This window comes from Trifolium pratense, linkage group LG4 (genome assembly GCF_020283565.1).
Source record: "Trifolium pratense cultivar HEN17-A07 linkage group LG4, ARS_RC_1.1, whole genome shotgun sequence".
Classification (NCBI taxonomy): domain Eukaryota; kingdom Viridiplantae; phylum Streptophyta; class Magnoliopsida; order Fabales; family Fabaceae; genus Trifolium; species Trifolium pratense.
Window position 1 is genome coordinate 36378415 of NC_060062.1, and position 144179 is coordinate 36522593.

The window sequence follows — 144179 nt, forward strand, 5'->3', positions numbered from 1 at the left end:
TATAAGAAATTTTGACCAATTTTAAAAAGTTTTAAATGTTGAATTTCACTTATGCCTTTATTTATTATGAGAGAGAATATTAAAAATAAATAAATTAGTTGAATTAAGAGTAATTAAAGAAGGATATACATGAAATAAGTTTAAATTTATAAGAGTTTTAAATGAAAATAACTATTTATAATAAGTTTTTTTTGTGTGTGTTATTTTTTCAAAGTGTTCATTATAAAAAAGGACCGGAGGGTTAATCGGTAAAAAAAATCAAAAATTTCCAAAAAGTAAAGTGAGATCGTTTAAACCCAAATAAAAAGATTTTAAATTTAGTATAGATGTTTTGTTTTCGTAACATGATTTAGCATAGATATAATAACTATATTAATTAGTTCAATTAAAAGTAAAAAGTAATTTTTTTTAATAGAAAAAAATAGTAAATTTTTTTTGTCATTTGAACATGTGCACTAAGTGCACATAGTGCACATGTTAATATTTTCCAATCTTGTCTTGAAACACAAGTAAAGATATTTAGGAAAAGATTTATTGGCAACGGTAAAAATATCTTTATTACAATCAGCATTTATTAGCACATGTAAATATATCTTTTAACACTTATAAATACATAATCTAACACTGGCACTGCATTACTACATACGGGTACCTTCTTTTTTGCTTCTAGCATTATTAATACACACCATCATAAAAGGTAATAATTTTTTATACATGTTTTTTCTTTCTTTCTTTTTTTATGAATCTTTTGTATTTTATGAAATGCTTTTTTATTTGTTATTAATGGGCGTTGAATGACTGTTTAGTGTGAATCTTTATGTTAAATTAAGTTTTTGTTTTTTTTTACTACATTTTCATGTTAAAGTTGAACAACCTTCTTCAACTGTTAATAATGTGACATTGATATTATGGTTTATAAATTCATCTCTCTTTCTCTTAATTAGTATGCTATATTTTTTTATATATTTTATTAAGATCGTAGTTTTATTTACTGTTTTTGAAAAATATATATTGTTGTTGTTGCTTATGAATAATGTGTTAAAGATAATTACATGATATCAGACGAAGTTCTTTTTTATTGTTTATGTTATGTATGTAAACTATGTATTGAATGTTATAGGTTTATTTTTATTTTTCCATAAAGAAAATTTTGTTATTGATAATTTTTATTTTTAAATTTGTAGAAATGGGTCGTGGGAGTGGAAAAGTAACCTTGAAACACATTCAAAATGAGAAAGTTCGTACATCAGCTTTCAATCAGAGAAGTAAAGGATTAACAAAAAAAGTATCAGAGTTTTCTAACAACTTTGAAGTTGAAGCTTTCTTAATTGTGTACGGTGGTGATCGTGACGGTAAACCCATGACTTGGCCACAAGACCCCAGAACACTACGATCCATGCTTACAAAATATGAGCAACAAAAGAATGAGACAACTCCAACGAAATTTGAAGCGAAGGACTATTTTGCAAATAAGAAGAACGCGGTTGAAGCTGAGATATTGAGAGTGCGCAAAAAGATCACAAAGAACAAATATCCAACCTGGGGTAGATGTTTTAACAATTTGGAAGGGGAGCAACTCAAAGGTTTCATCAACTTTGTAGATCTCAAGATTCAGTGTTGTGACGAAAGAATTAACATGTTGAAAAATATGGAACAGAGTGATCAAACTAGTTTCAGGGAAAACACTGCTCATATGCCAGATAATGTTACCTCTCCACAAGCAAGCCAACCTGATGATACTCTGAAACAACTTGTTAGTATTAATGACATGATGGATTTCACGGATGTTAAGAGTGGGATGATCCAATGCCTCAAAATAATGTTTTCTCCTCACATTCAAGTGAACTTGATGACATGCATAGCATTCCTCAAATGCAAACTATCTCTGCTCCTTTGAAGTCACTTGATAATATTAATGACATTGTGGATTTCAGTGATGTTATAGAGTGGGATGATCTAATGCCTCAAAATAATGGTTTCTCCTCACATTCAAGTGAACTTAATGTCATGGATAGCATTCCTCAAATGCAACCTATCTCTGCTCCTTTGAAGTCACTTGATAATATAAGTTTGCCTTTAACTTCATCAACAAGTCAACTTGGTGAGTTTGTGAAGTTAGATGATCTAATGGATAAATCTGATCAGGACTGGGCTAGTCAACTTGTGGATTTGGATGACTGGGCTGCTAATAAGCTAGATGATGATGATGTTGGTGATGGTATTGTGAATTGGCTAAGGCAATCTCATGTGTTTTCCCAATCTATTTCCTTTTCATCTGAAATTGAACAACAATGTGCAGCTTTGGATATCTTTTCCCAATCAATATATGGATTTTAAATACATTTGTAGCTTGACCATATTTTTCCTTTTTCAATTGTTGTCTTTAAAGTTATTGACAGTGACATGATATTTTCCTTTTTGTACACTTTATGATATAAAGTCTACATCTGTTAGCAACTGTACATCATTCATATAATGTTAATTTGCATCCAAATTCACAGGAAAACCGCCCTTTGTAGGGAATACGAGTGAATCGCTGAATTGTAACTCACTTGACTTAACTGCCTGAATATTAATGTAGTTGGAAGGGTCATTCTCTTGTATGACTACGACCTAACACAAAGATTGTATGAACACAAATTTTGTATGAACACAGTTAGCATATGACAGTAAAACATACACATAGGTAACAATTTTAACAAATAAAAGTGATTGAATGTAAACTATATGTGTTAGTGTCATATCAAATACTGGACAGAGGCTTCAATCTAATACCGAACAGACAATGTTTTCCGATCAAAATATAAGCAAAATTCACCTTTTTCCGATCATCAACTACTAAACTAATTTTAATAAGATAACAAAAAAGGAAGAAAACAAGACAACAAGGCCATTTTCATTGAGCAGCAGAATGATAAAAGAATATGCTAAAAAACATTACTGAACCAAACCTCGGAAGAATGGAAAGAGAAGTGAGGGTGACAGCATGCTGATAAATGCATAACCGACATTGCATTGCATTTATTCTACAATTGAGTGGAAAAAGATATCAGCCTCACAAATTATAAGAACTCAGGGGATCAAACAACAACTCCACAAGAAAAATAAATAGCTCATTATTTCAACAAGCACAACAAATACCTTAAAGTCAATTGGTATATAGAGAAAATCATAGGTGCCCTTGTGATATTCATCGATAGCAGCTAACAACATTTTTGAGGTATAAACAAAGTTATCATCTGGGCATCTAGTGAAAAAAGCAAAGTTAATAGTAATAAACAAGCATTGATATGAGTTAATCGTTCATACTTATTTGCGATATTCTTTATCATCAATGTAGTCGTCATATCTTCACCACTTTGATCTTATCCAAGTCGAGCTGAAATAGCTTCTTGCTGTCATCCTGGCTGCCATTGTTATCGATCCTTCTACTCCTAACACGGTCAGATAAACTCTCCATAGTAGTAGGTAGAAGTCCTGGATAAGGACCATTACTTAGAAACACAGGGCTAAGTATAGAGAAGATCTCATGATGAAGTTTGATGAACAATTATCAGGCATATTTATTGGAATAGAAACACCGACATTACCAGAAACGCCAGCATTAAGCATGTAATTTCCATCATTGTACTCGAGACTCATTCCACTATAGCCAAAATTATTCATCAGTGAAGTTTCAGATGACTTGGGGAAAAAACCGAAGTGGCTCTCAAAAGGCAAACCTGATAGAGACGAACCAATGTGATGATGGTGATGCCGCTGGGACGAACTGACAATGGAATTCCTTTGAGTTGAGTATGGGAAAGCATGGCTCGTTTTAAGGTGATGTCCCATGGATGGTCTTTGCCAAACCGGTGCTTTGGTTTGCGCTGAAGATAAGTTTGGACTTCCCCATAGAAACTGTGGAGCATTGATTCAAGGTTTCCACTGAAGAACCATTTGATTTCGTGCACCAAACGAGGACAAAGTTCCACGATATTGACTTAATTTTGGCTCTGGAAGGGAATGTGTGTTGAAAGTAGATCCAGTAGATGAACTCAGTATTGGTAAATATGTGGTCTCTGTGACTACTCCTTCCTATATCCTTGCCAACTGCCAAGAGTTGTGGCCTTCCCTGTGTTAGATACCTGTGGTTGCAAAATTGAAGCTAATCCGGGTAAATTAGAGCGGGTTGTTGGGCTCATGATACTGGCAATGAACTCTACTCGACCGGGCTGCTGAACTGTAACCAACTAGTCAGAGTACCCTTGCGTACGCACGAGGAAAAATCTATTTTAAAGACTAAAATGACTATTTCCTCATTCATTATTTATTCCCGAAAAATAATATCAATAGACCAACAGAGACGTTCAGTGAAATGCACAGGGAGAAGATGAATTATAAATATTCATGAAAGCACACTTTCGATAAGCCGCCAATATTCATGAAAGTTGCATCCTGCATTATAAGAAATAAATTCATTTTTTCCAGCACATTGACTTTCAAACTGAAGAAAATAACTTAAATGTGTGAAACCGACAACCTTACACTGAACATCTCCATGGCCACATCAGATTTCCGATTACAGTCCCATATTTAAAAGAAGATCATACTTAACTGCAGAAGGATAAAAAGAAAAATTATGTGAATCAATAATGTTACTAAGACGATTCAAACAAAGAGAATGAAACAGATAACCTTACATTGGATTAAATATAAGATATTGAGCCAATTAAAGAAGATGGAATATTAAGTGGCAGATTTAGGCATAAGTGGTAAATTATCTTCACAAACATGAACAAGGTAGAAAGGGATCAAATTATCTTCTATCTTTGTGAGACAATTTTGAATCAACTCTAGTTCTGAAACAAATGCGAATGAAGAAAATTTGAGATTTCAAAAAAGAAAGAAACTCAATAATAAAAGTACAAAATTTGAGCCTACATGTCTCTATATTGATGACCTAAAATGTCAAAGGCAAGCCTTAATAACAAAGTTAATTTGGTTCCTTGATTAAACACATAAGCACTTGAATATCTAAGCATCATATTTCTTCTCTAGCCCATCTCATGTATTCCTATGCTCTTAATATCAATGTTCTAACATGATTTTCAGAAAACTACACATACTCCTAGGTTTCTTAACTTATTGATTTTTGGCTACACATTAAAATATTTGCCTAGATACTAACAAAAATTTATATCTTTCTTAACTCTTGAGCTGTTACAATACATAATAAATTCTTACCTTTTTCTGTTACAACATCAACATACTTTTGGCAATTTAAGCTATCTTTCAATTAGTACATAATAAAAAAAAATTGAACAGGCAAAGAAAGCATATATTAAAAAACCAAAATCCCCAATTACAAGATGTACTAAAGGGCAAATACAACAAGTTCTAACAACATTACATAAGGTTAGCAAAGCACCACACACCAAGACTGGTAGCTTAGCACAACCAATGCCAACACTACAAAATGCCAATCCCTGGTATCTAAAATTTAATAACACCACAAATAACAACAATTCCAAATAGCAACACTTATAATAGCCATTCCATTGTACTAAAACACGCCTCAATTGATAGTGCTTAAAATTTCAGCTCCACACGGATGGAATGAACTCTTGTCTAAAGCTGTTACAAACAGCACCACTACTAGCTGAGCCTTAGTAGATGAAACACTAAAACAGATGGTACTTAATACACTCTGCAGTTCACATGTAACCAAATTCTGATGACCATTGCTATTTCCTAAGACTGAGAATGAGTTAATTAGCGCGACTGACTCAGGATCCCGGCCTTGACACCAGAGCTCACAGAAAATACGCAACGAATAAAACTTCAACTGCAGCTCCGCAGCAACGGATCAAGAGTTTGGGATACAACCGGGGGATCGCACAAAGGAAAAGAATAATAATAAAACTCATTTCAATCCTAGACTATGCAAAAAACAGAAGACAGTAGTAATGTCATGATAGGTGAACCCCCATGGACTTATCCGAAAGACAGACGGTCCTTCGAAGCCTGAAAGCGATCTATTCCCTCTGATGAACCTTGAGCAGAACCAACCAGCTAGGAAAAGCAAAATAAGATTGATAGAACCTGCAACCCAAGCTATAAAACAATCGGTTTGGCATATTGAGACATTTCCTCAAACACTTTGTGAGCACTCACTTTCACAATAAAAAAATTAAATTCAAAATATAAATGACATACAAACCAATCCTTTTTTACTACAAACACAAAGTTATAATCGATAAAAACACATATCAAAAACAAAGAAATTGTTTAAATACATAAAAGAAATTAAATCAAAGGATTGAAAATAGAGCAATTTTCATGAAAGTATAAACATTCAAACCTGTGAGATGACAACACAGTCTTCATCCACAATTTAGCAACAGTGTTGTATGGGGATTCTGTGTATAAGGAGCTGACTCGATTTTTTTTACCGAACTGGATTTATGCTTATTGGGTATTTGGTTTGGGTTTAATTGTGTTTTGTGGTGGGAAAATTCAAATATTTGAATTTTTGCTTTGTCATAATAAATTTTTTTTTTCAATTTTTAGTCGTTATTTAACTATTCGCGTTTTAATTTTTCAAGTAGCAATATTTGTTAGACACCTTTTTAAAGATAAAATAATTTGATGTGACTTATTAAACATATAAGTGTAACTTATAATTTTTAATAATTTGTATTAGATAATTATGAAATTTGAATTATTAAAATATTAAAATGTTAATTTTTATAATAACTTTTTAACTAGTGTTTGGTACGGGTCCGGATAGTAGTTTCGCATGGCCTGTATGTTTGAAGTCTTCTTTTCCTTTTTGTTTCTGGCCTTCATACATTTATATATAAATATAATACGGACCTGGTAATGGCCAAAATCAAACCAAACTTGCAACACTTCAGGAAACAGTGTTGCTCCTCTTGAAATTTCCCAAACGGAAGTACACATTTCAAACAGAAAATATACTGCAACAATCGCATTCGCAGCCACAATCAATCTGAGCAATTTCATCAATCAATAAATAGAAATAGGTAATTAAAAAAACGGTCATGCTAAACAGTGCTCCGAGACACTAGTTAAGCATACTAAAAAAAAGAAACAAATAAAAAAATTAATGATGAGAGAGAATAACTTTTTACATATTAAAGCATTGAATACACAATTTACGAGATGAAATTTCCATATTTATATCCTTAACTAGTGCCTCGGGAGCACTGTTTAGCATTTTCCTTAAAAAAAAAAAAAAAGGTGCCGTAGTGGTACTAGTGTGAGGAGAATCAGATGTGTGAGAGGTGGTGAGCGCATGAAGACGGAGGAAGCGAGGGAGAATGAAAAAGTGGTGAGACAAAAAACGAGTATGAGTGAATTAAAATGGCGGAGTTTGTGTTCGGCCACAGTGGAGTGGAAACGAGGTGCTGGGGGTGAACGTTTATTGTCACCGGCGTTACGAAGTGGCTGAGGGGATCACATGGTGGTATCTTTTACAATTTGCAACATTCAGGATGTGCATCTTCTTGAGTCTCTAAATCTCCTATCGTTCTAATCTTTTTCTTTTTTTTTAGTTATCATGATATTGATATGAAGTTTTCACCGCCGTTAGTGATCATTAATCTTCACCGGGGAACATGTGGGACACACAAGGTGGATTCTCCTCTCCCAATCGAATTTTCTCCTTGCGCATAAGCCCGTAATCAAACCCCTAACCACATGCTTAAAGAGAAGAAGACTCTTGTCATTTGAATTAATTCAATATTGGTCGATCGCTCTAACATTTAGACAGCATCTAATAAGCTCATACATTTTCTCAAACATATTATGATCATCAGTCCACATTTAGACCATCAAACCAAATTCAAAAGCAATAGATGATGGAATTTTAAAGATAAGATATTTTAAAGATAAGCACATTTAGACTTCTTTTAAAAAAAATTATAATTTAAAAATGTTTGTGACTAAACGATGAAATGCTTCAAAGAGATAAGCTATTTAAATCAATTTTTCATTTGTGGCTTTGAGTGTAGTCTGGCAAGTGGACCAGTCTGTCGTTGAGTAATTAATAATTCACACTCTAGGTGTCTAGAATGAGTTCGTATTCACAAGGATCGTGCCAAAACTATTAGTTCGGTTTAGGAATTGATGCTATAAAAGTAAATTAAAATAAAAGACATTGCATTCACTTTGTTTGTTTGAAAGAGTTTTGAACCGTTGAAAATAAATAGCAATTAAAGTAAAGAGTAATTGGAAGTAAAGATTTGAGTTTGAGGTGAGAACAATGGTTAAGTACTTTTCAAATTCCTCCCCTTTATATGCTTGGTAATTGGTGCTATATCTGCTCACTATTTAGTTAATACCTGGTGATTAATTTCTATTAAGATAAGTTCAGTGCTACCATTCCTTATCTCTATTGCTCTTTGATTAAGGTTTAGTCAACCGCTGGTAAGTTTCCCCCTTGTTTTTATAGTATCTCTACCCTTAAGTTCAACGTTTAACAAGTTATGTTTTTATAGTATCTCTACCCTTGAATACAATGTTTAACAAGTTGTCACGTGTTCACTTACCTTGATTGATTAATCCTAATCATGCAGAATTTAACTATGTATAATTCTTAATCACAAACCTAACTTCAGATACTGAATTTAATGGTCTCATATTAGTTGGTTATATTATCTCTTTGATTCGGAGTCTTACATGTGTCACGGGATCCACTTCGACTCTAATTACTATCAAAATATGTGTACGTTCATATATGAAAGTGTATAAATAAACAGAGATAATAACTGAATAACAATTGTAAATAGTCTTGTTCGAACCAAATTACATGATCTCAAGCATTCCTAGGGGAGTTCATCTACTTGACCTAACCTAGAGGGATTTAGCTACTAAATACCATAATAATAAAAGAAAGAAAGAATAAGCATAAAGAAAAACCTTATGCCTTGAGAGCTACATAGCCCTCCTTTGCTCTTTAGAGGCTTATAGCTCTCTAAACTTTTGAATGAATAATTGTGAAGGAGGAGAGCTCTATTTATAGTTTTTAAGCTGAATTTGAACTTTTTCCTGCGACCCATCGTATCCATCGTAGCCATGATGGCGTTCAAATTCGCCTCATCATGGCCACAATGGGTCTTATCGTGGTACGATGAAAGTTTCGATTCAGATATTATTTGTTGTTAAACCTCCTTTCATCGTGCTGCGATCAATCGCATCGTGGGTACGATGAAATCAAGTTTGTTGCGCAGTTTGTTCTTCTCATCGTGGCCACGATGTAATCCATCGTCGCCATGATAGCGTCCATAATTAAATTTTTGCTTCAACAAGAAATTTGTAGCTCTTTGTCTTAGCTTTCTAACGCATGGTCACGGGCCTTGATCCGACAATCATAGCTCAAGTTATGGCGTTTTTGGTACGGTGTGGTATTTCTTCATCGTTCTACGATGACCATCCATCGTAAGTACGATGGCTTCTTCAATTTCTTCCTTTTCTGCCCCTTTTTGTGCATTTTCAACTTTTCTTCATTTTTAGTCAAGTAACTTCGTAACTTTAGGTATTTGCTTGCATTTGGTCTTCAATTGCTACTAAAACTACTAAAAATTATACTAAATAGTACCTAAAAACATCATATAATTTACTGTCATCAGACTTTTAAAAAAATATATATATTTTTTTAAAAAAATATAAAGGCTAAAACAAATGCACATGGTAAAAAAATTCTTTAAAATGTTATAATATAAATATCAAAGGGAGTTTAATCATGTTTATCAATTTAGTAGTCTATATAAATATAGATATGATTACCTATTTAAATACATTTATATGAAATAAATTTTTAGACATGACAAACTTTTAAAAGGTTAAACTAAAAAAATAAAAATTTGACTAAAGGTTAAACTCAAATGTAAAAAATTAAACCTATGTTAAACTATAGACTAGACTTAAACCTTAAATTTTTAAACGTGGAATTTATACCTTATAAAATCTAACCCCGTCGGCTAATTCCCGCAAAACAATTTTTCCAGACCCAGTCATTTTTAGTAGAAATTATTAAGAAAAGTTTGACTAATTTAATCGAATCTCTAAAACACATTTATTATGGATTTTGTTGGCATTGCTCGTTCTAAAAAAATTTCTACTAAATTGAAGGTGATCTAGTCTTAATGATATATTAAACGGTAAAAAAATTCAAAAAATTTCTGTGATGATTTTTCCAATATTTTTTACATAGATAAAAATATTTTAACTACGTTAAGTTCGATCTTTTGAACCCAAATAACAAGATTTTAGATTTTGTATAGATGTTTTATTTTGGTAACAAGATTTAGTATAGATATAATAATAACTGTATTAGAATCAAAGTAAAAAATAAATCTTTTTTTTGTAATAAAAAATAACTGTATAGATATTAAATCTTTTAGTCATTCCAAATTCCAATCTTTTTTTAAGATTTGTTGCCAATCAGCATTTATTACTAACGGTAAGAAAATAGCGCGCACACCCTTGTAACTCTAACATATCTTATATCTTATAAATACATACAGAATGTGTTGTTAACTCTAACATTGTCTAACATTGCATTACTAGAATACCTTCTTTTTTTGCTTCAATCTCTCGAGTTTTTTTATTACAGGCCATCATACTTGTCAAAAAGAGATCAATCACCCCAAAATTAAAGGTAATAACTTTTTGATACATGTTGTTTTCTTTCTTTGTTTTTTTATGAATTTTTTGTATTATATGAAATACTTTTCTATTGGTTATTAATGGACGTGGTTGACTGTTTAGTGTGCATCTTTATGTTAAATTAAGTTTGTTTTGTTTTTTATTTTTGACAATTTTCATGTTAATAATGTGACATTGATATTAGGGTTTATAAATTCATCTCTCTTTCTCTTAATTAGTATGCTATATTTTCTATATATTTTATTAAGATCATGGTTTTATTTATCTGTTTTTGAAAAAGATATATTATTGTTGTTGTTTATAATTATTGTGTTAAAGATATAATTACATAATATCATACCAAGTTCTTTATTTTATTGTTTACGTTATGTATGTAAAATATGTATTGGATGTTTTAGGTTTATTTTTATTTTTCCATCAAAAAAGTTTTGTTATTCATAATTTTGATATTCGAATTTGTAGAAATGGGTCGTGGGAGTGGAAAAGTAACCTTGAAACACATTCAAAATGAGAAAGTTCGTACATCAGCTTTCAATCAGAGAAGTAAAGGATTAACAAAAAAAGTATCAGAGTTTTCTAACAACTTTGAAGTTGAAGCTTTCTTAATTGTGTACGGTGGTGATCGTGACGGTAAACCCATGACTTGGCCACAAGACCCCAGAACACTACGATCCATGCTTACAAAATATGAGCAACAAAAGAATGAGACAACTCCAACGAAATTTGAAGCGAAAGACTATTTTGCAAATAAGAAGAATGCGGTTGAAGCTGAGATATTGAGAGTGCGCAAAAAGATCACAAAGAACAAATATCCAACCTGGGGTAGATGTTTTAACAATTTGGAAGGGGAGCAACTCAAAGGTTTCATCAACTTTGTAGATCTCAAGATTCAGTGTTGTGACGAAAGAATTAACATGTTGAAAAATATGGAACAGAGTGATCAAACTAGTTTCAGGGAAAACACTGCTCATATGCCAGATAATGTTACCTCTCCACAAGCAAGCCAACCTGATGATACTCTGAAACAACTTGTTAGTATTAATGACATGATGGATTTCACGGATGTTATAGAGTGGGATGATCCAATGCCTCAAAATAATGTTTTCTCCTCACATTCAAGTGAACTTGATGACATGCATAGCATTCCTCAAATGCAAACTATCTCTGCTCCTTTGAAGTCACTTGATAATATTAATGACATGGTGGATTTCAGCGATGTTATAGAGTGGGATGATCTAATGCCTCAAAATAATGGTTTCTCCTCACATTCAAGTGAACTTAATGTCATGGATAGCATTCCTCAAATGCAACCTATCTCTGCTCCTTTGAAGTCACTTGATAATATAAGTTTGCCTTTAACTTCATCAACAAGTCAACTTGGTGAGTTTGTGAAGTTGGATGATCTAATGGATAAATCTGATCAGGACTGGGCTAGTCAACTTGTGGATTTGGATGACTGGGCTTCTAATAAGCTAGATGATGATGATGGTATTGTGAATTGGCTAAGGCAACCTGATGTGTTTGAATGGCAAGATATTTCCTTTTCATCTGAAATTGAACAACAATGTGCAGCTTTGGATGTCTTTTCCCAATCAATATATGGATTTTAAATACACTTGTAGCTTGACCATATTTTTCCTTTTTCAATTGTTGTCTTTAAAGTTATTGACAGTGACATGATATTTTCCTTTTTGTACACTTTATGATATAATATCTACATCTGTTAGCAACTGTACATCATTCATATAATGTTAATTTGCATCCAAATTCACAGGAAAACCGCCCTTTGTAGGGAATACGAGTGAATCGCTGAATTGTAACCCACTTGACTTAACTGCCTGAATATTAATGTAGTTGGAAGGGTCATTCTCTTGTATGACTACGACCTAACACAAAGTTTGTATGAAAACAGTTAGCATATGACAGTAAAACATACTCATAGGTAATAATTTTAACAAATAAAAGTGATCGAATGTAAACTATATGTGTTGGTGTCATATCAGATACTGGACAGAGGTTCAATCTAATACCGAACAGACAATGTTTTCCGATCAAAATATAAGCAACATACGCCTTTAACTTGAATTTTGGAAATGGTTCACAACGGCATAAGTCAATTGCTTGAATTCAAGCATAAGTCAAACTTTTTCACTATTAAACTTCTCCCACTTTTTCCCATTGAATGTCTGCAAAACCGGACGTATCAGTGAGTTTGACACTTGGGAAAAACTAGCCTTTTACAAGTCACCATTTCCATAATAAATGCCAGAATATCATCAACTGCTAAACTAATTTTAATAAGATAACAAAAAGGGCAGAAAACAAGACAACAAGACCATTTTCAATGAGCAGCAGAATGATAAAAGAATATGCTAAAAAACAATACTGAACCAAACCTCGGAAGAATGGAAAGAGAAGTGAGGGTGACAGCATGCTGATAAATGCATAACCGACATTGCATTGCATTTATTCTACAATTGAGGGGAAAAAGAAATCAGCCTCACAAATTATAAGAACTCAGGGGATCAAACAACAACTCCACAAGAAAAATAAATAGCTCATTATTTCAACAAGCACAACAAATACCTTAAAGTCAATTGGTATATAGAGAAAATCATAGGTGCCCTTGTGATATTCATCAATAGCAGCTAACAACATTTTTGAGGTATAAACAAAGTTATCATCTGGGCATCTAGTGAAAAAAGCAAAGTTATTAATAAACAAGCATTGATATGAGTTAATTGTTCATACTTATTTGCGATCTGTAGTCCTCGTATCTTCACCACTTTTGATTTTATCCAAGTCTAGCTGAAATAGCTTCTTGCTGTCAACTTGGCTGCCATTGTTATCAATCCTTCTACTCCTAACACGGTCAGATAAACTATCCATAGCAGTAGGTAGAAGTCCTGGATAAGGACTATTACTTAAAAACACAGGGCTAAGTATAGGAGAAGATCTCATGCTGAAGTTTGATGAACAATTATCAGGCATATTTCTTCGAATAGAAACACCGACATTACCAGAAATGCAGCATTAAGCATGTAATTTCCTTCATTGTTCCCTAGACTCACCCCACTATATCCAACATTATTCATCAATGAAGTTTCAGATGACTTCAGGAAAAAACCGAAGTGCCTCTCAAAAGGCAAACCTGATGGAGAAGAACCAACGTGATGATGGTGATGTTGCTGGGACGAACTGACAAAGGAATTGCTCTGACTTGAGTTTGGGAAAACATGACTCGTTCCATTCGATGTACTAAGATGATGTCCCATGGATGGTCTTTGCCTAGCCGAAGATTTGGTTTGCGCTGAAGATAAGTTTGGACTTCCCCATAGAAACTGTGGAGCAGTCAAAGTTTCCACTGAAGACATCTTTTTGATGGTGATGCACCAAACGAGGACAAAGTTCCATGATATTGACTAAATTTTGGCTCTGGAGGTGAATGTGAGTTCAAAGTATAGATCCAGAAGATGAACTCGTATTGGTAAATATGTGGTCTCCATGACTACTCCTTCCTTTACAAGAGTTGTGGCCTTCACTGTGTTAGATACCTGTGGTTGCAAAATTGAAGCTAATCCAGGTAAATTAGAGCGGGTTTTTGGGCTCATGATACTGGCAATGAACTCTGCTCGACAGGGCTGCTGAACTGTAACCAACTAGTCGGAGTACCTTTGCATATTCACGGGGAAAAATCTATTTCAAAAACTAAAATAACTATTTTCTCATTCATTACTTATTCCCGAAAAAAAAAATCAATAGACCAACAGAAACATTGAGTGAAATGCACGGGGAGAAGATGAATTATAAATATTCATGAAAGCACGCTTTCGATAAGATAAGCCCCCCATATTCATGAAAGCACGTGAAACTTGCATCCTGCATCATAAGAAATAAATTCATTTTTTTCAGCACATTGACTTTCAAACTGAAGAAAATAACTTAAATGTGTGAAATGGACAACCTTACATTGAACATCTCAATGATCACATCAGATTTCCAATTACAGTCCCATATTTTAAAGAAGATCATACTTAACTGCAGAAGGGTAAAAAGAAAGATTATGTGAATCAATAATGTTAGGAGTAGATCTCATTCTGAAATTTGATGAACCATTATCAGGCGTATTTCTTGGAATAGAAACACCGGCATTACCAGAAACGCCGGCATTAAGCATGTAATTTCCATCATTGTGTCCTAGACTCATCCCGCTATTAGCCATATGATTATTCTGATGTCTTTATTTCAAATAAGCACTTGTTTTCAAAAGTATTTATACAATAGAGGAACATAGAAGGATGTCTTCGCCAAAACGCTCCAAGCTTCTGAAGCTAGCTAGCAAAATACTTTATGATACAAAATCTACATCTGTAAGCAACTCTACATCTTTCATATAATGTTAATTTGCATCCAAATTAACAGACAAATGTTGTAACTCATTTGAAAGGGTCATTCATTCTCTTGTATGACTATGAACTAACACAAAGTTTGTATGACCACAGTTAGCGTATGACAGTAAAACATACACATAGGTAATAATTTTAACAAATAAAAGTGATCGAATGTAAACTATACTACGTGTTAGTGTCATATCAGATACCGGACAGAGGTTCAATCTAAAGCGTTGGTACTATATAGAAAAAGAAAGAAAGAAAACAATTGAGCTGGCAACAAAACCATCAGAAAAAAAAAAGTGCTACAAAAATACTGTATCAGATATCAATTACCAATGAACAGACAAATGTTATCTGATCAAAATATAAGAAAAATTCACCTTTTTAACTTGAATTTTGGAAATGGTTCACAAGGGTATTCTTCCCTTGGATTCAAGCATAAGTCAAACTTTTTCACTAAGTATTAAACTTCTCCCACTTTTTCCCATTGAATGTCTGCAAAACCGGACATATCAGTGAGTTTGACACTTGGGAAAAACTAGCCTTTTACAAGTCACCATTTCCTTAATAAATGCTAAAATATCATCAACCGCTAAACTAATTTTAATAAGTTAACAAAAAGGGCAGAAAACAAGATCCCCAAACAAGGCCATTTTCATTCAGCAGCAGAACGATAAAAGATTATGCTAAAAAACTTACTGAGCCAAAACCTCAAAGAATGGAATAATAAGTGAGGGTGACAGCATGTTGATAAGTTCATAACCGACATTGCATTTATTCTGCAATTGAGGGGGAAAATATATCAGCCTCACAAATTATAAGAAATCAGGGATCAAACAACAACTCATCTAGAAAAATAAAATAGCTCATTAAATTCAACTAGCACAACAAATATCTTAATTGGTAGATAGAGAAATTATAGGTGCCCTTGTGATATTCATCAATGGCAGCTAACAACGTTTTTGAGGTGTATCTGGAAGTAAATGATAATAAACAAAGTTATCATCTGGGCATCTAGTGAAAAAAGCAAAGTTATTAATAATAAACAAGCATTCCTATGAGTTAATCATTCATACTTATTTGTGATATTCTTTATCATCAATGTAGTCCTCGCCACTTTTGATCTTATCCAAGTTGAGCTGAAATAGCTTCTTGTTGTTAACATGGCTACCATAGTTACCAATCCATCTACTCCTAACACGGGCAGATAAACTCTCCATAGCAGTAGGTAGAAGTCCTGGATAAGGACCATTACCTAAAAACACAGGGCTAATCATAGGAGAAGATCTCATTCTGAAATTTGATAAACCATTATCAGGTATATTTCTCGGAATAGAAACACCGGCATTACCAGAAACGCCGGCATTAACCATGTAATTCCCATCATTGTGGCCTAGATTCATCCCACTATAGCCAATATTATTCATCAATGAAGTTTCAGATGACTTGGGGAAAAAACCAAAGTGCCTTACAAAAGGAAAACCTAATAGAGACGAACCAACGTGATGATGGTGATGCCGCTGGGACGAACTGACAAAGGAATTCCTCTGAGTTGAGTATGGGAAAGCATGGCTCGTTCCATTCGATGTACTAAGGTGATGTCCCATGGATGGTCTATGCCAAGCCGGTGGTTTGGTTTGCGCTGAAGATAAGGTTGGACTTCCCCATAGAAACTGTGGAGCATTGATTCAAGGTTTCCACTGAAGACTCATTTGATTTCGTTGCACTAAACGAGGACAAAGTTCCACGATATTGACTAAATTTTGGCTCTGGAAGTGAATGTGTGTTGAAAGTAGATCCAGTAGATGAACTCAGTATTAGTAAATATGTGGCCTCCATGACTATTCCTTCCTATATCCTTGCCAACTGCCAAGAGTTGTGGCCTTCCCTGTGTTAGATACCATGTGGTTGCAAAATTGAAGCTAATCCGGGTAAATTAGAGAGGGTTGTTGGGCTCATGATACTGGCAATGAACTCTACTCGACCGGGCTGCTGAACTGTAACCAACTAGTCAGAGTACCCTTGCGTGTGCACGAAGAAAAATCTATTTCAAAGACTAAAATGACTATTTCCTCATTCATTATCCCGAAAAATAAAATCAATAGACCAACAGAGACGTTGAGTGAAATGCACAGGGAGAAGATGAATTATAAATATTCATGAAAGCACACTTCCGATAAGCCGCCCATATTCATGAAAGTTGCATCCTGCATTATAAGAAATAAATGCATTTTTTCCAGCACATTGACTTTCAAACTGAAGAAAATAACTTAAATGTGTGAAATGGACAACCTTACACTGAACATCTCCATGACCACATCAGATTTCCTATTACAGTCCCATATTTAACTGCAGCAGGATAAAAAGAAAGATTATGTGAATCAATAATGTTACTAAGATGATTCAAACAAAGCGAATGAAACAGATAACCTTGCATTAGATTAAATATAAGATGACAATTAAAGATGAAATATTTAGTGGCAGATTTGGGCATAAGAGGTAAATTATCCTCACTAACATGAACAAGGGAAAAAGGTATCAAATTATCTTCTGTCTTTGTGAGACAATTTCGAATCAACTCTCGTTCTGAAACAAATGCGAATGAAAATTAGAGATTTCAAAAAAGAAAGAAACTCAATAATAAAAGTACAAAATTTGAGCCTACATGTCTCTATATTGATAACAAACTTGTTCAACTCATTTTGTGCAAAATTATGCAGCAGCCTAGTATCCACCTAAAATGTCAAAGGCAAGCCTTAATAACAAAGTTAATTTGGTTCCTTGATTAAACACATAACCACATATACTCCTAGCCCATCATTATATTTCTTCTCTAGCCCATCTCGTGTATTCCTATGCTCTTAATATCAATGTTCTAACATGATTTGCAGAAAACTACATAAACTCCTAGGTTTCTTAACTTATTGATTTTTGGCTATACATTAAAATATTTCCCTAAAGGCATATACTAACAAAAATTTATATCTTCTTAACTCTTGAGCAATTTACCACTGTCTTTTGCTGTTACAATATCAACATGCACTTGGCAATTTAAGTTATCTTTCAATTGATACATAATAAATAATATACATCGATACAACATTAGACTCATGAAACTTACAATAGACTCGATATGTGATTCAATCGTGTTCCGTGGATAGCAAGAAAAGTCCTACTTAATACATCTCATGAAATTTGCATATATGATTTCATATAAGAGCACAAATATTAAAGATAAGATAAAAGGGCAAAAAATAAAACCACAAAGCCATCGGTTTTGCTTATTGAGAAATTTCCTCAAACACTTTGTGAGCGTTCACTTTCACAATAAATAAATTAAATCCAAAATATAAATGACATTCAAACCATTCCTTTTTTACTTCAAACAAAGAAATCGTTTAAATACATAAAAGAAATTTCTTCAAGAATTATAAAATCAAAGGATTGAGAATAAAGCAATTTTCATGAAAGTATAAACATTCAAACCTGTGAGATGACAACACAGTCTTCATTCAAACCTGACTTTGTGAGGCAGGGGTATATGGGGATTCTTTGTATGAGGAGCTGACTCCATTTTTTTTTTTTGTGAGCGAACTTGATTTATGTTTATTGGGATGGGTTTAATTGTGTTTTGTCTTCATGCATAAACAAATGTGGTGGGAAAATTCAAATATTTGAATTTTTTTTTTTTCACCACTAGTTGAATCTGGTTCGGGGGTCAGTTCTGACATCAAGTGGTTTCAGCTCCCTTCCGATCGCAGTTGCGGGGGATCGAATCGCGATCCTCCCTACCAAGTTCAGCGCCAATCACCACCGGACCAACTAATGATTGATTAAATTTTTGCTTTGTCATAATAATTTTTTACTTGAGGTAAATGTGAGTTGTTCTTGTTTGATAGTGCTTGTTAGATTAATTTGGTAAAAGAATTTAAAATTGAAGTGATGATTTGGCACTAAGGTGGCTAGGTGATGACAGTGACACGTAGGAAAAATTCCTTAAACTAATTCTTACTCCCTCCGTCCCAAAAAGAATGACTCATTTTGAATATATGCACTATTCATATATATTGTTTTGACCATATTTTTCTACTAATAAATAAAAATAAATATTAACATATAAGATGTTGTTAGATTCGTCTCGATGAGTATTTTCAAAATATCAATTTTTTATAATTTTTACTATTATACAATTAAAGATATTAGTCGCCAAAGTTATGCATTGGCATGCGTGTTTCGGTCAACTGAGTCATTCTTTTTGGGACGGAGGGAGTAGTTTGTATATTATTAAAATTAAAATTAATATTAAGATGTCTCCGTAAGCTTACTTCAGTTAGTATGGACATTGTACTTATATGTGCAGAGCTGGGGTTCGAACCTCAAACACTTCACTTATTCACTTTTAAAGTAAATTTTCTTGCCACAAAATTACTTAAACAAAATAATAATAATAATAATAATAATAATAATAATAATAATAACAACAACAACAACGTGATGTATGAATGACCTAGGTACCTAAAGTTGAGACTTACATGGCCATAACCCTAAATAATATATATTTGAGCACGAGAAAAAAATACATAATAAATAATTTAGTCACATTTTGTAAAAAAAAATATAATTTAGTCACATCATTTAATATTAATTAATCATTTTATCTTTTACTTTTTTTGAATTTATGTGTGTGTGTCTAACATGTATTATTTATAATGATTGTGCCTAACCAAATATTTCTCCTTAAAGTCTGAGAAATTCTAACTTGGGCACAATCTGAAATCATTTATATTTAGGCACAAAAAAATTAAAGATAAATAATTTAGTCATATCATATAATATTAATCAATTTTTTTATCTTTTATTTTTACGTATGTGTGTATGTGTGTCTAAGAATAAATAATTTAGGCTTATGCCTAGCTAACAATAGCTCTGTGTGTATGTGTGTCTAAGAATAAATAATTTAGGCTTATGCCTAGCTAACAATAGCTCCCTAAAGTCCATGATACTCAATGATGCCAATGGCACAAGGAACATTCATCTCAAAGGGACATTTAGGCATCGTTTTGTTTCCAAAGAAAGTGGGGGATGGAAAGGAGAGAGGAAAGAAAGTTTATAGGAATTTGGGCTTGCACCCCGCCGTTTGGTTGCATTGTCATAGAGGAAAGAAAGCTTGATTTTGGTGGACCCCATGCCCAAAACCTTTCCGCCCAAGATTGAGAAGAAAGTTGAAAAGAGGCATCCAACTGATTAAAATGACAAAATAGTCCTTAATTTTTTATACATGTTTATTGCATAGTCAAGTTCTCTACTGTAATTTTTTTATTTTTTAATTAATTTGCTCAGCCATTCAATTGTTTACGTACCTTCACTATTCTATTTTTATTTTATTAATTATTATTATATATAGTTGCTTTTATTTTGCACTCTTTGCTAATTTTTTATTACATAATTTCATTTTAATGTGAGGACATTTATGTCATTTACTAAATACACATATTTCTTTCCTTTCACTTTCTTATACTTTCATTCACACCAAAGAACTAAATAATCATCTTACTTTCCATTCATTTTCAACTTACTTTCTTTCCTTTAACAATTTTTTTTCTCACTTTCTTTCCTTTAACTTTCTTCTATAATCCAAACATACCATTAGTAAAACTCAATACATGAATACAATGGCTTTGTTGCGGGTAAGAGGTTCTGGTTAGGGATGACAAAAAAAACCAAACCCGAGAGACCCACCCGAACTCAAACCCAAGTCAACGTGCGAAATCCGATTTGACTGGGTTTGGGTTTGGGTTCGGGTGACACCCGATTATATGGGTGTGGGTTTGGTATCAGTCAAACCCACACCTGAAACTCATACACCCACCCGAAATATTTTATAATTACCTAATTACCCCCATAGTCTCCCTCAATTTCCTTGGAAAACCTTAAATTGTAGTTGTAATTTAATTTCTTGAAAGTCTATGTTTGAATTTCCTTTGAAGACTTTAATTTTAGTTGTAATTTAATTCAAAGTCTATGTTGGAATTTAATTTCTTAAATTTGCAAATTATTTTCAAATGTGCTACGGGTTTGGGTTTGGGTGAAAAAAACCCGAACCCAATGGGTGTGGGCGTGAGTGTTGTTTTGTCACCCGAACATCTTTTGGGTTTGAGTTTGGGTTTGGGTGATGATTTCGGGTGTGGGTTTGGTAAGTGTCAAACCCGCACCCATGGGCGCCCGTTGTCATCCCTAGTTCTGGTCTAGGGGTGGTACTCCCCTCCTTTTCTTTTTTTTTTTTGAAAAGAAAAGGTGTTTACTCATATATTTGAATTTAATTTGAAGATAAGTTTAAACATATTTCCTCACTTTCACAATAATTGACTTATTAAAAAATCGTGGTATATTCATTTTATTTTTTTAACTATATTCTCTAATTAATATTGTGTATTTCACTTACACTAGACGCTTACCCGTGCGATGCACGGGTCTTATGCTCTATTTTATATTATAATGTCAAAAAATTATTTGTATAAGTAGTAATTTCAAATTGAAATAATTGGTTATCAAAATAATAGTAACAATAAAAGTTATCTAAATGTGATATAGATGTTAAATATGTGTTTATACATTTAAAAAACTTATTTATTTATACATCACATTTGAAGTTACTTTGGTATTTTCTTCGTTAACATTGGTTAGCAATATCTTTAACTCATTCTTTAAAATAACTTTGGAAATGACAACATATAATTGACCATGAAAAACAATTGACGTTGAATAAGGCATGATTATGAGTTGGATAAACTACTTTATTATTGAATTTGTCATTTATATTAATTTGAAACTCATTGGAGCAACGATAAACCAACTTAACTCATACTCAAAATCGAATATGATAAAAATCATGCGGTGCATACCAACCATTAGTAATTTTTTTTTTTACTAACATTAGGAAGTAGTCCTAACAATCGACCAACTCCTTATATACACAAAGAATAGACAAATTTTGAACATTAACTATTTTGAACAAAAAACAATAAAATACACAAAATAATAAAATTAAAAAAAATTAAAATGGATAAAAACCCAAAACAATAATAATAATAATAATAATTATAATTATAATTATAATTATAATTATAATTAGTACCACACATTAAATGGATGTAAGTGATGTGGCTAAATGAAAGGTTTTGATTGGTTTGTGGATTAGGGTTTAGATAGACAATTGGACAACTATCTAGGATTTATGTATATAGATTTCAATATTTTTCGCTTTATATATATGAAAATAACAAATACAACGTAAAATATCATTTTATCTCTTTCTTTAATTAATATAATATTTCTAGTATGTGTAAATGTTGTTGTATGACTCATATAGTATGAGTGCACACTCGAGGTTGATCGTTCGAGCTGGTGATGTGAATTTTACGCTTAGTGTTTGGATTTCCAATTCTATAGTCATACGATCCTTCTTCAAATTAAGAAGAGGTACCTGTAAAAACACTCTTGTGTTACTATAGTCTTAGATGTTGGACAAGATGAAGCGTTTTTCTTATAGGTGATTGAAGACGATGAGTGTTACTTTCAGTAGCGGACCTAGGGGTGGGCTGAGGTAGGCCACGGTCCACCCCCAACCCCAATTTTTTTTTTATATATATAGAGTATTAATTTAAATGTATTATTAATGATTTTAAATCACTCGGTATACATATTTGTACAAATATTAATGTAAATATTAATTTAGAGTTTATTATTGATGACTATAAGTAACTCGGTACACATATTAGTTTAAGTATTCGTGTAAATATTAGTTCATAATTAATTGCATTTATAGTATTAGATAAAATTAGCAATTGAACTAGCATATATAAATATGAAATGACATATATTTAATTTTTTAAGTCCCGTATTTTCACATTTGTTGCAATTTTAGTCATATTTCAATTTTTTTCTTTTTTTTTCCCGTAAAAAATGTGAATTTTGGTCTGAAATTCGATATTTCATCTTTAGATTTAATGTGGGAGACAATAAATCACCTTTATGACAAAAATCATAATTTTTAGAGTAAAAGTATAGATTGTTGGTACAAAAACTATAAGATATGAAAATAGAGGACAAAAAATTCAATTTGAAAATAGATTGACTATTTTTCGGCCCACCCACAATATTTTTTCTGGTTCCGCCACTGGTTACTTTAGTCTCAAACTACCATAGAAGGTGGTATAGTCATTTGTTATGTTTGAGCATTGTATAATTGATTATTTTTTCTTTCTTTGACTATTTGTAAACTTTGATAGGCTACCTTGACACACCTTGTGTTGAGGAGGTTGTTTGTTAATATATTTCATTTTAGTTTTTTTTTTATTTAAAAAAAAACACTCTTGTGTCAAAGTAAGACATGGTGTGAATAGATAACAAGTGATTTGAATCGTTAGTGTGCATACTTTCGGAGTGAACCGCCTATTTATAGAGTATTTGAACCGAAGAACACTCCAACTTGTTGCTATGTTTTATCTGATGATCATTGAGAATGTATTGGGAGAATATTACTAAGCTTAAAAAAAAAAAGTTTAATTAGTCTATTGGTCCCTTAAAGATATTTTAGGTTTCATAATGGTCCCTTAAAAAAAAAAAACTCAGAATGGTCCCTTAAAGAAAAAAAGACCCGGATTGGTCCCTTAAAGACATATATATTTGCCATATTGGTCCTTTCCGTTAAATTTTAACTCCAAATATAACAAAAAATTCCAATGGTTAAAATTTTAAAAATTAATAAGGTTTTTGGTAGACCACTTACACTTAATGACATCCACAATCAAGTCAATTAAAACTAACGTTTTTTGTAAAAAATTGACAGAAATGACCAATTGAGAAACAAATGTGTCTTTAAGGGACCAATCCGGACCTTTTTTTCTTTAAGGGACCATTGTGAAACCTAAAATATCTTTAAGGGACCAAAAGACTAATTAAGCAACAAAAAAAATATTTTGGTGAATATGAGACTTTCATCTTGACCAAATATGCTAGCTAAATATTTACAGTATATTTTAGGTCTAAAACACTTTGATAGACCCTGATCATTACACATCAGCATCATTGAAGTCTCAATAGGTGGTGGCACATAACATGTATGAATGTGTTTCTTGACGGAATTGGTAGAGCACAACCGTGCTTTCAAAATCCTAATCTACTAGTGCTTTATTCACAAGAAATGATGTCGAGAGTAGCTTCGCGTTGCGTCATCTTTAGACTAATTGGCCGTGAATTTGTGATAGGGCTTGCTTGCTCCTTGTAGTATATATTTTCTTGATGTGACCCAAACCTTAGATGTTTTCTCTCCCCACTGTTAGAGTGGAAGAGGGTGATAGAGATGATAGAAAGAGATTATCAAAAGCATTGATTTTATTATTGACTTTGGTACAATTTATAGAGTTTACAAATTGTACAATTACTTAACAAACAAGCTAACTAACTCTAACTGACATAGTTAGTTAGCAACTAACCAACAATCTACAAAGTAGTTATAACTAACTGTTACAACTAACTAACATCAAATACTAACTTGCAAAGCAAGTAACAAACACAATACAAACAGTGAAGACAAATGTGGTGACAGATGCTCCAACATCTGTTGCAGCATTTGGAGGGATTGAATTGCTTTCTCAACACTCCCCTTCAATTCAATTTCTCTGTCTTCACAACGCCTAACATGCTCCTTAGCTCCTTGAACCTATCAGCCCTCAGTGGCTTGGTAAGGATATCTGCAATTTGAATTTCTGTCCTGCAATGCATCACATTCAGTTTGCCTTTGCTGACTTGGTCTCTTAGAAAGTGATACTTGGTTTCAATGTGCTTTGACCTTCCATGTGCAATGGGGTTCTTTGCCAAGCTGATTGCAGATTTATTGTCAACATTCAATCTCATAGGTTTCACATAGTTGATCTTCAATTCTTCTAGTAAGGATTCAAGCCAAACTGCTTGACAAGCTGCTTGTGCTGTTGCTACATACTCAGCCTCACAACTAGATAATGCCACTATGTTCTGCTTCTTTGAAGACCATGAGATAGGTGAATTTCTGAACCTGAACCAGTAACCTGATGTGCTCCTTCTATCATCTTTGTCTCCACACCAGTCAGAGTCTGAGAAACCTTCAAGTTCAATTTGAGTTTCACTGTTGCTTGTTGGAAAAGCTAGACCATAATCCTGTGTACCCTTCAAGTATCTTAGGATCCTTTTTGCTGCAATCAAGTGAGAAGTTTTAGGCTTACTCATGAACCTACTTACTGAGCCCACTGCATAGTTAATGTCTGGTCTTGTATTGCAGATGAACCTCAAGCTGCCAACTATCTGCTTGAACAAAGTAGCATCTACTGCTTGTTCATCTTCATTTTTTGACAATTTTAAATTTGCATCCATTGGAGTTTCAGCTGCTTTGCAATTCTCCATTTGAAATCTCTTTAATACATCTTCAATGTATTTTCTCTGATGCAATACAATACCATCTGAAGCATAGTGAAATTCTAATCCAAGGAAGTAATTGAGTTTGCCCAAGTCACTCATTTCAAACTCACTTTTCAATCTCCCCTTGAATTTCTCAATGCTAGTTGTGCTGTGACCTGTAATCAGCAAATCATCTACATACAGGCAAATGACAATAGCATCTGAGATATCACTTCCCTTCATGTATACACCAAATTCAACAGTGCACTTCACAAAACCTTCCTTTTGCAGAAATTCATCAATCCTTTTATTCCAAGCTCTTGGAGCTTGTTTAAGGCCATATAAAGCTTTGTTAAGCTTATACACTTTGTTCTTTTCTGATGCAATTTCAAACCCAGGTGGTTGCAGTACATAAACCTCTTCTTCCAATGGACCATTGAGAAAAGCAGATTTTACATCCATATGGTATAGTGACCAATTGTATGAACTGGCTATTGCAATCACTAACCTGATAGTTTCCATTCTTGCTACTGGTGCATACACCTCAGTGTAATCAATTCCTTCTTGCTGAAGAAATCCTCTTGCAACCAACCTTGCCTTGTGTTTCACTATCTTGCCATCTGGATCCTTTTTCAATTTGAACACCCATTTCACACTAATAGCTTTTTTTTGTGGAGGTAGCTCAACCAATTTCCATGTGTGATTCTTTTCAATTGAATGGAGTTCTTCTTTCATTGCTGCATTCCACTTTGAACTTACTACAGCTTCTTTCCAGTTAATTGGCTCAGCATCTGCCATGAATGCTAAATGTACCAAGTCACCATCTTCATTCACTGCACTATCTGAGGTGATTTCATGATCATTAAGCCTGACAGAGGGAAATTTGTTTCTAGTTGATCTCCTTGGAGCTTGAGCAGGCACTGATGATAGTTGAATTCTATCATCATCATCACTTGATGTATGCATATCTTCTTCATGATGTGTGCCTTGATTTTGATTATCTACTGGTTGATGTGTGATTGCAGCATCATTCACTCCATCTTCCAGTTGCATTGTGACTTGTTTGTTTTCTTCTGAGCTCCATTTCCATTGTGATTTTTCATCAACAATCACATCTCTGCTAATCACAACTTTCTTATTGTTGGGATTATACATTCTGTAGGCACCTGTAGCCTCATATCCAATGAGAATCAGCTTTTCACTTTTATCATCTAGCTTTCTTCTTTTCTCATCTGGAATATGTCTGTAACACAGTGAACCAAAGATTCTTAAGTGTTTCACACTTGGTTTGTGACCTGTCCATAATTCCTCTGGTGTGTTATCCTTCAATCTCTTTGTAGGACACCTGTTCAACACATATGCTGCAGTGTTGACAGCTTCACCCCAATAGCACTTTGGTAAACCTTTACTCTTCAACATACATCTAGCCATATTGAGCAGAGTTCTATTCCTTCTTTCTGCTAAACCATTATGTTGAGGTGTGTAGGGAGCTGTTACCTCATGAGTGATACCTTTCTGAGTACAGTAAGTTTGAAATTCCTTAGAATTGTACTCTCCACCTCCATCAGTTCTGAGTACTTTTAGCTTATTTTCACTTTGTCTTTCAGCTAGTACACAAAAATTCTTGAACATTGAAAATACTTCACTCTTTTCTTTCAGCAGATAAATCCAGACTTTTCTAGTGAATTCATCAACACAAGTCATAAAGTATCTGCTACCTCCTAGAGTTGGAACTTCAATTGGTCCACACACATCAGAATGGACTACATCAAGTGGTTGTTTTGACCTAGAGTATACTGAACTCTTAAATGAATTCCTGGGTTGCTTGCTTACAAAGCAACCTTCACACAACTTCTCTGGTGTGTGAATCAGTGGTAACCCTACAACCATCTTCTTATTACACAAGTGATTCAAACTTTTAAAGTTCAAATGTCCATACCTGTAATGCCACAGCCATTTCTCATCTTCAGTGATCAAACTTGAAAAACACTGAAATGCAGAAGCTTGAAGATTTACTCTGAATGTTCTATTCTTTGACAATGGAGCTTTCAGAATCAACTTGTTCTTAGGGTCAAATACTTCAATGCTGTGATCTTTTGTGGAATAATTGAACCCTTTCTCAAGTAACTGTCCAAGGCTCAACAGGTTGTGCTTCATAGATGGTACATACAGCACATCAGTGACAAAAGTGTGATTACCATTCTTCCTCTGAACCATCACTTTGCCTTTGCCCTCTACTGATACAGTGCTGTCATCTGCAAACTTCACTTTGCTTTTGAAATTTTCATCAAATTCCAATAACCAATCTCGATGACCTGTCATATGGTTTGAGCATCCAGTGTCAAGGTACCATAGCTTTGAGGTATCATTCTCTGAGTTTGAAGTCACCATCATCAAAACACCATCTGAATCTGAATCATTGTGTCTTGCATGATTTGCCTCATTCTCTTGCTTCTTCTTTCCCTTGCTTCTGCACTCAGAAGCATAGTGACCCCACTTATCACAACTATAACATTGAATCTTGCTCTTATCACCTTTCTTTCCACCATTCTTGGTTTTATGCTTTGAAGATTCAGATTGATCCTCCTCACCATTATGATGATTCTGATCATGACTGCCATCACTCTTTCCCTTATTCTTATTCCATTTATTCTTTCCCTTACCATTCTTGTTCCAAGAACCTCCATTCTTTGCATACAAAGCCTGATCTTGATTTGCCTTGTTATCTTTCCTTTCTTTTCTTTCTTGAAGCCTCTATTCATGTGCCTCAAGTGAACTGTGCAGTTCATTCACAGTCATTGTGGAAAGATCTTTGGATTCTTCAATTGCTACCACTATGTGATCGAATTGAGGGTTTAATGTTCTGAGAACCTTCTCAATTACTTGCTGATCAGATACAGTTTCACCATAGTTTTTCATTGAATTAACCAAAGTCTGCAATCTAGTAAAATACTCACCAATGGATTCCTTATCCATCATGCCTAGCAATTCATATTGCCTTCGAAGGTGTTGAAGCTTCACTTTCTTGACTTTATCTCCACCACCATGAGCATTACTGAGTATATCCCAAGCTGCCTTAGCTGTTCTAGCACCAGAAATCTTCTCAAAATTCGATGAATCTACACATTGATGAATCAAGAACAGAGCCTTACTATCTTTTTTCTTCACTTCTCTGAATGCAGTTTGTTGAGCTTCAGTCGCATTTGCTGCAAGAGGCTCAAACCCAGTACTGATGATTTCTTCAACTTCTTGATAGGTAAAGATGACATTCATCTTCACACACCATTGATCCCAATTCTTTCCATCAAGAATTGGAAGATTTGCAGGGAAACTATTGTTATTGTTCATCGTGATGAATCAATGAACAATGGAACAAGAAAGAACGAATTTTCTGTGTAAAGGGAATGGAATTGATCGAAAACCTAAAGGCTAACTGATACCACTTGTTAGAGTGGAAGAGGGTGATAGAGATGATAGAAAGAGATTATCAAAAGCATTGATTTTATTATTGACTTTGGTACAATTTATAGAGTTTACAAATTGTACAATTACTTAACAAACAAGCTAACTAACTCTAACTGACATAGTTAGTTAGCAACTAACCAACAATCTACAAAGTAGTTATAACTAACTGTTACAACTAACTAACATCAAATACTAACTTGCAAAGCAAGTAACAAACACAATACAAACAGTGAAGACAAATGTGGTGACAGATGCTCCAACATCTGTTGCAGCATTTGGAGGGATTGAATTGCTTTCTCAACACCAACCCCCGTGAATCTTTTATCCCCCTGAGTTTCCAATTTTGCCCTTGAAAAAACTTCGGTTCGTAGAAACCGAAGTTTTTTTTTGCCTTGAAAACAAATTTCGGTTTTAAAAAACCGAAATTTACTCTGAATTTGCACTAGAAAAAATTCGGTTTCTGCGAACCGAATTTTTCTACAAGGGCAAAATTGGAATATTGAGGGTATAAAAGATTCATGAGAGGGGGGAAGAGAAAACATCCAAACCTTATATAGATTTAGCCTCTTTGGCCGATACCATACCGTATTTAATGTGACCTAAACCTTATATAGATTTGGCCTCTTTTGCTGATACTAGGGTTGTGAAGGCCTGAGTCTGGACTACGATTTTTCTTCAGATTTGAGATTGGTCTACGGCCTATCAAATGTTATTTATTTTGGCGCCTGAGCCTTTTTAAAGTTTGGCCTTGTAGCCTACTTAAAAGTCTTTGTTACGTAAATGTCTCTATATATTCTTTTTAAATAGGCTAAACAGGCCTTAAAAGCCTATTTCACATTTAAATTTTTATAATTTCTTCAACATTAAGAAAAAACTAATAAAATGATTAGCACAATAATTAAAAGTTAATAAAATAACAAATATGATTAAATAATAATATATTTTTTCTTTGGCAAAAAAATAATAATAATATTATATAAATAATAATAATTAAATATAAACAGACCGGTCTGTCAAGCTTTATAAGCTTTTTTAGAAGCATAGTCTGACCTATTTATGTAAATAGACTTTTTTCAAAGTCTAAGCCTGACATTTTTAATAAACAGATCAGGTCAGACTTACACAGGCCAGACCAGACTTACACAGATCAAACCGAAGGTGCCTGTAGACCGCCCAGCCTATTCCCAACCCTAATGTGAAATAAAAGGCTTATTGTGGATAAGATGTACTATAGTTATAGTAGTATTTATTTATTATTTGCACTTGAAATAAAAGCAAAACTTTATATCCTTCACGGACAAGTATTCTAGACTTCTAGTAGCAAAAAAGAAATATACTTTGATTGAAGTGAAAGTAATTTACAAACAAGTTGCAAGCAGAGGTAGTTTACAAACAATTTGAAAAGCCACTTATTTATAAGTTAACTACTCCGTATACTCCTTAATCCTTATTATAGCACCCTTCAATAAAATTAACCATTATTAAGAAAAGTGGTTGTGATAGTGATTTTTTAAAAATATTTTGTTATTTTAAATGTTTATTTATATTTATATAATTATCGAGAAGATTGTCCCAATCAAATTAGAGATTCAATTCAAATATTTAATATAGACTCTTAGTAAAAAAACATTAAAAAGTTCAAAAAAAAAATATCTTTTATTTAAATTGTAAATAACAATAACTTATAAATAATGTCTTTATATATGTACGGTAACTTTGTGATTAAATTTTTTCTATATGTTACATGTATTGTCTCTACCAACTAAACTATATTTATAGAAACAACTTATAAATGATATTAATAGCAATTAAAAAGAGTCGACTTTAAATAATATTAGGAAAAAAAGTTTTCTTAAAAAAAACACAAAAAATAGTAAAGTGAAATTGGAAACCATTTACAAGGTTGCAACGTATGAATTTTTTATTTTGACAAAACGTATGAATTGTTATATATACATTAATTTATAAATTTGACATAAGAATTGAAAGGTTGGCTTTTTTTAATGAGGTGTACATGTAATGGGTTTGATTCTTAAGTTTTGCAAACTAAAATTATGAAGAAAAACAATAACATTAGGAAGTAGGAATCAAGGGAGGGGTGTGATGAGTAGTTCAACTGGTTGAATGAGTTGAACTAAAAGGTTAAGAAGCTAGAGGTCTAAATACAACTAGGAATCAAGGGAATGAATTGTCAGCATATGAACCTTGCACACAAACATCATACTATTCTATTACCGAACCATCAATACTCGTATGATTTTTTTTCCACCATTTTTTTTTGAAAAAGGTAAAATGAGATATATATATATATATATATATATATATATATATATATATATATATATATATATATATATATATATATATATATATATAAACTAAAAACAGCCAAAGAAAATATAAAGATCAAAATCATACAAGACCAAAACATAACAAAGGACTAGACCACCAACTATGGTAGTTTAAAGCCAAAGTAACATTTTTCGTCTTCAACCACCTATATGAAAATAGCTTGATCTTATCCACTAACTGGTGAGAAGTATTGGTTGAGCCTCTAAACAATCTGTGATTTCTTTCCGTCCAAGTAATCCAAACGCTAATAAGCCAAATAAGCTGCATAAAAGATCGGCGTGCTCGAGATCCACCAGCTGATGATGTGAAATGAACGAAATGATCCCGGATAGTAGTGGAGTCCGTCAATGAAATGTCAATCCACGTGCACACTAAAGCCCAAAGAGAACCAAAGAAGCTGCAAGAGATGAATAAGTGATGAGCCGATTTTGCCTCCCCACATCCAGCTACGCATAACTGTGCTGAAGAAGATAAGATGCCTCGTGACCAAGCTTGACTTCGTAGGTAACCTGTCACAAAGTAAACGTCACGCAAAGATGGATACCTTCAAAGGAACCTGAGGATGCCAGATAAGATGTTCTGCATCATCCATAGTAACCGAATCACGAGTAGTCAAGAGCTGATAAACTCCTCGAACAGTGTAACATGTGTTAGGATTTGGCTGCCACTGTCACCTATCTGAGTACTGTGCCTGTAAAGAAATGTTAGAAAGTAAAATCTGACACTCCCTCAACATTTCCTCCTTCCACGCCCCCAACTGCCTCCGCCATACCCAAGGCGCCCCATCCATCCCCCACCCTAAAGAGAAGATCTCAGCCACCGTACGCAATTTGGTCTCTGATAATCGCACACATAAAGGAGTCTCATCCACCCAGGTGTCAGTCCAAAACAGAGTATCTAAACCATCCCCCACCCTCCTAACAACATGTTCCCCGAACCATTCACCTCTGGCTCACCAACACCCTCCCTAATGCTCGCTATCTCTCGCCACCACAAAGACCCTCGCCGCCCTCCATCTCGCAATCTCCCTCCCTCCACCCCATAACGAGCTGCCAACACACGAAACCAAATCCCCTCTCTATCCACTAACATTCCCCAACACCATTTACCTAAAAGTGCCAAGTTAAACTCCCGCAACTGTCGTACCCCCAATCCTCCATACTCTTTCCGTAAACAAATAGTTTTTCAATTAACCCAAGTTGTTTTCCTGAAGTCCTCACACCCTCCACAAAAAAAATTAATTAAAAGAGATTCAATAGAGGAAATGATACCTGAAGGAGCTTTGAAGAAGGATAGAGCATAGACAGGTAGAGATGTCAAGACAGGTAGACTTAAGCAAAACCAGACGGCCACCAAAAGAAAGAAAGCGACTCTTCCACCCAGATAATCTATTCTTTAAACGATCCAACACCGGTTCTCAGAAGCCCAAACGCCTTGAATCACCCCTAATAGGAAGGCCCAGATAAAGGAAAGGAATTTTCCCACTTTACAACATAAAGTAGACGCAGCTTCGCCTAACCAGGATTCAGGAATATTCACCCCAACTAGCATATGTTTGTTAAAATTGACCTTCAAGCCTGACATAGTCTCAAACAACACTAGTAAAGCTTGCAGAGCCCGTACATTAGCCCAACTCTTCACCCCCAATAACAGAGTGTCATCAGCAAACTGCAAATGCGTCACTGAAATAAGATCTGACTCCCCTAATCTATACCCTACAAATAAATTACACGCTATCATAGTCTCCATCAGCGGCCAAGAGGAAATGAAAAGGAGATAACAGATCTCCTTGTCTAAGGTCTCTCTCAACATAAATTTCCACCATTAGTATCCCACCCTGCACATTTTTTGGACTAGCTAGGCCTGATTAATAGAGACAAATGAGTATAGATTCTCTCTATTTCCCAAAAGAAATTGAGATGTCCCTTATTAATAATATAAATACACGTCTTTTAAATATTGTTTGTATTATTTAAATATTTATACATAAAAAATTTAATAATTGTAGTATTCATTTAGAAATAATCCCTATTTGAGAAAAACATAATTTAGGTTTTTCAACTATCCTCTAAATTAGAGTATTTTGTAAACAAGGAAATGTTTTTTTTTTTTTTTGACAAAACAAAGAAATGTTTTTTTTTTTGACACAACAAAGAAATGTTTTAAAAAGCTAAAAATGTTCTTATATAGAAGAACAGAAAAATTAAAGTTACTTTATAAATTATATAGGTAGATGGATAAGTGTGGAATTTCAATTCAAATTTAAATCACCGTGTGTTTTTACGGTTATCAACTTAGTTATACTAGTATTTACTGTATTTTTTTTGTCAAGTATCCAAGTGGCTAAAAATTTCAACTTTTTTTTTTAATAACAAAAGATTTATTAATCAACAATCAAGACACAATAAGTGCCAAGAGAGGGGAAACAAAATAAATACAAACAAAGAAAGGGAGGGCGGATTTTCGCTCTAAAACAGAGGCAAAAACGCTTCCCCCCACCAAACAAACAGCCCTCAAAGAAAAGGCACAACACCAAAACACTATGCCTAAAAAACTATCAACAATTCATACAAATGTCGGGCTCCCGATTCCATTCATAAAAAAGACACGGAGAAATCTTTAATCTCTCCAAACTTCATTTTCACGAAGTCACTTTCACCTCCTCTATAATAACTAAAGGCTCCATCACAATATTATTAAAAACCTTATTGTTCCTCGCTTTCCATCGCCCAAAGCACCGATTGCCACGCCAATCTAAAACATTTTCTTGACTTTTTAGATAAGGCCGCTTCTCCAAAACAATCAAAAAGATAGAAAAGATTTGGCGGCATCACAATCAACACCCCTAACCACTTGAAAATTGCATACCAAACAACATGATTTACAATGCATGAATAAATAATGTCTCGAAGTTTCCGGCGAATCATCACACACAATTACCACCCATATCATGATTAATGATACCTCTCAACAAAAGATTTTCCTTCATCGGGACTCGATCATAAAGAAGTTGCCAAGAAAGGGAGAACAAACGACGAAATTTAACACAAAGAGGAGTTTCTCCAATCCAAATATCTACCCAAAACCGAGTTGACAAGCCATTGCCAAGCCTTCTAACAATAGTGTCCGCTAACCAATTTTTCGACTCAACACAAACTTCAAGGTCGCGAATATCTTTCCACCAAAGAGAAGCAAAGGACGACAAAGTATCATTAGGCCAACTCACATCTTGCAAAATGTGAGGCCCATATTTCGCCACAAGAACCTCCTTCCAAAGAGCCGTGTCATTTCTTTGGAGAAGTCTCCATCTCCATTTTATGAGTAGACAAAGATTAGTCACTTTTAAATCTTAATTCCAAGACCACCGTTCTTCTTAGCTTGACACACCACCTTCCACTTAACTCAACTAAGTTTCTTACCACCATTAACTCCACCCCAAAGAAAATCTCTTTGGATGCGAGTCACTTTCTTGACCACTTGAACCGGCATTTTCATAAAAGACAAATAAAAAACTGGAATAGAATTCAACACCGAATTAATTAAAACTAACCTCCCTCCAAGACTTATATGTTTGTTCCCCCATGAGTTCAATCTTCTCCGAATCTTCTCCACCAAAGGATCCCAAGTAGACACCCTCCTCGGATTCGCCCTCACCGGAAGACCAAGATACTTAAAAGGAATCCTGCCTCTAATACAATTAAGGAAATTGCAAGCCACCTCCATAAAATTGTCGCTCAAATTCACGCCAATAATACAACTCTTCCAAAAATTCACTTTAAGCCCGGAAGCTAGTTCAAAGCCTCTAAGAATCGCCTTCAAAGTCTATAAATTATCCACCGAAGCTTCTCCAATACAAAGAGTATCATCCGCATATTGAAGATGAGAGATAATCGGACCCCCTCTACCAATAGTATACCCTTTGAATAAATTAAGATCGGTCGCTCTCCTCATAGCTCCACCAAAACCTTCCGCCACCAGCAAAAATAAGAGCGGGGCTAGCGGGTCGCCTTGTTTAAGACCCCTTTGAATGTTAACTTCCCCCGTCGGACTATCATTTACAAGCACCGAAAGATTTCCCCCAAAAATACACGCCCTCATCCACGTCACAAAAACCAAACCTCCTAAGCATATATTCCAAAAACCTCAATCAACAGAATCATAAGCCTTTTCGAAATCTACTTTAAAAATTAGACATTCTTTCTCGGTTCTCTTTGCTAAATCCACCACCTTGTTAACCATCAACACTCCATCAACAAGATTCCTCCCTTTAATGAACGCCGATTGATTCGACGCTATCAAAGGATGCGTAACCTTTGCCAACCTCTTCGCCAAAACTTTCGCAATAAAATTATACCAACAACCAAGCAAATAAATAGGCCTATAATCCACCAACCCAAAAGACGAGTTGATCTTTGGAATTAAAGTCACAAAATAGGAGAGAATACTCTTCAAAAGTTTTCCAATGCCATAAACTTGATTCTAACTTTCCATTTAAGAATGTCTCTATCAACTAAACTTATTTATTGTATTTATTTATGGGATAAAGGTAAAAAACAAGATTAAAAATTAAATAAAAGCAAGATTAAAAATTAAATACTGTAAATTACACGTGTTTTTTGTTAATGATCACGTGAAGTTGTGAAGCATGCGACTGTCGGGAATTATGTGGAAGCAATCCGTTCCTCTCTTGGTGAGCCGTCGATTCTGCTGTCCACGACTTCAACATTGTGTGGACCCCACCTCGTAAAATCTATTGCCACGACCACAAAAACCAACCGCCGCCTATGCTGACAAGGTAAATGTCATTTTCTGTTTTTTGGAAAAAAATATAATATTTAATAATGAATTTTAAGTCATTTTCTGTTTAGTGACAAGGTTTTTTGTTAAGGCTAAGCTTAGTTAAAAAGTCTAATCATTTAAAGCTAAGTGTCATCTTTTAATTTGAGTGGAGTCTTATTATCCAATTCAATCTATGTACATGCTTCAACGTTACTGTGCTTTAAATATTTTAGTCGGTAACTGTTTTGATTAAGATACTTTTGTTCATGATTATATTGTTCATGTACACTGCTCCTTCCATTAATAAATAGTACTCCTCCCTTTCACAATGAATAACTTATTTAAGGGTATGCTAAACAGTGTCCCGGACACTTATTAAGCATACCTAAAATGAAAATAAAAATAAAATTTATATTTAAAAGATAACTTTTTGTACTTTTGAGATATTGAATGCAGTATTTCGATACAGAATTTCTATTTTAACATGCTTAACCGGTGCCCGGGACATTATTTAGCATTTTCCTTTTTTTTTTTTTTGACAGGAACATTTTCCCTTATTTAATTATTTCAAACAGGTTAACAAAGTGTACTAATGTAAGAATGAGAAAAAAGTACTTTTGTTGTCAAATATTAATAGTCAATTATGTTAAATTAAATTAAGAATGATATAAATAATATTAATTAAATAGATTGTAGAATTTGAAAAATAATTAATATTATATTTATTTTGAGACTAAATAAAAAATATATGTTGTGCATCTTTAAAAATTTCTTCATAATTTTTGTGGGTCATTGCACTCATACTTATGATAATTATTTTAAAGATGACATAACTTTTCCTATGGATACTTTATTTTTCAAAATTATATCTTAATTAAGGTTTTAACTAATTATCGTTAGTTGATTCAGTAGTGATTGATGTTAAATTTGGTAGGGATGACCACTGTTCGATCCCGCAAGAGGGAGCTGAAACCACTTGATGACAAAACTGAGCCCCAAACCAGATTAAATTGGTGGTGAAAGTAAAAAAAATGACAATTAAGGTTTTAATATTTCAATAGGTCTAATTAATAGATTGAATTCATATAGCTAATGAATTTTAGTTAAAGAGAAATAGTTTATCTAAATCTAAATTATTTGACGATTCAGAGTCTCGAACCAACTATTTGTAAGTTGAAGAGTGATTTTTCAACTAAGTAGTAGTTTCTTCTAAATTTAAATTCCATTATTGCATGTCACAATTTTTAATTTGACCTATCATCCAAAAAAAAAATTATGGTAAATAGTGTTATACCCCCTGCAAAATATTTTTTTGAGATTCCCCCCTGCAATGTCAAGATTCCTTGCGTTACCCCCCTGGCTCAACAAGTGGACATATGACATGGACGGATTTTGACGTGGCAACACACGTGGAAATTAATTAATTTTTTATTTATTTTTAAATGCCAACTCAGTAATTATTTATTTTTTACTTAAAAAAATGAACAAAACGAAGATTTGCCCTAACCCCCAAATTGAAATTGAAAACGAACAACAATCGCTGAATATGAACGGGTCGAAAACGAAGATGAAACCGACGAACACCAAGAAGAAGGAAACGGCGAACTCGAAGAAAGAAACGACGAAGAAGAAGAACGAAACTATGAAAACGAAAAAGAACAAAACTGAGTTAGCAATTTTTTATTACAACTTTCTTTTACCTAGGTTCGTAAAAAAAAAGTTTCTTTAAAAAAAAAAGTTTTTTTTTTTTCATTTTTTTAAGTAAAAAATAAATAATTACTGAGTTGGCATTTAAAAATAAAAAAAAATTAATTAATTTCCACGTGTACTGCCACATTAAGATTCGTCTATGTCATATGTCCACTTGTTGAGCTAGGGGGTAACGCAAGGAATCTTGACATTGCAGGGAGGTAATCTCAAAAAAAAAAATTGCAGGGGATAACGCAAAACTCACATATTTTGCAGGGGGTATAACACTATTTACCCAAAAAATTATTTAACTTCATTTACTTTTTTTTTTTTGGCAAAGACTTCATTTACTTCATAATTGAAATAAGTATTAACAACGTATCGTTCTCTTAGAAATTAGATGATTAAGAAATACTCCAATGGGTTTATACTTCCACAATATCCATTTGTCGTGCTTCTTTTGACCACATTATGAGAAATCTTCGTTTAAAATAATAGATTGTTGGAAGCTTGTGTTTTAGTTTATAGACCCACTAGGCCACATCTTACTTAGGAGTTCAGGTTCCCTCCATTTATTATCTCTCTATTTATTCTCCATTTAGAGAGAGAAAGACACAAGAAAAAATTAGTGGGGTCCACAAATTAGTGGGACCCACTTTTAATGGATCCCACTAATTCTTAATGTGTCTATCTCTCTTCAAATGGAGAATAAATAGAAGGATAATAAATGGAGAGAACCCAAACTCCTTAGCTATATAGGAGCAATACTTACTTTGGAAGAGAAAAATATTTATGTGAGGAACATTTGATTAGGCACAATACCAAGTAATAAGTGTTGGGCACACATATATACTTTAAAAAAATTAAAAGATAAAATAAATAATTAATAATCGATGATATGACTAATTTATTAAATATTTATTTTTTCTATTTTATGTGTGTCTAAGAAATACTTATTTGGGTTGTGCCCATATAAGTATTTCTCCTTTTATGTTAGTCTTTTAAATTTTGCTATGTATTTTTATTAAAACCCTTATATTTCCATATATTATGCTTTTCATGTTGGAATTTAAACATATAAGCCATACATCAAATATACAAAATTATAGCATATCCAAAGAAAGAAATTGTGTACTTTTATATTTCAATGAAATTAGAGAGTTGACAGAGGATGAGAGAATATGACTATCCTAAGTCCGTTAAGGGTTTTGGGGAGTCAAATTTTACCTTATGTCAAAATGTCTGATGAGATAATGATAGAGACTTCTCATTAGACTTAACTAAACGATTCAACTCATCACTATCCATTCAGAGTGTTAAAAAAGTCTCGCGTTGATTGTAAGATGATCTGAATATGTCTTTATATGTAAGAGGCAATTAGGGATGGCAACGGGCGCCCATGAGTGCGGGTTTGACACTTACCAAACTCATACCCGAAATCATCACCCAAACCCAAAGGTTGTTCGGGTGGCAAAACAACACCCACGCCCACACCCATTGGGTTCGGGTTTTTTCCACTCAAACCCAAACCCGCAGCACATTTGAAAATAATTTGCAAAATTTAAGAAATTAAATTCCAACATAGACTTTGAATTAAATTACAACTAAAATTAAGGTCTTCCAAGGAAATTCAAACATAGACTTTCAAGAAATTACAACATAGACTTTCAAGAAATTAAATTACAACTAAAATTTAAGGTCTTAATTCCAAGGAAATTGAGGGAGACTATGAGGGTAATTAGGTAATTATAAAATATTTCGGGTGGGTGTATGAGTTTCGGGTGTGGGTTTGACTGATACCAAACCCACACCCATATTATCGGGTGTCACCCAAACCCAAACCCAAACCCAGTCAAATCGGGTTTCACCCGTTGACTTGGGTTTGGATTCGGGTGGGTCTCTCGGGTTTGGGTTTTTTTGTCATCCCTAGAGGCAATCTTCATTTTACAAGCTGGTTTGTAATTTATATTTATAATAAATTAATATAAATGCTAAGACAAAGACAAAAGTTCAATCAAATAATTCATCAATAAATGATTAATCACAATATATTATAATTTATATTAGTAATAATTTATTATTATCAATTCATAATTAATTAGTCCAACACTTCATGTTAATGAAACCTGATCCCTTTCACCTATTTTGTAATCTTCATTGTTAATAATAATGAGGAATAATTAAATTTGTTAAAGTGTAGTTGTCTTATGGTGGACTTGCACCAATTTTATTTTTTATGAGTATTATATGACCTCTTAAATAGTAGTAATTGAAATAATGAAAAAGTGTGATTCGATCCTGCAACTAAGATCGGAAGGGGCTGAAATCACTTGATATCAGAACTGACTCAGAACTATATTAGACGATTCAGTGAGCCAGATATAATGTGGTAAAAAAAAAAGTATTGCATGTCTTTATTTTTTTTGGTAAACCAAAGTTGCATGTCTTTATTTTTTTTGGTAAACCAAAGTTGCATGTCTTTATTTTTATCACCAATTTTTCCTTCAAATCCTAGAATATGATTAAGGTCACATTAGTTGCAATTAAACTCTAACTCCCTAATAAAATATCATAAATAAATTTGAGAGGGTGAGATTATTCCGTCCAAGGTAAGATGAGAATCTTATTAGTACACTATTACATAACTAATTTGTTTGTAACAAAAAGAAAAACATAACTAATTTGTTTGTATATCACATTTCAAGCTTATCTTTAATACTTAATAGCAAACAAACACATATACATCATTGATTGACAAATCATGTAATAACAATAATATACACATTAGTCTCACTCAGATTAGTATATACATGATTTAATTGTGGCTTTTGACGCATTGTCCTTGCACCCCACATCTTGCTACAATCCAAAAACCATTGACGTTTACCCCTTCAACACGGAAGACTTGTTTCTTACTTATCTTCGTCACTCTCACTCGTGTGTAGAGTGTGGACCTTTCCTATTACAAAACATCATCACACTTTGTATGCTTCACTTTCATCTATACAGTAAATATAGGGTGGAAATTATAAAGTTAACAAAGACTTCTGCCTACTCATGATAGTTACATCCACACTCATAATCACATTCTTCAAGGATCGAGATTAATTTCACATAGTCGGGGATATTTGAATTCACACGATCAGTGCATTGGTAATCGTTGAATTAAGATCGGATTGTCTGATAGATGAGTTGTCTGATTTGAATTCAATGATTATCAATGTGCGAATGCAACGTATCTTAACTACATCATTCATTTTCCTCGTTCTCATGCTTTATTTAGCCGATTTGCTACAATCAGCAACCTCACCGAAGCCGACTCTATGATTAGCAAGATCAAATTCTACCCATAGATTTTGTTGATGGAAGTTTCCAATAATGTTACCGCCCCCTCCCATTCTTTCCGACCGTCCAATTGCTAAACAGTGGACCCCACCTTCCACCTCAGCAAGAACCCTCTCTTTTGGAATCACTATCTCCACACCATTCTCAAATTCAAACACCATGTCCCCTATCAACCGTCCGATCTCAATCGCATCTCCATCAAAACAAATGTCAGCCACTCCACCACCATATTCATAGCCCTTCTTAATCCTGGGTCCCACCTTTTTTACTAACTCCTCATGTATCACATTATAAGCCGCGTCTATGAAGTAAGTCAATTCTGATCCGGAATCAATCAAAGTTTGACCCGACCCACCAGCATCCGGTTTGAAAACTGTAGGTGGAATGTTCAATTTCTTCCCACCGATGCTAATCCCTTGCAACGGTAGCGTGTAGGCAAAGGGATCCAAATTCGGCTTGCGTTGACTTTGACTAAGAGTCAACATGTTAACATAACGAAAACTCGATGAACTTGGGTTATTTCCAAGGTAAAACGAACCAGACGCGGATTGGGCTTGTTTTGTAGGGACACAATAGGAAAATTTAGTTATTTTAGCTTGAGAAGGGAAGGAAAGACGTCCAAGATTCATTCCCAAAATACCCCTAGCATCCTCTGATTGACTGGCGCAACCGAGGATGATTGGAGGGGTACTTTGGGAAGAAGAGAAACTAATTTTTTCTCTGACAAGATTACCCTCGGCTAAAGTTCCATCTGCATAGAAATAAGAATAGTGACATAAACGTTTGTCGTCACAATCCGTTGGAATGGAAAAATCGGGAATTCGAGGTTTGCAAACCGGGTGGTTACAAGGAAGAGCAGCAAAAGAAGATGAAAGAGAAGGATCAAAAGACTCCTTATGAGGTAGTTCTTTTTGTGGTGTTTTTTTGTTGTTGCATTGAATCCATGAAAGTTGGCTTCCTGTGTCTAAAACCATTTGTTGTAATTGTGGTGGTGTTCCAATGGGAAGAGTCACAACAAGACCTGTAGAATATTTGAAAGAAGATTTCACATTTAAGGAAGAAGGTGATGATGAAGATGAAAGGGTTGATAATTGTGGGTTGGTTTTTGTTTTTGTGTTTTTTGAGATTGGAAGCGATTCTAGAGATAAAGAAAGAGAGAAAGATTCATTTACTTGTTGATTATTAGGTTTTGATGAGAAACATGGGAAGAAAAAGAAGGATAAGAGAAGAAGCATGCATAGTGAAACAGAGGAAAACAGAGCCATTGAAAAACAGAGGAAAACAGAACACTTGTTTTTTTTTTCTTTGTTTTTTTGTTTTTGTTTTTTTATAATTTTTGGAAGAGAGAGATTGTGAAATTGTGAATGAGGAAAGTGGCAAGGTATGGTTTGAGGTTAAGGGGCTATATTTATATAGACAAAATTAATGTTTTTTCTTTTTATTTTAACAAAAAATTAAAATTGTTTTTCAAAATAATTAAAATTAAATTGAAGATTAAAGTGAAAAGGACAATGGCAAAAAAGGTTTAGAGCCTCAAAACAAGGACGCGTTTTATTTGGTTGGGTTGGTGTATCTTATAGTAGCTTCTTTTGCCAAAAAATAGTGTTTTCTTACTTTTATATATCTTGCCTTATTTATAGTATGTGATGATGATATATTAATGGATTTGGTAATAGCCAATTAAAGTTTGTCTTAGCCATTCAATTTATCTTTATCTGCCACCCATCTTTGAATTTTGAATATGGAAGGTGTGGTTGAGTTAATTGACAAAGCATATTAGGGGATTCTGTTCTATTATTGGGTATTATTAGTCTTATATCTATGGCTATATCTCTTTTTGATACTATAATCTATGCCTATATCTATGGTATATAGTTCTTTATTGTGTTTGATTAGTGAAGTACTTACTCCGTTTAAGGTTAGTTTAGTAAATATGTTATATTTTTTACAACGTACTTTTAATTTGTGTGTAAAAATTTAAATACCATTCATTTTAAAACGAAAATAGTAATTATAGTACAGCTTATTTTTTTATAAGGCAAAGAACATCTAGATATTATGGAACAAATTAGGTTTCGCCCCTATTATTTGTTCATATCTTTTTATTATATTAAAAAGAAAAGAAACAGAAATAAATTTAGGGGACATAAACCTATCTCAGTGAGTCCACACTTAATTAATCCGAAGACAAAATAGAAGTCCATAAAACTTGAGGCGAATGAACAAACCGTTAACATGCAACGATCCACGTACCCCTTACTCTTTGTATTAAGTAGCAAACGATGATGGTTTTTCAAGTTAAATGTTCATTAACTTTATGACCTTAAACTATGTTATAATATAGTTCATTAACTTAGTACAGATAGTATTCGGCCTCTAATCTTTGATTCTTTTAACTTTTTAATTTTGTTTTAAAATTTAGGTTTTTTAACGAAAATAAAATACAATTAATGATGTTTTATCATTTGTACCATTTTAAAAATAAAAAAATTCATTAAATGAATTTTACTCTTTCATAATAAATTAAGGCAAAAAAAGACTTAACTTATTCAAATTTATTATTTCTTAATACATGTGCCAAAAGTTTAAAAGAATCAAAACTTGGGTCGGAGAGAGTATATAAAGTTGTACATTTAAGCTTCTTATAGTAAGACCCAAGCCAACATTGACTATTTGGATGTCCGATTCCGAATGTTAAAAATGGACTATTAATAAAAAAATACAATTTTTTGTTTTTGTTTTTCACCACCAGTTGAATTTGGTTCGGGGGTCAGTTCTGGTATCAAATGGTTACAGCCCCCTCTCGATCTCAGTTGCGGGGGATCGAACCGCAGTCCTCCCTACCAAGTTCAGCGTCAATCACCACTGAGCCAACTAACGATTGGTAAAAAAAAATTAAATAATAATAAAAATAACACTAGACTACATATCAGTTTTGTGTTGAAAGGAGCGAAATATTTGTATTCACTTTACCTTTTTTTTCATTAATAGACCTTCAATTTTTATTTTTTTTAGTTTTTACCACTAGTATTCGGCTCACTGGACCGCCTAATCTGGTCCAGGAGTTAGTTTTGGTATCAAGTGGTTTCAACCCCCTCTCAATCACAGTTGCGGGGAATCGAATCGTGATCCTCCCTACCAAGTCCAGCGCATCACTGAGCCAACTAACAATTGATATATTCCTTCAACTTTGAATCGAGCCTTTTACTTATTTATTTTAACAAAGACATGTTATAAAATGATTCTTTTCATTTATTTTATTAAAGACTTACTATCATATGTTTTGTGACCCTAAAAAATGGATGTTGAACTCTATAGAACTGGATGCACATATTAAAGACCGATCGTGGTAAAACCTTATTATCTAATATTAGATTTAATTTTATCTTGAGTCAAAATATAAAGAACTTAACTATATCTTAAAATCTTAATAGTGTTGAAACTTAAAAAGAAACAAACTCAAGTGTACTATGTCGACAAACATGGATCTGAATTTCCTGCGATGCAATTTGCACGTAGTTTCACGCTGTTTTGAATTTCAACCATTAGATTAAAATCAAACGGCTCAGGTTATATATTAATAAAATCAGCTATTTATAATCTGAACCATTCATTTATGATCGGATGGCTGAGATCGAAACTGCGTGAAATATTTACTGCACCAAATCCTGTTCCGACAAACATAAAGACAAATATGCTTCTAAGTAAGATTTTTATATAAGTTGAAGGGCCATATGTAATGGAGTAGAGATGTTGTAATAATCAATCCAGCTGTATGAAAGCTCTCAATTGTATATAGAAGGAGAGAAAAAGCAGCCAGCCAGCCACCAACCCAACAAAACGTATAGCTTCTTACGTAAAATTCAAACACAAGTTGAAAAGATTTGGTAGCACACGAACGCAGATTTTTTAATAATTGAAACTATATTGACTTCTCAACTAAATCTAACAAACTTTTTGCTTCTTTCCTACATATATATATTTTGATGTAGTCATATAATATTACTAAAATACTTACTTGTTTTGTGTGTTACATATTAGATATGTTGTGAATGAGTTTTTATATCATAGTGAGAGAGGAATTCTCAATCTAGGTGGAAATCTAATATATAATGAGAAGAACAATTAAGCTTCTAAATTTGAAGGAAATGTGATTTTTAGGGTGGTTTAATTATAAGGAAAATGCTAACCGGTGTCACTGGGGCACTGGTTAAGGTAACTAAAGATAGTATTATTATCTTAAAACTTGTGAAGTCAACATCTTAAAAGTTTAAATTTTTGTTTTTTCGATGCAATTTTTTTCTTTTCTTTCCCTTTTTAGTTCCTTAACAAGTGTCCCGGGGGCACTAGTTAGCATGACCCTAATTATAATTTTGAGAAGATTTTACTTTTTTAATTAGTTTAGTCAACATGGTTCTTTCATAAAAAAAAAAGAGTCAAATTTAAAATAGTTTTGAAATCCAAAATGGTTTGTGTGATTATCTTATATATAAATGGTTTCAAATTGCATGCAGTTTTGATAGATTGGAATTTTCAATTAAAATTAGATATTTTAAATATAAATTGATTTTTTTTTTAGTCAAGTAATCTAATGGTTGAAATTTCATCTTTTTAAGATGAATAAGTGAGAGTACCGAGGTTCGGATCCCGATCTCTGTATATAATATACAATGTTCCTGCAAACTGAATTATGTTCACGGGGACAATCAATCTATTTTTTACTATTTAAATTATTTTAAATTTGATCAGTTTAACTTTAATTAAACAGTTAAATATTTGTTGACTGCATGGATTCGAAATTCATGATATGGAAAAGTATAAGAGCATCCACAATGGAGATACTCATTTTTGAGTACTTAACTGGACCCCACGTGTACACATCATTTATTTATAATTTTTTAATAATAGTACCTAATAAGTACTCAATCCCTCCAACCCAAATCTCTTAAAAAGTTCTAAATAAGTCCCACCAATAACACATTCCACCAATAATTATACATCATTATAAATAGGACCCACAAAAACAAAATAGGTACCACTTCTTATTTTAGAACCAGTACCTATTAGGTACTCTTTGTGTTTTGCTCCAATGGGAGTACCTATTAGGTACTAGTACTTAAAAAAATAAGTACCCACCATTGGAGATGGTCTAAGAATTTAAAACAAAGAAAATGTTGATGCAATAATTGATGAAGAAAAATGTGGATTTAATATTGTAAATTATAGCCATCATGGTTGACATGTACAGGATACCACACAATGAGAGTCAAAGGGTAAAGCTCAGCTCGACCATTCTCCTTCCTGGCCCTATCAATTAATGGGTAGGAAAAAAAACACGCAATAAAGAAGATTGAGAATATTTCATGACATACTGCTCCATGAATGTTTTATAGTCGGTTTGGTTTTATGCATCTATATTTTATACTATATATAAACTATACATACATTATATAGTCACTATTAAAACTTCATATAAATAAAAGAGTAGAGGATGAGCAACGTATAAGTAAAATGAATCACTGATCTAATGTTTTAAAACTTTGGGTAGATATATGATGTTAAAATCAATTATATGATCTTGTATAAGTGAAATGAATTATTAGTCTAATGTTTTAAAACTTTGGGTGGATATATGATGTTAAAATCAGTTATATGATCGCTTTTAGTAATTAATTTAACCTAGTAAAACTTCACTTCTATATCAAAGTTGGTTTGAGGGAAAACGATGAGAGTCTTATTTATATTGAGATATATCAAGTGAGTTATATACATGTATACCGACTAATAAAATAAATAAATCCTGTGAAAAAGATAAAAGTAAATTTATATGATAATAGTTCAATTGATTTCAAATGGTTCTGGGTTACTTTGGATGTTCAACAAGATTTGTCTCTTCAGAGGTTGATATTTTAATATTTGTATCATTCGTTGATTTCGTACTGTATTGCTTGAAAAACCATCGTCACTTGCTGCTTGTTGTAGGGAGTAGCGGGTACATGAACCGTTTTCGTGTTGATGGTCGGTTCATCCGCCTAGATTTTCTAGGACTTCTATTTTTTCTTTTAGGATTAATTAGAAGTTGGCATATTTTATTGTCGTATGCGCTTTTGTGTGGACGCGCTGAGTTAGGTCTATATCCCCTCAATTTTTGTATATATTTTTTCCCCTTTTTTTAGTAATAATATGAGTTATAGGTGGAGGACGGTGAATGATAGGATGCCAACAAAGTCGGGATGTCTATTCCTACCTTAATGTCTAGATGCTCTTAATTTATCAAAAAATAGCTCAATTGATATGGACATAGCATATAATATATACAGGTCGAAGTTCGAATCCAGATATTCCAACTTATTTACCTTAAAATGTGAAATTATAACCATTAAACTACTTAATAAAAATGGACAAAAGTAGTTGTAAATTGTAATCCATGTGTACACCTTTCTTACATACTTTGCATCTTCTAATGCCGGTGGATCACGGATCACTTTTAAAATATTCTACTGAAAAGTTTATATATTACCTTTGAGAAACATTTGATTTTAGTTGTTACTAAATGACATCCCTTGTCAATTGTACAAATAACTTAAGGAGGTTAAATCCCTCTAATCGATTTTAAAGTTGATTTCGTATTTGAAGAAATTGTAGTATCTATATGATTATGAGAAAGGTACTAACACATTCTGAATTAATTTTTCATTGAGGAATGGGAGAAATAGTTCCTCAGTCAATAAAACATGATGAAGTTGCATGACTACTATACTTTGTATGTATTTGGTTTCAATTCTAGAGCATCTAGAATTGATTTTAGACATGTAGAATTGATAATTTGATTTTAGTTGTTACTAAATGACATCCCTTATCATGAAATCAATTCAGGCTTTCAAAATCAATTCTAAGAGAAACTCCAAATTCTACCTTATGAGTTTGGCCAGAATAAATTCTACAACAAATTAACTGGATTTGTCTGATTTGTCCCTTTCAACAACCTAGCAATTTTCAGTTCTGAGTTTTTATTTGTCTGCTTCGTGTTTTGATTTAGCTGTTTCATTGCTGAGGTTAGAGATAAAGAGGATTGTTTGGACTTCAAAGGCCTATTTTATTAACCAATCTGACCCGTTAACTTCCCTAGTGAAAAACAAAGTTTTTTCATTTTTTTTCCTTAAGTATTAACTTTATAAAAAGTGGAGTATTTGTTTTCTAAAAAAATTATATATAAAAGTGTAACATTTAATGGACCATTGCAATGTGATACGAAAACAATTTCTTCTTTTTATGTTTTAACAAGTATTATAATAATGTGTTGTTTTACTACCAAAAAAAAAAATTAATAATATGTTGTTTTTATCTATGCCCATTTTGGTAATTATATACTCAAAAGCAATTTTGTTCAAAATTATCCAAACAACATGGATTGACAACAATCAATTTTGCAATATTGTATCCAAACATAAGTCAATTATGTCAAACTCAAATCTGTCAAAATCAATTCTGTCAAACTCAATTATGTCCACCGTAGAACCAAACACATACGTATTTTCTTTGTTTAGAATTTTGTGACAAAGTTTTAGACTTTTAGTGACAGATTTATCCGTCGGTACAAATCATGAAATCAATTCAGGCTTTCGAAATCAATTCTAAGAGAAACTCCAAATTCTACCTTTTGAGTTTGGCCAGAATAAACTCTACAACAAATTAACTGGATTTGTCTGATTTGTCCCTTTCAACAACCTAGCAAGTTTCAGTTCTGAGTTTTTATTTGTGTGCTTCGTGTTTTGGTTTAGCTGATCGTTGCTGAGGTTAGAGATGAAGATGATGGTTTGGACTTCAAAGACCTATTTTATTAACCAATCTGGCCTGTTAACTTTTCTAGTGAAAAACAAAGTTTTTTTTCTTCTTAAGTATTAACTTTATAAAAAGTGGAGTATTTGTTTCCTAAAAAAATTATATATAAAAGTCTAACATTTAATGGACCATTGCAATGTGATACGAAAACAATTTCTTCTTTTTATGTTTTAACAAGTATTATAATAATGTGTTGTTTTTATCTATGCCCATTTTGGTAATTATATACTCAAAAGCAATTTTGTTCAAAATTATCCAAACAACATGGATTGACAACAATCAATTTTGCATTATTGTATCCAAACATAAGTCAATTATGTCAAACTTAAATCTGTCAAAATCAATTCTGTCAAACTCAATTATGTCCATCGTAGAACCAAACACATACGTATTTTCTTTGTTTAGAATTTTGAGACAAAGTTTTAGACTTATAGTGACCGTCGGAGCAAATCAAATTTCGTGTAGCGCAACTTATGAAAATAGATTTTGCTTACTAAGGAAATTAAATTATATTAGTTTATTTGGTTTTGAGTATTTTGTATAAATTTATTTAATTTAAAGTTGCTTGAAAAATTGAGAACCTGAAATAGTTTGAAAAATAGAAAAATTGATAGCTAGAAATATACTCAAAAATCAATACAAAAATACACATAAAATTAATGTATTTTTTTTTTAAAGAAAAAGAATCGTTATAAACCAATCTGTTGGGGAGTTCGGGAGAGCACAAGAGAAACATTGAAGTCAATGCTCCGGAACCACAAGAGAGGGAGACATCACATCTCCACCCAAAAACTTAATGCATTACGTTAATGGGTCGCTTCTCTTATAAATCCAACGTTTTTCTCATACATAGTTGATGTGGGACTTACCACTCATACTTGAAACCCAACATTCTCCCCCCAAGTGTGAGTTCACACATCCTATTGTTGATCGAATACCATGACCCGCTCCCGCTCCCCCACCAAGCCGAACCACGGCTTTGATACCACTTGTTGGTGAGTTCGGGGGACCAAGGGAGAAACAATGAGGTAAATTTTCCAGGACCATAGGGAGACACCACATCTCCACCTAAAATCGTAAGACATTAAGTTAATGTGTACCTCCCTTATAAATCCAACATTCTTCTCATACATAGTCGATATTTGACTTATCACTCATACTTGAAACCTAACACGATCAATCAAACCAAACCGGTCAGTTTAGTTCAGTTTCATTTTTAAAAAACACTAAAAAGTGAATCAACCGAACTAGTGAAAATTTCATTGATTCGAATATTTTTTACTAAAAATCGGTTGAAACTGAACTGATTACACTCTTAATGCACCCTCACATAAAATATTTCTTATCCAGTAACGTGGAAGAAAAAGAAAAATATACTATTTCTTAGGGATATTCTATGGTACATCTATCAAATTTCAATGTACCGGTACAATAAGATCACTAAATTACTTGGTAAATGAATATTTTTTTGAAAGAAATCATTTTTCTATTATTTAAAATATTATAATAACTAAATACTATTTATCAAAATTGTATAAAAATAAAATTTTAAATTTTTTTTGAATTTTTTATCACTCATAATAGTTATTATTGAATTTTTTTATGAAAAAATGTAAAAAAAAATTAGCATAATGCTTATAAAACATTGAACTCGTGTTTTTTCTTATGAAATTATCATTTATGAAATACAATAATCGACAAATAGTGTTTTGATTCATAAAATAATCATTAATTTATTAATTATTTAATCTTTTTTTGAAGAAGCTAAATTAGCGCACCCAAATTGACACCAGAGATAATCGAACATCAGACCTCAAGAGGAGCACACTCTCAGGTCCCAAGCAAATATCAATGCACCAATTCAAGTGAGTTTATTAATTATTTAATCTAATATACCGGTAACTTGAAATTTGATAGATATATCGTAGAAATTACCTATTTCTTATTAAATTTATGAGGTGCATGGTTGGTAAGTGAAACTTTTTTAGTCCTAAAAAATTTATGAAAAACATAGACCTTAGAAATTAGTCTAATACTCCAATCATTGTATATGGGCCCGGGTCATCCGGGATTCCAGAACAGTGTTTTCCTGACTAATATTTTACTTTTTTATTTCCTTGCTGAAATAATAATTAAAAGGCTTAATTAATAAAATGGTCCCTTAAAGATATTTTTGGTTTCAGATTGGTCTCTTAAAGAAAAAAAGGTCTAAATAGGTCCCTTAAAGAAAAAAAAGTCTGAATAGGTCCCTTAAAGACATCTCCATTAATCAGTTTGGTCCCTAAAAAGAGGTCTAAATAGGACCAAACTGATTAACAGATATGTCTTTAAGGGACCTATTCGGACCTTTTTTTCTTTAAGGGACCTATTTAGACCTTTTTTTCTTTAAGGGACCAATACGAAACCAAAAATGTTTTTAAGGGACCATTTTATTAATTATTCTTATAGTAGTTCCTTTGCTAAAGCAAAAAATGAAAAGCTGGTTTTTAATTTTATAATCACTAAGTAAAGCTAATATGGTTTTGGATAATAGTTTTGTAGTAATCCAACAACACCTACCTACTTGGCTACTTAATTTTTGTATTGTAAGATAATAAAGTTATTTTGTTTTTTAAGTAAAAGTATGTCACTACTAGTCACATCTATCTATACTTTTTAAATGAAGCTCTTCAATTTTATTTAAGCACTTGAACCAACTTAATGATAACATAGATGCTTCTAGTTTTCTAAGTGCTAAGTTTTTTTTTTTTTTTTTTTACGCAAAAGTGCCAAGTTATTAAAAGAATTATCTACTAATATAATGATTTTTTTTGAACAACTCTACTAATATAATGATATAAAGTTGAATACCAAAAGAGGGTGCATTTTTGTACACCCAAATAGAACCTCAAAGATGATGTGTGTGTCTAGTCATCATCACAAAACAATATCTTCTTGGAGGTGTGGCAAAAATTGAATAATATAGGAGTATATGGTTTAGGTGAGGGGAAGGAAAATACAAATAATTTGTCTCTTACATAATTCGGTGGATTTTTAATATGAGCTAATGAAGTTGAAAAACTTGACCACTAAAAACAAGACTCATAACAAACAATTGAAGACTTGTGAAGAGATGATTCATGTATCACAAAATCAATTGTGTCGGTTTGTAGAGAATTTGTCGCTAAATAGGACCTCACTATTGTGGATTTGTGGTTGTAAAACTAACATTTTTTCACTCTTAAAAGATCAAGATGGATAAGTGAAATGATCGTAGTTCAAACTCTGATCATTTATATATAATGTAATATCCTATCAACTAACTTATGTGGGGGTAAAATGTTAAGTGACATATTTAGAAATTTAATTCTTGAGATGAATAAATAAGAAATTAAAACCAAATAAATGGGAAATTAAGATGTTCTTGTTACTAAATTATGCTTATGAAAATATGTTAAATTATTAATGACGTTCACACACCCTATTTTCTACACTTTTTATTATTGTATAAAATTAAGTCCGGCCACTTTGGTAGATTTATTTTTATTATCATGTTACAAGAATGAAGGTGAACAAATGGGAGTATCGGAGTTCAAATTCGGGTCCGGTCTCTGCATAATACAAGCAATATCTTTACTAATTGAGTTATACTCATGAAATAATAACATGTTTTTTTTAAGCAGAAAAAAAGTGTCGTCACAAAATTTTGAGTGAAAAATTAAAATATCTACGAAAACTTAAACAAATATAATTTTTTATAATTGGAGAAGCCACAACCTCATTTTCTTAAAAAAAAATTAAAAAATTCATTGTCTTTGTATAGAGAGGATTAAGGGTCCATGGCTTGGCACCCAACATGTTCTATATTTTAAACACTTATTTTTTTAAAGAATTAAAATTACATCATCCAAGAAATTTTATAATACAAAAATGTTAATTCCTGCCTAACGAATACTCCTATAGTCTACAATAGTTATATGATTGCGATCGAGAGATTAATGAACTCCACCAAAGAACGAATAATTTGGAAAAACCTGAATCCAATTTCTGAATGGAATAACTCTTGACCAACAAGTGGTGATCGCTTATCCTTTTTCAAACTCAATGAAATAGTATGCTAGATTACCATACATAACAAAACAAACAAAAACATAATTTTACATGAGTAATTTGTCATATCATATGCAAATGCAATGCAAATTTGCATTACAACAAGTAACAAAGATGTCATTAAAAGATTTAGAAAGATTTTAAGATCACAAAATTCAATTTTTTTTAACAGAACAGTTATTAAGAACAAATTGCCTCTTGCATTACAATCAAAAATAGAAAAATAAAATTAGCCTATTAGACATACAACACTACACCAAGGTGAATAGTTATACTCATCTAATCTTAATGTCATTATGCAAAGTCATTTTCAGCTCGTTTTAACACAGCAAGCACTCTACTGTAAAACTCTGGTTCCTTTTCCTTTATATCCTCCAATGTCTGTGACTCATGCTCATCCACCTGAATAGGGTAGACAAAAAATTATATATATCTTATAAAGTAAAGATATTATCTACATTTAGATGGTAGTGGACTGCAAAATAGGCAAAATATCATCTATAAAGAAGGGTTAAACAAATTTTTCATGCCTATATAATTAGTAAAAAAATTAAGACAGACAAAATGAGCTTTTTAATAATATGATGGAGTTACTAAGTTACCTCGTTGAATTTCAAAAGAATCAAATTTGAAATAGATGCCGGTTTCGTACTGTCCCACCTTAACAAAAAATAAGAAAATAAATTAGAGACTGACACATGTAAATGCAGGTAATATATCATAATCATTCGAGTCGAGATAATATAGAAAATGGAAGTATGTATAAATCAAACTACATTACTCAAACATGTAAATTTCAACTGCAAAAAATTGAGATTCTAAAACTTCTATGATAGAAACCAACTGATATATAAGAAAGAAATAGGGAAAATCCCTTAGATTACAAGAATGGTATGGCAGAACTTTGAGGGTCTCCACCTCCCAATGACAAAATGGCCCCTTTCCACTTATATGATAGTTATTTTCTATAAAAACTGTATTCTTATCTAACTGCAGTTCCATATTACAGCTATTTACTATGAAAACTGCCAACTAATAATAAAAAACTACTTATAATAATAACTAACATTCTAATTCTGATTTAAGCACGTCTTATGGCCGACAAGAGTCTCAACTATTACAAGAACAGTAATTTTGGAACTTCTACAACTTTACAGAAAAGCAAGGAAATAGAAGTGCAAGCTTTGAGAGCACTTCTATACAAGGCATAAAATGAGAAAAATCATAAAGAACTCAAGGAGGACTTCATATATTTAAACCAAATTGACGGATAAAGATGCTTTGGAAGGAATACATATACATGATACCTCCATAAAAGAATGTAACCAGATGATGTAGCTTGAAAACAGAAAAATAGCTAAATATCAATGGAGTCAAGCACAAATATTGCTAATGTTTTTTATGGACTAAATGTATTTTGTTGAGATATACTTTTTTGACGCAATTGAAAAGGTTTGTTTTCTTCAATGTATTTGGAAGAAAAAAAATTGTCTAAAAAAATGGAGTTAAAAGTCACCCCATACCTCACAAGCATTAATTCATTAATTGATCGCCACATTCCTCGTCCAACATCTTTCGCATGCTGCTCTCTAGCACTTCTTCCATGCCATAATTCTTTAGCAATATACATCACTTCTTCAACATCTACCTATAAAATAGAAACAAAAAAGATCAAATTATAAGATCTCATATTATTGTCGAAACATTTCCATTGTAAATGTCACAAGATTGTTGAAAAGAATGTGCTTAATTGTATAAAGCAAGGGGTAAGGTGCAGTTAGATGAATAGATGAATGTGCAGTCGAGATATCACATTTAAGAACAAGGAAGTTGTAATTAAACAAAAAGTTAAAAGGATAGGCTTCGTACCTGCACTTGCATGGCAGTTCCGTACAACAACTCCTCATGTTCAATAAGGCGTTGATGAAGAATATGGTAATGATCCATGTCAAAATTGACTACAGGTTCTGTTTGAACCTGCAATCCTGCTAAATCCGTCAAAACATAGGAGGCCATGACTTGTCCAAATATGGCAGGGATGGTGCCTAGAACAGGTATGATACGGACCCTAAAACCGGGAACTATCTGTCAAAAGGACTTAGAAGTTAGAATATGTAACCAGTGCGACTAAATGTTATGATAACAAATGAGCAATGACTAAACAGAACTGAAAAAAAAGAAAATTACAATTCGGCTTATTTGATTGGGTTTTGGTTTTTAAAAACTGTTCTATAAAATTGTTTTGATATATATATTTTATATAAAAAGTATTATATGTTTATTAACAATATTATTGAACGATTACAGGCGCAATCAATAAATGAGTAATAAAAACTAACGAAATCACCTGATAGTCTGAAGGGTTTTCCTCTTCTCCAGTTGGAGCCTTAAATGGAAGCAGCTTAACTTTGGGTTTTTCTAAAGAAAACACAACAGGGATGCCACCTTCAATGCCGTGTTCTTTCCTCAACCGATGTCTTACCTACATATGTATGATTGCACATTGCAGTAAGAGTTACATGCATAATACTACTAATAGGAAATAAGAACAAAAACATCATGGTTGACAGATGAAGTTATTCAGTTCTGAACTAATTGTTACTAGCTGGACTTTGTATAACTAGAGAGTCTACGTAAACTCGTGAAATCCTCATAGACTCAAGGAATATGGGTGGAGATTGTAAGCAACTTGAGAGTCTACTTAAACTTATGGAATCTCTGTAGACTTGTCTTATACACTCGTATGAGTTTACTTGTCCCGAAATTTATGTTTATGCATCTACCATATACCTAAGCATAATTTAATACTATGTCCGTAATTAATATTTGACAGTCTAACTTACTATAAGAGCAAAGACCAGACTAAACCAGGACATTTATTATAGTATATAACTATTATAATAATATGTGCATAATTAAGTGAAGAGGTCTTAAACACTGCCAAAGAATTAACATATGGTTTAAGATCTACAAAATACAATAAAAAGGAGTCGTATAAGGAAACATTACCGATCGAGATAATGGATCATTAGTAGACTCTCTTAGATCAGCAATGCGTATTCTCGTTGGATCGGCTCTAGCACCAGCCCCAGTGGCAGATAGAACCTTCAAGCCCCTACGTACACATGCAGCAAGAAGTGCCACCTATTACATATAACAAATCAAGCAATTGAAAATTCAAACATAAGAGTTATAAACAACCATACATTTGTGTATGAATTATTGTTGATGATATGGAGCAAAGAGAAAAACATAGGACCTGTTTACTTTCTGTGTTTCTGTAACATCCTGGAATTTCCACTAATTATATTGCTATTTTATGCTTATTATTAGGGACCTATATTGATTAGTTTTTGATATAATATTCATATTGGTAGAGTAAAGTAGACTTTTCTACCAATAGCCTTCCCTAAAAAGGGGTATTGGAGGAAGTAGAAACAAGGAAAATGCTACTTGGGAAAAGCTAGGGTTAATCACAAAGCAAGGAGATGAAGAATTTCAAGCATAAAGGCTTCAAGAAATTCAAGGATTTGTGGTTACCCATTCATAGGAATCTTGTGACCAAGTTTAAATTGAGTTCATCATCTACTAGCTAGAGGATTTCAAGGTAACATAGGAGTTCTCCTTAAAAACCTTTCTTAGGGTGTTGGAATCGTCTTTAACTAGAGGTTGTTGACTTTATATAGGTATTGAGATACGTTATGAACACGTTTAATTGTGTTAATGGAAGGAGTAAGTGCTTACTCAATTGTTAATCTCTAGTATATGATACATAATTATTATAGTTATATGAATATAATACATGTGAAAGTAATGTAGTGAGGTATGTTGTTAATTCACTGTAGCTAAGTGAATTTTCATGATAATGGGTATTGTATGGTATGGTGGGTGGGACACTACTTGCAGGGAAATATGTCCAATATTACCCTATAGGTATGATATGGTAAGTAGGGGTACTACCTATAGGACTTAATTATGTTCAATATTACCCAAATATGTTCACCGACATGGTATGGTGACGGAGAAATCCGCCATGGTCCTTAAGACGCTGTTGTCAGCATGGTCTAGATCCTTAAATTACTCACGTTTGTGGGTTTAGGCATAACAAAGTTAAGAAGGTATTATACGTATATGTACATATTACTATGATTTTTTAAGTGTAATGAGAATAGCGAAGGTGGTAGGTAATGAATATGGTAACAGATAGGATTTTTCCATGTTTAGCAAACCGGCATGACTGAAAACATCAAATTATCTTATATAAATTATTTGTTACTGAGTTTCATACTCACTATGTTTTTGGGGTGATGTGTTCAGGTATCAATGTACATTGGAGGACTGAGAAGTACAAAAGTAACTCATCAGCCGTTCAATGATTTGAGTTGGAACCGGATCATGTCAGAGTCTATAATTTTAGGTTATTGTAGTTTTATGTATGTCAATTAAAAAATTATTTATTATTTTGTTGAAGGCATTTTCTAAAGTTTATTTCAAGATTTCAAAACAAGTTTATAGAAGGCATTTTGAAAGTTTTCCAAATTGCATTCTAAAAATAGATTGTATAATTTAAAAAAATCTGAAAAATGTCAAAACATTGTTGTCGCTGTTTCTAAATAAATGCATTCTCTCTAGTTAGCTTCCATCTTCTCTTTATCAGAATTAATTGAAAATGTTATTAGAAAGTAAAATAGGCGAGTATGGTATGGCAAACATGAAAAATGAAAAATTGAAAGGCAGCGTGAACTTGCAACAATATGGTCAAATAAGGAGTTAAATTTAGAGGTTACCTTCGTATCAATGTTATCAATACAGTCCAGAACAAAGTCAGGGTGGCCTGAGAGAATTTCTTCTTCAGTAGATGAATCATATAACATCACTTTTGCATCTATTTGGCACTCTGGAAAGATTGATAAGAAATGCTCCTTAAGGCACTGAGCTTTTGAGATGCCAACATCTGCTCTTGTCGCAACAGCGTGTCGATTTAGTGATGAAAGAGAAACCTTCTCATTTAATAAATAAATAAGTACTAACATTGTATGGAATGCCTATACAAATTCTAACAAAACACCAAGAGTTAAAACTACCTTCTCTATTTATTTCTTTGCATTTCCAAATCCTACGTAATATAACCGACAAAGAAAATACATAAAAGCCAGAGAAGAATAAAGGAAAGTTAATCAGTAAGAGTAAAAACCTGGTCGAAGTCCACAAGAAGAAGCTTGCCAATCCCTGACCTCAGGAGCATAGTAGCAGCATGACTGCCAACCCCTCCAAGACCGATGACCACAACATATGATGCACTGACCTTCTGTTGTGATTCAAAGCCAAAAAACTGAATGTTCCTAGTTACATCAGAAACAATGTACCCAAAAAACATGTTTGTTAAGCATAAACCCAAGAAAAGATAGGTATATCCAATATATAAATGCCCTTAAATACAAAACTTATGCCGCTTCCATAGACTACAACAATCAGCTCTAAACATAAAGGCTGTGTATGTATGAGAGCTAAAATTGTCATATACAAATAAAAGAGCTCATGAAGAAATAGAAATGAGATTGCAGGTCCTTAGGCCACGTTTTACCAATTGATTCAACAGCACAAAAAAAAATATATTCAGAAATAATTTCTGCAGAGAAAGCGTCAAAATAATTGGCAACAACATGCAATACCTAGTCAGCTGTTCAGAAACAATCTCATCTTTCAGAAGATCATCACTAACCACCTTATCGCTCTTTCCAGCAATAGTGCATCCCTCAAAACCTGTCGGAGACACAAAATTCAGCAAATGAAGGATACAAAAACACCAATCTCAGTAACTCAATGAGGTGAAAGTATAACAAGTTGCTTATAGTTGACAGCACTTTAACCGTCTTCTTTACGTATGTGCATGATTTGAGAAAATATTTTATGTTTTTATTTAGGCAGAATAAAAACATTCAATTATCATTCAGTTAATTGCGCCCTGTTTTTTTAGAAGATGTAACATGAGGGAGCAATAAGCTCACTTGTTTTGAACATTATTGTGACATGACAACTTGCATATATTCTATAACTTTGTCATATCTTCTTGCATATATAAACCAACATACTTCTTATTGATAGTGCAACTAGGTTTGTTTCTCAAAATGTAATCAAACGAAAAACCAATCAAGACAGTGCAACTAGGTTTGTTTCTCCCGTTGATATTGCTCTTCCATGTTACATCTACTATCTCAGAAGACAAAAAAGCCCTTCTCCAAATCAAGTAAGAACTCAACAACGCATATCTTCTCTCTTCATGGAAACCACACACTAATTGCTGTGACTATAGTTGGTAAGGTGTTATTTGCGCACCCTCTAAAAAACGTGTTGTGTTTACTCTCTACTTTTCGAAATCAATGATCACATTGTTCTCCATTTCTACCCTCTATCCGTAACCTACCTTACTTGTAGAGCATACTTTTACCCGTAGGACCTAAATAAAAAGGGTTATTTAATTGTACCCTTTCTCACACACTTAATTACAAATGTAACTGACATGGCATGAATGAGGTTGGTCACTTATATTACGTGTACCCCTTTCTCATCTCCTACGTGTACTCCTAGAAAAAATAAGGGGTACTTTATTACTTAGTGTTCATTTTAGAATTAGATTAAACAATTTGGGAATCGAATAAACCCTTAACATTTACAATACACAAAATGTCAGCTTTAGGGTATGTTCCATAACATATAACTTTTTTTCATTAAAGTTAGAAAACGGACACTTCATTTTCTCTTTGTTTCCTATTTCAATTATTTGTAGGCGAAAACGACAAGGAAAATTTAAACAACAAAAGTTTTTCTGAATCTCAATAATCCCTTAGAATTTAAGCATTGACACATGGTATGGTAACTGCTTCCAAGTTCCATACGACATTAATGTGCATGTAATTGTTCAATTATTTTTTGGTGTTAAACCTTCGTTCCTAGGGCAAAGGGGTCCTGGTAATCCGGCGCAAAGTAAGTAAAGTCTTACCAAAAATTGTTCCTATCAGAAATTGAACTCCGGTTCTCCCGAATCATTCATCCTAAGGGGGAACTCATTAACTAAGACATGTTACTAATTGTTCGATTTTTATATACAAATATCTTAATTCTAGGCAGAAATGAAAGGCATAAGTCCAAAACAGAAAAACACAGAATCAATCAAAGGAAACTGAGATATGTTGTACATACCATTAGTTTCAGCAGTACCATTCTCAGTACACTGCCTCCGTACACTTTTTCTGCAAAAACAAAATTCAAAGCAGACAATCAGTACCATAAAAATGGAAAAGGGTTATATATATTATGATCGAAAAAAGGATGAAAAGAAGAGGAAAAAGTTACTGACTTTTGAGTTTGAAGAAGTCTGAGAAGAAAGAAAGTGGAGAGAGAACCTAAAAGAGCACCACCACCGAGCAAAGCTAAAGATTTGTATCTCTCCATAATGTTTTTAAGGTTTTTGGTTTTCTATTAACATCGGAGGAGGCTGTCTGGTTCGGTGGTTTGTGTTGTGTTGTTAAACGGGTCTCGGGTCAACCGGATATGGATGAAAGTTTGTGAGTAAATCTCATTAATTTTATTTTTTTTGACAGAAGTAAATCTCATTAATTAATCATCTTTTGAATATATATGCACGGATTTTACACTGTCAACTAATATAACCATATTTTCGTCACATCACCTCGTTAAACCCCACTTTCTTAATATGATGTGGAAGAATGTTTCATTTTTTATTGGTTGTGAGCGTAAAATTAATTTACACGGACGGTGCGTAGTCTTTAAACTCTAAGTTTCACCATTAAGGTGGATAAATGTAGGGGTGGATAAGTGGGATGACAGATATGAACACCGGCCCCCTACATATACAATGTAATGTTCTGCCAACTGAGTTAACCTCACTGGACCGAGAGTTAATTAATTTCATTATCTTCTTTTCATATATACAGAGTATATATATTATCTCTGTCTCTAAGAAGCGTATTGGAATCAGATTTTGAAAAACTATTTTGTCAAAAAGTCTTGAAAATGTTAAAAGATTTTGTAAAAGTTTATTGATTATGGTCTACAAATTCTAGCTCAACTGACATAAATGTCGAAATTGTTAGTGTTGGACATCGGGACCGGGGTTCGAACCCCGGTCACTCCACTTTATGTGTGTAGGTTTTCAATGACTTTGTCATTTTGTCTATCAAAAAAAAAAAAAGTTTACTGATTATGTGGGATTTTAAAAGTTTTTAAAAAAAATTAATCAAATTCAAACGGACCACAAATATGAAACCAAAGCGAAAATATTTTTTATCCCATAATTCCTCACCGGTCATACTCTATATAAAATGGAGGTTTTTTTTTACAATAGAACTGAAGATTGAATCCAAACCTCTAACATATTACCAAAATCCTTACCACTATACTAAATCTAATGGCTTTAAAATGAAGGTATTCTTACTCGAGCACAACCTATAAAACATATTAGCACGCACAAAAAAATAAATAAAGGGTCATGCTAACCGGTTCGCCCAGGCACCGGTTAAGGAAACCAAAAAATAAAATTTTTAAATTGAAAATAACACTTTTTAAACTAACTTCAATATCATATTACTATATTTGTTTCATTAAATCGTGTTGGACACTGTTTAACATAAATAAATAAAAAATACTAAAAAAAATAGAAATATTAAATGATGTCAATGTGAGCACAAATATTGTGTTTTTAGGTGGCTATGTAAGAATTTGCCTATAAAATGTTCATCGTTCATCATCATCGTTAAATCACCATCGTGTGTATCCACCATCATTACCCAACTTCATCATTCAAATCCAAACCCTAAACCCCCAAATCGTTCGTGTCTCGTGTCTCTCTGCATTATCAATTGTTTGCAATTCGCGAAACCCTCTTTGGTTTTTCCATTCAATCGCTTTCCAATTTCTTTCAAACATGGATGCCCAAGCCAAGAAAAAAGCATTGTTCCGTGCCAAATTGAATGCCCAGAAGAAGGAAAAACGCATAGAATCTCCACTTGTTAGGTTCTCTTTTTCCTTCGATTCAGTTATACATGCTTTTATTTGTTATTCTATGTTTAAGATTGAAACTTTAGTCCTTAAACACCTTTTTCTTATGATTTGAGTTGTGCCCTTTTATTCATTTAGTTGGATTTTTGTTAATGTAGTTCATTTTGCATCTCATTGTAGCTAACTCATGTTCTATGAAGCACAGACACAGACATGACACTAACACTGACACGTCGACACCGATAAAATTTATGAAAATGACATAATTCAATGTAATTATAAGTGTTGTGTTGGTGTAGGACATCGGGACACACCTGATCCGAGGAGTGTCCGTGCTTCATAGCTCATGTTCTTGCTTGTGCTTGTTATTATGTAGCATAAATACTTCTCAAAGTGTGTCCGGTGTCTGAAATGGCACCGACAAATGTGGTTACATTCAATTGTTTCTTAAATTATTATCAATATCTATGTGTCAGTGTGGTGTTTGTTGATGTCGGTGTCTGTGTCACTACTTCGTCTTGTTGTGTTTGATATCAGCATTTTCTTATTCTTATGACTATTGTATTATTTTGGTTGTTGTTGTTGTTTCATTGTGCATATGAATACAGGTATAATGAATTTGATCAGCCTGTTTGCCGGGTTTGTGAAGTTGTTCTGAAGTCGGAGTCCCTATGGGATGCACACCAAGTTTCTCGTAAGCATCGTGAGGTGATGATATTTACAATCTCATTCATGTTCTCTATATGGTTTGTTCATGTTTATATTGTCGTACTATAAATAAGTCTTTTTGGAGGGTATGATTTGTTTCCCTTTGCATCTGTTTTACAGTCACCCCAAACGAGCTTAGATTAACAGAATTATTATTTTGGTCAGGCAATAAGTAATCTTAAAGCTAATGCGGCTGGGTTAACTAAGCAAAACAACGCAAAGCCTGATATTCCCAAGGCTAAACCTGAACAGTCTTCAAGCTCACAGTTCAAAATTCCCCAAAGTCCACAAGAAGTACCTAAACCTCAGTCATCATCAGTTCTTCCGCCAGATTTTTTTGACAACAATGATGCACAAAAGACAAGATATGGTAAGGATTTAGTTTAGGAAAATGAAGTTGTTCGTTTTCATAGTTATACTCTTGTACTTTTAAAATTATGGAGTTGCACTTTCACAATGTGTTTGTTTCTACACATATACTTTTAGGTTAACACTAGAAAAGGGTCATGGGTTGCTACAAGCTGGTCATGCAGCTCGTGCTCCATTGCAGGTTTACAGCATGGTGATCCTACACCAAACATAACAAATTGCAATCCTAGGTGTGGGTGGTGTTAGAATATATGAAAAATATCTCGGTCCAATTTCAAATGCCTCAGATTATCACTTAGGATTAAGTTCCATATTGACACTGATTAAGTGAATTGATACTCATAGTATGATAGGGTGATCGATTAGGATAATTGTACTAACTGCATTATGTTATAGATTTATTTTGTGTGTACTGGGCTGTTTCTGCTAGCTTCGTTTGCTGTAGTTTATGTAGCTGTGTTAAGCTTGGTAGTTAGAATTTAGATCATTCCTAGTCAGTTAGTAGCTGTTAGAACTCATCAGATGCTTTTTACAATTACTAATTGTCAAGAGCCATGTTAAGTAAGCTCGGGTAGAACTATAAAACATGTAACCTCTCTCTCTCTCTCTCTCTCTCTCTCTCTCTCTCGCATTTTTGTTTCATATTAAAAAATTTCATCACTTTTTTAAATCTCTGCTCTTATTTAATTAGGATTAGGAGTCTAAAAATTTTCATCGTTACATTTCTTATTTAACTAGGATTAGGATTCTACTATTGGTATAAATATAAATATTAATGCTTAGTCTTATGTATAAAATAACAAAAAATGTTAGTCGGTCATTAGTTAATCCTTGTTAGTCGAGGGTGGGGGTGAGGAGGAGACTGAACCCCTAACTTCCACTACAACAATTCTTACGCATCCCAATCTCACCACGGAGCTTCCCACCCTTGGATATCTCAGTTATAGTTTGACCCCCAGCCATCTCATATTCAGTCAGTCTGGCCTTGGCTAACCTCAGATTCACTTTGGCCTCAACTATTCTAGATTAGTGATGCTATGATTAATACCAACCTCCCGTTATAAATTATACTAATGGTGATTTCTCCTACCCCACTGGCGAGTCATTCTCTGATGAATTATTCATGGTTGTGATGCAAACAAACCCCTGTTTCAATTTATTTTTTTAAATATCCTAAACTTCTTTTTTAAGGCGCCCAAATGTGCTTGTTTCATTTGGAGAAGTTTTAGTTCCTTTGCTTCTAGGAAATTTCCACCATTTATGCAACTTTCTAACTAGCCCACTTTACATTGATGATCAATTTGGCCATCTTGCTAAGTTGTCGTACTCTTTTCTAGTAATGCTTATCTCTCCGACTGTCCGATGTCTCTGACTTGACCCTTGTAACAAACCAACCCCACTAAGCCACTAACTTTCCTAACTACTTTGACATCCTATTTTGTCCCAACAATACCCCCCCCGGAATTCAACCTCTACCTCATGCTCAATAGCACTTACAAGTTACAAGGTCCAACTCTGATGGGTGTTGTTCAGTGAAGATCTATATTACTGTCCCATTGTACTGTTTGTATTCTATTGGTGAGCATGCATGACCCAATCAAAACCAAAATGTAAGGTTGGCTGCCGGAATTCCCGATAAACCTCTATTCAAGTGTCCAATGACTAAGACTAATTTAGGTGCAGTCCTTCATGTTTAGAGTTAGACGCCCCCCTCTCTTGCTCGTTTCTTTTGGGTTAGTGACTATCCCTAGTAGTTTCGCTTTCGACCCTGGCTCTTGGCCTCTTCTAAACTTCATTGTTGTTTTGGAATAACACCCGTTCTCACCTGAAACATGTCCTATTTATACACGTGTGTAATTATGATTTTATAGCTTCTGTGATAGGTGATTTGGGGTGGTGGGGGCATTTTTTGGTAAATAATGAATCACAATGAACGTAATTTTTTATTATCTTCACTTGATATATTACATGGTGCTTTATCATACCTTGAACTTTTTGTTGCTGCATGTTTGATTATAATGTATATTGATATTTAAATAATATAGGAATGTTCTTCATGTATAGGAATCATATTCTATTGTAATTAACGCTGCTGATTGTTTATTGACTTGTTTCTTAGTCTATAATCTCCGTGGTGTAGTTGAAATACACACTTTCACCATATGTCTCTGACTCTCTCATTCAACAATTATAACATTGGCTGCATCACTATTAACTCACCTTTTGTTTAATTGACATTTTTGCTTCCAGAAAAGGACTCGGACTCAGATTTAGGTGGAAACGTGGGGCCTTCTGCTCAAAGTTTGGTGTCAAACTCGAAGGAGAAAGACCATTTCAATGGAAATAATACTACACAGTCTAAGGTTAATCAAGCAACAGTGGAGGCTAAGAAGACATCAGTCAAGACTATAGATGCAGAGACCAAACAAGGAAAAGGAGCTCTGCCTGAAGGGTTTTTTGATAATAAAGAGGCTGATTTGCGGGCACGTGGCATTAAGCTAGTTAAGCCAGATGTCAAGTAAGTCCCCAATTTATGTTGTTTGTGCATTACTACCACATTTAATAATCAAGAATCTAGTTTGCATGGAATGGAAGTAAAGACAACAGAAATTTACATACTGTTATGGCAGAAAGTATTTCCCTTGAATAATGAAAAGCAGAATAAGAATACTACAATTCTGGATATTTTTTCTCAACAAACAGTCTGAGTTTTGAAGTATGCCAAAGAGAATTAGAACAAAAATAATTAATACCATTAGGTGATTCTGTATATCAACATTTTGTTTAGCCCTTTTAATTATATATTTATATAAATAAAGGTATACTTGGTGTTTCCGTGTTATTGCATCATATTTACATTTTTAGTGCATTCTGGAGAATCCCTTTGCATATTTTTTGTTTCTGTAAAAAATAGTTTAACTTTTTTGAAAATTTCTGTATATTAAATAGATTGAAACATAGAGAATAATATTGATTCCTTTTGAATGCTCCCTTAGAGATGAGTACAAGGAATTTGAGAAGCTGATTCAAGAGGACTTGCGAGAGGTGGATGATCGGTTGGAAGAAGAAGAGGTAATGATCATTATTGTCCTTCTGCTACTTTTTATTCATAAGCTTTTAACCCTTAAGATATATATCCACTATAAACATTAAATTTGATCAAATGTTTTGTCACTATGATCAGATTGATGCTGCAGAAATGATTGAAGAAGCTGAATCTGCTGAGCAAAAGTATGCTTATCTTTCTTATGCTTCATTCTTTTCCAATTTAATTTGTTCAATTCTCCTAAACTACTTTCGTCCATCTCGATATCTTTGTCTTTGTACAGAAACTTAAAGGAGAAAGTGGAAATGTTGAAGAGGAAGAGATTGGAGCTAAAGGCTTCTAAATCTGCAAAGCTAAGTAAATCTTCTGATGTTGTAACCAAAGAGTCTAGACATGAAGATTCATCCAGTGATGATGAAAGTGGTGAGAATTTTGCTGTGGACTGGAGAGCACAACACTTGTGAATGACTGAATGCTTGCAAAAATTTTGTTGGTTGTTGAATTCCCATCATGGAATATAATTTGTACATTCTATAAAAGATGTTGACTACAATTGAAAGTGTATTATTATGAATTCTCATCATGGAGTATTTTAATTATGATATGCACTTTCTACAAAAAAATTCATGCAATATACGTAGTTTTGAAATTAAAAGAAAAGTATAAATATAATTTTCATTGCCCTATTTTGACTTGTTTACATTATGATCTCTTTATTTTAAAATCTACAATTTAAAGTTCTCTCAATCTTTTGAATTGTCTAATTTACTTTCTAAATAATGGAATGTGAATTTTGTTTCATTCTATAGTAAGATTACCAAGCAATAGGACTAAAACTTTGTTTGTCCTGTTGGAGCCTTGGAGGGCTTGAAATTTAAAATTTAAGCCCCCATTTCTATATGATGTTTTCTCTTCGGGTCCCATGTATCTTTTATACCCCCAAATATTTCAATTTTGCCCTTGATAAAAGCTTCGGTTCGCAGAAACCGAAGTTTTTTCTAGTTCAAATTCAGGAAAATTTCGGTTAACAGAAACCAAATTTTTTTTTCAAGGCAAAAAAAATTCGGTTCGTAGAAACCGAAGTTTTTATTGAAGGACAAAAAAGTAAAATCCAGAGGATGAAAAAAAACCATGGGGGGCCTAAGGAGAAAATATCTTTCTATATACTTATGGTAAGTCTAACTACTAAATTACAGAATAAAAAAATAAAAAGAATGTAAACTTTATTTGGTTGCGCTCCACCGTATTCGTCAATCTTTTTACATATAAATGAAGTCATTAAGTAAATTCTATATATTTTAATTTATTATTATTTACATATATATAATAATAATTACTAGGCAAAATTATAATTTACATATTCTAGTCTTTTTTCATAACATTTTAGTTTTTTTTTTTTAATATGAATTTGAAGCTTCAAATTTTGTTTGCTTTCGATCATAAATATACTTTATGCCTTAAAATACCAAAAATCATAAACAAACATAGAGATAGGCTAAAAGGACAAAAATTACATAAAAATGAAGATACTCTCAAATCGATCTCTAATTTTATTAATATATTTAAAAAAAATAGTCTCTAACTCTACTAAAATGTCAAATTGGTTCATATATTTAACCACTTACTATTAATTTTTCTTTATAACAAATATTTTTCAATTTGATCCCTCTATTGACATCCATGAATAATGACATTACACAATTTAAGTGCTATGTAGGGTCTGTTTGGTAAAAATAAGCTATAAGCTAGCTGATAGCTGATAGGTGAAAAGCTAGCTTATAGCTGATAGCTGAAAAGCTAGTTTATTGAAATTAAAGTGTTTGGTAAAATTAGCTTTTAAAGTGGTTATTAAATATAAAATTACATAATTGATAGTGGGCAGTTTATTTTTTAGAGTGGATAGTTATTAAATTAAAGGGTAAAAATAGAATAAAGTGTAAAAAGCTATAAGCTATAAGCTCAAATGCTACTTGAAATATCATCTGAAAAAAAGCTATAAGCTAGTACAAAAAGCTTGTTACCAAACACCTCTAATTTTTTGAAACAAGCTTATAAGCTCATATAATAAGCTATAAGCTAGCTTATTTGTGTTACCAAACAGAGCCGTAGTCAATTGTTAGTGACTATTTGATAAAAAGTTTTTCTTGACGCATTTGATAAAAAATTAAGAAAACAATATTGATGAAGCTTATGACTCTATTTCGGAAGACACATGAGTTAGTTTATAACTTATATTTTATACCTTATAAGCTCATTTAGTTAAAAACACAATTTTTTTAAAAGAGTTTATATCTTATTTTACTAGCTTATATTTTATTTTTTAAACACTATTTCAAAAAACTTATAAACTTATTGCTTATTACAGTATTTATTATTTCAATTTCCACTATCTTCTTAATTGAAAAAAATTAAATATTAATTAAATACATCTTTTTGATGTCATTTATCTATACATATCTATACATATAATAAATAGGATACATGACTTTGGTATGAATTTTTCATTATCCCAATTTCACCCTTTAATAATTGTTATTTTTTTTTTAAAAAAAAAGGAAAAGAAGGGAAAGTAACTATAATTCTATACATCTATTCTTCTATACATATAATAAATAGGATACATGACTTTGGTATGGATTTTTTATTATCCCAATTTTACCCTTTAATAATTGTTATTTTTTTAAAAAAAAAAAAGGAAAAGAAGGGAAAGTAACTATAATTCTATACATACATTGATACATATAATAAATAGGATACATGATTTTGGTATGAATTTTTCATTATCCCAATTTTACCCTTTAATAATTGTTATTTTTTTATTAAAAAAAAGGAAAAGAATGGAAAATAACTATAATAAGCAGATTTTAAAATACATATAATAAATAGGATACATGACTTTGGTATGGATTTTTCATTATCCCAATTTTACCCTTTAATAATTGTTATTTTTTTTAAAAAAAAAAGGAAAAGAAGGGAAAGTAACTATAATTCTATACATACATATAATAAATAGGATACATGACTTTTGTATGGATTTTTCATTATCCCAATTTTACCCTTTAATAATTGTTATTTTAAAAAAAAAAAAAGGAAAAGAAGGGAAAGTAACTATAATTCTATACATCTATACATATCTATACATATAATAAATAGGATACATGACTTTGGTATGGATTTTTTATTATCCCAATTTTACCCTTTAATAATTGTTATTTTTTTAAAAAAAAAAAGGAAAAGAAGGGAAAGTAACTATAATTCTATACATACATTGATACATATAATAAATAGGACACATGATTTTGGTATGAATTTTTCATTATCCCAATTTTACCCTTTAATAATTGTTATTTTTTTATTAAAAAAAAGGAAAAGAATGGAAAATAACTATAATAAGCAGATTTTAAAATACATATAATAAATAGGATACATGACTTTGGTATGGATTTTTCATTATCCCAATTTTACCCTTTAATAATTGTTATTTTTTTTAAAAAAAAAAGGAAAAGAAGGGAAAGTAACTATAATTCTATACATACATATAATAAATAGGATACATGACTTTTGTATGGATTTTTCATTATCCCAATTTTACCCTTTAATAATTGTTATTTTAAAAAAAGAAAGGAAAAGAAGGGAAAGTAACTATAATTCTATACATATAATAAATAGGATACATGACTTTGTGTAAATTCTTTCATGCATTTTGTTTTTTATTGTTCTCGCTTTTAGCCATCTTTCTTTTTTATGGGAGTAATCATAGAAAGGGTGGAGGGAAGAGAACACGTTGTTGAGGGTGATTATGAATAAATTCTTTTCATAATTATTTAATTGTCCTGTTAGTCGAGTCTTCAGTATTTTTATAATGGAATGATGCATACATCTTTATATTTTTTCATTACTTTTTTATGTTTATTTTTCTCAGACTTTACAGGTTCAATATGGAGTGTTTTCAAATGAAATAAATGAATATGATACAATAGCAAGGGTTGTACAATGTCGACGGACTTAATTTGTACCTATTCATTTATAAGGATTTTCTTTTGAAAGTATGTGGTTTTTTATTTAAATTACAAGACTAAAATTATTTTTGTTGATGATGTGTAGACATTTGAATTATATATTGCTGCATTCTGAGGGAAATTCAAAAAAGGTACATACTTCGTCTGCATTCTAAATCCAATACAATAGTGTTGCCCTTAAGATAGAAATGAGGCTTTAATTCTCTCTTTTCTTACATTTTTTTATTCAAATTTCTTTTATTTAATTTCATTTTGTTTAGGTGTCAATCTGTTTGCATTACTAATTCCATAATCTTTTTTTGTATACACAATACTTACACAAGGTTATTTGTGTACTTTTTTTTACACAGGGTATTTGTATAATTTAGTCACTATAATTCATACACGTTAGCAAAATAGAAAACATTAATCACACAAATGGATTAAGCGTTACGGTTTTTAGTTTGAATTTAGCTAATTGTTTTAGCATATGTTTTACTAAAATAGTTTTTGAATGCATTGATCTTCATTTTTGTAATGAGGTTTTTGATTCAACGTCTCTATGTGACTTTTTTTTTACTTAATAGTTTTTTACATTTGATTCAAACGTCTCTGTGTGACTTTTTTTTGTTTTACGGCATCTCTATGTAACTTAATTTGTTTTTTTATAAGCTTGAGTTAATTTTTTTTTTCATAAGTCAATTATTCATAAAAAATTTAGAATAATCTTCAACATCCATAATAGAAAATATGAATCACACATACAGGCGCGGAACGCGCCCTGTCTGGCCGCTAGAAAACGATTAGGATTGGGTTAATAATCTTTTAAGTAAAAAAATAAATTTATTAAGGTTAATAAACTTTATTATAAATTTATTTTTTTGTTATTATATAATGATGATTATTTAGTTTATTAACACAATTTTCTTTCACAAATTAGTTTAAATAAAAATCAAACTTATAATAAATTATTATTTACAATTTATTTATGTTAATAAAATAGAAAATATGGATCACACAAATACTAAATTCAAAGTTAATTTTACCAAACACCGTATAAGATTTGTGGTATAAACTCGTCTATTTGAAAACGCGATTTCAGTTCTCGCAACTCACTTTTCACAAAATCGCTTCTCTCAAACTTCGCAAAACGCATACACCGCCGTTCCCTCTGTGTGAATTTGTATTCATAGATGCCTCGTTACAGAGACGAATCCCCAGCAGTTCGTGTTTACACCGTCTGCGATGAATCAAGGTTTGTTTCTCTTCAAAAAAACCTTCTTTTCTTTTTATCCCTTATTGTTATTTGAATCTTATATATTTTTGATTATGCAGATATTTGATTGTTAGGAATGTTCCAGCATTAGGTTGTGGCAATGATTTGCTCCAACTTTTTTCAACCTATGGAGAAGTAGAGGAGTAAGTCCCTTCATAACTTTTCTAATTTCTGCTTCTTGGTTATCTTCTTATATAGCTCCATCAGATTATCAATATTTTTTTTTAAATGTTCGCGGCGACTCGATAAATTTTTATTCATAGTAGTCCTTCTGAGAGTAAGAGACCAAATTCAATAGTAATGTTAGGGGCTAAATTGACATTAAGTGGTTAAATACTAAATATACGAACCCAATTGATAGTAAGTAGTTAAAATATAGAAACCTAATTGATGGTAAGTTGTTAAATATAGGGACCAACTTTTGAGTGTAATAGATTAACCTTTCTTTGTTCTCTCCTTAGGTGTAAGCCAATGGATGCAGAAGACTGCGAGCAATTCACTGATGTTTATTGGATCAAATTTCGACTTTTCAGCAATGCCAGGTTTTCCTTTGCTAGATGAAGTAGTTCTATTGTTAATTTGAGTGTAGGGTATGTTGTCGTTTGAGAAGGTTGAGGTTAAGGGAGTAAATGCCACTTTATAATTTTCAGGTTTGCAAAAAGAAAATTGGATGAGTTTGTTTTCCTTGGAAACCGACTGCAGGTTTCGTATGCTCCCCATTTTGAGAGTTTGTCTGATACAAAGGATAAATTGGAGGGAAGAAGAAGCGAGATTTTAGCTCGGTTAAACCGTAAGATTAAAGCTTATCATGGATATTACATTTTAAATATTGGCATGCTATATAGTAGTGTTGTCAAAAGCAGATTGCGGAAAATAAGGATTTGTTCAAATTCCGCTATGCCACAGTAGTTACAGCTGCTACTGTATTTGATAACACTTGGTGATAGCATATTGCGGAACAATGAGTTGTTCAAATTTTGTCATGCTATAGTCTATAGAGCTGCTACCACTATTTGATAACACTGCTATATAGGACTTACAATGCTTGTTACATGAAACTATCTAATTGAATTTTTATCAACTTCAGCTAGAAGATCCAAAGAGACTATAGCTTCAAACTCTAGGCCCCTGATTAACTCAAACATCAGTTGCATATCAGAACATTTAGAGCCTAATCAAAGGTAATTTATTTTTCTGAATGAATTCTGTAGTTCTTTCTTCCATTTGAAGCTAAGGCAATCAGTTTTTTCTAATTGTAGGAATGCGGAACTTGAAGGAAGATCGAACAACGGTAATCTTTCAAAAAGAACGGTTTCATCTAATGAGGTTTGCTACTTCTTTTTAATAATATATTCATGTTAAGAATTTTACTCTTTTCTACTATTTACTGGACGGAAAATATTCTCTCCTCAAATTAACGATGTAATAATATTCGCTAAAGCATTTTGATGTTACTCGAGTTACATTTTTCTTATCTACCTTGTATCCAAGGATCAATTGTAAGGAGCCTTTATTCACTAGTATTTTAAAAATGTTCTGCTATCTTCATATCCTGCGGAACAATGAGTTGTTATATGTTAGAGTCAGAGGGTGATATTATAATTTCCCATGATATTAAATCTATCAAACCTGCTTTAACCAGGAATATAGAATGTTGTGCAAAGAAAAAATGTTTCTTGTTTTCTATCTATTATCCAATGCTAACATACATATTCTGTAAAACAGGATTATTTTTCCTCCCCTTCCATGAACCAAACAGTGAGGATTGTCAGGGACAAACTTGATAAGGTAATGCACCCTACTTTAGAATATGATTTGTGGTCTTTTATAATGTCGAGCTTCCTAACAATTTCTTCTTCTTAACCAGATTCAATCCAGTGGTGAGCATCTACAAGCTGGATCAACATCAAAAAAAGCACGAGTTGATAATAGGAGGAGGATTTGATGTGTAAACTTAGAAAGTTTTATGTAATTGTGAATCTTTGATGTTCTCTGGGTTGTGTTTGAGAGGTTGTTGGAGGGAAAGAAGAGAAGGGGGAGGCTTATGGCTCTTCCTCGTTTGGGAGTTTTATAGAAAACTTGATAGACATTGGGGAAATTTTAAAAAACTCCCCAGACATTCTTTATATGAATTTTTTGAGTTCCTCTAAATTGAGGGATTCAAAAGAAAAATTAATTAATTTACTCATTTAGCTTTTGCAAATTTGAAAAATTACACTACTAATATCGCAACCGTACATTTTTTTTTTTTAAAAAATGTTTGGGTACTCAACATTGTCGGATTTCCTCCTCCTCTCTCTGAAGATCTCTTCACTCTCTTCTTCGGGAACAAGATCAATCTCCTATTCAGAAATAGATGTCATATGGTAAAATAATTATTTCTTGCTCTCTCTTCACCAGCAAAGCTTTATTTCTCCTTGTGATGTGCGTGCTTGGATTTGAGTTGACGCGAGTTTATTGTCTTTTGCAGAGAGGTGAAGGTGTGTATTGTGAATTCCATTGAAGGGTTTTGCTCTTGCATTTACTTAGAGGTAAATATTTAACTTGTTCTTGTTAGTTTTTGTGTTGTTTGAAATTTGTAAATAAAAATAGATACTGTCAAAATTAGAGTGTACTGCGATTCTTATGGTTATCTATGTAATTAATGTGTTGTTGTTAGCTTGCTTCTGGTTGAGTTCCGTTTTCTATTTTGCGGAAATTAGTTGTCTTTGTAAAATGGGAAAAAAAAAACTTAGTGCTTTACCATCAATGAATATATAAAAGGTTTAGTTGAGTTTCCTTTTTCTCATTTTATGCAGGTAACTCGGCTTGTAGTGAATATTCATAACTGAAGTATTGGAATGATCTGTTTATTTGATCTTTGGGATCTATGAAAGAATTATTCTTAGATCTATCTTGTTGGGAATCATATTATACAATCAAAATGTTGGAAATTGGCGACATCTAACAAATTGCAGACGGAAGAAGTTCTCGAGGTTTAATTATAACATCTCGATTTTGATTGAATTATGCTGATTTGGTTCATGGAATTATGTTGTGTGGTAGTTGCTTGTGCAAATGGAAAGGTTAAGTTGAGTTGTCTGATTCTTTCCTATTTGTTAAAACATGTAAAACTTCCCAAATATGTTGTTAAGATGAATTTTTGTTATATCATTTCTTATATAAAAGCTTTTATATGTTGGAGTTTTAATTTAATCAAGTGGGTTATCATAACCATCATAAACCCATTTCTCTTCACTTTATTCTCTTCTATCTCCTTTCATCTTCTCCATGTCCTGCGGCATCTTTGCAAATAGAAGATGCCGGTTAAAAGAGTCGTTACCGGAATTGGTATGTTAATAAACAATGGACGCCGCGTGGTGCCGTGGTCCTTCAATTTATTTTGTCTGGCAATATTGTGTACCATATGATATAGAGTGGATCCTATGGTATAAGGTTAAATGTGTTTTTGTTCTTTCAAAATATGGCGATCCATTTGAACTATACAGTACTTTGTTAAAATTGATTCAATGATTAAACTTTATTTGATTTAAAATCAAAATTAGATACTTGATTTGACTTCAGTTATTAGATTATGAATGATAAAATTATAAGTAAAAAACTTTAAATGAAAGAGACAATCTTGAAGAATAAAAGCTGATCAATGTGCTAAATTTAGCTTTGCATTACAATGATGTACTATATAACCTCGTGGTAGCACGGGTATTTGTCTAATCAATAGTATTATAAAAGTGATCAACAAGATCACAAGAGGCTTAATTGATGATCATGATGATGATACGACTCTTAAGCTTCCATAAACCACTCTCCACTAAACATCATATCATGGTGAACCCTAATTTTATCACAAGGGTAGTAAATAGTTTGATTAGTAGAAGAAAAATACACATTATAGTAATAATTCTTTTCCATGAGGATATTCTCGCTGATGATGTTCCCTAACCACCAACCATCATTATCAAAAACATCAACTTTTTGATTGAGTTGGAACTTTGAAGGGTTACGAACACGTGGCGGTGATGGACGAAGATCCTTTGGAAGAAGTGTTTCAGTGAGAAGTCCAGACTCGTCATCTTTAAGAAGATTCTTGTAACAAATCACATATCTTCCATTATCAAGACAAGAAACAATTGTGGCTTCATAGTATGAACCCATAAACCCTTCTTCTTTGCTACATACTTCAACTTTGTCTCCAACTTTGTAATCAATTTTCTTCATTGGTGGACGCATGCTTGCAAGAACAAGAAAGTAATTGAATGAGAGGGAGAGAGATTTTTTTTTAAGAGAGAGAGATAAGAGTTGTTATTGTGTGAATGAATGAAATAACATACATAGTGTGTTGTTCTTATAGAGTTGAGATAATGTGTTGGTCAAGATTCTCATAATAAATCTTTTCTTTTTAATGAAATCTTATAATAAATCTTTATCTAACTTTTTTTTGGTATTCAAATCTTTATCTAACTTACTCTCGTAAAATAACCTTAAGTATGATAATGTACTAGGCGTAATATTATTGTCAACAAGAAAACAAGAAAAGATAAGGCTCTCAGTATTTTTTGGCGAAGATTCTCATAATAAATCTTTATTCCACATGATAAGATCTAATTAAATGCAAAGCATGGCACTGTAAAAAAATAAATAAATACAAAGCATGAAAAAATATTTAAATATAAAGAAAAAAGATATGAACGGTTGCAAAAGATATTCTAAATCTTTTTTAGGGTTAAAATCTTGAAATTAATAGATTAAGTTGTTCTCAAACTCTATCATATATATAGGAATAAGAGTGTATTGCCGATCAAAATTATTTGCTTTGTGGAGAAAATTTAAGAAACAATATTCATTCATAAAATTTGATAACACAAAGTAAATTGAGATGATGATGGAGTGTGATCATTGTTGTAATTTTCTTCGTCCAACCACACTTTATCCTTGTGAAGGAGGGTGGTTTGTTAGGTAAAGTAATTATACTGCTCATAATTTTAAAGAACACAAATTTCTATAATTTTCAAAAAGTAATGTGGATTATCAAAATGATTCGTCAACATACTTGAGCTTAATTATAATGGGATACATGATTTTTGTTAAGATGGTAGCTAGGGTTTAAAGGGAAAAACTTATATTACTGCATTATTATAATTAATCTCTAAAGTGATTTTCAACTATATGTTTGCAGGTGTTGTAACTCTTGTGGGAAGGTTTTAGCGGATGGGCTTTTCAACGAAGGTACAAATAGCAATTCTCTTTCAACAGGTGTTTCTAAAAAGCCGTCATATAATAGTTTTATAACAAGAAGAAAAAGTGCGAGAAAAACTAAGATTAACAAGATCGAAAAACATAACTTAGAAGAATGTGTAAGTACTATATCTTGGTTTTTTTTTATAGTTTTTCCTCTTAATGTAATTTGTTAGGCCTTTTTTTTATGTATTTGTTATGTCTTTTTTGTTTCACATCTTGTATACTTGTATTAGTGTATATTAGGTTTAAGATTATTTAAATAAATTTAATGTTTTTTCAAGTTTTTGAAAAAAATTTAATTAATTTGTATCTTATATCTTTATATTATTTTAGACTATCATATTTAATTAAGATTATAATTTTGTATTAGTGTGAAAGATAACTTTTTGATAGACTTTTGCTTGATTTATTTATTTCACTAATAAAATAGTTGATGTGTGTGTACTACTAGTTGAGTCAAACAAGTTGAAAATAACTTTTGTTTAATTAATATATGAAGATAACTTTTGCTTGATTATTTTTTTTCCTCTATAATGTAGTACTTAACTTCTATATATTTTATCAATAGTGTGACTAACAATATATTTTATTGTAAAAAAATAAATAAATTAACAATATGTTTTGTGGGTGCTTCTTTGTAGGTTGATTCTAACTTCTAGTGTTTTTCATTTTGAGGGTGAAGATGCAATCAATGAATTACGACACTTTTGAAGAGGCATAGTAGTTTAGTGCCACTTATACTATCTTTTATGAATGTACGTTTCACATTATTTAGAGTGATAACGTATTTTTTCTAAGAGTTCAATATTATAAAAACTAGGGGTAAACCCGTGCAAACGATTAAAATACATAATTAAAAATAATAATTGTGATAAGTATAATCACATATTCGATTAAAATATATTATTAAATACTTTTTACGATATGGTTATATTTAATATTATATATGTGTAAAAACAAAAAAAGTTGTTCAGAATTAAAATAATTTTTATTGAAATGATGTATCATATTTTATTTTAATTGTGTCATCGTATAAAATCTTAGTTTTCATTATATGAGTTGCAATTTTAGTCACAAATCACTTTGCTTTTTTATTTTTAATGTATCACTTATTTATTTATTTTCAATAAGAGTTGGAGGTCATACATACTTATACTTGGTGAAAATATTGCTCATGAGTAATGTTGAACTAAGAAGTATGGTGGTTTTGACATTTTTTATCACGTGATCTCGTATTCTGAAAATTACCTATCAAATAACAACGTTACTGCTTACTCCTTTCTATACAATTTAAGATGCCAAATAACTTATCAACTTACCTCCCTCTCGTTCTCTTGAAGTTTCTTATCAATTATTCACTTGGTGAAATTTTATCCCGATTTTATTAGTCTCGATTTTTTTTTTGTCTATTGTTTGGTTTTTTTTTCTATGGGGTTTTTCTCCGCTCATTTTGCTTTCAATTTTTTTATTTAATAATTTTTATTCGGTTTTTCAATTTAATTTAGTAGTGCTTATTAGAATGCAGTACTCTTTTTTTATAGATGATTTGTTTTTTTTCTTTCATTTCATGGGTTTGATTAAAACACACATTTAAAATACTTTTTATCAATAAAAATAATAATTATGATAAGTATAATCATATATAATTAAATGATTGTTAATATTTTAAATATAGTAACATGGTTATATTTAATATAAATCTATATTAAAAATAAGAAGGTTATTTAAAAAAAAAAAAATTTTGTTTAATATTAACCTACATAGTAGATTTGTGTTTATTAAGGACAACTAATATAATTTTTAGTGAATATCTGTTAATATTCATAAGTTTGAAGAGGTGCATTATATTTTATTCTAATAGTGTAATAGTATGAGAACTTAATTTTCCTTTTATGCATCGTGGTAGTATAGTCGCAACTTGCTTTGCTTTTTTACTTTTTTTTTTCTTACCGTTGTTTTTTTACTTTTGTATGTTAGAGGTAGTTATGCATGCCTTGTGCTGCTATATTGACTTTGTTGAGCTGAGTTTTATTTATTATTATTCATTATATATATATATATATATATATATATTGTGTTTACTACAAAAGGAATCATATATTGAGTTTTTGTTAATTAGTTTTGCTTGATGTGTGTGAAAATTGGCAATATATTTGTTTGAGTTTGCTTTCTTCCAGCTTTTATCGAAAAAATAAAAAGGTGCGTAATTTTATAATACTCTTTTGAATCGTTCTTTCCATTTCTCTTATTTACTATATCACATAAATAATTTGAAACAATGATGCAAATACTCCGTATGGACATGTGAAAGTTGTTTTCTCTTGATATGTCGGGTCTACAGCTATTTGATTGTAGAAAGAGTAATCGTCTAAAAAGCAATAAAAGGCTTGATCAGCCAGCCTCTCTAACATTTGATCCATATAAGGTAAAGGAAAGTGATCCTTCCTTGTTGCTTGATTCAACCTCCTGTAGTCTATGCATATGCGCGCCACCCAGTAACTGTAATTTACAAACTTTTTAATAATTTATTATCGTTATAAGAAACTTGATTTTCTCATATATTTATTTTTCTTATTGTAACTAATTTACAAATGAAGGTAGATTTGTGGTTTTATTTTCACGATTACTTAAAAAGACAAATTTAATTGAATATAATAATTGCTTTATCACAAAGAATAAGTAATATCAAAATTAAAATGATGTTTTTTTTGTTACAATTAAAATGATGGTTTTGTTGTTTTAATAATTTTAGTGATATTTTCCTTGAAAAAATAAGCAATATTGTTGGAGGGTAGTAAGTAAAAATATGGTATTATGAATAATAACATATATAGTGGAAATGCACTCAAAGATATATACTTACATAAATTGTCACTTTTCATAGACTTCTTGAGCATCAAAGATGCAACAATGACAAAAATAGAGGTCTCTCTTTTATTCTCTTATCCTAATTCACATGAAAAAATTGTCAAATCTACGTTAAGAAATAGAAAAAATTAAGAAAAAAGTTAGAAAAGTAGGCTAACAAACATTATATCAATAAAAATAAGGATTTCTAAAATTTTCACACAATGTAAGAGTAACATAATTAATAAGTTGTTATATATGTAGAAACTAATAAATTGTGAAAAAGATGAAGAACCTATTGAAGAGCATCTATCCAAAAGTTGGTTGGAGAAAAATGATGATGAAAACTCAAATTTGCACTACAAACATTTAGCATTTGTGCACAAAATCATATATTTATACACACAATGGTTAGGAATGGGAAAAGATGAAGGTTCAAAGGATTGAATGATAAATTTATTTGTCATAGTTAAGGAATAAGAGTTAAGGAATATGAAAGAATGGTAGTTTAAAAGTTGGTATGACAAAGTTATTTTTTTTTAAAATAATAGCACAATAATAATTAATTAATAAACAATATAACTAAAATATTTTCTTCATAAAATTTATTTATTTTGTCAAGTATGAAAATTTTTTGAGTAGTAATTTTTTTTATTTGGTTTATGAGCAATGCTAGGGACACACTCTCACACACACTCCCACTAACACACTCTCATTGATTGGTCCACCTCATCTATTTTTTCAAATGTTTTACCTGTTAACCGGCTAAACAAGTTAACTTTTCTTTATTTTATTTTTCTCTTTCTTTTTTCTAATTGATTATTGACCACTGTCTTCTCCACTACCACCGCCAATACCCAATCAACCCATCAACAACCATTGCCAACGCAGAGAACCATGGGAATTTGTACAATTAAAGGAGTTGTTTCAATTTTTTGAGAGGCATAACCCAAACCCCAACCCATTTATACTTGGTTTTGTTGGAAGAGAAGAACAGAAAACTGGCGGTGAAGGGTACTGAGGTGTGACCGGCAGTGGAGGGGTTATGTGGTGCGACCGGCGGTGGAGGGGTTACATGATGCGACCGGCGATGGATGGGTTACAAGGTGCGGCCGTCGGGATCGACAATACTCATTTGTCATTTGCGGTGGCGACAGAGAGAGGGTGGCTGTGGCCACAAACGACGCTGGCAACAACACTGTCTTTTCTGATTTTTTTTTGAAGCATTCTCCTCTTTCAATCTCTAAATTTGTTATTGAATTGCTTCTTCTTGTTTCATTCATTCTTTGAATTGGTTTGTATTTTTGGAGTAATGAATTTTTTAAAAGGGGAACTAGGTTCTGGAAATAAAAAACATGGTGGAGAGTGGAGATGAAAGGTGAAAATTGGCATTTGCAGAAGAATCATGGTGAAATTGGTTGTGAGATTCATATGATGAAAACTGGAGATGTTTGTGGAGGTGTTGCACAATCCAAGAAGATTAATTTTAATAAATAAATAAATTAAAATTACTCACAGATTCATAACAGGTACCAAGTTAGAGGCTTAAAAAAGTTGATGAGTTGGACCAATCAACGAGAGTGTGTTAATGGGAGTGTGTGTGAGGGTGTGTTACTACCGGTGCTCTTGGTTTATTTATTTAAAGTAAATTTTTGCAAAGTGTAAATTATATTTATGCATGCGTAGTTTATATTTTATGTTTGGTAGTGTAAAATATGAAAGAGTATATATCTATTCATTTTTTCTTTTATAATTTGATATTTTTTTTTTGTCTTTTTTTCATTATTACTATTATTTATGTTATATGTTACACTTGCTACTAATTTAAATTACTTGTCACTTGAACTTCACATGTATAATTATCAACATCAATATAGCATTTTTTTTTTGTTCTTTGTAAAAAAAAATATTGGGAACTATTATTATTGTAACATATAGATAATTACTTTGGAGGATGAATGGACATACAAAATAAATTGTGGGACAAATTTTAAATAGATATGAGAGCTTTCTAAAGCATGCCACATCATCACAATGAAGGCCTAGGAGCAATTCAACCTTCCTTTTACTAGTAAAAGATTTATTTACGTCATCTAAATATATAGAGTAAACGGATTATTATCATTATAAAAAAGGTAAACAGATTATTGTTTGAATGAAAAATATATTAATTGTTTTGAATGTGGTGACATTTTCTTAGAATATACAAACATCTTAGTTGACCTAGTAGTGATTGATGTTGGATTTGGTAGGGAGAATCATGGTTCGATTCCTTACAACTGCGCAATTGGAGGGGGAAAAACCACTTGATGTCCCGAACCAAATTAAATGGTTCAATGAGCCGGATACTAATACTGGTGATGAAAAAAATATACAAATATCGTCCTTTTAACCTGATGTTTTCACCAAACATAGTTCTACACTTCTACTCTACTCACTTGGCTATCTTCGTGTAACATGCGTTCAATTCGATATAAGGTTTAACTATACATTTGGTCTCTTACGTTTATTTTATGTTTCAATTTGGTCCCTTACGTTTAAAAGGTATCAATTTGGTCCCTTACATTTCCATTATGTTTCAATTTAGTCATTTCCGTTAGTTTTGTCGCTAACACCGTTTGAACTATACACATATCAATGTGTCAAAGTGTCCACATGTATGTCCACATATACAAACTGACTACCACATGTGAAAAAACTGACGGAAATGACTAAATTGAAACCTAATGGAAACATAAAGGACCAAATTGATACTTTTTAAACGTAAGAGACCAAATTAAAACCTAACATAAACATAAGGGACTAAATATATAGTTAAGCCTAAAATTTATTACCACGAACAAGAGCATTATTTTACGTTTAATTGCTATGTCAATACCGATATTTTTAACACATTATGTTTAACAATCAGATGTGACAAGTGCCTTTTTTTTTTTTTTTGGTCAGGTAGCCTAGTGGCTTGAAATTCCACCTTTAAAGATGGATAAGTGGAGTGTCCAGGGTTCGAACCCTGGCTCCTGCATATAAAATGCTGATGTCCCAACCAATTGAGCTAAGCTCATGGGGACCAAGTGCCTTTTAAAATAGATAAACATTTTTAATGGCATGCCAATTTTTATTTTTATTTTTGAAAATCAAGAGCGCAAAAACTCAAAAAAAGAGAAATTACAAAACAATCAAATAGGGAGGTGCAATTTCCATACAATCAACAATAAAACAAAGACTAATTTCTCTACCAAAAAAGAAAAAGAAGACTAATTTAAGCTCGAACATGCTCTTAAATAATCAATATGGAACCACCTTTGCTCCCAATGTTTGACGTATAACATCGACACGTTTGCCTCTCGGTATGCGTGGCAACTAGAGTCGGCTATATGGGCTAAGGTTTATACCGATTCATTTAATCCATAGCTCACACGGACTTAAGATTAATTTTTTCTGGTTCGTTTAAACAGGAGGGGCAACCCAGATAGATACCCACCTCTAGTGGCAAGCCGCACCTCCCAATTAAGTACTAATAATCTACTAATCTTCTGAATTAATCTCCTCCCCATATTTTATTAACAAACTCACCGTATGTATAAAATAAAAATGCAGTCCTATTGAGAAAGAGAGAGAATGAAGCATAAAAAATAAAATAAAAAAATACAGTCCTATTATGTTATGTATAAAACTGTTGGTGGTATTCTAGAGGTGGTATATATTATAAACTATATTGTTGCATAATTTAGAGTAGGATAGTATTTTTGGGGCTGAATATTCATGTATTTTTCTTATGTCAAATGCATCTCATACACATGAATATATATAGCATGAGTAGTGATGGTTACAACTATCAAAGAGTCACCACTACTAGGTGCTTAATCAATGATTAAACACTCCACTAAGCACTAAGTTCTTCCACTAATAACATTGACAATTTACTAATGTAACTCTTCACTTACACTAGATAATTTCCACTACCTTACCATATTCCACTAACATAAAATCAGCACATTAACTAACATACTCCCCCTTAATGTGCTGCTCTTTAACTCCCATTGCTTCTCTAAGTTGCTGAAATCTTCCTCTTGGTAGTGCTTTAGTAAAAATGTCCGCAAGCTGCTCTTGTGAACTGCAGAAAATCAACTGCACATCTCCTTCTTCAATCACACTTCGAATGAAGTGATGCTTTATGTTAATGTGTCTTGTCCGGCTATGAAAAACAGGATTCTTTGCCATGGCAATAGCTGATTTGTTGTCACAATGAAGCTGGAGACTTCCCTCTTGCTTCTCTCCAATATCTTCCAATATTCTTCTCAACCAAAGTGATTGTTGTGTAGCCAAACCAGCTGCTAAATACTCAGCTTCAGCTGAAGATTGCGCCACAGTATCTTGCTTCTTTGAGCACCAAGAGATCACACCTGAACCAAGGTTGAATACATAACCTGAAGTGCTCTTCATATCATCAACACTTCCAGCCCAATCACTATCACAGTAGCCTTTAGCTTCAAATTTAGAATTCTTCTCAAATCTGATTCCATACTCCATGGTTCCCATGACATACCTTAGAACTCTTTTTGCTGCACCAAGATGTAAATGACTTGGTTTGCTCATGAATCTTGAGAGTAAACTAGCAGCAAACATTAAATCGGGCCTTGAAGCTGTAAGATAAAACAAGCTTCCAACCAAACTTCTATACATGCTTGCATCTATTAATCTTCCACCATCTTCCTTCTTTAATTTTTCATTCACCACTAAAGGAATATCAACAGGTTTGCAGCCATACATGCCAAACTTTTTCAAAATATTTTCAGCATACCTCTTTTGACAAATAAAAACTCCATACTCATCTTGGTAAACCTCAATGCCAAGAAAATGATGCAACAAGCCAAGATCACTCATCTCATATTTTTTCATCATCTCTATTTTAAAATTTTCAACCATTTTCTTGTTGTTACCCGTATACACCAAATCATCAACATAAAGGGCAACAAGAAGGATATCATCTTTACCTTGATGTTTCACATACAAGGTAGGTTCACTTTGACTTCTTCGAAATCCTTGCTGAACGAAGTAGCTATCAATTTCACTATACCACGCTCTAGGGGCTTGTTTCAACCCATAGAGAGCTTTCTTCAACCTGTAAACTTTTTCCTCTTGGCCTTTAGACACAAAGCCTTGAGGTTGCTGCACATACACCTCTTCCTTTAATTCTCCATTCAAGAAAGCTGACTTCACATCAAGTTGATACAAACTCCAACCTTTTTGAGCTGCTAACGCAATGATTGTTCTCACAGTGTCCAATCGTGCAACCGGAGCAAAAGTCTCACTATAATCAATTCCAGGTTGTTGTGCATAGCCTTTGACTACTAATCTAGCCTTGGCTCTTTGGATTGAACCATCAGGATTATGTTTCAATTTGTACACCCACTTTACTCCAATAGCTTCTTTGTCATTTGGCTTTTCAACTAGCTGCCATGTTTTGTTCTTCTCAATTGCATTCATTTCTTCTTGCATCGCATTCCTCCAAACATCTTCTTTGATTGCTTCATCAAAATTTTCTGGTTCCACAACACAATAGTTGCACCTTGCATAAATATCACTCAAGTCTTTCAATTTTATTGGAGTTGAGCTCGGAGATGATGAACTTGAAATTGGTGAACTTGGAGAGGATGAAGAACTTGGTGTACATGGAGTTGGTTGCTCATTTTCAGCTGCTGAATTTTGTTGTAATAAAATTGCAGGGACTGTTTTCTCCTTCGTTTTGTCTTCTTCCCAATTCCAAGAAGCATTCTCATCAAATACAACATCCCGGCTAATAATCACTTTGTTTGTCTTCATGTTGTAAAGTCTATAGCCCTTTGACATGGAACTATAGCCAATAAAGACACATCTTTCACTTGTTTCTTCCAGCTTTGTCCTCTTTTGTTTAGGAATTTGAGCATAGCAAACACACCCAAAAACTTTAAGGTGGTTCACTGAAGGTGTTTTTCCACTCCAAGCTTCAAATGGAGTCTTATTCCATACAGCCTTTGTTGGACATCTATTCAACAAATACACAGCAGTATTAACAGCCTCGGGCCAAAAGGTTTTAGGTAAACCTTTCTCAAATAGCATAGACTTCGCCATCTCCATCACGGTTTGATTCTTTCTTTCAGATACACCATTTTGCTGAGGTGTATAGCCAACAGTGAGCTGTCTTTCAACACCTTCATCTTCACAAAATTTGTGAAATTCATTTGAGGTGTACTCCTTCCCCCTGTCACTTCTCAACACTTTTATAAACCTACCACTTTGTTTCTCAACAAAAGCTTTAAACTTCTTAAAAATTCCAAAAACTTCAGATTTTTGTCTCATAAAATATACCCATGTCATGCGGGTAAAATCATCAATAAACAAGATAAAGTACCTATTTTTGGCATGGGACAAAGTATTCATAGGGCCACACACATCTGTGTGTACAAGTTCCAACACTTGTTTAGCTCTCCATGCTCCTCCCTTTGGAAATGGTTGGCGGTGTTGTTTGCCAAGCATACATCCTTCACACACACCAGATTTTTCTTCAATTATTGGCAGCCCATACACCATCTTCTTTTGATAAAGCAACTTGAGACTATTGTAGTTCAAGTGCCCAAGTCTTTTGTGCCACAAACAAGAGTCATTATCTTCTCTAGCCATCATGCTGAAATTTTTCTCGTAATTAAGAGAAAGTGGAAAAATTCTATTGCTGGTCATTTTTACAACAGCAACATTTCTTCTCTTTGAATCAAAAATTCTGCACTCTAGATTCTCAAAATTTAGAGAATAGCCATGCTCCAAAAGCTGTCCAATGCTTAGCAAGTTCTCATCTAACTCCGGCACATAAAGAGTGTCATGAATGACTTTGCTTCCTTGCTTTGTTGTAACTCCAATGCTGCCTTTGCCTTTAACTTCAACATGTTCTCCATTGCCCAATTTAACTTTTGAGCCAAATGAAGAATCAATGTTGATAAAAGCTTCTTTCTTTCCGGTCATATGATTGCTACAACCGCTGTCCAAATACCACACATTTTTATCTTCTTGAAATGCCTTTTGACAAGCAAAGAATAAATTACCTTCATCATTTTCTCCTTCTGCAAATGAAGCATGCTGCTGATTGCCAAAACGACAATCTTTTTGAATGTGCCCGAATCTCTTGCAATTGTAACATTGTGATTTGCCCTTGTTCCAACAATCCTTCTCTGCATGAGTGTTACTTTTACAAATGTTGCACCATTTATTTGATGCTCCTTCATGCCATCTTTCATCATTCGCACCTCTTCCTCTACCTCGTGAGTTTCTGCCTCTACCTCGGCCTCTTCCAAATCTGCCACCTCTAGAAGACTCACCTCTATTTTGTGTTGGAGGCTTATTTTCACCATTGTTGGGCTGAATGTTGAGTTTAGATTGAAAGGCACTCTCAACTGATTTTTCAGAACGTCGTAACAACCTTTGCTCATAAGATCTCAAAGACCCCATCAACCCTTGAACTGACATAGTTGATAGGTCCTTAGTTTCTTCTATAACAGCCACCATAGGATCAAATTTTTCTGTCAAACTAATCAGAATTTTATCAACAATTCTGCGATCATCTATTGTATCTCCATGTGACTTCATTTGATTCACCAATTCTGAGAGTCTGTTGAAGTATTCATTCAAACTCTCATTCTCCTTCATTCTTTCATTTTCATAGTCTCTCTTAAGAGATTGAAGTTTCACAGTTCTCACCTTAGAGTCTCCTTCAAACTCTTGTTGTAGAATAGTCCATGCTTCCTTTGATGTTTTTGCTCTCATAATCCTTGGGAAAATGGATAGAGAGACTCCTCTTTGAATCATCCCGAGAACTCCAGCATCTGTGATCTTCTTCTTCTTCAATTCTTCAAGTCGGGTGCTTGATTCTTCATCCTTTTCATTTGCTTTAGGTGCTGGTTCTTCATATCCGTTTTGGACGAACTCCAAAACATCCAAAGAGGTGAATAGAGTCTCCATTTTAACAGCCCAAAAATCATAATTCTCTCCTTCAAACAAAGGAACTTTAACATTGCTATAAACTGCGGAAGGGTTGGTTGTGGAAGCCATATTTTTTGTTGTTTTTGCTGCAGCTGCAAGGATCTGCAGCTCTGATACCACTCTGTTGGTGGTATTCTAGAGGTGGTATATATTATAAACTATATTGTTGCATAATTTAGAGTAGGATAGTATTTTTGGGGCTGAATATTCATGTATTTTTCTTATGTCAAATGCATCTCATACACATGAATATATATAGCATGAGTAGTGATGGTTACAACTATCAAAGAGTCACCACTACTAGGTGCTTAATCAATGATTAAACACTCCACTAAGCACTAAGTTCTTCCACTAATAACATTGACAATTTACTAATGTAACTCTTCACTTACACTAGATAATTTCCACTACCTTACCATATTCCACTAACATAAAATCAGCACATTAACTAACAAAAACACAGATAAAAATGAAGTGTTATATTATACATAAGATGTGTGGAAATTCAATAATATGAAACCGCAGCCTGATACCATGAAGATAAGGCTGAGTTCTAGAGTTAATAGATCCACACCGAAAATAGAATTAATAAAAAGGAAATTATTATCTTTAGATGCTCCAACTAAAAGACTGTTGCAGAACACTCACTCAGTATATCCAATGCCCCCTTTGACATTGATTAATATCAAGTTTGCTCTTTAGTTTGGCATCAACATTGTGACCTCTTCCAAATAATGATTAAAAGAGGTGTATCTAGATGCCATTAAGCCTTACCCAATTGGGAAGAAGATTATTTAACAATTATGACAATACTAGTTGATATAACTTTTTCAGTGGCATACAAATGCTGTTGTACATAAAATATATCATATACAGAAGTAGCTTTAACGAGAACAAACACTACGTTGCTCCATTCCTCTAGCAACCACAGAAATGTTTTCTTTGGTTTGAAAGAGTACAAGAATAAATATGTTGAATAAGGCCAATAACGCATTAACCTTTTCTATAATCATGTAATTTACCGGTTTGTTCCATCAAAAAATAATTTGTGCGGTCAATCAGAAGAACCTAGATGTTACTTCATCTAGAAAGTGCAAAAACTTTGGTTTTAGTATTAAATATTCCTGATAAAATTGGTTGCATACCAAAACAAACAATCAATTGCTCAGCTTGTTTAACAATGAAAATTCTAAATGGGTTAAGAAATGCCCAGTCCTGATACTCCGCACTATTTATGTCTCTTTGTCTGCGCACACCCATATAAAATACAAAATGAAGCTCAACAATACCTTCGATCTGGTCCAGCCCCCGCAGCAACTGTATCGCTTACTGTAAGAATAGCCACTCTGAGGTCAGCACCCCCAGAAGAATCTGTAGTTATTTTATCTGATTTAATTCCTGGCAAAGTAAAGGTTGAGTCTGATGATATATGATTCTTGCCAAAATCCATAGGTCTTAGGTTGGAAATTATGATAGCTGCCACAGGAGTCCCAGCAGATACAACACTGCCTGTTGCTGGAAACTCCAACAAGGCATTAGCTGACTTCATACTAAGTAGTCGACTGCTCCTGTGATGACCAGTGCTCCCGGCAACAAAACTGAAATTCATTGGAAGCACATAAGGCACATTCATTAGAGAAACCCGATCAAATATAGGCATAGCAATTAGGCCTCTGGAAAACAAGTATATACACCACCAAAAAAAAATTTCTGCTATAAAGAAAACAGATCTGTACATAGATCTTTCTGACTAAAACCACAATAATGCAATTCATCGTCAGCTTACCCAGGGTTTCCTGTCCCATCATTTTCAGTCCATATTACAGTGGCACGATGATATTCTGGTCTAAATTGATCCGTCTTTATGGGTTATTGAAGCCGAGCTTGTACCCTGCACAGAAATGAATTAATGAAATGCTAGAGAAAGCAAGCATGCCATCAACAACAAGTGCCCTTTAGAAGTTTATGTAACCTCAGGTGATGAGGATTTGTCCACCCTGCAAGCTGGCGTATAGCAGGGACCACAAAGAGATGAAAGCAAACTGAAGAGCTGGCAGGATTTCCAGGTAGCCCAAAAGCTAGAATTTTACTTTCTGTTGATTGAGAACCAATCTCTGCAAAAGTGAATGGCTTGCCTGGTTTAATCACACTCACCAAAGCATTAGATAAAATTTTGAATATTTTACTATTTCTACAACTGCAGAAATACCACATACAATTGCAACATCAAACCAAATTACAGGATCATCAGAATAAACAATAAGAATTAAATAAAATTGTGACATTACCTTATCAAAATGTACTTTTCCTCACTTTTCAAGCAAAGGCCTAATAAAATCTTTGTCTCCCATTGAAACACCTCCTGAAGTTATGAGAATGTTAATTACAGAAGCAAAAGCCTTATCCAAAATCCTTCCTTGGCATTCTTCATCGTCCTTAGCAATACCAAGGTCCACAACTTTGCAGTGATGTTGTACTGCAGCTGCCAGCAGCATGGCACGATTAGAATCCCTAATCTGCATAGGATCTATATATTAGCTTATGTTTGTTTTAATTACATAATTACATTCACCAAATACCTCCCGTAAACTACATTCAAAATCCAAACATAAAGCAAACAAATGGGTAGTTGAGTAACATCGTAAAACAAGTATAATGATGTTCAAAAAAAATTTAAACAATTCAAGTATAATCCAAATATCACAACAGGTTTAATTTAAGCTTCAATCGCTCAGCCTCAAGTGAGTTGACTGAGCATTGATGTTCCATGTGCATACTAATAATGCGGCTAGTTCAACCCTCATTCATCAACATACTATGCTAAAATCAAAGCACATAGAGACACTAATGTCTGCAATGCCGCTAGTTTGACTCAGATATTGATCGAGTAATCTAAACCAAATATTACGATATCATTACGATTTTTTAATCTAATGAGCATTACAGCCTAAAAGTAAATAAAAGCAAAGGGGAAGGCCATGATGAAAAGTGAAAACCAAACACACTTATTACCTCCCCTGTTACTGTTCTTTTAAATTAAATCTTCTCAGTAGAAATTTGAACTTATAGGAAATCTGCATTATATTACACTAATAACCTGACCTTGCCTAGAATTTGATTAAAGTCCAAAAATCAGCTTACACATCATAGTTTTAATACCTAGAACATTATCGTTCCTGCTAGGCATCTTCACAAAACTTAATCAACTCATCTGACAAGTCCTAGTCCTCAATAAGAATACCTGACCACGACTCAGATGCCCAGTAGATGGCTCTACAAGACCATCGCCAGTAGAAAGAACAGCAATGGTTGTAGTAGGATACACCTGCACCAAAGCATTTTTCTTTCCCATCATTACATATGCAATAATAAAACACTAGAATACAAAAGAGCACATAAAAGTTCCTCCATGCAAGGAACTAAAAAGAAACCATGTTCCATTCGAGGAACTAAAAATAAACCATGTTCATTATGGGAAGATGCTAATTCGAGTACAGACTCTACCTTTACCGTCGTCACACCAACTGTAGCAAGCAAGCCAATCTCGGAAGCACCTAATATTTCTCCAGATGTTAATATGTTTGTAGCTCTTGGTCAAATGAACACTTTTTTGGATGAACCACAAAATCATAGATCACAGAATACATCAAAACATGAATATTTGACTACACATAATGGTCGGGTAGTTACTCAAAATAATGGAAGAATAAGAGTTTAACTTATTTCGATCACCTGATTGAATAGAATCAATGAATTGGCACATAACCTCCAAAACAATGCATGTATCATAATCTATGACCTATGTAGTACCAAGTACCAACAATTCAAATTGAAGATGTTTCTGGTGTCCGACTAGTGTTATTGTTGACACTTCAGATTAAAGGAGTGTCCAGTGTCTGAAATGTGTAGTTACAAACAATCGTTCACTTCCATTTTCTTAAATTATTATCAGTGTCAGTGGCTATATGAGAGCTTCATAGATTGCAATTATGCTCAAAATTACAAGAAAAAATACAGTACTAAATCAACACGATGAAGACAATGTTAGGATTGCAATTAGCCCATACAAACATCATAACTTATGATTTTACCAAGTATGGCTGTGAGAAGTTTCACAACTCTATCATTTATGGCTGTGGATTGTACCTCTGGTTCTGTGATCACATTGTTTGTTTTTCCTTTAAATCAACACGATGACAACCATTGTACCATTCCGTAAAGTAAAGGGATGCACAGAAGGTTGTGTTAAACGATTTTTTTGGGTTCATGCTAGTGATATTTGGCAAGTCGGCAATAGGCAAGTTTTTTAACCAAGTAAATGCCATCAAAATTTTGATTCCATTTTGACTCATCTTCCAAGTGCAAAGAAACATTAGAAAGCAAATCCCTGCATTTGTCCACTAACTTTTCCTCCCATTGAAAAAGATTTCTTCTCCACCTTCATCCCTCTCGCTTAACATCAATACACTATCATTTAACATTCCTTCCACCATGACATTTTTATTAATCGGTAGATTAAAAAACCTACGAGAATTGTCCTTCAACACTACACCTATCCATGGGTCATGCCAAAATAACGTGTTTTATGGTCATTTCCAACTACGTTTTATAAATGATATAAAAACATACACTCCCAATCCCCCTCCTCTTTCCATGTTAAAAACGTCTCTCCACCATATAAATAATTGTTCTGCTTTTCTCTATACCATGCCATATTCTAAGTTATATCTCATTTATTTTTCAATACCTTGTACTACAACCCATCATTTTCTCCCAAAATCTCCAACACCATTTTCCTAAATGAGACAAATTGAATGCTTTTAAATTACGCACATTCAATCCATTCTTTTCCTTAGATAAACAAAACTTATCTCATTTTACCCAATGTATTTTGTGAGCTTCCTCAGTCTCACCCCGCAAAAAAGATTTAAATAAAGACTCAATTTTTGAGATGATACCTAAAGAAGCTTTAAATAATGAGATAAAGTAAGCTCATGTAAATAAACTACAAAACTTCCAAAAAGACAATCTTCCTATAATCCTTTCAATCACATGATTCCAAAACATCAATTTTTTGGCAAGTTGACACCAATAGGCAACCCCAAGTACTTAAAAGGGTTCTATCTACTTTGCAATTTAACATGGCAACAACTTCATTTGACCTTATTGTAAAAAAAACTTCATTTGACCAAGAGCTACAGACATATTAATGCCAACCAACAAACTCTTGAAAAAATTCACATTAAGCCTAGAAATTAGTTCAAAAACCAAAAGATTAAATCCAATTGTTCTCACATTGCACAGACATTTTTTTTCCCTAAAAATCAATGCATCATCGACATACTGAAGATGAGTAATTTTAAATTCTTCGTTTCCAACTTGCAAACCACAAAACTTATTCAACCTTATTGCTTTAGAGACTTACAAAATGACATAAGTACATAAATCTATGTAAAATAAGTGATTAATGACTTACGTTTTCATAGTTAATAACTTACATTTCTAGCTACCATCAGACAGTTCTGAGGTGCTCGCTGCACGGCTGCACACACAAGTGACTGCACCTAATTCAATTCTATACAATAATAGTACCACACAATGTATAATGTGCCCTCCCGACAGTTTGATTTTTCACCAGATAATTTTGAAGACGTGTTTACACAAATGATCAATTGACTTGGTGGTTTTTACTTCTTGGAGTAGCACAAGAAACCTGAGTTTGAATCAAAATTTCACTATTTTGAAAACTTCCAAGCACATATTGTACTCATCATCTCCAAGTCAATGCCACATGTACCAGTCTCTGTGTTGCACATGCCAGCACGTAGCTACCACAATATTTTAGGAAATCATTTTAGATGCAACTGAATCATCTTGGCTAGCTCATTGTTAGCTAGTTACTCACACTTTGGCTTCTGGCATGACAACAGGTCAATAGCAACCAAGTAGCTTCATTCATAAGAGATCGCTGAAGCAGACCAGATAAGCTCAATTGGCATTAATAATATTTACCATCCAAAAGTCAAGAGAGATGCAATTCCAATCTCCAATAACTCTCTTGTTGTTCAAATGAATGACGTCCTCTTGCTTTACAGGATGACATTGATTTGAATATTCAAATAAATTTTGAGATGGACGCTCCTCTTGCCTTCTTGCATAATATTTACAGCAATCCGCCAACGCAATCATGGATTGTTGCAACAATGAAATCTTGAATGTATTTTATCAGCCAATTTCTACTGAATACTGAGTTAGTGAAAACAATCAATTTACTTTTTGATCAACTGGAAGACTTTCAATCTGTTAGCCAAACCCAACAACTATGGCAACAGTTCAGCTTTCACTAGCTACGAAGTATTAACATTGGATACGATGCCGACAGGTAGACACTCGGTAATAATTTGAGAAAATTGAAGTGATTATATGCAACTGCATGTGTCAACTGTCAATGTCGTGCCGGTTGGGGACACTAATATGTGTCGGACGCTCAAACAACACCTTCAGTATGAAGTGTCAATGATACATATTTCAGAAGCAATCAACTCCTTAGACGATCTTTTGAAATTTTCCTTGATTCATTGACAAGTGCAGTATATGAAGCATAATCTAAAACCATTCCTTTCTCACCATTAAATATGTTAAAATCAACCGCATTTCCATGCTTGCAATGACCATCAAGCAAAATATTAAATGTAATATCATTTGGGACCACTCCTAAATTAAGCATTGCATCAAGCAACATTTGAGCATTTTTCATCTGACCTTGTTTGCAAAAACCGTTCATTAGCGCATTATAAGTGACAACTCCCGGTACACGTCCATCCCTCTGCATCTCCTTGAGTAATTTGGCTCCCATCTTTACATCACCTTTCTTACAAAAGCAATCAATAACCATGGTATACGTCGGATCATCGGGTTTGTAACCAGCACTCGACATATCCCTCAACATCCTTTCAACGTCGCGAACTCTTCCGTCTCTACAAAGTCCAGATATAAGTGCAGTGAAAGCAACATCATCAAGCTCAATTCCCTTCTCAACCATTTTTTCCTTGATCTCCAACGCAGATTCCATATCTCCATCCTTACAACATCCATCCATTAGAGTTGTGAAAGTGATCTTATCAGGCTTCAAACCATTCCCAATCATCTCATTCAAAAGCTTCCTAGCCTCCTTTAAATCTCCAACCCTACAAAGCCCATTGATCAACGTGTTATAAGTAATCAAATCAGGTCTAACATCTCGATCCTTCATCATCTGAAAATTTCTCAATGCCAAATCAAGTTTCCCATGTTTACACTGACCATCAATCAAAGTAGTGAAAGTTACACCATTAGGAACCAACCCTATCCCACACATTTCATCAAACAAACCGTTCGCCTCATCCAACCTACTTTCCTTACACAACCCATTGATCAAAGCACTATAAGTAAAAACATCAGGAGATATTCTCTGACTCTCCATAACACCTTTTAACACAAAACCCTCCTCCACATTCTTACTTTTACAGTATCCACTTATCAAAGTATTAAAACTAACAACACTAGGACGTAAACCCCTCTTAGGAATTTCATCGAACACCATCCGTGCATTCATAACATCACCAATTTTACAAAACCCATGCATCAAAATGTTAAAAAGATAAACTTTTGGCGGATACCCATAATCCAAAACCTCCAAATAAAACTCCCAACAATGCCCAGCAGCTTGTTTCAGCTTCATCACACGACGAAGAAGATACTCACAACCACGAATGGGAATCGAAAAGTTGTTCTTTTTCAACAAGCGTAGACATTGAACTGCATCTTCTACGAATCCAGAATCAGTGTAAGCAATGATCAAAGCATCAAAAACAAGAACAGAACGATGATGATTATAATGGGTTGTTGGTGTTGTTTGGAGAAGGGAAGATAAGAGGGAATAAGAAGAATGATGACCCATTTTGGAAATGATGAAAAGGAAAAGGGAATGTGTTTGTGAGAACATGTTATGGGAAGAGAGGAAATGGGCCATAGTGGAATAGTTATGGAGAGTGTGGCGAAAAGGAGGACGAGAAGAGAGATAGTTGAAGAAAGAGAAGAGGGAATGTGGGGAAAGAGAGAGAGGGTTGAGGTTGATGAGGTTTGTGATGTGATGAGAAGTGAGGGAAGGGAGAATGCGTTTGAGAGTTGGGTTGAGAGAGTAATCAGGATTAGGATTGTTGTTGTTGTTGTGGATGGTGTTGATGGCTTCTGAGATTGTGTAGAGAATGTCATGGTTTTTGTAGTGAGGTTTTGAGGAAAATGAGATTGGGTTTTGATGTTGAAGATGAAAATTATGAGGTTTTAGTTTCATGGTTGGTCGTGGATGATAGTGGCTATGTCTCAGTTTGAGTTTGAGTTTGAGTTTTCGTGTGTATGTACTGTGTGGTGTGGTGTGTGAGACGGCAGGTCAGGGCTAGATCGGTCATTCTCCACGGTAAAAGTCACAAATCAATGGATCCTCCTCCGGCCTTATTTATAAGCAAAATCAACATTTTTTTTTGCCTTGAATATAAGCAAAAGTTACCAAATTCAACTATATTAAATGTTATTGTTCCTAAAATACCTCTGATTAATTGTCTATTTTTTTAAGATGATTGCATATTCTCAATGTAAATTTAATATATTGTAAAAGATAGTTTAGTAAATACAACAACTTTCTTAATAAGTGTGAAATGCTGTGAAGCCCCAATATTCCAAAAATGGCGAAGTATTGTTTCCAATACGTACTCGTACTCGATACCGATACTCGTCTGATACTCTCTGATACACGTATCCAAAAAGTATCAGAAATTAATATTATTATTTTTAAAAAAATATAACCGACACGTGTTGGATATTTCTTCGATACGTGTATCGGAAAAGTATCGGATAATTAATGCTTTTTGATGATTAAAACGTAGGAAAAGAGACCAATATCTATTATTTATAGGAGTTTCTCTCTCTTGATCACTTTCATACGTGGCATCCTCTCATTTATCATAATCTATGTGGCAACTTGTGAGAGCATGTTTTCCTATGTGACAACCTTTGAGAACTTCAATAGAAATTATGTAATGTATGTACTCATATAAGGAATTTTTTTTTTGTGTCATTCTCAATCAAAATTTAATATTAATTCAAAAATAATCGTTCAAAATGAAACAATTGAATATATTTCAATTTTTTTAATGACAATGTCAATTTTTACTTTTTTTTTGTGTCCTTCTCAATCAAAATTTAATGCTAATTCAAAAATAATCATTCAAAAGAAAACAATTGAATACATTTCAATTTTTTTAATGACAATGTCAATTTTTACTTCTAATTTGATTATTTGATATTTTATTCATTATTATTATTATATTATATTTTAGAAACAAAGTCATTTTGTCCCATAATTTGTCAATTAGATAATTGCTATTAAATGACATTTATAATTTCGATCTTCATTCTATTAATATAAATAGCTGTGATTTGCAACCGATTTCACACACTATTGCAATTCAAAATTATACTTTTTGCAATCTTTTATCTCTATTCTTTTTTTGGGTGATTTCACTCTCATTTCCTTCAACTTTTTCGTTGTTCTATTTTCTTCTTTCAATGTTTTTTTTTTCAAGTTTAATATTATATAGTATATTTTTGTATTTTGATGCTATCTTTTTTTTGTGCCTACAAGGAGATAATCTTCTTTTCTTATTTTACAGCAGGTGCCCGTCTTTTTTGTGCTTACAAGGAGATAATCTTCAACTTTTTCGTTGTTCTATTTTCTTATTTTCGAAGATGTTATATGCATTTTTTTTATATATATATATAAGCTTTGTATTTAAATGATGTTTATGATTAATCATAATTATACTAATTTTGAGCTATAATTTTTTATTAGCAGGTCCATACGGAAGAACATGTTGTTCGTTATTCAAATTAGGATTAGGTATTATCAACTGATGTTAGAGTTTTAAGTATTTATTTATATTTTTTTATATTTTATTGTCATTTTTTTTAATCATGTTTACGTATTAAAAAACACTTTTTGTTCATATTATTTTTTATTGGTGTAAATCATGCTTATAAATATTTTTTTTACTATTATTAATAAATGTTGTACTCTTTTTTTTACTCATTATTTTTTTGTTTGTCTAATTTTTCATGTGATATTTAACAAATATACTGATAAAATAATAGAAACTCCTCGAAGGACTATACTATAGAACGAATTGCTTATCAAAAAAAATTATATACAACGAATTGGCCAAATGTGGAACTGAGAAATTGAAGGCTTAATATGTTTCAAAACAAAATTGAAGGCTTAAAAATCTTTGAACAAAAATACTCACCTTAAAAGGAATATAAAAAAAAATAAAAATAGTAATTTAATTGTTCACAAAAAAAGTTATTCTTAAACTTCATACTTATCGAACAGAGAAAATGGTGTGATTGTCTGAAATATAAAAGGAATGAAGTAATTGACTTCATAGATTATTTTTCTATTTTATTTTATTAATTTTATTAATAAAAAAAGTTACATAGTGATTTATACCAAACATAATATTACAATAGGGGGTATTGATAAAAAAATAATCTACATGGAGGTATTAAGCAAAAAATAACTTACACGGGGTGAGACATACATTTGTAGATTTTATTATATAAAAAATACGATAAATATCAATTGAAAGTAAGGAAAGTAACAATGATTTTATATATAAAAAAAGAAAGAATTAAAAGTAATAATATCATGTATTACTTTGTTTTTATTTTCCAAACATCACTGTAAGATAAACAAATAGATAAATTTTTTAAAATTTGCACCATTAACAAATGAGATATGCATAAAAAAAATTATATAAATTTTTTTTGTGTCAAGCAAATGACAAATAATTCTACTGTTCATTACACAAATGTGAAATTTTTTCACATGGGGACATGGGCTAAAATACTCTAGAAGAAAACAAATGTCTAAAGGAAAGAGATGACGATTAAGAACTAATATATATTAACCGTTAGATTAATTTTTGCTTAATGACCTTTTTTATGAAAATAAAAGAACAAATATACGAACATGTGGGTTGGGAACGGGGAGTGGAGTATCACTCTCCGTTCTACCATTTCTCCTTAAAATCTCCAAAATTTGGATCATTTATCATATTTAAATAAATTATTACATTAAATATAAAATTAATTTTACAAATAATTAAAAAAACCACAAAATATTGAAAATTTAATAATTCATATTTTTCATGTGTCAAAAAAATATATATATTTTTCATTGAACATTAACCCGTGCATTTGCACGGGTAAGTTATACTAGTTATGTTGTTATGTTAGTTTTTCTTCTTGTCAGGACTTGAACCCTGATCTCCAACTCCTTAACTCTTAGTTCAACTAATTAACCATTTAAGTTACTCATCTCACTCCCTTTTTGGATAGTACTTAACTTAAAGATATGTAATTGTTACTTGTTTGCTCAATTTGAGTAATTTGAATGTTAATTTTTTATCATTATCAATTTTAGTTATGTTTGTATATTGTGCATTTATATATAATTTTTAAATAATGTATCGCGGCCGTATCGCATCGAGAATTTTTAAAAAAATTCCGTATCAGTATCGTGTCGCGTATCAGAGCTTCATAGGTGAAATGTGAGAATTTGGCTTATAAATATGGCCGAAGTAGTATATGTTAAAAAATTCCTGTCATTTTTATTTTCTTTTCAAGTACCTAGTGGCTAAACTCTCACAATCTAAATGTGGAGAATGCGGAATCTGAGGTTCGAACTTCGGTCACTCTAATAATGTTTCTGATAGCTACCATTTGAGCTAAATTATGAGATCTCTTTTCTTTTCTTATACTAACTCTAATTGTCACCATTTTTCTTTTTTTCTTAGTCTATCGAAAAAGAGTGGTTTAAAATCAATTTTTGTCTGAAATCATCCATCTAAATCATTTTTTTTCTTTCTAATTAAGTTAAATAGGTGGTTTTCATATAATTGCGTGTTTTATTTCTCGTCTCGGAACGATGCATTTTGTTTTCGTGTGATGTATTTTGTTGGCATGCCTTGGTGCAATGTTCATTTGGTTCAGGTCGAATGATTAGTTTTAATCTAACACAAATTCAGACTTCGGCCAATGGTTTTGGTGTCATTAAGGTAAAGATACAGAGACATGAATATTCCAATTCAATAGGGAGGTTTATGTAATTTGCGATTTTATATTGTTACATAGGCACAACCTAAATAAAATATATTTGGTCACGCAAATGAAAAAAAAAATGGTAAATAATTTAATCACATCACTTAATATTAATTAATCATTTTACCTTATATTTTTAAAAATTCATGTGTTTGTAACTAATGTGTTATTTATACAAATGATTAGTTGGTTCAGATTGACACTAAACTTAGTAGAGAGGATCGCCGTTTGATTCTCCGTAAGTGCGATCGGGAGGGAGCTGAAATCACTTCATACCAAACCAAATTAGACGGTCTAGTGGGTCGAATATTACGATGAAAACAAAAAAAAAAGTGCTATTTATGGTTAGGCTTAGGCAGTTTATTTTGGGATTGGTTATTATACATAAGCTATCCTTATGCACCATGCATAAGTTACTTAGTGCACCCCCCAAATTACTTGTGCACCCCCCAAATTACTAGCACACCCCAAATTTCTCATGCACCCCCCAAATTACTTGTGCACCCCCAAATTTCTCATGCACCCCAAATTTCTCATGCACCCCCAAAATTTCTCGCACACCCCCAATATGACTTTTGCCCCCCAATTTTATTTTTTTGGTCCCCTCCACATTTCTAGCCTAAACCATTTTGTTGTGGGAATGGTTTCAGAGATATGCACTCCAAAACCATTAAGTGTATAAGATGGTTTTAGAGTACAACCCTATAATTAGAATACAAACAATAATTGTGATTTGAAACCATTTAACCAACATAATGGTTTCCAGAATTTTTAAAACCATATAAACACACATAAAACCATTTTACAATACAAATGGTTTCAGTGTATAACTATCTGAAACCATTTAACCAACATAATGGTTTCCAGAATTTTTAAAACCATAAAAACACACATAAAACCATTTTACAATACAAATGGTTTCAGTGTATAACTATCTGAAACCATTTAACCAGCATAATGGTTTCCAGAATTTTTGAAACCATAAAAACATACATAAAACCATTTTACAATACAAATGGTTTTAGTGTATAACTATCTGAAACCATTTAACTGGTTTTAAATAATGATTATAATTGTACAAAAAAAAACAATTATGATTCTAATTATAGGTTGTACTTCAAAACCATCTTATGCACTTAATGGTTTTGGAGTGTATATTTTTGAAACCATTCCCACAGCAAAATGGTTTAGGCTTGAAATATGGGGGGTTAAAAAAAAATTGGGCGCACAAGTCATCTGGGGGTGCGTGAAAAATTTTGGGGGTGCGCGAGAATTTGGGGGGTGCATGAGAAATTTGGGGGGTGCACGAGAAATTTGGGGGTGCGCGAGTAATTTGGGGGGTACGTGAGAAATTTGGGGGGTGTGAGATTAGGTGTGAGTGTGTGAGTTGAGATTGGCTAGGATTATTACATGTGGATGCTCAATCTAATGGATGTTATTGACTTATGTACCATGCATCAGGATTACACTTATGTATAATAACTTGTCCCGTTTATTTTTAGTTAAGGACAAAACCTATTCTGATCATATCATATGTAAACAGCACTGACTGTCAAGAATATTTGCCACCTTGTGTGTTCTTTGTTTTCTTTCTTTGTAAAGCTGAAAAATTGAAACACCAGCTATGAACTCAACCGCGAAAACCCTAATCATTCAATCTTTTCCTTTTTCCTTCGTTTTATTCATCAACCCAAAATTGAATCCTAATCATGGAATACCCATATCGTTGCTTCTTCACTACTTCGGCGGTTCTCAACAAAATTCACTCTTTCATTTTTCTCATCGCTAGGTAAAATTCCATTTTCAATCTTAATTTCTTGCACCATTGTTTCAATTCCTATTACCAGAATGCATAAGTTAGTTAATTTTGCTAGATTTGGTATATAAATGTTTCAATTCCTATTAGTATTGTTGTGTGATTTCATATTGGTGCAATCTTCCATACTTGCTATTTAGGGAATGGTTTTATGTATTAGCAGTAAGCTGATTAAGTGATTGAAGTTTTATTGGAATTCCAATTCAAGGTCTTGCCAAAAATGGAAAATTTGCCTGTGATTGTGATGGTTAGAATAGAGAATGAGATATCTATTTCATTTCATCCATACTTCATTGATAGAAATTGAAGTTTAGAATGTTTGTAGAATTATATTTTCAATGCATAAGACATTTTTTTTCATTGGTCTCATTTGTTAAGTTTGAAATATGCTGTAAATCCCAAAGTGATGATTTTGCCAATTGCCATATTTGGTGGTTACATTCGAATTCAAATGTATAACTTTAGTGTGCTTCTAATCTTTATCTGAATAAATATTAATATGAGAATGAAAATTGTCAACTTTGAAAAAGAATTGAGAAGAAACCGAACTTTGGATTTTATAATATCATTCTAAGGAAGGAAGGTAATCATGACTGTGGAAATGAAACGGAACACTGCTAATGAAAAATGATTTTTTTTACTATGAGACTGCAAATTGTCAACTTCGAAAAAGAATTGAAAAGAAACGGAACTTTGGATTTTATAATGTCATTTTAAGGAAGGGAAGTAATCATAGCCGTGAAGATGAAACGGAACACTGTTAATGACAAATGATTTTTTTTTACTGTGGGACTAGTAGTAGTTAACTTTGAAAAGGAATTGAAAAGAAACGCTTCCGTTTCGTCAATTTAGTCTTTGCAGAGTTTATTTTATTTTCAGTACGAGTATATAAACTCATTCGTTATCAGAAGGTGAGCCTCATTTCAGAATGGCCACTTTCTAGGGTTATCCTTTCTCTCTTATTCTTCTGGTGCCTGGCCATCCGATTCATCCAATTGAATCTGGAAATTTTCCTTCGAAATCTTTTCATTTGAAATTTAAACCTATTTTCCAATTTTAAAGCTGCAAGAAAGGAATAATGAGCTCTTCTTCCTCAAGAAAAATTAATGAGGTAGTTAACCAAATATTTTTCGCATGTGCACTTATGTTAAATTGAGCAATAGTTAGCAAATCCTGTGGTTTTTTTGTCACTCTTTTTTCATTTCCTTGATCACAAAATGACTATAAATTTTTGTGAGATGATAGGCTGCTGTTGATATTGATAAGCTCTTCAATTTTGGTTATATGTTTTTTTTTGTTGAATTCGAATAAAAACAATCTCTAGCATAAACTGGAAGAATTTTGCAATTAAACATCTTTATTGCATGCTCATATCTAACATAGATTACAATCAATTCAACCTCATATTTTTTTGTTTCTTCACACGGTTTCCACTTATTTTTACTTATTTTATATGAAATATTTGTTTTATAAATTGCTGCCCCTGTAACTGTAATTATCTTTGATATTCTTAAAGCTTTCCATCATGTTGGTTCTGTTTGTAAAATTGTCTAATTACAACCAATTTTGTTTTAAGCAATGAAAAGACATAATTTCTTATAGGCTTAATCACAGTTTTGATCTTCCTATTTTCACTCATTCACGGATTTGGTCTCCTTATTTTAAAATCACTTAATTTTGGTCCCTCCTTCAGATTTTTGAACTTGGTGATATATCATATTTAGATTGAACTTTTTTGCATATTTTCTTAGAATTTCATGGCTGTTGATCACTCCGCATGATCAGGTTGTATGACATGTCATTTAAAATATGTCACATCACCATTTTTTATTCCAAAAATATGAGAAAGGGACCAAAACTGAGTGATTTTAAAATCGAGGGACCAATTCCGTGAGTGAGTGAAAATAGGGGGACCAAAATTGTTATTAAGCCTTTCTTATATTAATAGAAGAAACATGTAGCAATTGGAAATGAAGTATCATTTTGTGTATAATTTAGAAGCAATAGATTGATTACCTTTATTTGTGATTGGCTGATATGTATTGGTTTTACTATCTTAATGGCAACGGGAGCTAATAAGGCACCGAAAAGAGAGTGTTTGTATAACATTTGTTTTCAATTTTAGTATGTATATAATTATGCGTGACGGCTGGAGAAAACGAAAATTGAGAAAAAAAATATATTGAGAGTAACTTAATTAACATAGTCAGAGAAGGATGGATGAACAATGATTTGATGTTTTTTCTTCTTTCTTTTTCTGAAACCATTTAGTATAGACTTTTATTTAATTTGTAGGATGCACAAAAGGCCCAAGGGGAAGTTCACCAGCCACGGTGGCTTGAGGATTTTTTGGGGCAAGAGTTCTCTGACTCTTGTCCTGCTCATTTGAAACAGAAGAATATATACTACTGCATAAATTGCAAAGTATCTGCTTGTCAGCATTGTATGTCATCAGGACCTCATGAAGATCACCAGATACTGCAAATCCGTAAATATGTTTACAGGCATGCTGTACACCTGACTGATATGCAGCCATATATCAACTGCTCCCAGATCCAGGTATTCTACTATATCTTATCTTGACTTAAAATTTGTGAATAAAATATTTAAGCGTCACAGTCAAAACTTATGTGATTCACTGCAATTTTGTGTGCTTTTTGTGACTTTGTTTGCTAATCATAGGTTCTTAAGTTCACTTAGAAAAGTTGTAAAAAAACATTGCAAATCTCTGTTGTGTGTTTAATGAAATGCAACAAGGAAGCACAGATCGAAATTTTGATTTAAAAGCATTATTTGCTTTCCCTTTAGTTGTGTTTGGTGATACTCTTTTATAGATATTTTTCTGTTGCAATTTTTGAAATTGTAAGTAATTGAGAAATTGTAAACTTCTTGTATTAGTAAAGCGATGGTATGAAAAACTTTGGCATAGTTTTAGACATTTATTGCATCACTGGATGAGTGGATGTTCAGTACATGTTTTTCTAATTGTTTTCTAGTACACCTAAGAATTTCTGACTACAACAATAGTACAATTATGTTTGCTTATAAAAGTAAATAATGGGTTTTGATAATTCAATGTTTTCAACGAAGTTATTTTTAGCATCTGTATTTGATTCCTCTCTGATCACAGTCTTTCAAATCGAACAAGCAACTGGTTCTGATTTGTCATCCGCGTTGTGGATCAACATTGGATGATGCAACATCATGCAACAATGGGAGCATAAAATCAAAAGAAGCAAAAGGCTATCAGTACTGCTCCATAACTTGCATGGTGACGACATTAATTTGACTATCACAACCATTTACTGTTATCGTTCATTACACTTCTGACATCATTTTTTATTTGAACTTTCAGGTGAAAGCTGCAAGGAAGTCTTCAATTCCTCCCAACGTTTCCATCCAGGCTCCGCCTCCTCAGGAATCACTGGTAGAAATTTCCAAGCCCTCTAAGCGGAAGAGGAAAAGAAAAGGAACTCCACACAGAGCTCCGTTATTCTAATCAAAGCAAGTTTAGGGATAATTTTTCTTACAGTTGTAGAAATTGTAGGGTGATAGTTATATAGACATGCTTTCTCATAATTTTGTTTCATCATATTGTTCAAATCATTTAATTGATTTTTTACTTGAAAGAGATTGAGTTAGTGGAGGTTGGAATAATTAGAGAAGTAATATGCATGTTGCTCATAGACATAATAAAAGGAAAAATATATTGTCATTAGGGATTGAATCAGGTTCTTTGGTTATAGGATGGTGTATATCCTTGAATTTTTGCAGCATTCTATTTTATATTTTGGGTTATTTCCATTTCTCTCTAGTAAAATATCAATTCTTAACAGGAATTGAAACTATGTTCTTGGGAGTTGTGGGGGATTATTTCTGAAAAATTTCCAACATTTTATGATAGGAAGCATGTTGGTGGCTTAACATTAAATGAAGGATATATAGATGCAATACACCTTTAATAACTTGACGAATTAATTTAATCCAACCGTTGAATCATTTTATATCATGCTTGATGATTGTGTGTGTACCATCTCATGCCGCCGCGTGCAGCCTTGCCATGATTCTTGTTGCCGGTCTGCACCTGCTCCTTCTCTTTCACAGATTTCACCATCATGTGTTGGTGGCTTTTAAGGTGAGTTTTTGGACTGGTTTTGACTGATAATCTTCATACATTGTTGTTGCTCTGTCTCTCCAACTTTTATTTTTAACCTATTTTTCTGATAACTGCCATGGCCACCACCATGTCATGTGTCCGTGGAGGTTTTTCAGCACTGATATATCAACCCGCCTGTCAATCGTTTGAGCTTTGTACAAGCATTGAAAATCCCCAAACCGAAGGAAACATTTTATGATTGTCTTCCACAACCTTGCTATAAGGGTGAATCAATGTCAATCAAAATTTCAGAAGAGGAATATGCCAAAGGCATTGACAGTTGCAAGTCCTCATAATCGGCATATTTTGAATACTATAGTACCCTACCCATACCCTACTCATTGTCATCCCTATCATGATCCATAGATATATATATTCAACTTCTCTTATTTCTTATTTTTACAAAGAAATCGTAATTTGGTTTCAACCATAATAATACCAAGGATTTAATTGGATAAGATCCATTATTTCTTTGTAAACTCAAATTGCTAAAAAGCTTTCATCACATAAAAAGCTCGGTTAGATTTGATCCATTATTTCTTTCTCTAATTTATGTTCCTATTAGCTGCTGCTAGAGTAATAGGAGGATCAAGGACATTGATAAGAAAATTCACATTTTTGCAATCTTTCATGAATGATTGATATTAGAGTAATTGTTAACCATTTTAATAATACAATTAATTCTCTAATCAATCCTTGAGGGAGTAACTCTTTTGAATTCTTCTGGAATTCATAGGGAATAATACTATGCATTTGAATTTTTCAGGAATTCACATAGAATAATGTTGAGTTCTTCAGGAACTACCATTTTGAATTCTTGTTCTTTGGGAACTACACTATTGAATTCTTCTAGAATTCATATAGAATAAAAGTTGAATTTTCAATGTTCTTCAGGAACTTGATTAGTGAATCTTCTGGAATTCATAGATTAAATTTCAAAGTTTTTCAGGAACTAAGATTATTGAATTATTCGGGAATTCATGAATTCATGAATTCATAAACAATATTTAAATATCAAATCAAATCACAAAATTTTAAATATCAATATATATCAAGAATTTTATACCTTTGTCTAAAGAATGTCAATCTGTAACAGTCTCTATCTTTTGAGAATATAATCCAACATAATTATTTGAGTTCAAAACCAGTTTTGAAATTAATCCCTAATTAAAAACAAGTCTATGTTTCTCGTAAACATTCATATGCTAATCTTTTGGATATGAAGCAAAGGTCATGGCATTAGTAATTTTAAAAAAGGGGAAATAGTTATTTTAGTCCCTGAATATACAATTCGCTATCAATTTGGTCCCTGACTGAAGAAAAAATACAAAATAGTCCCCGACTCTACAATCCGTTAGTCACTTTAGTCCCTGAAGTTTAAAATGACCGTTAACCTTACAAAAAAAGGCTGATGTGGCTTTTTTTTTGGGACACGTGGCACGTTGACTAGGCATTAGTTGGACATGTGGCCTGATGATATGGCGAGGGACCAAAACGACAATACGAGGGACCAAAATGACAATATTTTTTTCTTCTTCATTTCTTCATCTTTTCTTCCTTTCATCCTTCTTCATCTTCTTCACCTTTCCATCTTCATACATTCATCAATAAGACACAAAATTTCAAATCCAACTTTTTAAAAAAAATCATCAATAAAAAAATTACAAAATCTTCTAACAAAATCCCTAAATCTCAAAAATTTTAAAACGACTTTGTCTTTTCTCTCATCAACCGTCATCTAAATCCCACCAAACCCAAAACACATAACAATAGATCATCATAATATTGTTCCTCTTTTCCAACTTTCATTCTTCTCTTTGATTTTTCCTCTTTTCTCAAATGAATTCACTTCACCGCTCTCAGCTACGCCAAATTGTTTATGCACTTTCATCTTCCCCTAAATCTCAACCATCAATCGATTGTTATTTACCGTAACTTCTGGAAAAATTGGAACAACCAAATTGTATCAAAAATATTTTCATTTGAGGTTTTTGCGATTTTGTTTGAAAATTTGGTTAAAATTTTACAAATTTTTTATTGATGATATTTTAAAAAATTTGGGTTTAAAATTCTGGATTTTATTGATGAATGTATGAACAAGAAGTGAGAGGAAGAAGATGAAGAAATGAAAAGGAAAAAAAGAAAAGAAAAAATATTGTCATTTTGTCCCTCGTATTGTCATTTTCGTCCCTCGCCATATCATCAGACTATTTGTCCAACTAATGCCTAGTCAACGTGCCACGTGTCCCCAAAAATGCCACATCAGCTTTTTTGTAAAGTTAACGGTCATTTTTAACGTTAGGGACTAAAGTGACTAACGGATTGTAGAGTCGGGGACTATTTTGTATTTTTTCTTCAGTCGGGGACCAAAATGACAGCGAGTTACACATTCAGGGACTAAAATGACTGTTTCCCTTTAAAAAAATATAGACTTGAGGAGATATCTTTGATTTGAAGCATATTGAAATGATAACAGAACAGAATGGCTAATATATAGTCTTCATATGAATTGAGGAAATTAACGAAAAGCCCCAAAATTAAAAATAAGGGTTCTAAATTATAGCCAAAATTAAATAATAGCCAAAATCATAGCCAAAAATTAAGTGTTCATATGTTCTTTTTGGATTATCGATGTGTCGATGTTTTACCATAAAGATGCCAGTCACGAAGCATAATGATGTTTCACCATATTGTTGTCGGTTACAAAACTCAAACAACATCGAACACCCAAATTATTATTATTATTCGATCTTTATAAATATACAAGGTTCATACGATTGATAATCATATCATATCATATCATATAATAATAATAATCAAAACAAAACCTACTCATAGTTTCGTAAGTGAATTAAATGTATCTACAAGGCACTAATTCCAATTGATGGAATTTTAACCGTATAGCCTATAATCATCGATACAAAAATTAAATCTTATTTTTATAAAAATAGATTAAGAGTTGCATACCTTAGTTGGTAAGTTCGTGCTGATAACTTGTTATAAACTAATGTAAATAGGAGCAATAATATAGATGAAGAAGAGAGAAAAGAGAGAAAGAATAGTGTATGTTATTCACTAGCATCATGATTACTGATACATAGCATCTATATATAGGTAAACATAATGGACCAATTACACATGAGCCTATAACATATATGGACATCCACCAATAATAATATTCATAAAGCATTTTTCCATAATAATTATTTTCTATTTTGGGGTTCTACTTCTAAAACCCTTCCTTAAATTGTTTTACTCTTGAGTCGACCCTACCACAAAAATGGCCATGTTCGAGCACGCTTGTGATCACTAAATTTGTACCACTCTCAATGAAAATTTAAATTTTAATATATTATATATATATTGTGAGAGACTAACATCTTCCGTGGAATATTTTGTTGCATTCTAAATTTTGCTTTAGATTTCAACATACATTGCACTTTTTTGTTCAATCACATACATTGCACTTGAGTGATAGGGGTTTATGTCTTTTGAATTATGTAAGAGACAAGTTTCTTCCAACATCAATCCGTTTCAAATACTTTCTTTGTTTTTCAGCAACTTCGTTATCATGGGCCATACAATACAAGAATCTCTGCTTCAGTAATGAATAATAGAATTTTTAGTAGTGAGCTCTGGGCTGTGATGTGATCATATATTTGCATTATTTGGTTAATTCTAATTTTAAACCTTAAATTTTTCTATTAATGCTCCGTTCTTAAAAGTTAAAGGGTTAAGCCACTAGATTTGATATAGTGGTGAAGAGTTTGAATAGTATACATGAAGTTTTAGATTCGATCCTCAACTACAATATGACATTATGAGTTTATAGTTCTTATTTAATTTTTACTAAATTTGTAGTCCTTGTAAAACTATCCGGCACTCAGTTTTGGTTCCTACCGTTAAACCATCTTGTATTCTTGAGTATTTTTTCACATGTTTGAACATCACAAAAAATTACTCCAAAAAAATGAACTTAAAATTTGATTTCTAGGTCTTAATTTTCGTTACTTTTATCTTGAACTTTTTTTGTTTAAAAAATTCAATTTAATTCATATCATGTTAAAAAATTCTAAATTTCAATAAATATGTTGGAACAAAATTGATTTAAAAATGTTTGCCCCTAAATCTATAAAGGTTTTGATGATAACAAAGTATTAATAAACAATTGGAAGGACTAAAAATTTATTTTAAGTGCGCAGATATAAGCATCATATAAGCTCTGAGTGAAGTTCAGAGGATGTGAACTCAGAAGTTCACAAGCGCTCAGAAGATGTTGGACTTCAGAGGTTACAACGTTCAGAGGATGAAGTCTTCAGAACTTCTTGTCTGTCTACAAGTTTCATCAAACTCTGAAGATCTCTTTGAAAGCTGTGAAGATTCCCTTTGCTAGTCAACTCTTCTACCAATGAAGAAAAGGACCTTTCAAGCCTGATCAGTTCAGCTACCTCTGTTTTGTCTGTCCTAACTTGAGAACGTGGGTCTTCAGTTTTGTTAGCTGAATAAGGAAAGTCCACTCTGCAGTAGTCAAAGTACCTGAAACTCTTTCTTAGTTTTGGATACAACCAAACTGCATCAAGACAGACTGCTTGAAGACAAAAGGTTATCAACTCCAACGGTTCCTTTTGCAACGACTCTTTTCTAGTGGTATATATACTAGAAGATTCAGCTACAACAAATAACAACAATTATTAAGACTTGAACGTGCGCTGAACAAACTCTGAACTCTGATATACAAGCTCTGAACCTTTCTTAAGTGTTTTTGCACTTTAGTCAAATACTCTGTACTATTTGTATTTGCTCTCTTTAGGTTCATCTAAGAGCATTTGTATATTTTTATATACTTTACTATTTACTTGAGGAAACTTAAGCTTGTGTGCTTAAGTGTGAAGTCTTAAGCTTGTGTGCTTGAGCATTGTTGAGAAGTCTCTTGCTTGTGTGCTTGAGCAGGTGTAATCTTGTGTGATTATAGTGAAATCCCTTGGAAGTGCAAGGGGACTGGACTACTCTCGTTTTGTGAGAGGAACCAGTATAAATTGCTTGTGTGATTTCTCTCTCTCTCTTGTTATATTGTGTGTTATTTATCCGCTGCTAACTTAGTTAAGTTAAGAACTTGAAAAAGTTTTAACTTAGCTAAAACACAATTCAACCCCCCCCTTCTTGTGTTTTCACACCTTCAATTGGTATCAGAGCCTGGTTTGTTACTTTCACTTAACAGTGAGACAGTAAAGATCTTGTGAGAACACTATGTCTGGAGGAGACGATAGTAGCACTAGAACAACCGGTGATGCCAGTGGAGCTGGTGGTGGTCCTAGAAATGCTTTTGGTTATGACTACTTGAGTAATGAATCACATGAACATAGTGGCAACAGAAAAGCCCCTATATTCAATGGTGATGCATCATTATTTGAGTGGTGGAAAGAGAGATTGTATAGCAATATTACTGCTATTGATCATGAGTTATGGGATTTGGTTGAGTTGGGAGTAACTTTTGAAAACTTAAATGAACATGGAAGATTGTCCATTGAGCATAGAAAGTTACTCACACCAGCTAACCTAAAAACCTACACTAAGCATCATAGAGTAAAGGACATTGTTGTTGGTGCTATTAGACATGAGGATTATGTCAGAATAGAGAACAAGTCTACTGCTAAATCTATCTTTGATTCTATGTGTGCTACCTATGATGGTAATGAAAAGGTTCAAGAGGCTAAAGCTAGTCTTTTGATAAGGCAATATGAACTATTCACTATGCAACAAGATGAAAACATTGAGACTATGTTTACAAGGTTTCAAATCCTTGTATCTGGTCTTAAAGCTCTTAAGAGAAGTTATTCAACCTATGACCATGTTCAGAAGATTCTGAGAAGTCTCCCTATTGCTTGGAGACCTAAGGTCACTGCAATAGAGGAAGCTCAAAATCTCAAGACTCTGAGTCTTGAAGCTCTGATAAGCAATCTCAGAAGCCATGAGATGGTTCTGGATGCTGATTCAGAAACTAAGAAGAAGTCTAAGTCAGTGGCTTTACAGTCAACTAAGACTACTTCTAAGGCTCTTAAGACTCAGCTTCTTGATATTGAAGAAGAATCTTCTGCTGATGGTCAAGAGGATGAGATGAATGAGGATGAGTTTGCTTTATTCACCAAGTTTCAGCAATGGAACAGATTTAACAAAAGAAATTTCAGAGGAGGTAACAGCTCCAGAAATTTTGTCAGCAAAAAGGATGATCAGAAGAATTGCTTCAACTGTAAGAAGCCTGGACACTTTATTGCTGATTGTCCAGAAATGTCTGCTAAAGACAAAAGCAAAAGATACAGCTCAAAGAAGCAACAATTCAAGAGTAAATTAAGGAAGAGTCTGATGGCTACCTTTGAAGAGCTATCATCTGAGGAAGAAGTTGAGGAAGAAGAAGAGGCAAATCTAGCCCTGATGGCTTCAACTGACTCAGATGCAGACTCAGACGATGAATCAGAATCAGAATCAGATTCAGAAGTAACTGATGAGGTATTTTCTGACTGCTCTAAATCTCAACTTATAACTGCACTTAACAAGGTCATTGAGAAACATCTCAGAGTGTTAGGTAAACAAAAAGTTTTTCAAGAAAAGCTTAACACTCTGACTGAACAAGCAGAACATTTTCAAAGTCTATATCAAGAAACTCTGAATAGAGTAAATGACTTTGAAAAAGGTTGTGCTGTTTGTCACAAACCTATTGATGAGCAGGAAATAGCTCTTCAACAGTTTGTGCATCTCAACCTTGGTAAGAGCAAAGCTGCTAATCTTGTTTATAATGTCATGAGGAATAGAGGAGAGGGACTTGGCTATGAATATGGTAGAACATATTCAAAGCTAAAGACCTATCCCAAAAAGGTTGGAAAATCTTGGGTTTACTATGTTGTACCTCAGAGTGAAGAAGGAAAGAAATTTGGTACTCTGGAAGATGAGGATAATAATCTGAGAGATTTGGGAAATGACAACTCAGAGGAACCAAGTTCCTCAGGATCTGGGAAGAAAAGCTCAGAAGATAAAAGCTATTCAGAACTTGACAATATTAGTTCAGATGTTCTGAAAGTTTCAAAATCTGAGGCTTCAACTTCTAGAACCAGAGGAATTCTAGTTCATGAGAAAAGTCAACCTAAAGGCTCAGAAGTTTTTAAAAGAAAGTCAAACCTCAAACCTCAGAGGCAACATAGGACTAAGGTTATTTATGATTCTAGAGTCAGTAAATATAACCAGTCAAATCAATGGACTGGTGATAAATACAAACTCTGGGAGCATAAACAATCCAAGTCCTGGAATAAGAACAGAACTCAAACTAAGAATCATTTTCAAAAGAGTTATTATTCCAAACCAAAATCTTTCTCTCACACTCAACAACACAGTAAGCATGTGTGGACTAACAAGCGTGGACCCAGAAGATGGGTACCAAAAGCTGAAATTATGTATCATTCAGATTTACCAACTAGGAAAGGATATGTCCTACCTAGAGTATGGAAACAAGTCCTATGCAAAGGAAGAAGGGCTTATGTCCTAGACCAATGGCTGACAAGTTCTCAAGTTAACAATCAGAACTTGATAAATGAAGAGGAAGAATATTGGGATGACTTTATCATTAACTGTGATGAAGAGTTCTATCGCAATGATTAAAGTTGTTTCTCATACAGCCTGCCACTCAAAGAAATATCATGAAACACTCATGGTATCTGGATAGTGGATGTTCAAGGCATATGACTGGTGACAAACAACTATTCTCTAAGCTAACTATGAAAGAAGGAGGATCTGTTGGCTTTGGAGGCAATCAAAAAGGAAAAATAATAGGTACAGGTACAGTAGGTAATTCCTCCCTATCTATTAATGATGTTTGGTTAGTTGATGGACTCAAACATAACCTATTGAGCATAAGTCAATTTTGCGACAATGGTTATGTAGTCATTTTTAATAAGGAATCATGTACTGTAACCAAACAATCTGATAATTCCATTATATTCAAAGGTCTGAGAAAGAACAATGTTTATAAAATTAATCTTTCTGATTTGAATGAACAAAAAGTGATGTGTCTTTTGACCTTGAGTGAAGAAAAATGGATCTGGCATAAGAGGTTAGGCCATGCTAACTGGAGGTTAATCTCTAAGCTTAGTAAGCTTGACCTAGTCAGAGGTTTACCTAAAATCAAATATCACTCAAACACACTTTGTGGTTCATGTCAAAAAGGAAAGATTACAAAATCTTCTTTTAAACCTAAGAGCATTGTCTCTACCTCAAGACCATTGGAACTTCTTCATATTGATCTTTTTGGGCCAGTTCAAACTGCCTCTATCAATGGAAAGAAGTATGGATTAGTAATTGTTGATGATTACAGTAGATGGACTTGGGTAAAATTCCTTAGAACAAAGGATGAAGCTTATGATGAGTTTAGCATCTTCTGCAAACAAATTCAAAATGAAAAAGGCTACACTATTTTAAAAGTTAGAAGTGATCATGGTGGAGAATTTGAAAATGAACCTTTTGAAAACTTTTGTGAAAAATATGGCATTCTGCATGAATTCTCTTCTCCTAGAACTCCTCAACAAAATGGGGTTGTAGAAAGGAAGAATAGAACTCTGCAAGAAATGGCCAGAACCATGATGCATGAAACAAATGTAGCAAAGTTTTTATGGGCAGAAGCTGTAAACACAGCATGTTATGTTCAAAATAGAATCTATATCAGATCTAAGTTGAACAAAACTGCTTATGAATTGTTCAAAGGAAGGAAGCCTGATATTTCTTATTTTCATCAGTTTGGATGTACATGTTATATCTTAAACAACAAAGTCCATCTAAAGAAATTTGATGCTAGAGGTTATAAGGGTATCTTTATAGGATACTCTGAACGCTCAAAAGCATACAGACTGTATATTTCTGAAACACACACTGTGGAAGAAAGTATGCATGTCAAATTTGATGACAAAGAGCCTGACCAAGTGTCAGAGCTTGTGGAAGGTATGTCTAGATTTCAGGTATCAGAGGATCAATATTCAGATATTCCAAACTACTCAGAACATCCATTCTCTGAAGAACCCCTGAATACAACAGTTCCTACAGACTCTGAACAACCAAGATCTGAAGCATCTGCTGATCCTGATGTTGATGAGTCTGAAGATGATGAGCCCCCAAGAAATACTTTCAAATACAAATCATCACATCCAGAGGAACTGATATTAGGCAACAAGGATAGTCCAAGAAAGACAAGATCTCAACTGAGAAATGAGGAATCTTTAGTTGGTCTTATTTCAATGATGGAACCTTCAAAGATTGATGAAGCTCTGAAGGATGATGCTTGGATTGTAGCAATGCAAGAAGAGCTGAATCAATTCCAAAGGAATGATGTATGGACTCTAGTGCCTAAACCTTCACACAAGAACATTATTGGAACAAAATGGGTATTCAGAAACAAGCTGAATGAACAAGGTGAAGTGGTAAGAAACAAGGCTAGATTGGTTGCACAAGGTTATAGTCAACAAGAGGGGATTGACTATACTGAAACCTTTGCACCAGTTGCTAGACTTGAAGCAATCAGGTTACTTCTATCTTATGCTGTTAATCATGGTATAACTTTGTATCAGATGGATGTTAAAAGTGCCTTCTTAAATGGTTTCATTTCTGAAGAAGTGTATGTTAAGCAACCTCCTGGTTTTGAAGATATCTCAAACCCAGAACATGTTTTCAAACTGAAGAAATCACTGTATGGTCTGAAACAAGCTCCCAGAGCTTGGTATGATAGACTCAGTAATTTCCTTCTTGAAAAGGGTTTTGAGAAAGGAAAGGTTGATTGCACACTTTTTAGAAAAACAACCAAAGAAGACATTTTAATTATTCAAATTTATGTTGATGATATTATCTTTGGTTCAACTAATGCTGCTTTGTGCAAGAATTTTTCTAAGATAATGCAGGATGAATTTGAAATGAGCATGATGGGAGAGTTGAAGTTCTTTCTTGGAATTCAAATCAATCAGAAGAAGGAAGGAACTTATGTTCATCAATCAAAATACACTAAAGAACTTCTGAAGAAATTCAATCTAGATGACTGCAAGATAATGAATACTCCTATGCATCCAACTACCAACATGGGCAAGTCAGATGATGAAGGAAAGGTAGATCAAAAGGTCTACAGAGGTATGATTGGTTCCTTACTCTATCTGACAGCCTCTAGACCAGATATTTTATTCAGTGTTTGCTTATGTGCAAGATTCCAGTCAGATCCAAGAGAATCTCATCTTACAGCTGTAAAGAGAATCTTTAGGTATCTGAAAGGAACAACTAATCTTGGACTTCTCTATAAGAAATCCAATGATTATGTGCTAAATGGATTCTGTGATGCTGACTATGCTGGAGATAAAATTGAAAGAAAATCCACAAGTGGCAATTGTCAATTTGTTGGTGAAAACCTTATCTCCTGGGCTAGTAAAAGACAAACTACTATAGCTTTGTCTACAGCAGAAGCAGAATACATTTCAGCAGCTAAGTGTTGCACACAACTACTCTGGCTAAAATATCAGTTAGAAGATTATCAGGTAAGCAGTAACAATATTCCTTTATATTGTGATAATACTGCAGCCATTCATTTATCTAAAAATCCTATCCTACACTCTAGAGCCAAACATATTGAAATTAAACATCATTTTATCAGAGATTATGTTCAGAGAGGCATTATAGATATTAAGTTTGTTGATACTGAAAATCAATGGGCTGATATATTTACTAAAGCTTTATCTGTTGAAAGATTTGATTTTATAAAGAAACATCTGAACATGTTTTCAATCTCTGAATGAAAATTTTTTTGGCAATTAAAGTGTAAGAGGTTATGTATATCAGAACTTATGATTCAGAACATCTGAAACACAAGCTCTGAAGTACTTAACTCTGATAGAGAATTTTAAATAACTCAGAGGCTCTGAACTATTTAAGTGGGAAACGTTTAGTATTCAAGTGCTGAACAGTTGTCCATTAAAATAGCAGTTACCGAGTAAATTTCTGCACGTGGTCTACGTGTGTCAGGTAGTGGGTGGTTAATGATGATTTTCGGTATTCAACTTTCTGTCAATTAGCGTAACTTCCCAAATTTGCTATTTTCGTGTTAACTGTGTGCATTTAAATAAAACTTACACAATACACTTGCACACTATTCACTTTCACAACCTACACTTTCATATTCTCTCTAAACCTTCAACACAAACTTTCTTTCTCTCTCTTTAGTTTTCCAAACCTTACCCTTATCTCCAACAATGGCTGGTACTTCATCTTCTTCGTCAAAAAGGATTCCACCGTTTATTTTCAAGAACCTTCAGATTGTTGGGAACGAGATGGAATTCCCAGAATCTGAACTCACGTTTCTGTCAGAGAAGATAGTTGATTTTGATGGATTGAAAGCTAATGGTTTCGATGTTAAGCCGTATTTTATCACTCAAGGTTGGGATAAATACTTTGACATGCTTAACGGTCCTATCTACCCAGATTTGTTGAAGAAATTCTGGATGAAAGCTAAGGTGTTTGACAAGCATGAAGCTAAAAAGGAAGAGCTTGCAGCAATAGAAAGGAATCCTAGTCTGAAGGGTAAAACTAGGAAGGAAATGGGTTTGCTGGATTATACTGGTGTACAGATTAGGTCTAATATCTGTGGGATGAACATGGCACTCTCGCCTATCCACTTCAATGCTCTTCTTGGTCTACCTAACTCTGGGATAGAGTTAGATGTGTTTGAAAAGGATACAAGATACAGAGATGATCTTCTGCATCTCATATGCACAGACTTCTCCTTAAAAGGGAAGGTAAAGGGTTTGACTGATGAATGTCGAGTTCTTTTCAAGATCATTATAGCAGCTATCAGTCCAAGGGTTGGTGGGACTGATACAATCTCCTGGACGCATCGTCATCTGCTGTATTTCCTTCTGACTGGAAAGAAGGTTAATCTTGGAGATTACTTCTTTGAAAGGATTTGTGAAGCCATCTTTGCAAGTAAATCTCAGAGGAAAACTACTATAGTTTATCCTAGGCTGTTGTCAGACCTTCTGCATCAAGGTCATGTGGTTCAGAACTTGAAGAAATTCCATCCTGAATTGGTTGAGAAGAAGTTCTATCCAGAAATTCTGAACGCCAATTTTCTGTCCAAGATGCGTTTGATTGCATCTAAGCCTGTTGCTCCCCCACAAGAGTTCACTGTTAGGCTTGAGGATCGTCTGTATGTGGATGGATATCCAATTATCTCAGAAGCTGATGCTGAGCACATCATTCAGGATTACTTGGAAGTGCTCAGAAAAGAAGGTTTTGTTGTTGATAGAAGTATGGTTCCTCCTGCTCCGGTAAACTTGTATAATCCTAAGAGGAAGCCAAAGAGGAAAGCTGAACAAGAACAACCAGATCTTTTGGCTCAGAAGAAGGTTAAGGTTGAGCAATCTATAGCTGAGCAAAGATCTAAGAGGAAGCATGAAGAAACTGCAACCAAGGCTGCTAAAGGAGCTTCAAAAGAGCCAATTATTATTGAGGAAGACAGTTCAGACAGTTCATCTGAAGGATCTACATCAGAAGATGAGACTGAGTCTGATGAAGAGACACTTGCTGAAAGACTTCGTAGAAGACCTGTTCCTGTTTCTACAGATAAAGGTAAGTCTTCTAAGTATGTCTTTAATGAAAATGAGATTGGAATAGGTTACACCCAACCTCTCAGAACCATTTTACCAACCTCTGACAATCCAACCTCTGAGAACCCCCTATCTGAACTAGAAAAACATTTGAGCCCTGACCCTCTTAATAATCACCCTCCCTCTCATGAAACTCAACACAAATCTAGCTCACCTCCTAAACCTAAATCACCTCAACCTCAACATCAACCTGACATTCCACCATCTGAACCTCAATCAGATATTCCTGTCACTGAACCAACCTCTCCTAACCCAACCCCTGAACAAATTGCTCCTGAACCAACACCTGACCATAAATCTCCTGAACCATCTCCTGAACACATTCACCCTGAATCCACTTCTGACATCTCATCACCTGAACCAACTCCTGAACCCCATCCTAACCCAAGTGCTGAACACGTTTCTCCTGAGCGTATTCACACTTGTGCTCCCAAGCCTTCAGAGGCAGAAGTTGTGATTATTGACAACTCTACTCCTGAAATACCTACTCTCTCTACCATTCCCAATCCTTCACCCTCATCATCCAACACTTTTCGTAATCTATCCACTCAATTTCATGAAGACTTGCTTAGATTATCTACAATCAAGAACAGGTTCTTAGTTTGTCCTTCTGATGTGGACCTCGAAGTATCAAGCATTAAGGCAAGGATTTGCAATGCTTTGGATGTTGCTGCTGCAAAGGTTAAGGCTGTTATTGGTAAGCGGGATCTGGAAGGTATAAGCTTCATGAGGGACAGTCTGGCTAGGGCTGAGTTGAAAAGGTTAACGCCATTCAATCATGAAGAGCATGAGCGTGCTAAGCTTGTCGCTATAGCTGCTGCTGTGAGGCGTATGTCTGAATTCAAAGATTGCTGGGTTGATTCTACTCTTCTGCAACGTCTTGAGGATCAAAGGATTGAGACTGCACGTCTGGAAGAAGCTGCTGCTAGAGTTGCTGAGTTGGCAAATGAGCTCCATAATGAGGATACCACAGGCGATGATGTACTGGATGTGCTTGCTTCTCAGAATCAAGAGGATGTGCTGATGATAGACTATCCAGAGGAAGGTGAACCCTCTGATAAAGGTAAGGCACCTTTGGTTGAAGAACCAGAACCAGTGATTGAAGATCAAGCTCCTGCTGTGGCAGATCAGTTGCAGATATTTCAAGAAGCCCTGAGGGAACAGCAAGAGGGTTTAGAACGTCAAAGAGCTGCTCAAGAGACATTGGAAACCAAGGTGGATGGTTTAGTTTCCAATGTGGGATCTTTGAATGATAAATTCGACCAACTCTTAGCCCTTCTTAAGAAACCCTAGGATTCTCTGCACATGTTTTATGCTTTCTTTCTTTATTCTCTGTTTATCCTCTGAACAATTTTCTTGTTAGCTATGTTTGTTTTATTAATTATGTGGTTTGTTTTATATTCTGTTTGTTTTGCTTGTACTTTTTTTGTTAAATTAGAACATAAGAACACAAGATGCTTTTAAAAACGAAAATTTTTATTAATGTTAACCATGTTGAGTACATTGGTAAAAAGAAAAAGAAAAAGACAACCTAATCCTAATCAGATGGATAAAACTCAGAAGAAATCTCTGATTTCTCCTCAGCATCCTCTGATGAAATTTCAATGGGATCTGGGTGTTGTTCTTCTTCTTCTTCTTCTTCTTGTTCCTCTTCTGGAACATAGCTAGCCAGGAACTCAACATAGTCAGCATCATCTTCATTCTCTTCAGCTTCAGAATCTGAAGAGATGATTATTATCTCAGCTTCTTGTGGTTTCTTGTTGTTTTCTTTATCTTTCTCTTCGTCTTCGCGTTTCTCCTCGTTCTTCTTTCTCTTAAACTCTGCAATGCGTGTGCTGAACCTTCTCATTCTTCCTAATCTTTCTTGATTAACTTGTTTATTCTTGTTTTTACGTGAAGAAGGCATGTTAACTAGTTCACCTTTTATACAACCTTGAGTGCGTTGGTTTTTGTTCTTGAAATTAATTCACCTTTGTAACTACCACTCTTTTTTCTTTGACTGTCTTGGTTATATAACTTTGTTTTACTTTTTGATAATGACAAAAGGGGGAGTAGTTACGCATTAATTGATAAGTGCCAAAACTGAAACCACGCCTTTTATCTCGCTTTTATCTGTTAAGTTAAAAGTTGTTACTTTTAAGTTGTTTTACGTATTTCAAGGCGGAGACTAAGTTAGTTGAAACTGAAATAAATTTCATAAGTAAGGATAAGTTAAGAGTGCAATTTTAACTTAGCCTTATGAGACTTAGGGGGAGAGCTTGCAAACCTCTTACTCTGAAGAAAGATATGAAATTTGTTTTATTTCAAACCATCTTAATCTTATACTAAATTAAAATATCATGGATATAACTTAAAGTCTTGACTTTAAGGAATATCAATCTTAGGGGGAGCTTGCAAACCTCATAAACCTAAGAGAAACATGATAAGTTAATTTAACAACAATTGTCAATTAATACTTATGTTTGTCATCATCAAAAAGGGGGAGATTGTTGGAACAAAATTGATTTAAAAATGTTTGCCCCTAAATCTATAAAGGTTTTGATGATAACAAAGTATTAATAAACAATTGGAAGGACTAAAAATTTATTTTAAGTGCGCAGATATAAGCATCATATAAGCTCTGAGTGAAGTTCAGAGGATGTGAACTCAGAAGTTCACAAGCGCTCAGAAGATGTTGGACTTCAGAGGTTACAACGTTCAGAGGATGAAGTCTTCAGAACTTCTTGTCTGTCTACAAGTTTCATCAAACTCTGAAGATCTCTTTGAAAGCTGTGAAGATTCCCTTTGCTAGTCAACTCTTCTACCAATGAAGAAAAGGACCTTTCAAGCCTGATCAGTTCAGCTACCTCTGTTTTGTCTGTCCTAACTTGAGAACGTGGGTCTTCAGTTTTGTTAGCTGAATAAGGAAAGTCCACTCTGCAGTAGTCAAAGTACCTGAAACTCTTTCTTAGTTTTGGATACAACCAAACTGCATCAAGACAGACTGCTTGAAGACAAAAGGTTATCAACTCCAACGGTTCCTTTTGCAACGACTCTTTTCTAGTGGTATATATACTAGAAGATTCAGCTACAACAAATAACAACAATTATTAAGACTTGAACGTGCGCTGAACAAACTCTGAACTCTGATATACAAGCTCTGAACCTTTCTTAAGTGTTTTTGCACTTTAGTCAAATACTCTGTACTATTTGTATTTGCTCTCTTTAGGTTCATCTAAGAGCATTTGTATATTTTTATATACTTTACTATTTACTTGAGGAAACTTAAGCTTGTGTGCTTAAGTGTGAAGTCTTAAGCTTGTGTGCTTGAGCATTGTTGAGAAGTCTCTTGCTTGTGTGCTTGAGCAGGTGTAATCTTGTGTGATTATAGTGAAATCCCTTGGAAGTGCAAGGGGACTGGACTACTCTCGTTTTGTGAGAGGAACCAGTATAAATTGCTTGTGTGATTTCTCTCTCTCTCTTGTTATATTGTGTGTTATTTATCCGCTGCTAACTTAGTTAAGTTAAGAACTTGAAAAAGTTTTAACTTAGCTAAAACACAATTCAACCCCCCCCTTCTTGTGTTTTCACACCTTCAAAATAAACTTTATATGATAACTAAATAAATTTAAGAGTTTAATGACAACTAAATAAATTTAGTTTTAGTAAGGATTAAAACTATGTGCAAGAAATTTTTTATATGAGCTACAAATATAATAAAAATTAAAGGTGCATTTGATTTGCTAAAAAAATAAAGGACTGAACACGAAAACTTCAGCAGTACTGTGTTTGGTTTTAAAACTATATCTGGTACTGGACAAAAACTGAAATTATTGTCCCCCACTAAACTACGAGACAATTTTTTGTCATTTGCACAACTTGTCTAAAATACCAAAATAACATTTTGTCCACCAAACATCATACAACATTTGTTCAATATCTTAAATGTTTGTCTTGTACTTTTCTATACTGTTCAATACTTACTTTTTACAAATCAAACGAATCCTAAATAAAAACTAACTTTAGAAGATCCACATCTTATAGTAAGAAATAAAAAATATATCTAACTCAAAAGTTAAAACCCAAACCAAAGAAAATTTTGTCCATAACGGAAAACCAAAATAATGCTACGTACCCTTAAATTAAATAACCACTGGCATCTCAACTATTATATAATTACAACATTACATGATATAATGGTGTTCGTCAAAAAAAAAAAAAAAGATATAATGGTGTTGCGATGGTTGGAGTGAGAATGAAAGAATAAATATTAATGATATCAATTATCAACATTCACCTTTAAAATCTTCAAAACAAAAAAAAAAAAAATCACCTTTTAAAATAATAGTTTTTTTTTTTTACGGTAGTTTAAAATAATAGTTACAAAATTCTAGATGTGTAAACTTTCTTATAAAAAAATTGGCCATGATCTGACCAAAAGAAGAAAAAAAAAACTAGGCCATTATAATTAATTTGTTTTTCCCTTCATAATAACTAGCTTCATTCTCAAATTAATGTTGTTTTAGTCTTTAGTTTTTCTTACCCTGTTTGAATGTTATGCATAAGGTCCATATTGTTGGCGCAGCAAAAGAGCAACAATCACACAGGAAATGCGCGCAAGATAGGCGCAGCAGGACACTAGTTATGGTCTTAGGCATACAATGGGCGCAGCCAGTTCTTGGTTTGCAAGCAAGAAGATGAACACACAAAATTAATGAAAAATGAGAGAATGGAAGAGATAAGATGATGGTTGTAATTCACTTTTATTAGATATATGAAAATCAAACATTACCACACTTTTTGATAGGCAATACAATAATGACTTTTTAGTCAAGTAATCTCAACAAACTACTTAACTAACTAAAACACCAAGCTCTAACTACTCTAACCAACTAAGACAAGGTTGTTATGAATTAGTTACATATTAGCATACAGAAAGGCATGTTTATGCTTGTTTATTTGTTTCTTCGAATGAAGATTATAGCCGGTCTTTATTATGACAATAGTTAACTAGCTTGAAATTGCAGATGATTTTTTTTTTTGCCAAATAGCTTAGAGGCTAAAAATTTATCCCTTGAACTGAATAAGTGGAGAACCTCAAGTTTGAACTATAGCTTATGTATATATAAATATCAATTGAGTTATGCTCACGGGAACGTTACAAATGAAATTCTATCATTTAATATAATTATTTTTATTTGAATTACTATATTTTTTTGTTCCATTCCACCTTCTAAGTATATGTCGCACCACATTCCAAGATATTGTCCGCCTTGGACGTTTCTTTCACAATTTTGTCCTTTGTAAAAGGTGTCTCGTTGAATGGTTGAAGAGTATGAGTATTGTATATAACTCACTTTTAACCTCGACTCTCAAACAATGTGAGCCTTTAAGGTGTACAGAAACAATTTTCACCAATCGAGATTAAGGGATTAAATGGCATGTAACTTATGTCTCTTCTTGTAGCACCAATGTTCTGTTCATGTCTTATGATGGTCAAAATATAATTGCCTCAGATATTTTGGGGCTATAAAAAGCAAAGACAAACAATTAATTAATGTATAAGTCAAAAATAGGTGCACATATACTTTGTCAAAATAAGAAAATTAAGTGCACATATTTGAGTGGTAAAGGCACTAATATAGTGTGCCTCTATAAACAACTCAACACGGTGGATGTGCCGTCATGTGGGGGGACAATGTTCAATCAATGCCATGTACAGTAAGCCCAATCCCACGGTTATTAATTAAACTCAAATGTGCTAGTGCTGGATGATCCATGTACCTAATTTTCCTATGTAAACAATATTTAAGGTTGTGTTGGTATTTGTTTTGTTGTTAAGTGGTTCTATAACCTTCTAAAGTGTGTATACTTTTTCCATTTTTATACACACATTCTATTGACCATTAATGAACTAATTTAGTTTAATGCTCAAAATACTATAATTGTAAGCAATTAGTAGTGTGGGTTAGTTTGATATTAGATAAAATAAGACATGTGTGGTCCTTGGAATGCAGATATGTGGTCTTAAATTTCTTGAACCAGATACACATGTTAGAATCAAGTGATCCAATGAGTCATGCAGATACATGTGTGCTTATTTTTGTTCTTTTTAATTAATTAATTAATTAATTAACATCATTTCATAATGAAAAGTAATTAGAGTTGCGCTTGTTCTTTACACGAGGGAACACACATATACATAATTATTAAAGATAAAGTTTAACGGGAATACACATGATTGTGAAATGAACACAAGGCAAAAAGTTGTTTTTGTGTATTTTACATGCTTAAGACTTATCCTCGCTATCTTCATTGATAAATTAGGGAAACGCATATCCGTTGAGTATCGTATTATCCTTATATATTGCTTTATGATTTCATTATTTTTTAAGGATGAGGTTTGTCGTAAAGCGTGTCTCGACACTTTTAGGGAGCATGCACCTCATTATAGGGAGCTTCCCAGCTTCAAGTACATGCATGACATAGTTAGAGATGTGCTTTTTGATATTTGTGTGTGGGAATTTCTATGAAGAAAGATGCACCAGTAAACTTCTTGACTGACCCACAAGAAGTGAGATCGACACTTCGCCCAACAAATATTCTGATGTTTGGATGGGTAGGTAGGAAACTCGTTTGTGTGTATTTGACTGGAATTTCCCCATTTGTGGGGTTGAGGGTCGGCAGGGACGGAACCAGTTGAGTAGTGGGGTCATTATAAAATTGCATCATTAAATAAATATAACATTTCATTTTCAAAAGCATAAAAAATACATTATTATTGTTCTTTAGGATGTTCCATATTTTTTTTGTTTACAATGAGTTAGGGATCGAACTCAGGACCTATAACGTACTACACAAACCCCTCACCACTAGACCAAATCTAGTGGCTTTACATTCCATATTTTGATAAAATTGAATAATTTTCTCATTTTCAACATCAAGAAAAATATCTCTCTCAATATAAGTAACTAAACAATTATTTAACCGGTCATCTCCGATAACTTTTTGGGCGTGGGCAACTAAGTAAGTTTTGAACTGATTGTGTGTGGGCGTGAGTGTGGACTACTATGAAATTTATCAACTAATTTATTTGTTATATAATATAATATATGTATAGTAGTATAAAAAGATTCACATCAAAGTGCGGGCATAGGCCTACATAGTGGCCTTCCTAGGTCCGTCCCTGAGGGTCGGGGATTTTAGTGTGAGATGGGAAGCTCTCAAGCTACTTCAAGCAAAATGACCAAACATGATAAAACATGCCCTGACAATCAACAAATTTTTATATCATTTGTATTTTTGACCTTCTAGCACAAAAGACGGTAAACATTTTAAAAAGAGTTCAAAAGGTCATGCATAGTAATGTTGTGTCGCCTAGGTCTATGAATGCAGTTTTTCAAAGATTGAGTTTTGTTATACATAAAGGTTTAGCGACGCAACTTGTTGTCCATCTACTTTTTGTTCATGTGTAATTATTTTTTATATATAGTAATTAAATTACTTTATTTCACAGAGAGAAAAGAATATGCACCGATAATATCAAATAATTTTACACGGTCAAGTAATACTAACTATATGTTTCATTACTTCATTCATTTTTTTTGATATTACATGATAAATTAATTACTTTTTATTGGATGATGGGATAAAACTATTTTACGCCAATCTCTTATGTCTTTTTTCCTCTTGTTGAAAAAAGTTATGCAAAAGTTATAAAGTGTGTTTTCCGTATAAATACAAAATTTATAAAATTTAGACATGCTTTACACATCAAGCTAATAGGATATTTAATTTAATTATAACGTTGGATTCAAGTGTGAGTCACAATTTTTATATTGAATATAAATTGATTAAACGTTAGATAGAGATTGACTTTTACTCCATCTAATTCTGATCATAATTATAATTGAGTATGATTTTTTAATAAGAAAATATTAAACAGTGTCTCAGGGGTACTAGTTAAACTTATTAATAAGAAAATTATGTCTTAGAATTTGTGCATTCAACATCTTAAAAATTGTAAAAAATTATTTTACAAACATTAATTTTATCTTTTTAATTTCTTTTTTGGTCTGCTTAACAAGTGCCCCAAGAGCACTGTTAGCACGATCCTTTTTAATATATTGAAAGTTGATGTATATGATGATCTATAATATACATCATATACATCCATTATTCAATGTATCAAAAATGTTAAATTTACTTATAATAGTGACCGGAGGGAGAATTTATAATGCTTTAGAGTTTTAGTATAAATGTCTATGAATTTCGCTCATCAATCAAATTTGTCGCTGACACTACAAGAAAACATTATATTACTGACCAAACTTATTGAGGGCTAAAAGCCCTCAGTAATGCATTTGTGCAATATTGAAGGTCCCAGGCCGTCAGTATGTAGTCTTGGAGAACGAAATAAATTTAAAATTGAAATATTAAGAATTACTGACGGTCCTGGGCCGTCAGTAAAGCAATGGGTATTGCAGACGGTCCCAGGCCGTCAGTATGTTGCTAGACGTTGGTGCATTATGACGGTCCTGGGCCGTCAGTAATGCATGTGCTTTATGACGGTCCCAGGCCGTCTGTAAGGAGGTAACCGTTGGTACATTATGACGGCTATTGGCCGTCTGTAACGCATATATTTGAATTTCAAACCCTCAACGGTCCAAAGAACACTCTATATATTACCACTCTTTCATTTCATTTTTTCATTTCCATTCTCTCTCTAAATTTTCTCTAACTTCTCTCTTAAATTTTCTCTAATTTCATACTTTTTCTAACTTCTCTAATTTTCTCTAATTTAATCTTCATACAAAAAGTGGTAAGTGTTTGTGTTTTACTATTACGAATTTAAAATTTTTGTTTTGTTATTTAAATGTATATGTTCTAATATTTGTTGTTTACCATTTTTAATAGCAAGTTTTATTCTCGTGAGGAGCGGAGTTTGTGGGTAAGGAGCGCGCCAAGTAAGAATCTACTCGGCACACAAGTAAGTAACGTAATTTTAATTTATATAGTGATAGTTTTTTTTTACCGTATACTTAGTAATAGTTATTAATTAATACTTTGTAATTTTTTACTAATATTTTCTTATCACTATGTATAAAAGTTATTGTTTTTGTAAAAAAATTAAAAAAATATATTTAATTTTGTTTATTTCGAAAACAGAATTATTATTTTTAAATAAGTATTTTTTTTTTCAAAAAAACAGTATATTTATATTAATTTTTAAAAAAACGAAATTTTTTTTTAAAAAATTTATAAAAGAAATTTTTTAACAGTTTTTGTATTTTTAAAAAAGTGATGTAATTTTCATATCTCCATCTAAAAAGTGGTAAGTGTTTGTGTTTTACTTTTAAAGTTAAAATTTTTACTTTGTTATTTAAATGTATGTGTTCTAATATTTTTGTTTATTTCGAAAACAGAATTATTTTTTTTAAATAAGTATTTTTTTTTTCAAAAAAACAGTATATTTATAATATTTTTATTTAAAAACGAAATTTTTTTAAAAAAAATTTATAAAAGAAATTTTTTAACAGTTTGTGTATTTTTAAAAAAGTGATGTAATTTTCATATCTCCATCTAAAAAGTTGTAAGTGTTTGTGTTTTACTTTTAAAGTTAAAATTTTTACTTTGTTATTTAAATGTATATGTTCTAATAATTTATTTACAATTTTTATTAGCAAATTCTCGTGGTCATCGGAGGTCGTGGGTTAGGAGCGGAGTTTGTGGTTAGGAGCGCGCGCCAAGTAAGACTCTACCCGGCACCCAAGTAAGTAATATATGTAATTTTAATTTATAATATTTAGTGATAGTTTTATTTTTACCGTACACTTAGAAATAGTTACTAGCATTTTATTATTACTATGTATTTAAAAAAAGAAAAACAATTATATTTTAAAAAATTATAATATATATGTTAAAAAGTGACCAACGTTGATGTGTAAATTATTAATTTTTTTAAAAATCGTTATTATGCAGTATATTTTTTATTTTAAAAAATTAATATTAATTTTTTTTTAAAAAAATTAATAATTTAATTATTTAAAAATCAAACTGATTTTTAAATAATTAAATTATTAATTTTTTTTTTAAATCGTCAAGCATTACTGACGGCTCTAGGCCGTCACAATGTGTAAAAGAAAATGTAATACTGACGGCTCCAGGCCGTCACAATTGCGTGTCCTTTTGAATTGACCAGTGTGTATTATTGACGGCTCCAGGCCGTCAGTAACGTTATTGACGGTCCTGGGCCGTCAGTAACCATTACTGGCGAGCTAATTACTGAGGGCCCAAGGCCGTCAGTAATGCATGCATTTTAGACGAAATTTGTGCATTACTGAGGGCCTTTGGCCCTCAGTAAATGCATGTTTTCTTGTAGTGTGAACTTTTTAAAAGTTATATCAAATCAGTTGCGTCAACTTGGGTTGTTAATGGTGGTGACATTGCTTATGCGTCCTTCCACGTCATCAACCATGTTTCCTATAATGGCGGAATTGGTACTTCAAATCGGAAAAAATGAAAGAAACAAGAAGATATTCTTCTTCGTCCATGGATGAAACCTGAACCCTAATTTTCCCTTCTCAAACTAAATAATCATAGTTGATCTTAAAATTTATAGAGAGTATTATATTTAGGACAAATAATTTATAGACACATGTCATATGATCCACAAATGAAGGAAATGAGGAGAGAAAATGCTAACAGAAATATTCCTCAGCATTTAGTTTGGTGGTGAAGAGAATTGAGTTTGACAGAATTGAGTTTGACAGAATTGATTTTGGTTAAAAGTGAGTTGAATAGAATTGATTTATGTTTGGATACATTTAGTAAAAGTGATTTTCACCGATTTATATTGTTTGGATAGTTTAGATCAAAATTGCTTTTAGGGTGACTAATTATCAAAATGGGTTTTTAATTTAACTAAAAAAACCACATTTAAAAAATTATAAACAAATAATTGAAAAATTATAAACGGTAAAATGCATTTAAATGTATAATTACCAAATTGAATTTTAATAAGTTTATTTTCATAAAATATATATACAAAAAACTACTAGTAGAATGATTGGCAATGGGGTGAAAAAAGTCGATAAAAGTCTCTCATCTCTCTTTGGTACTTTCTAGTAAAATAATGACTCTTAAACTTAGTCTTCTTTTATCTTTCTCTTTTATGTATTAACATCAACTCAATTTTACCTTTGAATGAATAATCAATTTGTAATTATCCATATTTTATATTCTCAATTTTGAGAACCCTTACACCCTGCTTTACTATTGCCTATTATTTTTTATTTTATTTTGAACGGCAAAAATTATACATTTATATGATAATTGGAATCAATACAAGAGGTATACATGTAGGATATGTATGTAGTACTTTATCCAATCAAAAAACAATTAAAACTAAAAGACACTTTTCTTTGATCTATTCAACTCAATACCAGCCTTATGAAACCATCAAATTTTACGATCAAATAGGTTAGCACACTATTCGTAAAATAAACATGTCGACTTATCTTTTTTGACAAAACCATTTGCATGAGACTTTTTTTTTTATTAACTCTCTGATTTCTAGGGAAAATGGACCCTTGTAACTTAGAATTCGACTGTGAAGTAAATAAAATTTGGTCAAAAATTATTTTCACAAAAAATCAAACTCAAGTTCTCTCGAACAATCCGTTCCCTAAGACATATTTAACCTTTTCAAAAATCTCATCCAGTTCTATTACTTTCGCTGCAAAAATTCTTTCATGAGCTATTTATTGCCTATTGGTATTTGGGGTATATATATATATGAGTCAGGATCCGTTGACACCAACTAGTTTGACACCAAATGTTACACCTCTCAATAACGTTTTAACCGATATAAATTTTATAAAATCCACCGTTGGATTGAAAGTTTACATCATATAGATCATTTGTGTAAAATTTCAAATAAATCCAAAATCATTTGATATGTTATTGAGATACATCAAAATTAACGGTTTTTGTATTTTTTTAAATGCCGTTAATCTTTATGTGTCTCAATAGTATATCAAATGATTTTGGATTTGTCTGAAATTTTACACAAATGATCTATATGATGTAAACTTTCAATCCAACGGTGGATTTTATAAAATTTATATCGGTTAAAACGTTATTGAGAGGTGTAACATTTGGTGTCAAACTAGTTGGTGTCAACGGATCCTGACTCTATATATATATATATATATATATGGGGACGTTTGTTTCAAGGTATTTAAAAAAAAAATATGTTTGGTTCATATTAACTACATTTCTAGAAATTATTGATAAAAGTGGGTAAAAGAGAAGTTATTGAAAGTTATTTTATTCCATGAAAACTTCATACCCAAAAATAATTTCATGTCAACCTTATAACAAACATAGGTATATTTATTTCAACCCATATATTCCGAGGAATATTATTCCTAAGCTCGAAACAAACACCCTTATATATATATAGGTCCTGTTGCATTTGAATGAAGTTCATTTAATGAACTCATAGTTTTGTCCTTTTTAGTTTGACTTTGTTTTTGTTGACAGTTTTTGGTTTGACGTTTTTGTTGAGGTGTTGTTTGACGTTTGTGATGATAGGGATAGTATGCTTGTATTGGGCAACTTGTATAGTTGTATTAACATGTTGTGTGCTGTTACTTTTAATTAAGTAATTCTTGTACTCAATTCTATCAATAAAATTCATTTACTTATCAAACAAATAAAGAATACTATATGTTTGACTATGTGTTAAACACCCGCACATAGATGACTAATCCTCTTCAAATACTTAATCCATCCCAAAATATAAGAAAAAATTAATCAATAAAAATGAATGTATTTGGTCCAAATCTTTAACCAAATATATCAAATTTATTTGACTCATTTTTGTTTATACTTTGAGACGGTGAGAGTATATATTTAAGGAACAATGTAATTTAGTGCTAGCTCAAGTTAGACCACGTGCAATGGTGGAGTTGAATCCACTCTCAACACCAAAAAAGTGGTCAATGGTATGTTGAACAATGTGTTGAAAATGACATGGAGGGGAGAGAAGATGAAAACATTCAACATAGTTGAATCTAAAAAGCTCACGTGTGGCTATTTGATTGGTTGAACGGATTTGCATTACAATAATACTTTGAACTCAATTATTTCATCGCAAAATAATTTTTTATTTTTTTTACCAAAATTCATGGTTTTTTTTTGTCTATAAATAGAGACTTGGTTCATTTGATTTGGACACAGAAAAAAAACCAAGTTTTTCACTATCTTAATCTTATTATTATCTTTATATTAGTGTTTATTTTGAAGTTTTAGTCTTTTTGTTTAGTGAAATGGATCTCAATAATCATTTCAACACCCAAAATTATTTGTATCGTACTAATTACCTTGTATCGTATAAATTATTTAAATAAATTTTGTTTTTATTTCAAAAAACTAAAAAATAAATCGTTAAGTGTTAATTATTTTATTTTAATTTTAATCGATAATTGTAATTTAATGTAATAATAGAAATAAAAATATAAATTTAAATAAGAATATGAAATAAAAAGTGGTGGGTTAGAGAAAGTGGTGAAGTAGATTGTTGAATGAAAAAACTATTGGAGAGGGTAAAGTTGAATGAATGTTGAATGAGTAGGTGGAATAAAGAGAAAATGACGTGGAGTGTTGGGAGTTAAAAAAAGTGGTGTTGAATGTTGAAACAATTGCTCATGGTCTTAGCCAACACAATTTCAATTCAAAATTGGGAACAACTTATTCATAAAAAGATCAACATTCCCATCCGGATCCTCAGCTACCAAACCCTCTGTTGCACCCTCTGCTGCATTATTATCCGTTAGATTAGTTGAATGGTAGAGATATAGGAGCAAAAGCCTGCACCATTTCACTCCCCCAATTTTTGTTTTTGTTTTACGAGCTTCTCAACTAAAAGGCCCTATTTCAGCGATCATGGTTAGAGACTGTTACTGGTGCACCGATCAGATGGCGGCGAAAAATTTCTTGCACCGGTGGTGATCGTTTTGATTTTGGGGCTTATGCCCATGATTCCAATCTCCCCTCTTCATATTTTGAGTTTGATTGGGATTATATAAAATTGAATTTTTTCTTCCAATTTGTTGATTATTCCGATAATTATTGAGATTTGATTCTATTGTGTTGATATGTTGTTCCTAATCTTATTCCTAACAAATATGTGTCAACGAAGCAATGGTATATGGATCTTACCATGTTGTTCCTACCTTGATTGCAGTATTTACCCAAATTGAAAATATTGAAACATCATTAACTTGAAGCAAGAATTGAGATTGTGTAGAATATGTCGTTGTCTTGTGTTGCACCTACCACATAGAAATCAGTTTGATTTTGTTAAACTAATGATTTAATAACATAACTTTGACAATGAGAAGAAAAATTGAAAGTTGAGATGAACAATAGATCGAGGGCCGCTACAATAGAGAAGACAAAGTGATGAATGAAGAAAAACGGTGCATAAGGGTTTTCACAATTTTTTTCTCTACCATCAGATTAATCAAAGGGCTAAGATAGGAATGATGTAGTAGAGGGTGTAGCAGAGGGTGTAGCAGAGGGTTTGACAGCTGAGGATCTAAATTGATCAACATTCAGGTATTTTAAAATTGGAGAATGTTAACTTGTGCCTTTAAGGGCACATGTTAAGAAGATAAATGTGGAAAAAATTTATTGAACTTGTGGTGTATTCAATTATCTAAACATTAAATTCTTTGTATCATTAAATGCTATATTTCTATTTTTATATAGCTTAACATGTGCCCTTTGAGCACAAGTTAACATGACCCTTTAAAATTTAGTTCAATACTGGTAATCAGTAGATAAAATTTAATATTATATATGTTATATTTTTATATTAATTTATTTTTTTTTTTGGTCAGGTAGCCTAGTGGCTTGAAATTCCACCTTTAAAGATGGATAAGTGGAGTGTCCAGGGTTCGAACCCTGGCTCCTGCATATAAAATGCTGGTGTCCCAACCAATTGAGCTAAGCTCATGGGGACATTTTTATATTAATTTATATTAAAATTAAATTAAATTTTAAATACACTTTATCTATATATAATATTAGCACTCAATTAAACATCTGCATAATTTATATTCATTTGAATTAGTGAACCTCTTATAAATTGTATGTACTCTCATCTGACTAAGAATTGTTCTCACACTAAGAATTGAATTCGAATTCTCCAGAATAATTTATTCTTGAAGAGTTTATTAACCACTTAAATTCAATGTCTTGATTATTTTAATTTGTATTTTGACCAATGACAACTCATGATTAATTAACGAAAATTTACAAATACTATAACAACAATGTTTACATATGCTTGTTGAAAATGTCAAATATTCATAGACCATAGACACTATGTAAGCATTGTTTTGGTTGATAAAGATTATATGCACAAGTGTTTATCAGTCGCTATCTTCAAATATAATCCAAAAGAAAGTCGCTATCTTCAAATGACAACTCTAGCTTTTTTAAACTGATTTGAATGTAATTTTAATTGTTTTTGATCTGTAAGTTGTGATTAAAATTTTATACATGATACCAATTGCGTGAGTTAAACGTATCACGGCGATGATTAGTTGTTCTAAAAAGTCTAAAAGGAAAAAACAGCACATTTTTTTTTTTTACAAAAAAACACCAAAATTGATTCTATCACTATGACAACTCATGATTAATAGGACAACAAGTTTTATGATTTGGTTGAAAATATTGATCATATTAGGACATTAGTAATTGGTCTTTCGCTGAAAAAAATATAAATTTGATACCAGCAAATTGAGTAGAGTCGTATTATAGTACGCATCGACTATAATACTATATGCACACATGTTTATCACCCACAATCTATGAAGCTCCGATACATGACACAATATTGATACGATACGACATTGATATGGTGATACGAAATTTTTTTCAAAATTTTCGATACGATACGGCCGAGATCGTTATTTAAATATTAAATTTAATTTTTTTTTTTTGTGTTCAAAAAATAAATATATATAAATACACAATAAATAAACATAACTAAAATTGATAATGATAAAAAATTAACATTTAAATTACTCAAATTGAGCAAACAAGTGACAATTACATATCTTAAGTTAAGTGCTACCCAAAAAGGGTGAGATGGATAATTCAACTGGTTAAGCTAATTGAGCTAAGGGTTTAAGAGTTGGAGATCCAGGGTTCTAGTCCTGACAAGTATCAGTATCGAGCATGTATCGAACATGACAATGCGGTGAGAGGAAACACAAATTCACTACAAGAAAAACGCCCATTATTGGCGGCCAAAAACCGCCAGAAACAGCCAAAAACCGCCAGAAACGGCTAATTTAGTGGCGGTTTACTGGCGGCCACGATGCGCCAGTAAATAAGGCGACGGTAACGTTACTGGCGGCCAAAGCCGTCGAAAACGTAGCTGACGAGACTTACTGGCGGTCCAGACCGCCACTAAGTAACAACGGTCAATTCAAAGACCAAGGAAGTTACTGGCGGCCTTGACCGCCGCAAAGTTTAGTGTCAGAAAGGTCAGTTTCTTTTGCAGGTTGCGTCAGAGCTACTGGCGGCTAAGACCGCCACTAAATTTTTCCAGATTTTGACCATTTAGCGACGGTTAGGACCGCCACTACAGCCTTTTCAAATTTTTTTATAAAAAAACGTTTTTAATTAATTATTTTGTTTTAAAAAAACCGTTTTTTTAAATAATAATTGCTTTAAAAAAACATTTTAATTTATTTAAATATAAAATTTAATAATTAATTATTTTGTTTTAAAAAAACATTTTTTTTAAATATTAATTGCTTTAAAAAAACATTTTAATTTATTTAAATATAAAATTTAATATTTTTAATAATTTTATTTATATTTATTTTAAAAAAACTTTTTTTATTTAATATATAAAACAAAATTATTATTTTTTTAAAAAAACGTTTTTTATTTAAATAAAAAATTAAATTGTTAGTATTTCGTTTATTAATATATAAAACATAATTGTTGTTTTTTTATAAAAAATGTAATATTTTCCACTTAAACAAAAATTAAAACAGAATTATTATTTGACTTTAAAATAATTCAATTAAAAAGTACATTAACTATATATATGACATGTATTTATTTCATTAATATATAAAACAGTAATTATTTATTTTAAATTACGTTTTTTTTATTTAAATGAAAATTATATTGTTTTTTCGTATTTTGTTTATTAATTAATAAAACATTATTATTTATTATTTTTAACACTTTTTTTTAAATAAAAATTAAAACATAATTATCATTTTACATGCATGTGGTTAAGTTAAATATTAATAACTATTTTTCTTTTTTCACGATCTAATAATTTTGTTAACAAAAATTAAAAATATAGCTTTTAAACATCACATTAAACATATAACCGGCGAGAATAACTTTTAAAAAAATCATATTAAACATGTTAACCAACAATATATTTTAATAATAACAAAAAAAATACTAACTTTAAAAAATCACACAAACATATATATTATACAAACCAAATAATATTACTTACTTGTTGTGCCGGGTAGTGTCTGACTTGGAGTTATTTAAACTAAGCTCCCAACCATGACAACGGACGAACCAACCATGAATCTTTAAATAAAAAAGAGAAAAACAACTATTAATAAAAATATATATAAACATTACAAAACAACTCATAAAGTTTTTTTAAGAAAAAAATTGAACTTACATTTTTATGCTGAGGAAGAGTGGTGTCTACATTATACTCCTATGTACAAATCGCCAGACAAAATAACACTTGCTACAATAAAATTTAAAAACTAACTATTAGCATAAACACAATTTATCATATCAATATAAACATCAAATATTAAACTTGCATGAATATTAGAGAAATACTTACCAAAATGAAGAAAAACAAGAGTGAAATGATAAAAAGTTGGAGAATTTTTAGAGTTAAGAATTTTTAGAGAGATGTTGGAGAAATTTTAGATAGAGAAAGGATTGTAGGAAATGAAAGTTGTGAAGTGAAGGAAGATATATATAGAGGGGTATTAATTTCGTGGAAATCTGTTCTTGGAGCTTATTGGCGGTCAAAGCCGCCACTAAGCCCAACAGTTATTTTTTTTTCAATTTCCAACCACTTTGCGGCGGCCCAGGCCGCCATTAATGTCTGGGCGTGTTCCAAGAAATATTACCGGCGGTCAAAACCGCCACTAAGTCCTCCAACGGCTACTTTTTTAAATTACCAAAACTTTGTGGCGGCCTAGGCCGCCAGTAAGGTCTGAGGCGCCAGTTTTTTTTTTTTTATTGTTCCTGGTTAGTTAGTGGCGGCCTGGACCGCCGGTAATGTCCAAGACAATTACTGACGGCCAGGACCGCCAATAAATTCAAATTTTCGTAATTAAATATTATTTGATAAGTTTGTGGCGGTTTTGGTTGATTATTGGGGGCTTAGGCCGCCAGTAAGCTACTGAGGGCCAAAACCGCCAGTAAATTTCGCCGGTAAATGAGTATTTTCTTGTAGTGATTGTATCAGTCTCCTTTCCTATGTTTTCATCATCAAAGAGCATTAATTGTCCGATACTTTTCCGACACGCGTATCGAAGAAGTATCTGACACTTATCACCGACACTTATCGGTTATATTTCTTAAAAAAATAATATTAATTACAGATATTTCTCCGATGCATGTATCGAAAAGTATCAGACGAAAATCAATATCGAGTACGTATCAAACATGATACTTCGCTATTTTTAGAATATCGAGACTTCACCGGCCACAATCCAATAGCTCCACTCACCACATTTTCTGTCTGTAGTGTTTTGACTATAGACATTTGAAAAAATAAAGTATCATACTAAACGGTGTCTACAATGCACCGTTAAATATATTAGAAAAAGAAATTCATATGATAAAATAATATGATAAAATTAAAGTTACCGGAATGTCCATGTTTTTGAATCTGCAACGTTGATGCTCAAATCATCGATTGAATCTGCAATTGATTGAAGATGATCTTTCAATATGAACTAAACGAACACCACAACAAGACGGAAAATCAAACAACGTCATACCAAGACGACGACTAACACCACGCTACACTTGGAAGACAAAATCACAAATACAAAAGAAAGTAACTTAAAGACTCAATTTATTTGAAAATAACTTATTTAGATTAAAAGCAAGGGAAAAAATTGTTGGGACAAAATTGAGATTTATAATTTCCCCAATAGTTATTAAAGGTTTTGATGATAAAAAGTATTAAATATACAATTGGAGGTACTAAAATTTGTTTTCAAGTATCCAGAATTATTTTGAAGATAAGTTCTGAAGATATGCCAGAAGATGACCATTTAGAAGTTCTGAAGGCTCAGAGGATACCAACGTTCAGAAGTTGAAAGCCTCAGGAGTTGAAAGCTCAGACGATGATAAACCTCTGCACAAATCTTTGATCTTTATGAAGACTGGGTTATTTGGTTTGAATCATTGTATCAACACGTTTATCAACGACGAAAGCGACTATACAAGTGATTCAGGATATCTTTCTTACATTATCCCTAGTCTTAAAGAAGAAACATGGTTTTCTGTCTTCTTAGCTAAGAATGGAAAGTCTTCTCTGCATCAAGCCAAAGTTGCTGAAACTCATGTTCAGAATTGGAAGTTAATTCAAATCAATGTCAAGACAACTTCAAGCTGACAATCTTATCTTCATCAACGGTCATATGCAACGTCTATAATTCCTTGGCCTATAAATATAAGACGAATTGCATCTTTGCATACACTTTACCTACGTGCACAATCGAATTGAAAGAAACTCTGTACAAAAGACTTAAAGCTTTGAAGCTCTTAATCTATCAAACTCTGATAGTTTATAAAACACTTGTAACTTGTCATACTTGTGTTTATTTAAGTCTCAGGTGTATTTCTATACTTTCATTTGTAAACCTTTGTGTTTATTAGAAGTCTCTTATTTAGATAACTTGAGCATTTGAGTAGGAAGTCTCTTGTTAGTTTAACTTAAGCAAGTGGTTGTAATCTTGGTGATTATTTTAGTGAAACTCTCTTGGAAGTGCAAAAGGACTGGACTACTCTCGATTTGTGAGAGGAACCAGTATAAATTCTTGTGTGTTCTTCTCTACTCTCTATCCTCTTACATTGTGTTTTAGTTTTATTCGATGCTATCTCAAAAAAGTTTTTAAAATACAAAAACACAATTCAACCCCCCGCTTCTTGTGTTTTTCCACCTTAAAAAATATGCAGGGGGACTGATTTTAGGCCAAAAATAATCTAAAACCACCGCCTAACTGATAAATGAAGAAGAGAATCAAAGAGAAAAGAAAATAGGGCCAACAGAGAAAGAGGAGTAAGTAGACCATTCATCCTTGGATCTTAAATGTACAAGTAGTCTCTTAGGCACAAGACGTACCAAAAAGACCACTAAAAGATACAAGAGTTCACTCAAGAAAAGATAATAAAACCAAATTAGCCGATACCCAGACAAGTAAACAGGGATCAACTACCAACTATGGTGGCTAAAGACAACATTGGCATTTTTTGTCTTCACCCACAAAAAGGAATATAGTTTAAATTTATCCAAACAACTGAGCAATGAATTCCTTTGAATTATTGAATAACCTGTTATTTCGTTCATTTCACATAATCCAAACACAAAACAGCCAAATGAGTTGCAAAATGGAAAGTCACACTTTCAAACCACGTGTTGAGTAGATGAATTGGATAAAATAATCTGAGAGACTTTGTGGATCCACCGACGAAAAACAAAGACCGAACTGACGTCCATAGAGAACCAAAGATACTACAAGCAAGAAATAAGTGTTGAGCTGATTCTACTCTCTTATCTAATATTAAATCTTTTTTGGCTTAAATGCAGTTTTGCACCCCCTGTTTTGATTAAATCGGAATTTTACCCCCCCTATTTTAAAACGCGGACTTTTACCCCCCTATTTTATATTTTTTTGGATTTTGCCCCCCCTAATATTCTGCTTTCGAGTCACAACTTCAAAGCTCCGCACACAACTCAATTTGGATCAATAATTCACCAAACGGATATCAAAATGACCGTAATCGGGTTATCTTTCCACAGAATCAAACCCCACTAAATTTGGAGTTACAAAGAGAGATTAACTACCGTTTTAGTGAAGGTATGTCCCCCAAAATTCTGCAAAAATCTGCTTTCGAGTCACAACTTCAAAGCTTCGCATACAACTCAATTTGGATCAATAATTCACCAAACGGATACCGAAATGACCATAATCGAGTTAGCTTTCCACAGAATCAAACCCCACTAAATTTGGAGTTACAAAGAGAGATTAATTACAGTTTTAGTGAAGGTCTGTCCAATTACTAATTTTGCAGAAATCTACTTATGACCTTCAAATTCAACATCGTCTACCAAACACATTGTAACTCCAAATTTGAAGAAATTTAAATGACAACAAGGTTAATTTCGTTAGCTTTCCGGACATGTAAATACTATTGAAAAATGAGCTACAAGGTGAGAGACATGACAAAAATACCAGTAGTAGTTCCATACAATAATTGATTTGGACAGACCTTCACTAAAATGATAATTAATCTCTCTCTGTAACTCCAAATTTAGTGGAGTTTGATTCTGTGGAAAGATAACTCGATTACGGTCATTTTTATATCCGTTTGATGAATTATGGATCCAAATGGAATTCTGTGCGAAGTTTTGAAGTTGTGACTCAAAAGCAGATTTTGTGCAGAATTTTTGGGGGACATACCTTCACTAAAACGGTAATTAATCTCTCTTTGTAACTCCAAATTTAGTGGGGTTTGATTCTGTGAAAAGATAACTCGATTACGGTCATTTCGATATCCATTTGGTGAATTATTGATCCAAATTGAGTTTTTTGCGAAGCTTTGAAGTTGTGACTCGAAAGCAGAATTTTAGGGGGGGCAAAATCCAAAAAATTATAAAACAGGGGGGGTAAAAGTCCGCGTTTTAAAACAGGGGGGTAAAATTCCGATTTAATCAAAACAGGGGGGGCAAAACTGCATTTAAGCCATTTTTTTTGTAGGCAATCTAATGTGAAACTTTAACATATACTCCCTCAACATATAATTTTGAAAGTGTAAAATTTTAACTCTTTTTCGTGACATGTAAAAATTTAAATTATGTGGTGACAAAAAGATAGTAAATTAAATATACAAGTTATACAAGTGTTTTTCCATGTAAGGCCTGCCTCGAATTTTAAAAATGGACATCTTAATAAAAAAAATATAGAAAGAATCTCATTTAAAATGTCATATTTGTAGTTAACATACAAAATATTCTTATTTTAACCATTAATAACATAATTCGGAGTACTTCTAACTACTTAAAAATAGCTTCCTTAACCGTTTTTAAACCAAATTCGTCTATCAAATCTTCATATTCTATATTCTTCAAGGATCATTCTAGATCTCTATTATTAATGCTAAGCCATTAACTCTTTCATTTAGCATGATAGAAAGCAAGTAAAACTTCAAATTAAGGCCTACTATAATTTTTTTAGAGACCTAATATCATATAATTTGTCCCGGCCTCCAAAAAATGGTGGTATAGACTCCTTAGGACACTCTACACTTGTTGCAGGACGACATTGTTTCCACCATACACAAATTTATTTTTACCATCGAATAAATAAATTTTACAATTGAATCAAACAGTATGTGACATGTGATTTTGATTCATTGACAAAAATAATTTTGTACATGATGAAAAACTTATTTTACTTGTACATGATAGACAAAACTTATGATACTCTGTTTTTTTTTTTTCTTTTTCCCTTCCATATTTTTGGCAACAGTCCGTCCGTAAATGTATCTATCTAGTGTGTCACCCAACATATTGTACAATATTTTTAATATGGAGTGAAAATGAGTTGAATCTAAAATATTATTTGAAGTTCCCTTTTTTTTTCCCGATTGAACTTTCCTTGTTAAATATCCTTTTGTCTCTGCACCATTTTTTTTTTATCAAATTTGTTTGTTTAATTATATTAATAATCCTAAACTTCAAATTTATTATTTAAAAAAATTAATTTATGTACATTGAAAGTGTAGAATTGTTTACATATACATCCAATCAAATTTAGGTAACATATACTATAGCTGATATTTAACTTAAAAAAAAGATAATAAATAGACTATGTTTGGTAAAAAATAACGGATAGCAGATAAGCTAGCTTATAATGGATGAATTTATAACCAATAGTTTATAGCGAATAAGCTCATTTTTATAATTTGTTTTACTCACAAAGCAGAATATATGTAAAGTAGAGTATTATTTTTTTTTTTTGTAAAGTAAAATATTCGAATTCGTTCCGTGAACTTAACTTAGTTGGTAGTACGTTGCGTTGTATATGCAGGGGGCCGGGATTGGAACCCTGATCATCCAATTTACCCACTTTAAGGGTATGAAATTTCTAGCCATTAGGTTCAAATCCTATAAATACAATGAGATGTTCTATCAACTGAACTAAATAGACGAAAACATTTTTTATTATTATGCTGAAATGGGGCATTGTAGTAATTTTAATTCCCGGTTGGGTACCCACCCCTTGAATAGGTATAAAAAGATATCCTACCCTGGTATTTGCCAGCAGAGATCGAATTCCAACTGCAGTTCTGTTTCTTTTGTTTTCTCTCCCACAAAATCGCCATCTCTCTCGAACTGTTCCTTCTGTCATTTTCACAATCACATCATAAACCCATCAACACAATTTCCACACACATCAAGAACCCTACCTTCAAAATTTTCTCGTGATTCCTTTTCATTTCCACATCTTTCTCTTCAATCACATGCTCTTTTCATTTCCAATTCTCGTGGCTCTTATCTAATCGTCATTAATTCCTCTCAACGCTATAATAACCTCTTCATTAAACACATTATAATTTTAATTAATTGCTATCATAAACCGATCCAGATTTACAAATTCATCAGAAATCAAACTGATTAATTAACCATCTCTCTGATCAATTTTACTTCGGTTGAAATCAATGATCGGGAAGAAGGAGATGGAGGAAGAGGAAGAACAGAAAATCAGGAGTAATAGCAATCAAAGGACGCTTTCGAGGTCTTTATCTACAGCTTCATCTTCTGCAGATGAAAATGAGTACGAAGTTCAGGATCTTAAAGATCGATTGAAATCATCAAGAGGAAGCATGTTCAATTTGATAGAGACGGAGTTAGGGTTAAGGATCGGTTGGAGAAAGTTCAGTCGCGGAGCTCCTTTTCAAGAATCCGTTATCATTAATCCTGATAACAGGTTAGTTGTTGTTATTATTACTTTATTTAACTTCATCTCTCTGTTTTTTAATTTATTTTCCGTTTGGATTTTTTTGTTTACAATTTTCCATTTCCATTTGATTAATTAATTTGGAATTAACTAAAATTACTAGTAGTAACTACTGCTAATCATTGAGTGAGATAAAGTTGAAAATTGAAATAGTGTTAGTTAATTCTAGCTCGCATGGTTTGCAGCGACATTACACTATATATGTAGGAGTTGGATTCGAACTCGAAACACTCCCTTTGTTCATCTTTAAACCACCTTTATTAAGTCACTTGGCTATTTAACCAAATAAAAAAAAATAGTGTTAGTTAATTAGTTTAGTTACTCTCACAACCTAAGTTTTTCCTTGATTTCATTATATTCATCCTGTGACCGAAATGTGAATTATCGGTGTCCCTTATCCTAAGAATCATAGAGTTAATAAAAAAAACTAGTTCATAGTTACTATTAAATAATTTTGTAAAAAAAAAATAAATATCTATTGAATAATTAATTTATGTGGAGTATTATAGATCTGATATATATAGTTATTCAATTAATCTGTGATTTTTTTTTTAATAATTGAGAAGAGAGATTACATCTTAATTAGGCGAGATAATGGTGGGTCTGTTTCGATTGGGTATAGTTTTTTGTGGATGAAAATGGCGGCAAGTTTTTGAACGAATGAGTCACAAGTTGGATACGTGGCATATGCTTTAACTTGTCTGCGCAATTCATGTGATGTAGTCGCTTGTTTTGCGATGCGTTATACTCCATTCTCCATCGCTCCTATCCTACTCATCCACAATTATTCTTTTGTTCCGATGAATCCTAGTCATATGCGTATCTTCGTAACGATCTTATAATTTTTAATTATAAATTAATACTGTATTTATAATCACAGGTCAAAGTAATTAATTACGATCACATCATCACATGGCACAAAATATATTGGATTTAATTGATATGCACTGACGGTGTAAAATAATTTTACACTTTCACTCAATATCAACCCTGTTTTCCGCCACATCACCCCACTTCACCCCACTTTCTTGATATGACATGGCAAAACAATTGTTGTTTATTGGACGATTGTGTAAAACTATTTAACACCGTCGGTGCATATCAATTAAACTCAAATATATTTATCGAAAAGCTTAAAATATTCCTATTATTTTCGGTACGCGTGGATATGTATTGATACACGGTTTAGATAGATAATTTGTAATTGATCCATTAATAATTTTAGGCTTAATTAGTCTTTTGGTCCCTTAAAGATATTTTAGGTTTTGCAATGGTCCCTTAAAGAAAAAAAGGTCTAGATTGGTCCCTTAAAGACACATATGTTTCTCAATTGATCCTTTCCATCAATTTTTTTATAAAAAAACGTTAGTTTTAGTTGACTGAATTGTGGATGTCATTAAGTGTAAGTGGTCCACCAAAAACCTTATTAATTTTTAAAATTTTAACCGGTA

The 144179-nt window shown here is 32.6% G+C and overlaps 9 protein-coding genes, 2 long non-coding RNA genes and 4 pseudogenes across 14 annotated transcripts in view; 6 read left to right on the top strand and 9 right to left on the bottom strand.

Annotated features, from left to right (window-relative positions):
* LOC123920716 overlaps nt 1–6536 on the bottom strand; it is an 11666-nt gene extending 5130 nt beyond the window's left edge. The window contains exons 1-6 of one of the 3 annotated variants that reach the window (XR_006813744.1): nt 6344–6536; nt 4528–4596; nt 3310–4437; nt 3142–3203; nt 2952–3026; nt 1231–2613 (exon numbers count right to left, since the gene is read on the bottom strand). Coding sequence is in view for 1 of the 3 variants with exons in the window: in XM_045973021.1 (XP_045828977.1) it covers nt 2952–3026; nt 3142–3194 (128 nt within the window). In the remaining 2 variants the exon portion in view is untranslated. Of the gene's footprint in view, nt 1–1230; nt 2614–2951; nt 3027–3141; nt 4438–4522; nt 6085–6343 lie in introns of those variants that run through there. The other 2 variants (XR_006813743.1, XM_045973021.1) reach the window with 2 other exon arrangements.
* A 4602-nt stretch (nt 6537–11138) lies between these two features.
* Nucleotides 11139–12284, top strand: LOC123922587. The gene has a single exon (XM_045975288.1). The coding sequence runs from the start codon at nt 11139–11141 to the stop codon at nt 12282–12284; it is 1146 nt and encodes a 381-aa protein (XP_045831244.1).
* A 296-nt stretch (nt 12285–12580) lies between these two features.
* LOC123922588 lies at nt 12581–14896 on the bottom strand (annotated as a pseudogene).
* LOC123922589 lies at nt 14030–17001 on the bottom strand (annotated as a pseudogene).
* A 23457-nt stretch (nt 17002–40458) lies between these two features.
* Nucleotides 40459–43062, bottom strand: LOC123920718 (aspartic proteinase PCS1-like). The gene has a single exon (XM_045973023.1). The coding sequence runs from the start codon at nt 42392–42394 to the stop codon at nt 41060–41062; it is 1335 nt and encodes a 444-aa protein (XP_045828979.1). The 5' UTR covers nt 42395–43062; the 3' UTR covers nt 40459–41059.
* A 10034-nt stretch (nt 43063–53096) lies between these two features.
* On the bottom strand, nt 53097–60605 carry LOC123920719 (tRNA threonylcarbamoyladenosine dehydratase). Its single transcript, XM_045973024.1, has 11 exons — nt 60418–60605; nt 60261–60310; nt 58733–58823; nt 58255–58402; nt 57848–58060; nt 56070–56204; nt 55408–55542; nt 54930–55145; nt 54584–54708; nt 53663–53720; nt 53097–53462 (listed from the first exon to the last, which is right to left on the bottom strand). The coding sequence occupies exons 1-11, from the start codon at nt 60510–60512 to the stop codon at nt 53355–53357; spliced, it is 1374 nt and encodes a 457-aa protein (XP_045828980.1). The 5' UTR covers nt 60513–60605; the 3' UTR covers nt 53097–53354.
* A 1140-nt stretch (nt 60606–61745) lies between these two features.
* LOC123920720 (protein ABA AND ROS SENSITIVE 1) lies at nt 61746–66781 on the top strand. The gene is made up of 7 exons (XM_045973026.1): nt 61746–62093; nt 62687–62786; nt 62952–63156; nt 65406–65673; nt 66152–66227; nt 66340–66386; nt 66485–66781. The coding sequence occupies exons 1-7, from the start codon at nt 62005–62007 to the stop codon at nt 66663–66665; spliced, it is 966 nt and encodes a 321-aa protein (XP_045828982.1). The 5' UTR covers nt 61746–62004; the 3' UTR covers nt 66666–66781.
* A 4517-nt stretch (nt 66782–71298) lies between these two features.
* LOC123920721 (RNA-binding protein 48) lies at nt 71299–74654 on the top strand. Its single transcript, XM_045973027.1, has 10 exons — nt 71299–71454; nt 71535–71618; nt 71937–72017; nt 72126–72265; nt 72563–72656; nt 72735–72801; nt 73201–73263; nt 73343–73841; nt 73946–74006; nt 74274–74654. Exons 1-8 carry the CDS (start codon nt 71393–71395, stop codon nt 73418–73420), a joined length of 669 nt encoding a protein of 222 aa, XP_045828983.1. The 5' UTR covers nt 71299–71392; the 3' UTR covers nt 73421–73841; nt 73946–74006; nt 74274–74654.
* Nucleotides 74655–75176: 522 nt separating this feature from the next.
* On the bottom strand, nt 75177–75771 carry LOC123920722 (protein AGENET DOMAIN (AGD)-CONTAINING P1-like). Its single transcript, XM_045973028.1, has one exon. It carries the CDS (start codon nt 75703–75705, stop codon nt 75262–75264), a length of 444 nt encoding a protein of 147 aa, XP_045828984.1. The 5' UTR covers nt 75706–75771; the 3' UTR covers nt 75177–75261.
* Nucleotides 75772–88409: 12638 nt separating this feature from the next.
* Nucleotides 88410–90922, bottom strand: LOC123922590 (annotated as a pseudogene).
* A 2465-nt stretch (nt 90923–93387) lies between these two features.
* Nucleotides 93388–95944, bottom strand: LOC123920723 (annotated as a pseudogene).
* A 5342-nt stretch (nt 95945–101286) lies between these two features.
* On the top strand, nt 101287–105488 carry LOC123920724 (protein RGF1 INDUCIBLE TRANSCRIPTION FACTOR 1-like). 2 transcript variants are annotated; one of them, XM_045973030.1, is made up of 4 exons: nt 101287–101551; nt 103855–104137; nt 104709–104849; nt 104934–105488. In XM_045973030.1, exons 2-4 carry the CDS (start codon nt 104024–104026, stop codon nt 105075–105077), a joined length of 399 nt encoding a protein of 132 aa, XP_045828986.1. In that variant the 5' UTR covers nt 101287–101551; nt 103855–104023; the 3' UTR covers nt 105078–105488. The 2 variants fall into 2 exon arrangements, with proteins under 2 accessions (XP_045828986.1, XP_045828985.1); XM_045973029.1 differs by having other exon boundaries at nt 103874–104137.
* A 21666-nt stretch (nt 105489–127154) lies between these two features.
* Nucleotides 127155–128109, top strand: LOC123920725. Its single transcript, XR_006813745.1, has 3 exons — nt 127155–127208; nt 127304–127376; nt 128071–128109. It is a non-coding gene; the product is annotated as an uncharacterized LOC123920725 (long non-coding RNA).
* A 7834-nt stretch (nt 128110–135943) lies between these two features.
* Nucleotides 135944–136399, bottom strand: LOC123920726. The gene is made up of 3 exons (XR_006813746.1): nt 136305–136399; nt 136131–136202; nt 135944–136033 (listed from the first exon to the last, which is right to left on the bottom strand). It is a non-coding gene; the product is annotated as an uncharacterized LOC123920726 (long non-coding RNA).
* A 5597-nt stretch (nt 136400–141996) lies between these two features.
* The window catches only part of LOC123920727 (potassium channel SKOR), a 17677-nt gene continuing 15494 nt past the window's right edge, over nt 141997–144179 (top strand). The window contains exon 1 of the mRNA XM_045973032.1: nt 141997–142698. Coding sequence (XP_045828988.1) covers nt 142430–142698 — 269 coding nt within the window. The 5' untranslated portion in view covers nt 141997–142429. The remainder of the gene's footprint in view (nt 142699–144179) is intronic.

Coding starts and splice junctions, on each gene's coding strand:
- LOC123920718 (XM_045973023.1), bottom strand. CDS start 42,394: ATGGCTCTGTTTTCCTCTGTTTCACTATGCATGCTTCTTCTCTTATCC.
- LOC123920724 (XM_045973030.1), top strand. CDS start 104,024: ATGTCATCAGGACCTCATGAAGATCACCAGATACTGCAAATCCGTAAA. Junction 104,138..104,708: donor TCAACTGCTCCCAGATCCAG/GTATTCTACTAT, acceptor CTCTGATCACAG/TCTTTCAAATCGAACAAGCA. Junction 104,850..104,933: donor ACTGCTCCATAACTTGCATG/GTGACGACATTA, acceptor TTGAACTTTCAG/GTGAAAGCTGCAAGGAAGTC.
- LOC123920720 (XM_045973026.1), top strand. CDS start 62,005: ATGGATGCCCAAGCCAAGAAAAAAGCATTGTTCCGTGCCAAATTGAAT. Junction 62,787..62,951: donor TTTCTCGTAAGCATCGTGAG/GTGATGATATTT, acceptor TATTTTGGTCAG/GCAATAAGTAATCTTAAAGC. Junction 66,228..66,339: donor ATCGGTTGGAAGAAGAAGAG/GTAATGATCATT, acceptor CACTATGATCAG/ATTGATGCTGCAGAAATGAT.
- LOC123920721 (XM_045973027.1), top strand. CDS start 71,393: ATGCCTCGTTACAGAGACGAATCCCCAGCAGTTCGTGTTTACACCGTC. Junction 72,018..72,125: donor CGACTTTTCAGCAATGCCAG/GTTTTCCTTTGC, acceptor TATAATTTTCAG/GTTTGCAAAAAGAAAATTGG. Junction 73,264..73,342: donor TCAGGGACAAACTTGATAAG/GTAATGCACCCT, acceptor CTTCTTAACCAG/ATTCAATCCAGTGGTGAGCA.
- LOC123922587 (XM_045975288.1), top strand. CDS start 11,139: ATGGGTCGTGGGAGTGGAAAAGTAACCTTGAAACACATTCAAAATGAG.
- LOC123920719 (XM_045973024.1), bottom strand. CDS start 60,512: ATGGAGAGATACAAATCTTTAGCTTTGCTCGGTGGTGGTGCTCTTTTA. Junction 60,311..60,417: donor AGACTTCTTCAAACTCAAAA/GTCAGTAACTTT, acceptor TTGTTTTTGCAG/AAAAAGTGTACGGAGGCAGT. Junction 54,709..54,929: donor GAACTGCCATGCAAGTGCAG/GTACGAAGCCTA, acceptor TCTATTTTATAG/GTAGATGTTGAAGAAGTGAT.
- LOC123920722 (XM_045973028.1), bottom strand. CDS start 75,705: ATGCGTCCACCAATGAAGAAAATTGATTACAAAGTTGGAGACAAAGTT.